The sequence below is a fragment of the Acinonyx jubatus genome, chromosome B1, assembly GCF_027475565.1.
Source record: "Acinonyx jubatus isolate Ajub_Pintada_27869175 chromosome B1, VMU_Ajub_asm_v1.0, whole genome shotgun sequence".
NCBI lineage: Eukaryota > Metazoa > Chordata > Mammalia > Carnivora > Felidae > Acinonyx > Acinonyx jubatus.
Window position 1 is genome coordinate 171320116 of NC_069382.1, and position 144179 is coordinate 171464294.

Here is a 144179-nt window from a genome sequence, read left to right on the forward strand (position 1 = left end):
TGGTGCTGCAACTGGCAATGAAGTCACAGTCACTGATAATCAGGCAGAATAGGGGTATGGGCAGTCATTTTTGTCATTTGGACAATGGTGTTTTTTGTGTTGCTTCATTAGAGTCACTGAATGGCCTTAAATGATGATGTCCTGTGAAGTGTTTACATTCAACACAAGAATATTGCGGCCTAGCTCTGAGTCCCAGATCATCTCCTAGCGACACCAAGGCCTATCTGGTAATGCCAGGTCAGCTCCCAGATGGTATGGTCTGCTGTCTTACTTTTTAGAACATATTAGATAACTTAAAAATCTTTCAAATTAAATCCACTAATTCAAACAAAACACTAATTCAAAGGGATATATGAACCTTATATTTATAGCAGCATTATTTACAATAACCAAAATAAGTAGCCCAAGTGTCCAGTGATAGATGACTGGATGAAGAAGAAGTGGTACACACACACACACACACACACACACACACACAATGGAAGAGTATTCAGCCATAAAAAGAATAAGACCTTTCCATTTGCAATGCCGTCGATGGAGCTAGAGAGTTATTATGCTAAGTGAAATAAGTCAGTCAGAGAAAGACAAATACCATATGATTTCACTCATATGTGGAATTTAAGAAGCAAAGCAAATGAGCAAAAGGAGAGAGAGCAAGAAAGATTCTTAACTACAGAGAACAAACTGATGATTACCAGAAGGGAGGTGGGTGGGGGCATGGGGAATATAGAGGATGGGGATTAAAGAGTCCACTTACCATGATGAAAAAATAAATAAGTAAAGAACAAAAGAATATTTCAAATAAATAGTAAAATAATGAAACTCCAAATCAATCCATTTACCAATAAACACCAGTGTATTACATTTTACCAAGCATGATGACATAGTTAGAATAGAAGAATAAGAAAAAGGAAGGTAGGAGGAAGAGAAGGAAGAGGAAGAGGAGGGGGAGAAGGAAGAATGAATTAGACAAAAAAGAACAAGGCATGGCTTTCAAAGGAGTGTAAGGGAGAGTTGGTGAGAAGCTTTCTGAGATGACTCCTAATGATCCCCAACTCCTGATAGTCACGTTCTTATGCAATCCCCTCCCCTTGAGTGTGTGCTGATTCCCATGACCTACTTCTAATGACTAGAACATGCCAAAAGTGGTAAGATATCCTTGTTAATATATTGGTCTCTCTCTCTCTCTCTCTCTCTCTCTCTCTGATGAAGAAAGCTATCATGTTGTAAGCTTCTGTGTGGAGAATCCCACATAACAAAGAACTAAAGGAGGTCTACTGCTGAAAGGCAGCAAGGAACTGAAGCCCTCACATCTGATCAGCCCATGAAGAACCAACTCCTTCCAGCAGCATGTGAATGAGACTGAGAGCACATGGTCTCCTTGTCAAGCCTTTTGAAAACTACAGCTCCTGGCTGACCCCCTGATCCCAGTCTGATAAAAGACCTTGAGATGGAGGGCCCAATTAAGCTGCATCTGGATTCCTGGTCCACAGAACCTGTGCAATAAGAAATGTTGGTTGTTTTAAACCATTAAGATTTAGGATAGTTTGAGGGGCACCTGGGTGGCTCAGTCGGTTGAGTGTCCGACTTCAGCTCAGGTCATAATCTTGCAGTTCGTGGGTTCGAGCCCCACGTCGGGCTCTGTGCTGATGGCTCGGAGCCTGGAGCCTGCTTCGGATTGTGTCTCCCTCTCTCTCTGCCCCTTCCCTGCTCATGCTCTGTCTCTCCCTGTCTCTCAAAAATGAATACACGTTAAAAAAAAATTAAACAAAAAAGATTTAGGATAATTTGTTACACAGCAACAGATAACTAACATAGGAGATCAGGGCAGAATAAGGGGTGAGGTAAGTGAGGAATCTAGGACACAGATTTTAAGAAGACACTTTCTATCCAGGCTATGCAAGTTCTCACTCATCCTGGTCCAGCTCTGCCAGAGATATAATGCTCAAAAATGAAGCATTTTTGCAAAGTGATATTGCAGAAGGGATAGGAACTTTGGTTATAAATTTACTAAACAATTATATGTATTTCTGGCAGTTAAATTCCACTGATATCCAATGCCAAAATTACAAGTGCTCTAGGAACTTCACTAAGAATGATCACTAGTTAGATAAAACAGGAAATATGAAGGTTTGCACAGCCCTATTCACACCTGTTTTTAAGGAAATTTATAAAGTTATGTTCTTAAGGTAGGAGGTGGAAGGCAGAAGAAAGATAACTCTGTTGTTTAAATGTTATGAAATATTTTCTGTAGGAGGGCTTCTTGGTAATATCTTATATATACTAATTTTATAAACTAATCTCCCTAAACACCCCAGCAGGAAGCAGACAGAGAAAGGATAAAAGCGCCAGCATAAAATATAAATGCACTGTAAGGCACAGCAGGAGCAACGTGAATGAATGAGTCATTTAAGCAAAACCTTGTGTGTGCCAAAAGCCAAGTTGTAAAAGAAACAGTTTTTAAGAACTTTAAGATAAAAGTAAATTATGCTCAAATATCAGATCAGGAAATGATGGTAGTGAAAAGGAAAAGGACTGACATATTTAATGGCATTTTAATAGAAGTTAATTTTGATTTTAAGTGCTTTAAAAAATAAAGCTAATTGTTGCTTTTGTAATATATTGATAAAATATATGCCATTATTGAGCGGGCCAAACAGCTCATTATCAAAATTTAAATCATGGAAATTTCAAGAAAACTTCAACCAATTCTTCTCAAATTTTAATGCACATATGAATTACTTGGGGATCTGGTTAAAAAGTCAATTCTAATTTAGTTGGTCTGGGGTAGGACTTATGATTCTGCATTTTAACAATCTCCTAAATAATATCTTTCTATCATGCTGCCTGGGGACCACACTTGGAGTTACAAGATCCAGAGCAATGCTCTTGGAAGAGTGGTACCATGAGAAGCAGTGCCAATATCACCTGGGAACTTATCAGGAGTGCAAATTCTTGGACCCGAGTCTAGACCACAGAATCAGAATCTTGAGATGGCCCGCAATTTCAACCTATTGAAGATTCCAGGTGATTCTGACGCATGTGAAGTTTTGAGTACCGCTGTCTTAGAATATAGTCTTTCTGAACCAGGAATAGAAATCAGACTCCCCTACCGAGCTCTGAGAAATATACCTGCCTAGTCCTTAGTTACAGAGGGTCTGATTAAGGTGGTGGGAGGTGGAGCCTGGAAACATTTCTAAAACGTCTCCTTCAGTGGGTGGGGGTGATAATTTAAAAATGAGAAACAGTTTTATAGCAGAAATAAGACTGCCCTTATTCCATCTTATTCTCATATCAGTTCTGTTCCTGGTGCTTCAAGGTGATACCAGAAGGAATTTAAATAATGCAAAATGGTCTCTCTCTCTCTCATGCAATTGGCAATGATCCCAGTGCTCTGTTGTCTTTTCCTCTTGGGATAAAGAAACAGTCGCTCATTCTGACTTGCTGTCTGTGACACAGCCAACTCAGAAGGCTGCATCAGTCACTTAATTACATTCTCTGTCAGGAGTTTCACACTGAAATTACAATTGAGGAATTGCTTGAAGCAGAGCTGTGATAGCCACCCAGGCAAAGCTTTGAGAGTGTGGAGAACATAATACACATGCTATCACGGGTGCATGGGTATGATACATAAGAGTTAAATGTTTCCTTACTTTCTAATAGGTGTTTTAAAAATAGGTTGTTTTAGAATTGGTGGTTTCTTTGCTTCTAATTTCTGTGTTTCAGAACTTTTCCAGCTTAAAAAATTCTTGTCTGACCTACCTGTTTTTATTACTAATTTAAACATCAAATATATTTAATAGTACCCAGAACTCTTATGGAATCCAGTTCCAGTGGGTATCTCTGTGCCCTTTGGGGTAATAATATGAAGTGGGTTTTAGGGAGTGTCTGAGCCCCTTAGATTCATGGAAAATGGCTTTGAATTTGAGTGATGTTGCCCCATTCAATGGCTTCAAAAATAGGGGGAGATATTTTTATTTTTACACTGACAAGTGGCATTTAGTGGATGAAGGCAGGGAAGCTATCCATGCTGCAGTGAGAGAGTCTAGCATAATAAAAAAGGATTCCACACCAAATGGCATTCCTTTCACAAACATTTAAGGAAAGAATCATGGATTCCACTTTGCAACCTCAAAGAATGGGGTGGAAGGAGAAAATGCCCTCAGGGCATGTGGATCTCCCTCTGAAGTGACACAGGTCCTTCTATCCAGGGAACAGCAGCAGAATGGAGGCAGTTAAAAGCCAGCCAACCCCAGGCCTTGAAAATATTCATTTAAAGATCTGTTTTGAAAAATGCATTCTTCTTAGAATGCTCAGTAGGAAGGACCCACTTGCATTTTGGAGATGATGCTGAAAGTATCTAACTGAAGAACACAAGAAAGAAGCCTGGAAGTTTAGTAAATAAGGGACACGGAAGAGTATACCCAAACAAAGCCAATGACACATACCTTGTGGTCAAGGAATATGGGGAGGAAAGACAGCCATAATAGATATAGTCCAATATGCTTCTCACTGAAGGTCTGCCTTTTTTTCAGGGGTGAATTTTATGCTTTATAGAAGACTAATTTCCCGCCAGAGGTAAGCATGGTGGTCTCAGTGGGTAGCCTTTTCCAAATTAATCATAGCTTTTCTTCAACCTCAGATTTATAAACCAAAGCCCAGATGTTACCCTTGGGCATATATGATTTGCACTTTAAAACAATTTCTCAGGGAAATCTGAAACTATCCTTGGCTAAGAAGCACCATCCTAGAAGAAGTGATAAATAGCATATTATTATTATTATTATTATTATTATTATTATTTTACTTAGTAAAAACATTTAACATGACATCTACCCTCAGCAGATTTTTAAGTGTATAATACAGTGTTGTTAACTTTAGGTATAATGTTGTATATCAGGTCTCCAGAACTTATTCAGGTTTGCAAAACAAAAAACAAAAAACACTAGTTTTCTCTGCCCATATTTTGGTGCTATGCGGTGATAGATTCTTGACTACATGTCTCAGAAAGAACCTGGAATATAGCTATGCTGTCACACAGGCAGGTGGTTTACAAAAATTTAGAATGAAATAATAAATGAATATAATCACTCTGCTATTTTGTTTACTGAGGAGCAAGAAAAACAAGGATTTCCCCCTTCAATCTTAAGAAAAAATGTGGAGAATCCAGAAAAAGTATTGAATGTTATAGATTCAACAAAGAAACTTTTTGACTAGGGGGAGACTAGGAAGCAGAGAGAGAGCAAATGAATTGCTACAGAGAGAGACTTTAGTATATTATAAGCAACAATAACAATAATATAAGTCTAATCATTTCTCTTTAAGCACTTTTGCCCTACACCTATACTTTGATGCCCAGTTTAAGGAAAATTGTGTGGTGTTGTTTATGAGTTTAGGAGACACTCGGCTTTGGTCTTTGAAATGAGGCTTCAAATGCTTATAGCCTCTTGTCTGTTCAACACATGGATGCATTGTTCAGTAGCTCCTAGTGGAGAGCATCTATCCTATCTAATTAGTGCTTCACATATTTTTAAATTTGTTAAGCGCTGTGCTTATTATTTAGTGTGATATTAAAAATATTCAGTTGAAAGGAGTCAGGGACCCTAGGAGGTCAATTTCATACTAATTACTTTGTCATGTGCTTCCTTCTTCCCAGAGTAGATGATTTTCACTTCTAAACAAAACTTGTAAATTACTAAATATTTGAAAGGCATAGTACCTGGAATAATTTACACCTGCTCTGAATGACTACAGCATAGATTTTTATATTCAGCAAATGGAGGCTTGAAGTCCCTGAAATCTAGGCCTAAAATGTTCACTTACTGTATTTCTGTCCATGCACATCTTTCTAGTTAGTATTTTTAATATTTGGTCATAATAGTTGCACAGCTGAAAAATGGGTTTAGTACATAAAATCATCCATGCATTATTTTCAGGACTAGAGAGATTTTTATGATGAATGGATAGACAAATAGAGATTTCTAGAGACATAGATTTCTAGATACACAGGTGTATCTGTAGCTACATGGATAGATGGATAGATGGCTGGCTGGGTAAATAGAAATTTACTGAATTATCTCAATGGGACATAAGTTAATAACTTCTCTTCACCTAGAACCAACCATTTATGGGATGATACGAAAAGTTGCAACCATCTTGCCCCCTCCTTAATGCATTGTCTGCTGGTAGAAGGACCTCTTGATAATTGTATCAGTGGAGAATAGGAAATGTCATTGTCAGCGGGTGGCACAAGGACTCTCTGTTTTTTTCTCATAAACCCCATGTATAGATTTTCTTTGCAGGTGTTTTGGAGGGGAGGTGGAAGGTTGGGGGCATGCTTATGTCCAGCAAAACTGCCTGGGACTGGATGAATAATTTCAAGTAAAGTGGTAGGAGTTAGAGAGGCCATTTTCCACCTCAGGTTGAATTTGGTATATGTGATTCAGTTTCACCAGCAATACGGCTGGGAGTTTGATCCTTATATTTTTCTAATGTCTATCTTTAATTGCTTTAATACTTGGATGGAGAAGAAAGTAATTAATTCCATCCCCTCCCCCCCCCCCATAGCTCTCATTAAAATGAGTTTCTTAACAGATTATGCCCCTATTTCAAATTAGGAATCAGCAAGATTTTGATACATCCATGTTCAGCAGTGATGGTCTCTCATGTCGGTATCTCAAATAGAAATACAATTTATGAGCAGTATGTGTTATATGGTCTCTTGAGCTTTCTCCACTCATCATTTGTTTCACTCCCTTTTCAGAATATCTTTCTTCTTTCACAATATCTTGATTCAGTTCTTACTTCTTTATTAACTAACTATAGAGTTATCAAATGGTCTTGAATCAAACTGATGTAGAGCTTGAAAATTTATAATTTTCTCTCTGAATAGTATTTTGAATTCTTTAGACAAATGAGAGAAGCTCTTAAAATTGTTACATACCTCCTGTGTATTATCATTATGAGCCACAAAGAAAGATTATTAAAATTTTCTTATAAATGTCCCATCTTTATACTCCTTTTCTATTCCTCGTGAGTCAGTTTTTAGCCAACCAAAAAGGAAGGTTATAGTGTAGTAGAGAAGCATGGACTTTGGAGCCAATAGATGTATGTAAAAGCCTGGCTTCATTATTTACTAGCTCTTTGGACTTGGATATGAATTAACATATCTGCTCTCAGTTTTCTCATCTTTAAAATGAGAGTAATAACATATAGCAGTTAAGGTTGTCACACAAATTAAACAGAATTTATTTTTCTCCTCTGTTTATTAATGTTTCTATATGTCTAAAGCTATGGACTACATCTATAATATTTCACACCTTATATATTCAATAATTCTTGGAGCTTATAATAATTAGCTTTTGTCTCACTGAGGCTTAATACCACGAAAGTTAATCTTGAAATGTCATGTCTATATTTCATGTCCCTAAACCAATGGCCATCATTTATTATTAATGCAAGACAGACATCTAAGCCAATTATTTCTTTTTCCTAAGAATTTGAAACTGGCAATCACTAGAGTGAGTCATCTTCATGTCAGGACCCTAGAAATAACATGAGATCCCTGGAGCTCCTTAAGTACATGCCCTTCCTGAAGCCTGGACATGTACTATTCATGAGCATCTGGGATGTAGTATGGCAGAGTGGATAAGACACAGGGCCAAGGGTCAGGCTGTCTAGGTTGGAATCCCAGATCTGTCACTTACTAACTTGTGACCTTGGGAAACTTATATAACAGCTTATTGATCTATAAAAGGCACATTATAGCTGTAAATACCTCACAGAGACTATTGCATGGGCAAATGCAATAAGGTAATTATGTAAAGAACTTAGAATGATGCTGGAACATAATGGACACCTTCAAGTGGCAGCTATTATTAGGATTCTGGGAGATATTCCAGTCTCTTTCCAATGAACAGCCTACACTCCTTTATCTTTATTCTTAAACCATCGTAGGTTTTCGTTATTGCTTATAACCAAATGAACCTCAACTAACACTTGGGGAAGGCTGTCTTTGGTATTTTGTTTGAACCAGTATTATTTATGCTCCTTAGATATGTTTACTGATAAAATAAAAACACCATACAGGTAAGAGAGCAAAATCAGCTCATAACAAAATTCAAGTGTCTAAAAGTTGATAGCTTTTTTTTTATTCTTCATTAATTTAAAATAATGAATTAAATTTTTAAGGCAAAAGACCTTTTTTAATGAATGAACAAGGATTTTGTGATTTGTAAAATATAAGCAAATATTTTACCAATAAATCCATTTGTCTTCAATAACAATTGATTATGAACGTTCATTGTGTTTTTATTGTGTGCCAGACTATTTGGTAGGGCTGAGCACATAGTAGTGAGGAAAAGTATCTCTGCCCTCATTTGGCTTGCATTTAAGAGAGAAAGAATAATAAAACAAATATTGCTTTTTTAGTGTAGAATCAGGTGATGGTTAAGTGTCAGGTTATGAAGAAAAAACTAAGGCAGGGTAGAGAGTAATGTTCAAGTGCTATATTCATCAAGGGAATCAGAAAGGATTCTTTGAAGAATTGTCATTTAAACAGCTAAGCCCTATTGAAGTAGGTATTAGGAAGCCTCATTTTGTAGATGAGGAATCTGACTTTTCCCCCCACAGGTCACACTGCTAGAAAGTAAAGGGATCAGGCACTGAACTCAGACAGTCTGGCTCCAGAGTTGACCATTGTTTCTATGAAAGGAGGGTCTATGCAAAAACTATCTCCAAAGGCCAAAGGAACTGTAGGACAGAAAAGTCTGGCAAGTCCAGCTTGACGTGAATCATTTATTAAGAGAACTCATGGACAAGAGAGTGTCTTGGGCAGTTTCCAGAGGAGTAAACGTCTGCAACCCCCACCTCTCTAATACCTGCTTTTATAGCCCTAGTGGCTAGAGGTGCCACCTGGGGGAAATGGTTGAGAATCTTAACAGAAGCTCCAGGGCAGATCAAGGACATTATGCCCTAAGAGGATTCTTAAGGGTGTGGTTAAACAAAGAAAGAATTGGCAGGGAGGGCTGTGCTCCAAAAGGCTTCAGGTCACAGGGTGGTCATCATGGCAGATTTGTCCAACGTAGTATTAGTCTGGTTCACACAACCCTATTAAAAATGACTCTATATTTTTCAGTGAGAAAAGAAAAAAAATCACATTAGATTTATTTTCTCGTTCTTTGCTCTGTAGTTTTTGTCACGCCTGACTTTTCCTATTCTTCTGCCTTCCTTTCCCATTCTCATACACTTTCTACATGCATACACGTCCTAGCACAAAACACAAGCATTCAACTGAGCTTCCTGGCTCCACTGACAATTAATATTACCAAGTAGTCTACTTTCTGTTCTTTTTTCTTTTAATACATTATACATCTGAACAGCATGTCTAAAGGGCAGCTAAACAAACCAACAAACAATTTTGCACGCTTGCTGAGTCCTGTGTATTGCATCCTTTGACTGGAGAAGTTTTTAATGTATAATATATTAAACAAGTCAAGGCTCAAAACAGTCACCAATTTTATAGTTCTCTGTTTAGCTCTGTAGCACTAGCCCTGGCTTTTCCAAATGCATATTTTAGAACAAAAAGGGAAATATATTAATTCATCAGTTAGTTGTTTATTTTTGATAAGTACCAAATCGCTATAAATATGGCTTATATTACTTTTTATGAAATACATCCTTCTGTAAAATATGGTACTGTGAGTCGTTATGATTGGGGGTTAAGGTGAGCAGGGGATTGAGCTGAAGGAATATGTTGTTTGCTGAAATGCTTTTGGGTTATAAAAAGCAGCTGAGTCTGCTTATTAGTGCATTGCTTTTCCTTTCCTATGTTACTGCAGGTAGAAATGAGCAATTACACACGGAGAGACCCCATCTGGCTGGATTTCTCATTCCTCATCACATTAGCCCTCTCAGAACTTTTCACTCCATGGCCTTTAACTTTGACTTGAACGTATCAGCCTTGAGGTACAGCTACTTGCTATTATATTATTAACAACAAGAAGAAAGAACAACAATAGTTTTTGCAAGTTTAGCATCTATTACAAGTTAGGTGATTAATCTTTACAAAAACTCTACAGGTCTATGTTATTAGCCTAATTGAAGAAATTGAGACAGGTTCAATAATTTGCCCACGCCCACTCTGCTGGTGCATAGGAGTTCGGATTGGAAAGGAGGTTTGTTGCATGTCAGAGTTCATGCTCTTTCTTCTGAACGCATGTCTATTTTCAAAGATGTCATGTTTTCCCAGCTAATATTCGCGTGTTGTTGTAGTTAAGAATTGAGTCTGAAATCAGTCAAAGTTGAGTTCAGCTAGTGGCTCTTAAATAAGTGAGCTTCTATCAATCTGTTTTTCTATCTATAAAATAAGGACACTAGTACCTACTTCATAATAAGACTAAAGTTATTGAAATAATTCCTGTAAAACACAATGAATTCCCAATACACTTCTGTGAACATTATGGTTACAATTATTATTTTTAAAAATCTTGCGATCTTGGGGCACCTGGGCGGCTCAGTCGATGAAGCATCTGACTTCGGCTCAGGTCGTGATCTCACGGTTCCTGCGTTCGAGCTCCTCATCTATATGGCTCTCCGCTGTCAGCATGCAGAGCTCGCTTCAGATCCTCTGCTCCCCTCTCTCTCTGCTCCTGCCCTGCTTGTGTGCTCTCTCTCTCTCTCAAAAATAAATAAACGCTAAAAAATTGCGATCTCATGTCATTCTGTTAAAAGAACATGTTAAATTTTGCAAATATCTTTGGACTGATAGCTGTTCTATAGTACATACATCAGTCATAAAATGTTACTACGTACCTATCACATATGATAGGGTCAATTGCAAAGCGGAGTTTGAAAGTTCATGATCCACATGTTGTGGTTGTGTTATTTTGCCCTTCACAGAGGTTTTAAAACTTTTTTAAATGTTTATTTATTTTTGAGAGAGAGAGAGAGAGAGAGAGAGAGAGTGAGCGAGGCAGGGGCAGAGAGAGAAGGAGACAGAATGTGAAGCAGTCTCCAGGCTCTGAGCTGTTATTACAAAGCCTGATGTAGGACTTGAATCCAGGAACCGTGCAATCATGACCTGGAACCGTGAGATAATGACCTGAGCCCAAGTCAGAAGCTTAACCAACTGAGACACCCAGGTACCTCTCTTCACAGAGTTTTTAAAAAATTGTGTTTGAATTTGTGTTGCCCCATTAATACTCCTCTATTAGTTTGATGACCTGGTCCCTATCTTAGACCTTGACATTCACTTTAAGCAGATTTAATCATTTATTGAAATTTAAATGATACTGGTCAACTCATTCCACAACATTCAAGAGTTGTTCTGAAGGGGCTTACTCTTTGCCAAACTCTGAAGTGAGTAAGTCAGTGTCCTATTCTCCTTAAGCAGTGCTTTTCATATTCTAATAGACATTGCAATTACCTGAGGAATTTTATTAACATTCAAATTTTAAGTCAGTTGGTATAGGGTAGAATGTGAGATCCTGCATTTCTAACAGGCTTATAGCAGCCACTGCTGGTGTGGAGGCCATACTGGGAGCTCACAGTTGTGTTTATAATCGGAGGTGAATTCTGATGCACAATGTTACACAAAGGAATGCATGATCAATGCTGAGTGGAATGGAGAAAATTAGGAATATACTGTTGAAACGTTTAATATCAGGTCATATTTTACCAATATAACCATGTAACTTCCAATTAACCATGTCCAATTTGTTTTTTGATGCATTTGTAACAGTGTGTCTATTACTTCTAAGTAATGCTTGGTTTGGGAGGAGTTAACACTATAAATCTTTGTTCTTATGGATGTTCCTGGCCTGCCTACCTGTGCCTGCCATCTTTCAACATAAATTCCTAAGTAGGAGTCTAACTTTTAGAAATTTTACATTAAATATCTCATCCCACTGATCACCCTTGGTAATTCTAAGTACAATAACTTTGAGTGCTTTCATGTAATTTTGGTATACTTTCAATATTCTATAACATTTTATCTGACTCTTGACTTTATAGTCCAAAGATAAATGTGAAACCAGAATTTTGAGAAATTTGGATGTGAGATGTGGCACGACAGGAGCAATAAATAATGATAAAATAAGCTGGAGGTATCAAGGGTATCATCACGTTTGTCTAATTTCTGAAGATATGCTGAGAGATAAAAATACCAGAAGGGCAGATGCAAAGAGACCCACAGCATTGGCATCACATGAGGGATTGTTGGATAGAAGAGCCTCAGGCCCCATCCCAAACCCTAGTGAATCAGAATCAGCTTTTGGGGAGACCCATAGGTGATACATGCGAACTTTAATCTAAGAAGCACAAATCTATATTACGACTACTACTGAGAGATTCTGTGATTTCGCTTCAAGTTTTGAAGACCCTCTGAATAGCTGTTCTCCAAAAGGATATGTAGGTTTATATCTACACTTGTCTATATGGTAAGGAGCCATAGGGATCAGGAATTGACTCTAGCTCTATACTGATTCCAAATCCTCACCAGCCCAAAGTATCTTAAGGATATTGGACTATTGAGTAAATCAAAGCTTCTTAGACTTCAGCATGCATCAGAATACGCTGGAAGATTTGTTAAAATGCAGAATGTAAGATGTCTACCTCCAAAGTTTCTGATACAGTAAGTCTGGTGTGGGGCCTGAGAATTTGTACATCTAACAATGTCCAGGTAATACTAATGCTCTTGATCCAGGATCCACACTTTGAGAACCATTGCCATAAATACAAAGTTGACTGTTCTGTTCATTTCAACACATGCCAGGCAAATCTGGTTCTAAATAAAAACAGTGCATTTTTTTGTAAGTAAGGGAAGGAGACCCTTTTGGAACTAAGCTGTGACACATTCAGATTTCTTCAGGGCACTGAAGAAGAGAGCAGCTACTTCAGATCTGCTGTAAAGTTTAGAATTGCAGACCAAGACCATTAGTATTATGTTAGCGTGGACCAGAGGAGTCAGTGGGTTTTATATAGGCTCATGAATTATCGACCCATAAAGCATTGGTTTTCTCCCTAGAGCTATACCAGAAAACAAAGAAAAATGTGTAAGTTAAAAGCAAAGCTTCCTAATAATGTTTTGATATGATACAATAAGGCTAAGTGCAACGGTACACAAGCACTATACCCTAGCTGGCACACTTGGTTCCCAGATGGATATGAGTTAACAAGTTTAAAACTATTTTATATGTTTAATAGGTTTGGTCAAATAAATAAATATATTTTAGAAAATGAGAGGAGTATTTTCTGTTAAAGAAAGATGTTACAAATGATAAAGAAAGGAAGACTAGAACGGTGTTGAATTAGAGTCGGAGATGACAGTATGAACTAATTATAAATCTAAAGATGTGTCTGTGTGCATGGGTATATATATATATATATATATATATATGGCATATATCTTATTTCTGTTTACTAAGAGAGCCTAGAAGTAGTGATACCTCAGTAGCAATTAGTGACCCTCATGCTCAGATATTGGTTTCTATAAATAATTATCTAATAAAAGGGAAAAGAGCTTCTTAGAGTAAAGGTGGATTCCAGGGCAAGGGCAGAAAAAATATGAGATGAACCTACAACATATTGTAGTGCCAAAAAATAAGGTTGGGTTAAAGAAAAAAAGAAAGAAAGAAAAAGAAAAAAAAATATCAAAGGGCATAGGGGCCAAGTTGACATAATTTGAGTGAATTATAATAATAATTATATATATATATATTAACCCAAATACAATAATTACCTTTGAATTTATGTGATAAAAATGAACGCATCTCATTTCCAATAAAAGCATACAACATACATTCATACATGGGGAAAAAGTGACAACTCTTCATTACAGAGAAATAATTCTAATTAGTAAATATAGAAAGACTCAGAGAAATAGAAAAGCATCATCAGAACATCACAGGAATAGTTGATACAAGCAAGATCCACCAAATGGAAGCTAAGATTAATGGGTAAAGTCGGGCTGCATACTCTCAAAGAAATTGCCCAAAAATAAATATTTATTAATTTCAAAGGAGAATATAGTAACTTTATAGTAGAGACTCTTGGCAGACTCCATTTGACCAAGAGATCAAAGTAAAAATTACCAGTAATGTTGACATCATGTGCCTTTTGATAACATGCGCTAAGAAGGAAACATTATCTGTGGCGTTCTTCCCAATTATACATAACTTGTGTCTAATCATGAGAAACGTATTAGACAAATCCAAACTGAGGGACAGTCTATAAAATAAGTGGCCTATACTTTTCAAGTGCAAGGTCCCTAAAGACAATAAAAAAAACTGAAGAACTATCAGTTTGGGGTGCTTAACAAGACATACCAACTAAATGCAGTGTGGGATCCTAGATTAGATCTTGGAACAGAATTAGTCAAAAGAAAAAAAAAGGTGAAATCTGAATAAAGTCTGGAGTTTATCTAATAGTATTGTACTAATGCTATCTTAGTTTTGATAATTGTGGTATCATCATGCAAGATGTTAACATGACAGGAAGCTGCAGAAACTCTTAGTACTGTACTATCTGCCTAAAATTAACTCAAAATTGAAAGTTAAGTGTAGTCAAAAATACAGAAAAAGTGGAAATGTCCCCCATTCCAGTTCCATTGCTAGAGGTAACCATAACTTTCATTCAAGGCAAGTCTTCATAGGCATTGTAATAACTCTTATAATAACAAATACAGATTAATGAGATAGTGAACAAAATGGTGTCTGATTTCAAGCATCTTACAATTAGTTTAAACAACACAAACTGGAAGATAATTACTAAGTAAAGTTGCAAAACTGGTGCAGTGACAGAAATGGATTTAGTATAAACCAAATGTTTCATAAACCCAGCCATTTGGTGTCTAACCCTTGTCTGGTGAATCATAACCACCAGAGGAACTTCCTCTAGACCCTCCCTGCACTTTTCTGCTTTGCTCTATCAGTTCAGTGTCTCAGGGCTTCCAATTCCCACTACCTCCTATCTGAAGCACAGCTGAATTATGTGAACTAATTTATTTGAAATCCTTCTGGGATAGATGATGAAATGCTTACTAGGAATATTTCATGTACAGAGATTTCATTATATAAATTACTTAAATTAATTAAAATAGAGAAACCTAATGACTAATGTTCAAAATCCATTAACCAATTGAGAGAGACAAATGAATTCCCATGTCTTTATACATGCTTTCCTTAATGCTGCTAGCATTTGGTAACTTTGTTTATAAGAGTTTAATTTATTTGAAAAAAAAAAATGACCTTTCTTTTTCAGTCTTAGAGCCCAATTTTGACTACCTTTTTCAGTGTCTCCAAGTTTATATGATTCAGGTTTTGAAAACCTACCATCTGTTAACAAATAATGTTCTCACCATGACGGGAGTGATTATGTTTGTTGCAATTTCACAAGACAAGGAACCAAGAGAAATATAAGATTAGAAACCAGAGAGGAGCAAATTCTAAAGGAAAGAAACTATATGAAATGAACAAGCATGAACAAACCATATTTCCTGCTAGGAGATTAAGGGTAAAAGAATGTGAAGCAAAAATATGGTTAGTTGAAGTTGTAAGAGAATAAGAGAGGGAGAATGTTACAAAAGTGATCTTTTATTTTCAATGGGAATTACTGGTGCATCTCAGTCAATACGACATTAAATATAAATCTTTTGAGGCCCTAGAAATAAGGTTCTGGGCAAGGTTTGACTGATCCTGTAATATTATAGACATAGAGATGATCCCTTAAGAACATAAGTAAAGAATAACAAAATATAGATGAAAGGAAATTCAATAGATTGTGTATATCCAACTGTATACAGTCTATTATGTAAAGCTTAGAAATAGTATTAATAATAATAATAATAATAATAATAATGCTTTTACTGGTATCAGTATTTGTGTTGTGTTTTAAATGCCTTGTTCTTTTTTGTTCCTGACACTATCTCTATTATACTGATGAGAAAACCAAAACTTTGGTGTTATCTTTATCACCATAAAAGCTTCTCAGTAGTATCTCCCACAAAATTAGGCCCACCTTAGTCTTTTTTAGCATCTGGCTTGTTTCTTTTGCTAAGTGTGTTCAAATTTAACTGGGCCCTTAAAAACTGGCAAAATTTTTAATTGCTACATTGTTCATTCAGCAACAATAAATGTTCCCGGGTGTGTACTCTGTGATGAGCCCTGTTCTGGCCCCAGGGAGAGAGTAGTAAGAAAAAAGAAAGAAAAGAGAAAAGAAAAGAGAAAAGAAAAGAAAAGAAAAGAAAAGAAAAGAAAAGAAAAGAAAAAAAGAACCCACAGTTACATTTTAGTGTGGGGAATATAAAACAAGTACATTTATAAGATAAAGTCCAAAAGTGATCATTACTATGAAGATTATAAAATAAGGTGATACGAAGCAAGTGTTTGGGGAAGGAGTCCCTTTAGAAAGTGTGTCCACAGGAGAGGTGCCTGGGTGGCTCAGGTGGTTAAGTGTCCAACTTCAGCTCAGGTCATGGCCTCATGGTTCGGGGGTTCAAACCCTCTGTCAGGCTCTGTGCTGACAGCTCAGAGCCTGGAACCTGCTTCAGATTCTGTCTCCCTCTCTCTGCCTCTCTCCTGCTCAAGCTCTGTCTCTCTCTCTCTCCCAAAAATAAATAAACATTAAAAAATAATAAAAAAAAAAGTGTGTCCATAGGAGACCTCTTTGAAGAGATGGGTTTGGAATTGGCTCATGAAGGTAGGAAGGAGTCGGTAAGACAAAGATCATAGGGAGAGTGCTACCATTAGATGGACAGGATGTGCAAAAATGTTTCAGTATAAAGGAGGCTGGGGTGTCTGAAAAACACCAGTGTGGCTGGCAGGTGGTAAAAGGTAGAGGGAATATTAAAATATTTAGTTGGAGGGCCTTGAGGCCATAATAGAAATTTGGGTTTTATTATAAGAATAATGGACATTTTTAGAGGATCTTAATGGAGGAATGATATGTTGTCATGTGCACTTCAAAAGATCACTTTGTCTAAGGATTAGGAATGGATTGGAGGACCAGAGGGTAAGTAGGGAAAACGGGACTATTGAGATGATCATTCCGAGAGATGACACAATTTGATGATAGTTTAAATTTTTATTCAATGTTTATTTTTGAGAGAGAGAGAGAGACAGAGCTTGAGCAGGAGAGAGACAGTGTGAGCAGGGAAGGGTCAGAGAGAGAGAGGGAGACACAGAATCTGAAATCAGGCTCCAGGCTCTGAGCTGTCAGCACAGAGCCCCACGTGGGTTCGAACTCACGAACCGGGAGATCATGACCTGAGCTGATGTTGGATGCTTAACCGACTAAGTCACCCAGGTGCCCCTATAAAAGATAGTTTTAGTAGAAATGGAAAAAAAAACCATGCATGGATTTGAGATATATTTTGGAAGCAGTGTCAATAGGACTCATTAACGGGTTGAGCATTGGAATGAAGGAAAGAGGGAAATATAAGTTGGTTCTCAGGTGTTTGTCTTGAGCATGAAGGTAGAAAGTGAACATTTGTGGAGGAAGGGTAAAGTGGGAAGAGGTTGCAAATCAAGGTCTGAGAAAGATGACCTTCTGCTATTCTACCTCCTCTCCCTTACCACCTGTCCCTCAATGCCAACTCCTTAGTCAATGCTGACTTACTTCCTCCACCATTTAGAACAAGACCAACTGGCACAGACCCCCTCACATCCATTTGCCTCCACAACACTGTCATCTTCTTCAGTCTCGCGATAAAGGGCATCCCTCTGCCCATAGAGCTAATTGCTCGTATTACTGTTGACCCTGGCATTACCAAACTTCTTGGAACAGTGTCTTTCCCCAAATATATCATTTCCCTGTCTAATATTTTTCATTTTGCTTCTTTAATGAATTGTTTCCTTTTGCATTCAAAAGTTTATAAGTACCTGCTAATTTGAAAAAAAAAAAAAATCTCTGGATGCTTGTCTTTGGTTATTATTCTCGTCATTAACATTCCAGAGCTTGCATGGAAGGCCCTTTGTCTTGCCTCCATTTGTGACTTTGTTGTTGCTCTTGTCCTGAGTTGCAAGGGTTTGTGTTAAACATAAGGCACATTCTCAGCACACAATCATCATTGGTCTGACTTATTGGTTTGTATTCTTGTTTTTCCCATTCCCAGTCCCATTCCTCTTTCTCCTGGGCAATTATTCTAATGTGTTTGACCAAAGTGTTTTTTAAGGTCTTTGGTAGGGTTCTTTTTATAAAATATGCAAGGATGTTTTCGTGTGTTTTGAATGTATTATAATTTTGCACAATTGTATTATGCCTTTAATTTTTTTAAATGTGCACTATGTTTTAATGTGTCCATGTTGCTCTATGCTAATAGCATCTTTTTTCTTTTTCTAATTGCACCGCATTAGGTGGACACAGAGATTGGTTTCTAATCTACATTACTCTGAACAATGCTACCATGTATGTCCTCACAATGTCGCCTTATGAGCCAATATGAGAATTGCTTTCAGCTATATAGCCAGGAATGGATATACTGGATCGCAGTATGTACACTTACTTAATTTTGAATGAGTGCTTCCCATACAGTGTTTCCTATACAGAATGGCCTCCAGTCCACACATCTGTAAGCAGTGCATGGAATTCTATGTAGTCATATTTCTACTAACACTTGTCATTATCCAGCTTTCTAATTGTCTGTCGTAATGGTGGATGATACCTCATTTTTGTTGAATTTTTACTTATCTGATTACTTATGTGCTTGATCATCTCTGTATACTTGCTAACTTTTTGGAGATTCCATTTCTTGAAATTGCTTGTTTATAGTTTTTGCCTAATTTTCTATTGGTTTCCTGTTTTATTGCTTATTAATGTGAAGAAACAATTCCAATATTATTTTCTTATATTTGAGGGATAAATTCTACTTGATCATGATGTATTTTCATATCATTGACTTTTATTAGTTAATATCATTTTTAGTGTTTAATATTTTACTTTTACTAATTTTAGTATTTGGATCTATGTTCACAAACAAAATAGAATCATAATCTTCCTGTCTTGTAATAACTGATGAAGTTTTAGCATCAACATTAATTGGTCTTAAAAATGCATGTGCCCTCTGGATTTAATGCAGTCCCTATCAAAATCCCAGTAGCATTCTTTGGGTGTGTGAAAATAGAAAAATGTATCCTAAAATTCATATAGAATCTCAAACAGCCAAACAGCCAAAATCATCACAATCTTGAAAAAGAAGAACAAAGTTACAGATCTAAAACTCCCTGATTTCAAAAATTATTACAAAGCTACAGGTAACTTTCCTTTGTAAGGGTAAATAATATTCCATTGTTTGTATATAACACATTCTGTTTATTCATCTGTTGATGGATTCGTGAGTTGCTTCCACTTTTTGGCTATTACAAATAATGCGGTCATAAACATAGGTGTAAAAATGTCTTTTCAAGATGCTGGTTTTAATTCCTTTGGGTATAAACCCAGAAGTGAGATTGCTGGATCAATTTGTAATTTTTAATTTTTAAGGAACCTCCATACTATTTTTCATAGTGGTGGCACTATTTTACTCCAATTAACTTTTTTCAACTATTATGTTTTCCAGATAAAATATTTCCTCTTGTTTCTTCTTTTATTGTGCCATATCCATTTCATATCATTAATTTTTCTTATGTTTTTACCTGTATTGGATAGGGCTTATTTTAAATTGTTGATTCGAAAATTCCACTGATTATGATCCATGTGGCATATATTGTTGTTCTTCTATAATAGTTGTACTCCTCAAGTGTATAGATATTTGCACTTGTAAACATGTGTTCTTTAGGAGTTTCAGTTTCTCTGTCTGATAATGTGTGTAGGACAAAGGCTGAAAACCAGGCAAATGCTGTATTCCTCCTGGTAATTCTAAGGAAGAGGAAGGGATAAGCCCTGAGAAAAAGCTCCAGGTCCCACAGTCTATGGCTCGGACTTCACCTTGAGATTCTTAGGGAAAAAGTTCTCTTTGGGTGGTCAGAGGTGGGGAACAGAGAAGAGTGTGTGCCCAAGCCTACTCCTCTATCCATTCACACTGGTCTCCATCACACCTCACCTCTGACGCCAGCGCCTGGGCCATTACAAGTCACAATGCCATGGAGGCAGGAGTGGAACTTGAAAATTTTCCTTCAGCCTCTGCTCTCAGTTCTGCCTCCAGCCTTCAACCTGTGAGTGCGCGGAAGCACCGCTATGATTGTTGAGACCTAGGTCTGTTACCAGAAGAAGAGGGTGGGTGAGAGAAATATACTCTGTGCTCTCGTGGTATTTTCTCTCACACCAGTGAATCTTATCCTGTACCAGGCTGTGTCATTGAAGCCTCTTACTTCCCTGAATGCATCTTTAATCTTCAATTATATGAAAACCAATAACAATTGATAGATTGAGTCCACCTGGAGGTTTCTAGCAACTTCTCTCCTTGATTAACTGAAGGGCTGTGGGTGGCTTAAGCAAACAAAAGAAATTCACACAGTTGTGCAGACATCAAGAAGTCCACTGTAGCATGGTGGCAGGGCTCTGAAGAGCTGTGATGAGATTGCCAGCTGGTACATTTTACACTGGAGGAAACATAATTAGTGGAATTTCTCCATCTGGTGAATATCTACATAGGTTGGGATAGAAGCAAATAATATACACAACTGCAGTCCAAAATCAAATGGGGCTTCTAACACTAGAACCAAATATTCTAAATGTTAATGACTTTCATCCCCGGGTGATGGAATTATGTGTATTTCTTTTCCTTATATTCTTCAAACATCATGAATTTCCTAAATGCCCACCATGAGCCTTTCTATCAAATGCATAAATAATAAAACACATTTTAAGTTGAAGAACTGTAGCTTTCCCATAGTTCTCTTTATTAAGTGAACCGGCAAAAAAATTTCTTCTCTTTCTGCCTAAGCAATTACAAGAAACGCTCGACTATGTAAAGAAAAGGATTAAATTAGCCTTTAGGAAAGTATGAGGAAGTGCGTGAGTTTTTGGCTAAAGAGGAATAATTAAAAATTAAAGAGAAGAAACTAGCCTTGAAGAAAGTAGACAGAAACCATTTCTGTCCTCGTCAGGCTGAAATGATACACACTGGATGTAACTGGAAGATTCACTGGATAAATTAACTCTGACTGCTTTTAACAGATATTTCTAGATATTTTAACAATATCTAGATAGGGAAAAAAGTTTGCATGATCTCTCTCTATATAAAATGCAAGTAATTTAGTGAATTTTCACTTTATTTGGTGCTTGATCAATTTGACCAAATATATAAGGCCTTCTTGGTATTTAACATAAAATACTTATTTCCAGTATTGATGAAGAACTTACCTGACTATAAAAAGAATTCATTAAGTATAAATTGTTTTGGTACAGTAAAAAGGAACTAAAAGAAAGACTCATAAGTTTAATGTAATGGTAGCTCTTCTACCTTTTCTAAATGGTAGAGATTGCCTTTTTATTTTTGTTTTTAATGTTTATTTATTTTTGAGAGAGAGAGAGAGAGAGAGAGACAGCATGAGAAGGGAAGGGCAGACACACACACACACACACACACACACACACACACACGCAGAATCCCAAGCAGTCTCCAGGCTCTGAGCTGTCAGCACAGACCCCAACCAGGGGCTCGAACTCACCAACCATGAGATCATGACCTGAGCTGAAGTCAGACACTCAACTGACTGAGCCACCCAGACACCCTAGAGATTGCCTATGTAAAAGAAAACATATTTAGAAATAGCTATTTTGAAAAGTAATTAAATAATTATTTTTAAATTTATTTAAAAAAATTTTTTATTGTTTATTTATTTTTGAGAGAGACAGAGACAGAACGTGAGTGGGTTGGGGCAGAGAGAGAGGGAGACACAGAATCCGAAGCAGGCTCCAGGCTCTGAGCTGTCAGCCCAGAGCCCGACGTGGGACTCGAACTCACTAGCTGTGAGATCCTGACCTGAGCCGAAGTCGGATGCTCAACTGCCTGAGCCACCCAGGCGCTCCAATTAAATAATCAATTTTATGGCATTTTAATTCTGCTTGATTTTGGTAGGTGTTAGTATTATTTAATTCTTTCTTATATCTGCAGTTCTGAGTATGTTATTCTATATGTGATAGATACAATGAGTATCTGCTGTTTTAGTTGTTGAAGAATACACCTGCCATATGACCCAGTGATCCTACTCCAAGATAGGCCCAAGGTAAATCAACACGTATGTCTGTGCAAAGACCTGCACACAAATGTTCATAGAGCTGTGCCTGGAGTAGCCTGAAATTGCAAACAACCTACATGTCTTTCAAAATAGGCAAGTGGGTCAACCAACTGCGGTGTGTGGTGGCATGCTACTCAGCAATACAAATACACTATTGAGACATACAAACCTAGAGGTAAATCTCAGAATGAGTGTGCTGGATAAAACAAGCCAGATGAAAAGCATGCATGCTGCATCATAACATAGATAGCAAACTGCAGCTCATCTATTGTGACAGAAAGCAGATTAGTGGCCATCTAGGGATGAGGGAGGCCAGGGAGAGGTGGGAGGAAGGATGGAGTAGAGTTAGCTTTGTCAAGTGCATCTCCTTTGTCTCTGTAGGCTCATCCTTCTTCTGTGTTGACTTTCTACCTTGCTGATACTGAGTTAGCTGTTGCAGTGTTAAATCTGACATCCTCACGAGAAACTATCTGGAGGCAAAGAAGCTGTCCGTTCCTATGTAACAATCTTAAAAAGAAAAAGAACAAAACAAAACTACTTCATTTCCAAATCCATATCAAACTTCCTGGGGTAGAATGTTTGGATAGAGAGCCACAATTTCTCTACTCCGAATCTAGGAACCTTGCAATGTGACTTGGCCATTGCTCCCATCAAGAGATGGATGCTAATTTCCTACCCATAAAATCTGGGTTTGCCTTTTGTCTTGCTTCAGCCAACAGAACGCAGTGGAAGTGACTGTGTGGCCTTCAGCGCTTAGGCTTCAAAAGGTTTTTTTATGCCTTTGCCTTCTGTCTTGTAAAACTGTCCAGCTTCGATGTGAGCAACTGGGCTTGTCTGCTGGATGAGGGACACGTGGAACAGAAATGCATCTTCGCAGCTGAGACCATTCTGGGCCAACCACTGATGCCCCGCAACTAGGCAGTTCACAGCGCATGATTGAACTCAGCTGAACCAGAAGACTCACCAGCCAAGACCAGCCCAGATCTCCAGCTCACTGAAGTATGAAGTGAGTCAACGGTAACTGTTTAAAGCTACCAGGTTGGGGATGGTTTATTAGACAACAAAAACTAACCAAGTCGCCTCCTTCTCATTTTGTTGGTCTGAGAGGGAGCGGCTTTGAAAACAGTTGGGCTAAGTGAGGAAGAGGGCAGGGGTGGAAAAAGAATGGCTCCCTTAGGAGAAAAAGGAGAAGGGTATTGGTCAGCAAACAGTTCTGTACATTTTAGCAACTCATGCCTTGTAATTTAAAATAGTAACTCTAGGTCAGAGGAGCGTTGCACGCTGTGATGGGTTTATGAACAGGGATGTTCTTTATGAACAGGGAGGAAATAATTAAATTTTGGTGGTGGTATTTGTTCAATTTAATTCTGACTCACTCATTAGCAGAAAAAAAAAATCTACTTTGGGCTATTTTGCAAAACCTAGTACTGGGGATTATAATTTCCTTTACTCTGTTTATGAAGATTTAACTTTACATATTACATGAAAAAATTACCCAGCAGATGTGTGTTTTCAACAGCATTCCACAGGGCTTCTTAATATAGGGCACTTTTCAAATTGATTTTAAATTAAAGTCATTTAAAAGAGGAGCGAAACTTGTATGCATGTTCCTCCTGCCAGAATTATCAGTAGAGTGTGGGGAGACATAGAGAATAAAAGGAAAGTAAAAGATTACTCTTCAGTCCATAGAAAACCTGTAATTTAAGGTATCAAGTCATTCATTTGCTTTCAGAAGATGTGATTATGATGGATTGTGCTTCAAAGCAATTAGAAAGCTTGCATCAGCTGCATTTGCATGGCTGATTATATGAATCTTGTCAACCTTCTGGCCTGCTACATTGTCGCTGAAAAAGTCTGGTGAGTACTCCTATACCGAGCATTTTTTTTTATAAAGGGTATGATTATGTAGCTAAGGAGTCTCCTATTTTCAGTTTATGCCTGTTAGGCTGTTTCAGCTGGGCAAGGGAAATGGATGCCTCTTTAGAGCACAGAACAATAGAAAGTCACAGGTCTATACACTTTGTTACAATTTAAATTCAAGCCTTGAGGGAGGAGCATACATTCTCTGTGCCCATTCCTCCCCTTGAGGGTTTGCTTTTCAGATAGGGAAAAGAAAATACATCAGAAGTTTTTTTTTCCTTTAAATTCTTACAGGAAAAAAAAAAAAACAATAAATAGTTTAGGTACAGTTTTCAAATGATAATCATCTATGTTTCTTGAAAATCCCACAGAGCATTTATCACTTTAAAACATCCAGGGGTTACAATAAGCTTAAATAACATATGAGATAAGGGTGAATGTGTGTCTGTCCAATGTCTGGGACAGAACACCATGGGATCATCGGGATACAGGCATTTGTGCCGAAAGGTCAAGCAAGGAACTGGGGCCGCTTCACCAGAAGCCTCGTGAGAGTCAGACAATAAGGTAGAGACAGGGGAGACCCATCACAATGAGCACACACCAATAAAGAGGGGCCAGGGCGTTACGCAGGGTGAACTTGAGACACAAAACTTAAGAATCAGGGTGTTACAAATACCTTGGGGACAAACTGTGTTTGTAGTTTGGTCTGTTTTGAGAAGTGTGTGTATGAGAGAGAGAGAGAGAGAGAGAGAGAGAGAGAGAGAGCAGAAGTTCAAACAAACAGGAATTACATGGTCTTTAAAAATTGCCATGGTTGGGGCGCCTGGGTGGCGCAGTCGGTTAAGCATCCGACTTCAGCCAGGTCACGATCTCGCGGTCCGTGAGTTCGAGCCCCGCGTCAGGCTCTGGGCTGATGGCTCAGAGCCTGGAGCCTGCTTCCGATTCTGTGTCTCCCTCTCTCTCTGCCCCTCCCCCGTTCATGCTCTGTCTCTCTCTGTCCCAAAAATAAAAATTGCCATGGCTGGTCAACTGAGAAGAAACACAGGGTATCAACAGCAAAATTGATCTCAGTAACAAACTCTTCCTCACTTCATCTTAGAGGGGTTCATACTCTTTCTGTGAAGACAAAGTCAACAGCAGACAAGGTGGGAGGGATACGGAGAGGTGAAATTCAATGAGAATGTGAACAGACAGGGTGCTGGGTAAGTAAAGACCAGGCAGTTTCCAGTTTAGGAGAATCAAAGGCCACACTTCTTTCAGCTTCTCTCATTTTTCTCTTCATCTTTTGAACTTCCCTAACCAGTGCTATCTTTCAACTTTTCCTTCATGGGTACCTAATTTAATAATGAACTTTCTACTTTTCCTGTACCCTCAGAGCCATCAGAAGTTGCTAGAGGTAGAAGTGAATGATTCTGTAGGGAAATGCATATTCAGTACCAGTGTAATATCGTAGACCGTTGGCCTCATTGCATAAAATCTCTGTGGCTTGTTATAGCTGTTCATTGACATTTTGTCATCCATGAATCAAAAGGAAAAACAAGCCTTGGATGCCAGAGACACATATGAGGTCTTCACATTACATTGCCTAGCCTATTCCTCTTACACGTAATGTTTAATTAAATTCAACAAATGCAATTTAGTTGAGTTGGGCAAATTGTTTTTTATCACGTAGATCAGGGCTTATAAATAAACTCAAATGCCTTTGGGGGTCAGGCAAGAAACACAAATGTGTGAGGTGACCAGGTATGATAATATACTCACTTCTTATAGATAGGTGAACTTAATATAGATATTATAGAGCGATATTATATATCTATATGACACATATATATACATATGGGTATGTATATACCTATAATATATGTTATATAATCACCTAATGTAGATGGAGTTAATAGTTTACCAGATATGGGAGTGAACCGGAGGATAAAGTTCCTTTGAAAGCCACTCAGATGTAATTTTCTTAAAAGTCTCTGTTGGTCAGATTTGATTGATGGGTCTCAGTCTGATGAATCAAAATTCTGACAGTTACTGGAATTTCTAGCATATTCTAGTGACACATGGATATAGACTGTTCCTTTTTTTTTTAATTTTTAAAAATATTTATTTACTTACTTTGAGAGAGCACAAGCAGGGAAGGGGCAGAGAGAGGGGGAGAGAGAATCCCAAGCAGACTCCATGCTGCCAGCACAGAGCCTGATGCAGGGCTCGAACTCATGAACCATAAGATCATGACCTGAGGCAAAACCAAGAGCCAGACCCTTAACCATCCAGGCTCTCCAAGACTGTTCCATTTTTTTTTTAAATGGAAAAACCAGGAGAAAATAAAATATAAAATACAGATCAGCAAACCATTCGCCAAACTGTATTCCATTGAATTCTGATCAGTAGGATGTTTATGGGGATTACAAATCAATAAGAGCTGACTTTCTAGAACGGTAGAGACAGGCAATACACATGTACAAACAAATACACCATACACTGTGTGACAGGGATGAATGCTATGAAGAACAATGAAACACAGAAAGGGAATGTTGTGTGCAAAGGGTGGTGCTGAGGTAATATTGATAGGATGCTCAAGGCTCTCATGAGGTGAGCTTTGAAGCAGGCACCTAAATGAACAAAGATTTAGGAGACTGTTCCAGAAAAATAGAAATGGCTAAGTGCCTGAGGCTAGAGTGAGTTTGTTTTATTGGAGGGATAAAGAGAGGATCATGTAACTATAGCTGAGTGAGCAGAGGGACAGTTATAGCACCAGATCAGAGAGCGGGCAGGCTCCATTATATAGGGCCTTGTAGGCCAGGGTGATGACTCTGTGAAGCCATGTTGATCAAGAGGTGGTTCTATACTCACGTAGGTTATAAACAACATCATCTAACTGCTTTGTGGATTTGAGACTCAAAACGGCCAAGTACGGAAGCACTGAAACCAGTCACTGTGGATGACAGGCCTCTGAAACCTCTAGTCTCAGAGTCTATTGTACTCATGCACCTTTAGCCTTATCTAGGCAAATATTAGGTGCTTTTACATCATACACAGTAAGCACATTAATGACAAATGAGATGCTATCCATTTCAAACCCAGGAAAGGATTAAATACAACCAAAGGAATGAACCTGTAATTGTAGAGATGAATGAAGGGAGAATTTTAGTATAGAAAATTCTCGTCAGTCTTCCTGAGAATCCTGTCATTCATACTGACAGTTTCCAAGACCAGTTTTGGAATTGCTACCGTCTACTTTAAGTTTCTGAACTCTGTAAAGTCGAAGGACGTGCAAAGATCTGTGTATTAGATCAGTTTCTCAACTTCGGTGCCGTTGACCTTGTGGCTGGACTATTTGACATTAGCTGCTATGGGGGATGCCCTGTGTATTTTTAGGATGTTTGGGAGCATTTCTGGCCTCTACTTATTCAGTGCCAGTAGAACTCTTTCTCCTTGTCTCTCCCCCACACCCCAGTCAAGACCATAAAAAGTATCTGCCGACATTGCCAAATATTCCCTGGGAGGAAAGTTGCCCCCTGGTGGAACCACTGTATTGGATCATAGGAAGCCTCTGTGCAGAGCCTCTTCTAACAACTTAAAAATATATCTATGAACATGACCAACAGCTTGTGCTAGCGTGTGCAAACCTGTACTAGAAAGCATCCAAAACTGAAGCACCGTGGGAACCCAAGGCAGATCGCTAAGCCTTCACATCAAGGACATACTCATCTCATTGAATCTTGATACAAACTGTTTGAACTATTTTTTACTGTAATTCAAGTGGTTACTATGGCTCAAAGATAACTCAAGCAGGGAGAGGTCAAACCTGATGTCATCACCCAACTAGTAAGTAGGTGGGTAGAGACCAGACTCAGATCTGCCAGCCTCTAAAGCCTATTTTTTTCAAAGCATTATGCTATATTCTGCCAAGAAAACCAAGGATGTTTTTATAGTCTGATTCAGTCCGTAGTTTGAAAAATTAGATAACCATTAGCCATCTCTTTTAAAATGAATTCTTTCTCCAAATGATTGTGATTTATTATTATTAACAATAATTGTTATAGTAATAAAATTTTAATCACAAGTAGCATCTGTCAGAGACTTAACCTGTTCAAGGCACTCTGAGAAATGTTTCATGGGCATGATTTGATTAAATCCTCATAATAACCCGATGAGCTAGATTCTATTATTATCATCCACATTTTACAGATAAAAATTACAGTTAGGAAGAAATATTTACTAAATAGAATATTTACTAGATAAAAGAAATATTTACTAAATGCCTGGCCTTTCTTAAATCCTTCACGTGCATTTACTCTTTATACTTTGATGAGGCACAAAAGATTTTTCTTTCCATTGTGCAGATGAGAAAACTGACACTTAGACAAAAGAAGTAATTACTCAAAATCTTGGAAGTTATGTAACTGGCATTCAAACCTATCTTTGACACCAGATCTAGTGTCTAACATCATAAACATTTATTAGCCTTTTCTGGTATTAGCGGTACATTAAAGGTTTAGTACATTTGTGAGTGGATATAAATGATAGCAAAAAGATAGCAGTAAATGCTTTCCAAGTGATTTTTTTTCTTTTTCGTATTGAATATGTTTATAGGGATAGAAGCATCTTTCTTAGAAATGAGTTCTATCTTTGTGTGATTTCTCCCCTTTCCCCAGAATCTCCTACTTCCTCCCACCAGGAGCTCAGAGTACCTAGTGCAGGAGCGAGAGGGCACAGAATAAAAGGAAATGTCAACCAGTCAAAGTTAGACCTCACTTCCTGTCCACAAGTACAAAAGGTGACGAATGACATTTGCTTTGGCAAGGCAGAAATGCTTATGTTTCTAGTCACATGTCTTCATCCGCTCTTCTGGGCTTCATCTGCAAGTGTCCCTGTTAGAAGCACAAAGGAGCAGCCGGCCAAAGAACACATTCTCCTTTTAAATAGGAGGTGCCGGAACAGACGTTAATTTATGAAACCAAGATCGCTTGATCCTTTCTGTCTCATTGAAATATGTTGACAATGATAAAGATACGTGCATTTGACTTGTCACTTATTATTCAGGGGCGCTTCTGTCATTCCTCACAGAGACAACAAACTTATAAGTACTACAACAGGAAGCATAAAACTGGTTTGTCTTTTCCATTCTAGAGACATTCTATTAAAATGGGCAGCCTAAAAAATTACATATATATAGCTTATGACATAAATTCTGATATAAGAAAGATGGGTAGCAGCCAACGATATACCATGACTGATAAGTGTTGAGAGTGCATTGATTAAATCATTGGTTGTAAAATGAAATGACCACAGAAGGCAACTGTGTAACCGAAATGGGTAAAGTGGGACACTGTAAGAGACAGTAGAGGGTGGTGGGGGGTGTGGTCTAGATCAGTATATGTACTTTCTATGAATCAGGTGCTCATGACTCAACTCTAGCAGGATTTTGCTGTGCAGGAATGTGGGCTCTGTGTTGCCAGATTTTATGATTTATAAGAATCAGAAATCCACTTTTTTTTTGGATTAAATCTTCCCACATTAAAATGTTGTCAAATTTCTTTCTCCTTGAAAACATACTATTCATGCTGCTCATATGTTACTTTACTTGTAATAGATGCATATTGATTTTATAATGTAGGAAGTTTTTGTGGTAATTTGCACCTCATTCTATTTAGGGAAGCCTTTATAGAGGTTTGATAAACCTCAGTATTTGAACTTACTTGACTGGGCATTATATGGAGAGTGGAGCTTGTTAAAAATTCATAACCAAAGAAATTCCAGTTTGGTGGGTCGGAGGTAAGGCCCAGGAATTCTGTGGGTGACAGAGTAGATCTATTTGAGCACTATCTTAAAAAGTGAGGGGAAGGAACCCATTAGATCAGGGAATGACAATCTGTGGTCCATGGGCTAAATCCAGTGGGCTTTCTGGTTTTGATAAATAATGTTTATTGGGACACAGCCACATTGAAGTCATTCACGTATTGTCTAGAGCTGTATCATGGTACAAAGGCAGAGATACAGTAGTGATAGAGACTTTACAGACCTCAAAGCCTAAAATATTTACTCTCCGGCCCTTTTATTTATTTATTTTCTTAAGTTTATTTATGTTTTTTTGAGAAAGGAAGAGAATGTGAGTGGAAAAGGGGGGAGAGAGAGTCAAAAAGAGAGAGTGAGAGAGATGGAGAATACCAAGCAGGTTTCATACTATCAGCACAGAGCCCGATGCAAGGCTTGAACCCATGAATCATGAGGTCATAACCTGAGCTGAAATCAAGAGTCAGTTGCTTAACTGACAGCCACCTAGACACCCCTATCTGGCCCTTTTATATAAAAGTTTGTTGACCCCTGCATTAGACAAACCGGGTCCTATGTCTCTAAACCTCAATAAAAGTATAACTCCTTAATATTACCTGGGTTCATAAAAATGATGTAAAAGCAGCCATAATCCTGATGATGTTGATTTATAATTCAGTTTTGTCCAAACCATTTCTCCTAAGCAAAGACTATCTTGTTGCTATGACAACAGTTACAGAAAGCTATATAGAGAAGAAGAAAAAAAGGCAGCAAAACCTATTAAATGTTAGACTAGAGAAAAGGACAGTAAAAGGCTTGTGATTTGGCTTTGACTTGCAGGGGTGTAAACACAAGCATGCTCACATTCTCCCCCATAGGTGAGATGGTCCCATATGACTCTGAGGATCCCTGCTCCTCCAACAGGCCATCCCCTATCACCATCTATGCAAACACCATCTGTATGTACTGAGGAAGTGATTTCACAAATAAATGAGTCATATGCCAGAACTTTTCACTTGTCAGTAGTGTGGATAATGGGTTTATGGAGGATTAAAAAATAGATCGATGTTGAATTTCAGTTATCTTTTCCTAAATATATACCAGTCTTATTATGACTGAATAGTCCCGCAGAATTTGAATAGCTGTTATATTTGTCACTTCATGTAAGCCAGCTACTCTATAGTTACCATCTCAGCAAATGGCAGAACCATATACCCTTTTTCTCGGGCTCGAAATCCCAGAGTCAAACTTAATTTGACCCTTTCCCTCACAAATCACATCCATTAGCCACTTCTCAGCCCTTCCATGCCACTATCATCTCATGTCTGGCCAGCTGTGGTCACCTTCTTAGAAATCTGCCTACATGCTCTCCTGCCCAGAATAGAGTCTCTACTCAGAAACCAAAGTTGTATTTTAAATAAATAGATCAGATGCCATGGCTCAAAACTCTTTCCTCAACGTCTTCCTGTCACAATTAAAGATACAAAATCCTCCCCATGGCCTACAAGACACCATGGATCTGATCTCTGAGGACATCTTTGTCCTTGTTTCCTATTGCTTAACCTGTGCTTACTCCTCTCCAGCTACACTGACCATCTTCTTGCTTTTCGAATGCCCAGACACACTGAGTTCCTTCCTGCCCCAGAGCCTTTGGACTTGGTGTTTTCCTCCACTAGAAATCTCTTCCTAAAGTTCTTTTCTTGGTGCTCTCTCTTATCCATGTCTCTTCCCTAGGGAGACCTTCCCTAATCCTTCATCAGACTCTGTCCACTTTTCCTGCATTATTTTTCTTGATGGTATTTATCATTCACGAAACCTTATTATACAGTCACTTGGTTACTAATATTTAGTGTATCACACTCAGCTGTACTTTTTTTTTAAAATTTTTTTTTTTAACGTTTATTTATTTTTGAGACAGAGAGAGACAGAGCATGAACAGGGGAGGGGCAGAGAGAGAGGGAGACACAGAATTGGAAGCAGGCTCCAGGCTCTGAGCCATCAGCCCAGAGCCTGACGCGGGGCTCGAACTCACGGACCGCGAGATCGTGACCTGGCTGAAGTCAGACGCTTAACCGACTGCGCCACCCAGGCGCCCCTCAGCTGTACTTTTTATGAAAGTAGAGAGGCTTTCTGTGTTGTTTCCTATTTTATCCATAGCACCTAGACAAGGCATGCTATTAGAGTAGGCATTCAATTTTTACTGAATGAATAAATGAAAAAATGAGTGAATACAAATTTCAAGATTGAATTTTGATGGACTTTACTCCTTTTTGCAAGATTTGAAGACATCTATATGCTGTACCCTGGGCCTGTCAGAAGCAGTAACTGCTTTTCATCCAGAAAAACATATTCTGAGTTAGACATCTAAGATGCAACAAGAGGATTAAATGGAATGGAAATACTTAACATACAAAAAAAAAAAAAAAAAAAAGGCCAGTCCAGATCATACAGGCTAATTCTAATAAGAAAAAAGTAAGGAAGTAAAATCTGAGTGGTCTGATCAGCATGAAAACCAGGTGGGACACCAGTTTTTGGGGTTACTCTAGGTCAGTGGACATGCTTGGCCATGTACTTCAGCCTCTCCTGCCTCAACAGTTGTCTGTTCTGTCCTTTGCTGACTCCTGACAGCTTTAGTTTCTGAGTTTATCCATACGTGGCCATCTCACAAACATGTGAGAGTCACAAGGCAGAATGAGGTGAAGGAAAGTGACTGGACTACTACTGCAAAATCTCTTGCTCATCACAACACACATGCACACAGACACGTACACACACACATACACACAAAGTGCAGGAGTCAGCTCATATTGTGACAGCACATATCAGTTAGACAAGGGGGGTTTGGTATAAACAGTCCAGAATGATCCACAGGGCTTAAGGATTTCATGCAATGTCTCAAACTCTACTTGTCCTTCACACTCTAAAAGGTACAGTAGATGCAGATGACTGTAAAAATTCCTTGAAATAATCAAATGATCATGATTATCCTTAGACACTGATCATTTGCATATTGATGATATTGGGGTATCCTGAAAATTGAGGTATACTGTAACAAACTCCACATTGCTTTTGAGCAAGGTTTTTTAGGGATCCTTCCCCCCCCCAAGTTTTTGCTTTGTAAAATTTATAGCTGATTTCCTTTAATAAAAATACATACATACACATATATTTGTTATATCTGTATCTATATTTTATATATAAATGTATATATAAGTACATCTCATAATAAAAACAAATAAGTTTTATTATTTTAAATAAACAATAAAAAGTTTATAAATAAACTTTTATCATATTATGTCTTCTCTGTATTATGTCTTATCAAATATGGGTTAAAAATTGTGAAATGATTGCAAAACAAATATAGTAGTCATAACTGCCTAATAGTAAATTAGAAATTATGAAGAAATTAAATAAGAATGTATCTTTAAAACTACAAATAGTTCTAATTTTTATTTATTTTTATATTTTAAAGTTATCTTTCTCATAATAAAATCATTACAGAAAAATCAGGAGAAAATTATATATATACATATATGTACATCCCATCTACTTAGTCAACAATTATTAATAGCTTGGGTGTATGCTTCTAGGTATTTTTTTATTTATATATAGCATTTGCCAGCTTTTCCAAGGATATGATACATGTAAATACATATAATAGTTTTTTAGAGAAGTCTAAAGAAGTTGTACATATTATAAGGTAACATGCTTTCTCATGCATTTCTCTTTTAAATGTCAAAAATATGTTATTTAATTTTAGGCACTTACAAACACTTTATAAGAATTGTCTTTACAACATTTTTAATGGTTGCCTAAGATCGTATGAAATATTTAGCATTTATATGAGTTATCTGTTCCTATTTTAATATTTAATATTTCCAATGTTTTTAAATAATGGAGCAAAATCAGTTGAAAACAAATTTGAAATTTAAAGATAGAAGTCCCTCAAGCCCAAATTCTAAAAAGCAAGTAGACATGCTTTAAAAAATGGTTTCCAAAATGCCTATGGTACCTCATTCTCAACATGTTAGGAAAAAAACAATGGAAATTCATAGACGTACATGTTTAGTTTGTGACCAGTATGTGATTCTTAACACAATATAATTTCAATACCAAGTATCAGCTGACTGGGTGGGACAGGGCCACACAGGGACCACAGTATAAGGAAGGAAAGAGCTGATCACACTATCACCTGAAGTCCTACTTCTCCAGGACTAGTGTTGACACTGTATTTCTGATTCTTTTTTTGGTCTTTGTGTCTGTCCTCCGTTAAACTAGTTGGGAAAGGAAAGGTGTGAAGGACATTTTCAAATTGTTTTTACCCAAACTATTCAAAGACTAAGAGACCCTGCCAGTCTCAGGCCCCAGAAAGCTCCCAGAGAATGAGTCTAGTTGGGTACATGGAGCTGTAAATACCTACTGGGTCTCTATGCATAATGGTCACATTCTCTAAATCAAAAGCTACAGCACACATTCTATCCATGACATGGGAAACTTAACATCTGTTCTTGCTTGGAGAATCTAGGAAATTCAGTCCAAATCCAGGCATTTAATATTTGGACTTCATCTTGAGTATTCAATTATATGATAAGATTTATATACATTTATAGTTTCTTTGTACTGTTGGAATTTTGTAGTTGGAGAATCTTCATGCAATTTATTTATTAACACAATTCTTCATCTTATTTATTATTCATTAATGTTTTCATTTAATCTTCTTGCATATGGAAAATGTAGTTTTGACATGATCTGGGACAGGAGTGGATTTGAATAATGCTCTGTTCTGATCTGTTCCTGAGTGTCTGGGGGCAAAATCTGTACTATCCACTAGCAGTCCTAGGAGAATACCCATAGAAGAGTGGTGGGCATTGACAGAGTGACTTCAAGAAGACAGGAGTCTCTCCAAGGAAGTAGGTACTCTCCTGCATGAGCATAATCTGAAAAGTTAATCCCAATAGACTATGAAAATAAAAAGGTAGGGAATATTAGTGGGGAATTTCCATGAGAAGTGATTTTTACTAGCTATTTCTACTTCTTGACTCCCTTATTCTTTTTATGAAAGTGGAATTACTTACGTGGTCGTTAGGCTATAGCCACTGATCCATGCACTTGAAAATATATAGCTTGTCTTTCAAAATTCCTGAATAGGTGATTTGATTTCTTATAACTTGTCTCTTTATGAATCAGTAGGATGAAGTGATTTTTGTAAGTAAAACTGTTCTACAGACTTAATTTCCTCTCCAATGCCTTATTCAAAGATCTAGCCTAAGTGGACAGGCAGGAATAATTTAATATATGCTCTCAGTCTTCATTGATTTTTTCCTACTGAGACTATGATATTTAGGTTCTCTGCTGACTCTTTTGTCTTATTTCTTAATTGGTTCAGAAATTAGGTGGAGAAGGGAAGTGCTATTTATGAGATTTTCCTTCTTAAAGACACTAAAAGTAGGTATTATTATTAATCTCAATTTTACAGGTGAGGGAACTAAGGCATAAAAAGACTATGCAATATGTCCAGATTTGTACACATGAATCTGGGTTCAAACTGATTTTGTCTTTCATGTTCTCTCTTTTTTTTTTTTTTTTTAGAGTGAGAGAGACAGAGGAGAGGTGGGGGGAGAGAGAGACAGAGAGACAGAGAGAGAGATGGGGGGGGAGAGAGAGAGACAATGAGAGAGAATCCTTAGCAACCTCCACCCTCAGCATGAGCCCAACGCAGGGCTTGATTCCATGACCCTGAGATCATGACCTGGCCAAAATCAAGAGTTGGATGTTCAGCTGACTGAGCCATCCAGACTGCCAGGTGCCCCTGTCTTTCATGTTCTTAACAAGTATAAGATACTATCTTTCAATTAAAAGATGCTACCTTTCAATTATTATCAAAGACCATAATTAGTTATCCATATAATGATTATTTAATTCCATTTTACAAAGCAATTAGCTAGATATATAAATTATTACTGCTTGGATTTTTACTATCTATTTCTATAAATCTTCATCTTGACACATTTAAGGATCTCTGTTAAATAAAACTCCAGGTAGTTATTCCTACCAAAAACTAAATGAAATTTCTAACATCAGTCTTATTAACTTTATTTAGAAAAAAAGTGTTAGAAAAGTAACACATACTTGTACAGATTCAGTCTTACTTACCCACAGGGAATTGACATGTCAGGAGATATTATTTGCTACCAATTCAAGTAGCAGCTGCCAAAAGCTTAATTGCCTAAACACGATTTTTCACTTCCTGGGACACATTTTTCACTCTTCTTCAATTTGCTATTTGGGGTTCTGATTTATATTTGTGTAAGTGACTGCAGTAGAAATTTATTTACATTAGGGCTCTGATGTTCTCAAGTACTTTCTCCTTCTGGCACAATTTCTTTTGTGACCCTGGATCCCAGAGAATGGTTTCCCTCTGAGGGACAAACCAGATAAACAGGGATTGTCCAGTCTATAAAAAGTCATAGGATGTTTTTGCAACCCACCTCCCCCAGCTTTCTAACATAACAACCACTTTCCCATCTCCCTTTCCCCACCAGTTGCCCACCATTACCTAGAGGAGATAACTTCCTTCTCCTTTTTAGTAGCAAACACAGATTCTATATAGACGTCTTTAATCCAAGATTGATAATTACAGAAAAGATCCTGATACAGTCTCGATCACCTTGGCAGTGTCCTTCTGAAGAGGAAGGTGATCCCTGATTATCAGCAGAATTGTTGACCAGAGAAATCAATCGTAAAAAAGTTTGTGAAGATCATTACCATAAAGACCAACGTGCATAATTTCTCTTCCAAATATGTGGTTTCTTTGCAAAACTATCCATTTCATTTCTTGGTAATTACATTGTATGTGTGCTTCTGCTGTCAAAAATCAGACTGATGAGCTATTAGAATGTTCTTGTTTCATGGACCCCTTTCTTTTCATCTGAAAACCTCTAAGTTGTCCTCCCTGTGTTGTTTTCATTATGAATCTATCAAAAACAAATATTCTGATTATGTTAGCTGAAAATTTTAATGAAAGCTTATTAGACTTGGCATAATTTCATGCTGACTCTGCAGTAAAGGGCTCTTGCAGAGAAAAGGCAGAGTGAGGGGGATGAGCCCTTTCACACAGCAGAGCATTCTGTTCCCCTCATACATTTTCAGACCAGCAAATGCCCTCATTACTGTCTGTGGTTATTGGGACTGAGCAGGGAGGCACATGCTTAGTAGGAGACCTGAGATGATTCATCTGGGTTCAAGGAGGTTCTTGTATTCTTCCTAAGATTGGATCAGCATTTCTAATATTCGCCTCACGAGCAAAAGGGTAAGAAAAGGGAGTAAGAAAAAGAAGAGAGCATGACAGAAAGGGATTAAATGGATGGGACAATTAGGAGGATACGAAATTACAATAAGAAATCCTCATGAAGTGAATGTCAAGCAATGTTACTAGAGGGATGGAGGTCAAAATTCCCAAAAGAGAATATTGCCATTAGGGCTCCTGATAAAACTCTATGTTCCTGTTTCTGTATTTCACTTCTTACTTTGTTTTTTCATTCTATCATCATGTAGCATATTTTTATTGAATTCTTATCCAGTACTGGGCACTGAACTTGGCTCTGAGAATAGAAGAAAAAATAAGACAAGAGAAGGTTCCTGCCCTTACCAGTCTTACATATAATTTAATAAATCATTCCATAATTGCTTCTATGAGAAAACTACTATCTCGAATAGAATCTTCAGCTATACTAAGGCCTCTACAAAGCTGAGAATTATATAATAGCGTTATGGAAATGAACAACCTGTACATACTCAGAATTGACCCCAAGAAAGCCATCTCTTGTTGGATACAACAGAGCTCTAAACTCCTGATCAATCTACAAATATCTAAAATGTTACTTTAGTTCATTAGCCTCACTAGAGAAAGATAAGAAGTTTATTAACATTTCCCAAAAATGGTTTCAACTATCACAATTCATCTGTGGGTACAACCTTTTAATTGTAGCACCTGGCACCAGGGCATTTTTATTGTTGTTGCTGGGGTTTTTTTGTTTGTCTTTTGTTGTTGCTGTTGTTTCAGAAAAAGCTGGGTGCTGTTTGATAAACATCAGGACACAATATGAAACCCTAAAGCCTTGTGTTTCCACCTGAACCAAAGCAATAAAAAGAAAATTTAAGCTTCTCTATATAATAAAAGGATGGGAATTTTCTATTTCTTTCTTGATATTGCTCGAGGCTCCTGAGAGAAAATACAGATAAAAGAGAAGGAGAAACAGCAGCAAGATGGTTAGACGCTTGAATATAGGAAATGAAAGTCAGTAAGAAACATCCAGGGCCGGTGGGGCTCATGTGACAAAGAACTGGCATGTCTTACATACGATTTAATCTGTGTGACTCAAAATCTTCTGTAAAAATTGATTGAAAATCTCTTTCTGTGTGTTCCTTTGTTCTTGTCAATTTGTTTGTGGAAAACAATGGAGAGGAATCCATTTCACATCAGAAGTACTCAGTGAGGAACAGGCAAAAGGGGGAGTAAGAAGGAGATAATCGGGACAATGGCAGCTCACCACCCATCCGCAAAAATCTTTGACAGGACTTTCGTTTCCCTTCAGGTCTGAATTAGAGTTAAGTCCATCACATGTAGATAGGCCCTCAATTTCTCCCACGATAGTTTCACAGCAAAATCAAGGTGAGATATACCCGTGGTTCAAGTGTGTTTCACATAGCGCCCAAAAATCAACGGCCAGAGCAACATGTTTTCACTACTTTGAAATTTAAAACTCATTTTCAGATGTATGCCACCTCCATTAATTCTCCTGAGAAGGATTTGTGTGGTAATAATAAAGCAGGTGCCACTTATGCTTATTTTACAGTTGAGAAATGGAAGTCCAGAAAGATTCAGAGATGTGTCGAAGGTCACACGCCTAGAGAATGAAATTGTTCATGAACCCAGACTGTCTCAGTCGCAATACTAAATGTTGTCCATTGCTGTGCTGTTGTTGGGTAAATCTTAATAACAATTATCGTGACTATAATTACAGGAAAAAATTCATTTACATCTTAACTATGAGAGATATAATTAACAGATTCTTAAATTCAAAAGCAGAATTTTCATAAAAGTTTCCGAGTGTGAAAACTAGGTCATTTGCATATTTTTCTTTGACTTACATACCTAATTGCCAGGGTATCTGCATTTTTCTATCTGATTTTGCCAGCGCATCCAATTCATCTACATATTCCTGTTAGTCTAGTTGCTGAAAATGGGTGATTTTTCCTACCCATAATTAGAATTAACTTCAGCTTGAACACACTTTAAGAAAGGGAATTTTACAGACCATAAAGAGGAAATATTTTCAGACTCGAAACTTGTCATTGCTTTTAAACAATGAATAGGTATTCTGATATTCTTCTCAGGCTGCCCAAGGCTATGTAAAGCAGGGTTAACATTGAAGGTATTTTAATAACACATTCATACATAAACTTAGCGGTAAATAAAGAGGATTTATATTTGAATGTACTAATATTTTAACCCAGGTATGTGGCACTAACAGATTGTATATTCTCTTTCATTTCTCATAATACATTTCTTCTTTGGCTGAGTTTGATATTAAATCTCTAAATTTAGAAATTACAAAAGGATAGAAATCTGATTTATTGAAGAGGCTTTCAACCTATGTAATTAACACTCCACAAAAGCTCACAACAAGACCTTTGGGATTCTGCAGCTTTTGTGCTTGAATCACACTATGCTTATCTAAAAGAAAGTGAAAGTGAAATACACATCATTTTACTGTTAATTCATTGTCTGCATGGTCCATGTACCTTTGCAGTTACTTTTACCTTTATCCTGAATATTGTGACCAAGACGGCCTTACTATTCCCCTCAGCTTGACTCAACTTGAGATGGACTTCTTCCTGATCTTAGGCCCCTAAACTCCCTTTTCTTAGAACATTAACTTTAGGGCATTTTTAGTTGTAAATTCTTTCTCTGCCCCTTTGAGATAAAAATCTTCTTTCAGCCTCTTACAGCTTTATAACCCAGAATGTCTTTCTCAAGTCCCTGGATGCCATGCCTTTCAAATGTCGGCACCAAAGGAGATGTCACCCCTATCTCCCAGCCAGGGAGCTCCCAGGGTAGGAGCTTAACATCCTTCAATTAGCAAACATCCACGGTCTAATCACATTGACCACCTCCTCCCCCAACAATGTCTAGTACTTCACTACTTGCTCACTCCAGTGCTCCAAAACCACTCCTGCTTTTTGTTTCAGTAGAGCTGAGTTTAATCTTCCTCCCTTATTGCAATAGTCTTGAATAAAGTCTTTCTTGCTTCTTTAACTCTCCCTGGTGCAAGTTTTCTTTGACAAGCTCCGTCATTGTTACTGCTATCTTTTTTGGATCACTTACCATGTGCTAAATACTTCCCTAAGTGCATCACTATAGGATGTCTTTTTTAATTTTCACAGTAACCTAGAGCTTATTCTTGGTCCCATTTTACAGGTGGAGGGAACAAAAGCACACAAGAGTTAAGTAACAATACCTTCTCTGTAAAGGGGAACCTAGCAGTTTTCAGAGAGAAGGCGTGTTGGGAGGTGGAGAGAAGGGAAGAAGGAGAGGAAGGGAAAAGAGTGAGGAGGATAAGGGAGAAAGAGAGATCTAAGAGAGAGAGAGAGAGAGAGAGAGAGAGAGAGGAATAGAGACAGAGAAAATATGTGAATAGGCAAATACTTGCCTTCCCTAGGAAATTCTGGGGCCTGGGCCAAATCACATTGCCTCTACCTACTGCTCAGTCATGTCCACATAACGTTTTTATGGAAATAGAACAATAATCATGAAGAGAAGGCATAAGCCTCAAAATTGAATTAAGATTTCAAATAAAGCTTTAGCAGAGTTCTATCATGAGAAGTAATATAGGAAACTCAGTTAATAATAAGGAGGTAGATTTGTTTCTCATTTTTTATGTATCTTAGTTGTATCGTTCCTCTGGGGACCTCATGATTTGGAGAGGAGATGGGCAGCGTAGGATTCAGTTCAACTCCTCTTTGTTCTCTAGATATGAGAAATACATACATAGACACATACATACCTACCTACATACAGCAGCAACAACCCTAATTTTAACCCCTAATGCACAGCATCTTGGCTGCCTCTTTTTCTCTATTCAAAACACCATATCCTATATAAATACAATTTTAGTAGTCTAGTGCACACATCTGGATCCAATATGCAAACATGAATGACCCAGATCTATTAGAGCCCAAATCCCTGATTTTACCACTTCCCCCAGTTATACCCATGGTTGGTGTGGACACCGTTATGACAATGCTACATGTAATATCATCCTATATTCTTTTTCTCCAGACACCCCTCTGTGTGTGTGTGTGTGTGTGTGTGTGTGTGTGTGTGTGTTTGAACGTGAACAAGATCTGCTTTTCCATGGACTTCCAAGCACCCAGATATCCACCTTCAGACACTTGTTTGTATCCTAAATTTAGATGGTTATAATCTATGCCTTTTATATTCATGCCTTCCTTTCTCTGGAACCATGTCTACATGTCCCCCGGGGCCATACCCTAAAGAAACTGCATTATTTGCATGACAGAAGACTACTTCGGCTATACCTCTTACCACAACATAACTGACCCACTTTTCTCTTCAGAGCAGAACTTGCCTATAATGATGAGTGCTCTTCTTCTAACTGAAATATATCCTTTAACTTTGGTTTCCATCTCCATTTTACACCTGATGGCCAATATCTGAAAGAACCATAGAGCATTTGAAAGAACTTCCAGAAGCAATGTTTCTTAAGGGGGAAATTCTGAGTGGGATGTGAAGTCTGGCTTTGCCCCAGGACATAGAGACAATATGTCTAAGCCAGAAGACAGAGAATCCTGAGGACATTTGAGTGGTGGAGTTGTCAGTACTGTGGCCTGCTAACTCTGGCTCCCATTTTGGAATGGATCTTGCAGATCCATTTCATGGTTCACAATTGCAAGCTATGCTTAATTCATTGAGACTGCCACGTTCTACCTTATGCCAGAGTGACATGCCTCAATCTTTAGGATAAGAACTCATGTATGACATACAGGGCTGCCTGGGTGGCTCCGTTGTTTAAGTGTCCAACTTTGGCCCATGTCATGATCTCACGGTTCATGACTTCGAGACCCACATCAGCCTGGAGCCTGCTTCAGATTCTGTCTCTCTCTCTCTCTCTCTCTCTCTCTCTCCCTGCCCCTCCTCTGCTTGTGCTCTGTCTCTCTCTCTCTCAAAAATAAGTAAACATTTTTTAAAAATTAAAAAAAAAAGAGAGTACTCTTGTATAACACAGAGAAAGTGCTAGAATATCATTAGGTTCCCAGCCAGTGGCAGTGTCTGGTTTATAGAAAGGGGATGGCTGGAAGGAGTGAGTCATGAGACATGCTTTTTTGGCCTCAGGTACTGACTTGCATGTGTTAGGGCCTTTCACTCCGATGCTTCAGGGAAATACTGGCCTCACTTTATTTGAGAAAAGGATTGTGAAGAGGGAGTAGTATTGACTCTGTAAAGATCCCTGTGTCAGGGAAGCACCATGTCCCATAATTTTATGTCAGCACAGACCACTGCATGTGTTAGTTCTCCCTTGGTCTGGAAACTTTTAGACCTCTTAGTATATTTCCATTTTCAATCATGGCTCTGTGTTAATATAGTGACCCACCTTCTTACTGCTTATTTTAAGTATTTTCTTGGCTTCTAGGTCCTATAATAGTGAAGAAAATGCAAATAATGTAGGTTGTATTAGTTCCCTATTATTGCTGTCCAATCACCACAAACTCTGTGGCTTGGGACAATACAAATTTGTTGTCTCACATTGCTGGAGATCAGAAGACCATTTTGGGTCTCACTGGGCTAAAATTAGGGTGCTGGTGAGTCTGCATTTATTTATGGAGGTTCTAGGGAAGAACTTCTTTTCTTACCTCTTCAAGCTTCTTAGAGGCCACTAGCCTTCCTTAGCTCTTAGGCCACTTCCCCCATCTTCAAAGACAAAAATGTTGCATTTCTCTCCGACTGTCCACTTGTAGTCATAGCTCTGTCTGCCTCTTCTGCTTCCCTCCTTCTCTCTAAGGACTCTTGGGATTATACTGGGCACACACAGATAATCCAGAATAATCTTTCTTTCTTTCTTTCTTTCTTTCTTTCTTTCTTTCTTTCTTTCTTTCTTTCTTTCTTTCTCTGTGTTATTATTATTATTTATTTTATTTTTAGAGAGAGAGAAAGAGAGGAGGGGAGGAGGGTCAGGGAGAGAGGGAGAGAAGAAATCTCAAGCAAGCTCAATGCTCAGTGTGGAGCCTGATGCAGAGTCTGATCTCACAACTGTGAGATCATGACCTGAACTGAAATCAAGAGCGTGACGCTTAACCGACTGAGCCACCCGGGCACCTCCAGGATAACCTTATTTTAAAATTGACTGATTAGTAACCTTAATTCCCCTTTTTCATGTCACCTAACATATTCACAGGCTCTGGGAATTAGCCATATTTGGCGGTTGGGCATGATTCTGCCTATCACATCAGTCAAGGCAGTCAATCCCGCAGTTTACCTCCATCTCTGCGTATTACAGGAACACATGTCAGCTGTCAATTTTCATTACTTGCTTCCTGCAATATCATTAGGATACAAGCATCTATGTCAGGCCTGTCATTTTTCTAGTTTCCATTTTCACTTCTTACTTGATCAACATCTCAATTTCCATCTGTTTTTCATATACTGTGTTTAGTCCTCCTAAAATTCTGTTGCCTGGGAGACACTCACAGGATTGGAAGCATGTCAACAAACCTGGAGAAATGTTGCACTTTACTTGGAAATGTGAAGCCCATGTTTGGTGTCAGATAACATAGTTTGGAGAAAAAGATACAAGTACATAAAGAGGCTGCCCTTCGGAGAAGTAGTTAAGGGAAGCGAGATGGTTTTTACAGGTGGTAGTTAAAAGATTTATCTCAGTGACTAAATAGGACAACCTAAAACAGGTACTTTATAAGCTGTCATTTTCATTCCTTTTAATGAAACAGAGTTATGATGGCTTTAAAGAAGGTGTAGAATTGTAGACTGAACTATTTAATTATTATATACAAAAGCAGCAGGTGTATGGCACAAATAAAACCATGGACTAACAAGAAATCACTGGTTGTCACTTCTGTAAAAACAAAGGGAGAGCACTAAGCAATTACATAGTCTGGCGCTGCCTATCCAAGCACAACGATTCATGTTGATTGTCTCTAGCAATTAGCATTTTCCATTTCACAAAGCAATTATTTATATTCTTTTTTGTCCTAATGGATTTTATTAATCACATCCATCAACCATACAAACAGCGTTTACTAACTCCAGCAGTAAAACATTTAAAAGGTTGCATTTATTTCTTAATCAGAGAGGCAAACACTAATTGAGGATATCTCTAGAAACCAGGTCTTACGGTGTGGATCAGGTGATATTGGCAGCCCGGAAAGGGAATAATGAACTAATCTCTGCAGAAATCAGTTCTGGTTCTCTGCTGAACTCCCCATCTGGATTTCTCTGTTAAGTACCCAGCCTCCTTCAAAATCATGCATTAAGGGTCTCTGTGTGATAGATGGCTGCAATTAAAAAAAAATACCATCTGCTGTTTGTAAGTCACTCTCCTAGATGTTAGAAGGATAAATGTAGATGGATAAGAAATTATAAATGTCCTTAAAAATATTGAGGATGAGAAAAATCCTTGCAGCTAAAACAGAATGAAGTTAAACTGTCTGAATATGACAGAGTGGTATAAAAATGTCCTAGGTGGTCATGCCTGGGTGGCTTAGTTGGCTGAGCCTCTGACGTTGGCTGGGGTCATGATCTCATGGTGTGTGAGTTCGAGTCCCACATCAGGCTGGCTGCTGTTGGCATGGAGCCCCCTTCAGATCTTCTGTCCCCTTCTCTCTGCCCTTCTTCTGCTTGTGCTCCCTCTCTCAAAAATAATAGATAAACGTTTAAAAAAATGTTGTAGGTATGAATGGATCAAGTGAAAGTAAGAGGAATTAATTCTTGGAGGCTAAGATGATCTCTCAGAACAATCTTGAGTTTAGTTGATGGTTAGATTTATGACTGAGCAGCATTGTGGCTGGGCAATAGACACATGGAATTTTGAAAAGTTGAGATAGGAAGAGAAGAGTGGTTGGCAGAGGCAACATATTTCAAATCGAAGAAAGAGTGAGCAGCAAGCAACGCAGGGTTGAGAAGTCTCGAAGTACATTCAGGAAATGCTGAGCGGGAACAATAGTCTCCACCTATGCTTTCTTCATCCACACTTGTCTCTGGATGCCATTCTTCACGTTGTAGCCATGCTGATCTTTCAAAAACTGCAAATATGATCCTGTCCTTCCGCATCTTAGAAACCTTCAATAGTTTCCAATTGCTGTCAATAAAAACTGATAGAGATCCAATAAAGCCTTGAACTGTCCCCATACTTACATGACCTGGCCCCTCCAGAAACTTCTAGCCTCATCTCTTATTTCCATTTATATTAGGAGTCCTAGTAACATGCTTTAAACCACTGCATATATTGACTTTGGTACGGAATCCACTTGGTCTAATTGCTAATTTCCATGTTTTTACCTACCTCTACACAGCTATTATGACTCAACTTTCTATAGTTCTCTTTAGTCCTGACTTGGCAATCCTTGAGGATTCTTTAGGGTTCTAACTTCAAGGCAGTAAGCACATTTTATACCCTCACGGGACTGTGCCTACGCCTTACTACCTTAAGATGTCCTTACTTGCTTTTCATACTACTTAGAATGACCTCATTCCCTCTAATACCTCCTCATCTTTAGAGCTGAACCTAACCCTCATTTCCTCAGGGCACTTCTTTGACATCAAATATTTGATTATATCCTTTGATTATATGACATTGAAGCAGTTGTATGTCTCCTTTACTCATTAAAATTCCAACTACAAACAAACTTTGAAAGTTGCCTGCAATATTTAACTTTCCTTCAAGATGGTAAATCTATGTTGCAGGAGACTGCATATATCTTATTAAAATTGTATCCTGTGTGGTGCCATAGCGCCTGGCAACTGGTAAGTCCCAAATAAATGTTATTAAATAAATGAATGTTTGAACAAATGAGGATATGATTAGGAGGACAGGCTAGATCCTGATTGGAAAGGACCTTAAGTTTGCTACTAAGGATTTTGTGTAGAAAATAGGACATCTATATTTGTAAAAATATTTTGTAAGCTGAAACAAATGCTTGGATGTGAAAAAGTAGGGCTATTCAATAAATTATAACTCCCTTTTCATTCAGGCTGGAGTCCTAAATCAATTCAAGATAGATACAGAAATCTGACACAAATTCTTTTCTGTTTTCTGTGTATATAGACATTCAAGTTCTTGTTTTCCACTTCATCTCTTGTCTGTTCTCTATGTCAACATTTTTTCTTATGGAGATCTCTCTTTCCAGCTCAGTCAGCCTGTCTTCCTTTATTGTACTTGCATTCTTCTATTGCTCTTATAGTAGCAGTGAAATCTATTTTTCCCCAAACTCCAGCCCCTCCTTGTTTTTCTGTGCAGGTATCTGATTCCTAGAGACATAAGTCTTTTAAGTTGTCTTTCTTAACTTTTTTATTTGAAACACTTTAACTTTTACTTGGCTTTTTAAGAAAAAAATTATTGTGGCAAGATCATTTAATGTGAGATCTACCCACTTACAGATTGAGTATACAACATTGTATTGACATCTATACACAATGCTGTACACCAGATCTCTATAACATATTCATCCTGCATAACTGAGAATTTATACCTGTTGATTCGCAACTCCCCATTACCCCTGTCCCCAGACCCTGGCAAACACAATTCTATTCTTTACTTCTATGAGTTGGACTATTTTACATACCTCAAAAGTGGAGTCATACAGTATTTGTTCTTCTGTGACTGGCATATTTCCCTTAGCATAATGTCCCTCAGGTTTATCTATATAGTGGCATATGGCAGGAATTCCTTCTTTTTTAAGGCTCGATAATATTCAATTGTGTGTACACACCACATTTTTTAACCCATTCATGTGTGAATGGACATTTAGGTTGTTTCCACATTTTAACTTTTGTGAATAGTGCTGCAATGAACACAGGAGTGCTAATATCTCTTTGAGATTCTGACTTATGTTCTTTTGCATAAAGAGACATAAGGGGGACTGCTGGATTATATGTAGTTCTGTTTTTAATTTTTTGAGGACCCTTCATACTGTTTTCAGTAGCAACGGAACTATTTTGCATTGTTACCAACTGTGTACTAGAGTTCTAATTTCTTCACATCGTCACGAACATTTGTTTTTTTGTTTTTATTGATGATAAAATAGATAACTAATAGGTACTAATAGATGTGAAGTGCTAGCTCATTGTGATTTTGATTTGCATTTCTCTGATGATTAATGACTCTGAGCATCTTTTCATATATCTGTTGGTTATTTGTATGTCTTCTTTGAAGAAATGTTTATTCAAGTCCTTAGCATGTTTTCTAGTTGTATTATTTGTATTTTACTATTGAGTTACAGCTGTTCTCTATAGATTTTGGAAATTAGCCTCTTATCAGACATATGGTTTGCAAATATATTCTCCTATCCTATAAGTTGCTTTTTACTCTATTGATTGTTTCCTATACAGTACAAAGCCTTTTCAATTTGATGTAGCCCTGTTTGTCTGTTTTTGTTTTTATTGCCTGTACTTTTAATATCATAACCATAAAACCATTGCTAAGACTAATGTCATGAAGGTTTCCCCTGTATTTCCTACTAGGAGTTTTAGAGTTCTTAGTCTTATATTTATATCTTTAATCCATTTTTATTTGATTTTTGTGTATGATGTAAGATAAATTTCCTACTTTTGCATGTGATTATCCAATTTTCCCAACACCATTGTTGAAGACATAATCCTTTTCCTACTGTGCATTCTTGGTGCCCTTGTCAAAGATGAGCTGACTATATACACATAGATTTATTTCTGAGCTCTTGATTCTGTTCCAGTGGTCTATATAATCTGACTTTATATATCTGACTTTACGCAAGATATATTTGAGATGTTTATGTTTGATAAGGATAGGCCTTAATTCTTCTTAAATGTTTGGTAGAATTCACCAGTAACACCATCTGATCCTGGACTTTTCCTTATCAGGAGGTTTTTTTCATTCCTGATACAGTCTCCATTCTAGTTACAGGTCTGTTGAGAATTTCTATTTCTTCATGATTCAACCTTTGTAGGTTGTATATTTCTAAGAATATATCCATTTCTTCTAGGTTATTCCATTTTCTGGTATGTAATTGTTCCTAGTATTCACTTATGATCTTTTTTATTTTTATGGCACTACTTGTAGATATCTCCAATTTATTTCTGATTTTGATTATACCCTCTTTTTTTCCTAGCTAAAGTTTTGTCCATTTTATTTATCCTTTTGAAAAACAACTCTTAGTTTTATTGAGTTTTTAAAAATTATTTTCCTATTCTATAATATGTATGCTTTAAACTTTATTATTTCCTTCTGCCAAGTTTTGGTTTAGTTTATTCTTGCTTATCGTTTTTTTCTTTTGTTTTGTTTTTGTTTTGTTTTTGTTCCTTGAGATAATGAAATTAGGTTGTTTATTTGAGATCTACCTTATTTTTTAATATAGGTATTTATTGCTATAAACTTCCCTCTAGGAACTGCTTTTCCAAAATCTGTTAATTTTAGTATGTTGTATTTTCATTTATATCAATATATTCTTTAATTTCTATTTTTATATCATTTGTGATCCACTGGGTGTTCAAAAGTGTACTGTTTTATTTCTATATATTTATGAATTTTCCGCTTTCACTTCTGCTCTTGATTTCTAGTTTTATTCCATTGTGGCCAAAGAAGATACTTGCTATAATTTCAATCTTTTAAAATTTGCTAAGACTTGTTTTGTGAACTAACAAAGAATGTCCTTTGTGTGCTTGTGAAGAATATATTTTCTGCTGCTATTTGGTTGAATGTTCTGTATGTCATGAGGTCAATTTTATCTATAGTATTAAAACCCATTGTTTGTTTATTTCCTGTCTGGTTGTCCTATCCATTATTGATACTGGGTATTGAAGTCTCCTTTCACTATCAAACTGCTGCCTGTTTTTTTGTTTGTTGAGTGCATTTTTTTATAATTAACATAACTTCCAGTGGATTGAGTCTTTTATTATTATCTAGTGTTCTTCTTTGTCTCCTATGACTTAAAGCCAATAGCCATGAGGCTTAAATGAAATATCTTATAATTATGGCAGTCTATTTTAAACAGGTAACAACATAACTTGTATTTCATATAAAATCTCTATCCCCTACTCCCACCAATAAGTTTGTTATTGATTTCACAATTTACATTTATTTATGTTGTGTATCCATTAACATATATTTTACTTATAGTTATTTTTAATACTTTTTCTTTTAACTTTTATGCCAGAACTAAAAGTGATTTACCCACCAGTAATGCAGTATTTTGTATTTATCAATATATTTACCTTTATCAATGAGTTTTATATTCTTTATACTTCATTTCAAATGTAAGAACCCCTTTTAGTGTTTTTTCTAAGTCGGGTTTGGTGCTGCTAAACTCCTTTGGCTTTTGTTTGTTTGGGGAAGTCTTTATCTTTCCTTCATTTTTGAAGGACTGTTTTGTCAGGTATAGTATTCTTGTTTGGAAGATTTTCCCCCCCTCTCGGTATGTTTAATATATCATCACACATTCTTCTGACCTGGAAAGTGTCTGCAGAAAAACCCCTGATAATCTTATGCAGTTTCCTTATATGTGATAAGTCACTTTTCTCTTGATACTTTTTTTTAATTTTTGAGAGACAGAGCATAAGAAGACGAGGGCAGAGAGACAAGGAAACAGAGGATCCGAAGCTGGCTATGCACTGACAATAGTGAGCCTGTTGCAGGGCTTGAATTCACAAATTGTAAGATCATGGCCTGAGCCGAAGTCAGATGCTCAACCAGCTGAGCCACCCAGGTACCCCTTCTCTTGCTGCTTTTAAAATGATCTATCACATATGATCCTGTCAATATGTGCAGAAAAAGCGTTTGACAAAATATAGCTTCCTTTCTGATAAAAGTTGGGATAGAAGGAGCATGCCTTAACATCATAAAAGCCATATATGAAAGGCCCCAGTTTTCCCTCAATGAGGAAAAACTGAGAGCTTTCCCTCTGAGATCAGTAACACGACAGAGATGTCCACTCTCACCACCATTGTTCAACATAGTGTTGGAAGTCCTCGCCTCAGCAATCAGACAACAAAATGATATAAAGGCATCCAAATTGGCAAAGAAGAAGCCAAACTCACACTTCACAGAACACATGAAACCCTACATAGAAGACCCAAAGGACTCCACTAGAAAACTGCTACAACTTATACATGAATTCAGCAAGGTCACAGGGTATAAAATCAATGTACAGAAATTAGTTACATTTCTATACACCAATAATGCAACAGAAAGAGATATCAAGGAATCAATCCCATTTACAATTGCACCAAAACCCATAAAATATCTAGGAATAAACCTAACCAAAGAGGTAGAAGATCTGTATGCTGAAACTATATAAAACTTATGAAAGAAATTGAAGAAGACACACACAAAAAAATGGAAAAACATTCCATGTTCATAGATTGGGAGAACAAATATTGTTAAAATGTCAATACTACCCAAAGCAATCTACACATTCAATGTAATCCCTATCAAAATAGCACCAGCATTCTTCACAGAGCTGGAGCTAATAATCCTAAAATTTGTATGGAACCAGAAAAGACCCTGAATAGCCAAAGTAATGTTGAAAAAGAAACCTAAGCTGGAGGCATCACAATCTTGGCCTTCAAAGTGTATTACAAAGCTATAATCTTCAAGACAGTATGGTATTGGCACATAAAACAGAAACATAGATCAATGAATAAAATAGAGAACCCAGAAATGAATGGATCTACAAATATAGGCCAACTAGTCTTCGACAAAGCAGGAAAGAGTATCCAATGGAAAAAGACAGTCTATTTAGTAAATGGTGCAGGGAGAACTGAACAGCAACATGCAGAAGAATGAAACTGGACCACTTTCTTACGGCATACACAAAAATAAATTCTAAGTAGATTAAAGACCTCAATGTGAGACAGAACACATCAAAATCCTACAGGAGGAAACAGGAAGCACCCTCTTTGACCTTGACAGCAGCAACTTCTTACTTGACATGTCTCTGGAGGCAAGGGAAATAAAAGCAAAAATGAACTATTGGGCCCTCATCAAGATAAAAAGCTTTTGGACAGCAAAGGAAACAATCAACAAAAGTAAAAGGCAACTGACTGAATGGGAGAAGATATTTGCAAATGACGTATCAGATAAAGGGTTAGTGTCCAAAATCTATAAAGAACTTACCAAACTCGATATCCACAAAACAAATAATCCAGTGAAGAAATGTTCAGAAGATATGTATAGACACTTTTCTGAAGAAGACATCCAGATGGCCAACAGACACATGATAAAATGATCAATATCACTCTTCATCAGGGCAATACAAATCAAAGCCAAAATGAGATACCACCTCACAGCAATAAGAATGGCTAAAATTAACAACTCAGGAAACAACAGATGTCGGTGAGGATGCAGAGAAAGAGGATCTCTTTTGCACTGCTGGTGGGAATGCAAACTGTTGCAACCACTCTGGAAAATAGTATGGAAAACAGTATGGAGGTTCCTCAAAAATTAAAAATAGAATTACCCTATAACCCAGCAATTGCCCTACTAGGAATTTATCCAAAGGATACAAAAATGCTGATTCAAAAGGGCATGTGCACCCCAATTTTATAGCACCCCAATTTTTATAACACCATTGTCAACAATAGCCAACTTATAGAAAGGGCCCAAATGTCCATTAACTAATAAATGCATTAAGAAGATGTGGTATATAGGGGTGCCTGGGTGTCTCAGTCGGTTAAGCATCTGACTTCGGCTCAGTTCATGATCTCACAGTTCATGATTTTGAGCCCTGTGTTGGGTTCCATGCTGACAGCTTGGAGCCTGGAGCTTCCTTTAGATTCTGTGTCTCCCTCTATCTCTCTGCCCCTCCCCTGCTTGTGCTCTGTCTCTCTCTCTCTCAAAAATAAATAAATGTTTTAAAAAAATTAAAAAATGTGATATATATACATATGTACATACACACATATATATACATATATATATGTGTGTATGTACATATGTATATATATATATATATATAGATAGATAGATATACATGCATGCAATGGAATACTTCTCAGCAATGAAAAAGAATGAAATATTGCCATTTGCAACAACATGGATGGAACTGGACAGTATTATGCTAAATGAAATAGAGAAAGACAGATAGATATATGATTTCACTCGTGGAATTTGAGAAACTCAACAGATGAACAAAGGGGAATGGAAAGAAAAATAAGATAAAAACAGAGAGGGAGGCAAACCATAAGGAACTCTTAAATACAGAGAACAAATTGAGGGCTGCTGGAGGGATGTAGGTTACATGGGTGACAGGCAATGATAAGGGCACTTTCCAGGATGAGGACTGGGTGTCATATGTAAGAGATGAATCCCTGGTTTCTACTCCTGAAGCCAAGACTACACTGTACGTTAACTAACTTGAAAATTAATAAAAAATAAAATAAAAAGTAAATAACATAAAATAAAATAATAAAATAAAATATCTTTTTCTGACTTTTCACTATTTTATTATAATGTTCCTCAGTGTCGATTTCTTTGATTCATCTTTTTTGGAATCTAAAGTTTTCTGGATTTTGATGTACATTTTCTCTTCAGATTTGGGAAGTTTTCAGCCATTAATTACTTGAATATGCTTTATAGTCCTTTCTCTGTCTCTTTTCCTTCTGAGACTCCCATAATGTTATTGATCTATTTGATGGAGTCTTAAAAATCCCATGAGCTACCTTCACTCTTTTTTATGTATTTGTTTCATTTTGTTTTTCTGACTGGGTTTTTTAAAGTGACCTACTTTCGAATTCACTGATTCTTTCTTCTGTTTGTTTTAGTCTGCTTTTAAACCCCTCTATTTAATTTTCTAGTTAATTTATTATATTCATCAGCTCTAGAATTTCTTTTTGGTTCTTTTCTAGATTTCCTTTTTGTTAAATTTCTGCCTTCGGCCTTTACTCATGTCAAAATGACTCTTTTGAAGTCATTGATAATTTTTATGTAATTTGAATTCTCTAACCAGTAAAATATATCCCCAAGTCATTACAGTTGGTTTCTTTGTTTTACTTTGTTCCTTTATTAGGGAAGCTGGTCTTCATTTTTCTTGACTCTTTGTTGGTATATACACATTCAAGAAACTGCCACTTCTCCCAATCTTCCCCAGATTGGCCTCATACTGGAGAAAATCTTCAGCAATTAATGTGGCCTGAGCTTCTGTGGGCCTCTTAAACCTTTGTGCTAGTCCAAATTTCCATCCTCGTTCTTTGCTGCCCCAAGGCATCTAAAGTATGTAGCTTTACTACTCAAGTAGCTCCCAGAGAAGTTGGAATCTGGATTTGTAGTCTAACTCTTTCCCTCCTCACAGAGAAGCTAGAAGATTGACTTTATTGCCTACTTGTGCTAAACCAAGGAGAGAAACTGAGGCATGTGCCTGCCTGCTAGTTCAAATTGCTACTTTGCTCTCTGTAGCCCCCTGGGAACTAGCAGAAGCTGAGATTGCCAACTCTCTGAAACAAGCAAGATAAAAGACAGTCCTCAGGTTGCACCTGGAAAAGTTGGGGCATTATATGTGTAGTTCACACATTATATGTGTAGCTCCTCACATTACACACATTAATGTTCACACATTATATGTGTAGCTCCTCACAGGGAAGCTGTGAGTGTATCACCACTCACTCTGTGCTAAACCAAAAAGAAGAGCCATGGTGAGCATTCTAGTTCTAACAGCCACCTTGTTCTCTGTAGACCCTGGGGAACTAGTGTATATCAGGCTCCATCAGCTCACCAAGAAGGCAAGGTACAAGTCAGTCCTGTGGGTAGCATCTAGACAAGTTGGGATGTTAGATATTTAGTCTAACTCATTCACTCCTGAGAGGGAATGTGGGACCTGGAGGCTCCCTCCCAGTCATGGGGCACTGTGATAGGGGTGGGGATTTTGGTAAAATTATGTCTCTGCTTTTAGTACTGGTTTCTATGATGCTACTTTCACCTTGTCTGGGGTGCAGGAGCCTCTTAGCTAATTTCTGGATTTTTCACAAATGGAATTGATCCATTTGTTGCTATTGAATTGGTGTGTCTCCGGGGAGAAGGGAGTTTAGGATTTCCTATTAACCATCTTGGTGATAACATTCCCCTGGAACATTTCTTTGAGTTATTTCTCTGCTTAACCTTCTGTTGGTAAAAGCCTTAATTTCTAGTCCCTTAAGTATAAAAGCATGACAAGTTCTGAGCTTAATGAACACATTTGAGGCTGTCTGGTTCAACGTTGCCCTTAAGAACCTGGAGAAACAGCAATTCTTTCTCTTGGCCTTGAAGTAATTAAAAACAACATTAAAGAGGAACAGAACTCAAAGCAGGTCATTTAGGATTACTTATCTCTGTTGGATAATAATAATTTAAGCCTCAACCTCTAATGTTCTATAGCACTTATAGATTTTAGACACCTTTGAAGTTTAAAGTCCTAGTCTCCTGATGCACATATGGCCAAAACCCCCAATAAAACTGTAGTTAAGAATTTACTTTCTGCATAGTGAGATTTCCCTGGGACTAAAAGTCTCTTTTCGAATAATCCTTGCAGCCACTGTGCTGATGGCACAGGTACCTGAAGAAGTCAAGGTTAAGCTGCAGAGACTTCACATCAAGACCCTCGAATCTAGGTCTATGGAGTCCTATGCCATGGCCTGAACTTGCTGGGGCCCATTCCAGATACAAACAACCAGCAGCCTGAGACCCACAGTGTCAAAGCTGTAGGAGTCTGCCAATTTCAAAATTTCGCACAAATCATATTTATCAAATTTCTACATTTCTGTCCAGTTGTGTAAGTAATGACTCATCTCCACACCTGTAAAAATCAGCCTCCTTGGACAATAGATACACCGCAAATTGCTAAGGTTAAAACCACTCAATACTGACCTCACTTAAGCTAATGCCTTGAGTGATAGTACCAGCTTGTACCAGTTATTTGGCTCTCAAAATCTACTTCTTAACTTTTCTCAAAGTTTCCAGCCAATTTTCCAATGTTTGTATTTTAGAGGGTCTATCAAGTAAAACTTGTGTTTGTTCTGTGTCTGAATTATGAACTGTTTACGAGGCACAAGAGTTTAGCAGATAAAGATAAAACTGTGAAATTATTGCTGATATTAGTCATATTGGGAAATGTGGTTTACATGTTTTATCCCCACGCATCCCAGGAAGAAAAAAATATCCAAGACTGTCCCATACAGCCAGAGTCTGTTCCAATAAGGCTAATCCTTTTTTAAGAAAGCAGACTAGACTGTGCCTTTACACAGGCAACTGTGGCAAATTCTCTCTCTCTCTCTCTCTCTCTCTCTCATACACTACACACACATACATACACACACACAGGCAGGAAGGAGAGAGTGGAGTCATAGAAGTAAAATATTTTCCTATTAGAAAATCACTCCTCCTCCTCTAGGGAACAATTAACAAAATATGGCTCAGAGTACAAGTAATGTTCCCATGTGGCAACATGAGGGATGGGAAAGTAGTTTTCTTTCCTAATGGGAACAGAGAATCACATTGTGGCCCTACAATAAAAGGCCTATTTCCTTAATGCCTCTATTCTAATAGCACTGTCTAGGTTGAAGTAAGGATACTGATTATTGACTGGATCATAGAGTGGAGACAAACATCAGGGGAATGAGGGAGGAAATGTTTTCATCTGAGATGAAAATTGTCAGGTTAATCTGCTACAGTTTACTGGGGGAAGCCAACCCCTAAAGAACAACTGACCCCAGAAAGGTAAAGTATACTAAGAATCCTTCTATAACTAGGGGGAAATGACACTGGCAACAGATCCTTTGACTCTGATGGACAAAGGAGGGTTTTATATTGAATTTGGAGTTGAAGATAGGTAACTCTTACTCTGAGGACTAAACTCTTAACCTCAAATCATTGCTGCCTTTCTGAATCTGTCCACTAATATAAAGATATTCTAATTCTTTGAAAAAGAAAAACTACAAATCTGTTACCTAAAATTGAGAACATACCCTCCGTTTTGATGTTCCCTTCCCTTAGGCAGCTTAGGTCTTTTTAAAAAGCACTGGACAGTGAATAATTATATATTTAGTGTAAATGTTTCAGATCTCAGGATAAAGTCTTTACATGCTGCCTTTTGTTAAAAAAAAATCTTTCTTTGTGTAGTTCTAATTGATTCTTCATATAATCGTTCTATTTATAAGTGGTATTCCCAGAGACATTCAAGTCGTTCTCTGTTGGAAATACTTACTGTTTTGCATACACATATCCCAACACAATTGTTGGCTTTGAGATCATATCTTATATGAAAAGAAGTAGTTCTTTTCATTCCAAAAACAGGTGTCAACGATGTTAATGCCTCATCACCTTAATAGGCCTGAATAGGTAAGATCTTACATAAAGTAAAGGAAGCATGAACAGTGTTTTGTCAAAAGACAAAAAACATTGCTAATGTGTGACAAACTCCTTTGTCCCTCCAGATAGACGGTATTCAAAATTTCACAGGATCGAATATGGGTTAGAACATTTCATTGAATTCAGGATGTGAGATGGTACCTATTAGGAGCAGTATTATCTTCGAAGATCAAGGATTCTTTTCTTCAGTACGAAAAACTTTTCCCACTTTGTTTAGAGAAATCAAATAGGGGTTTCAGAAATAAAAATGTTAGTGATAATTATAACCCATTTCAATCTCGCTTGTGGCAGGGGTAGGTTGAATGACCTACTAGGGATGTGACTTTTATTTAACAACCTATCTGGACGAATTGAAAAGTGAGGGTAGAGGGTTAGCATAAATAAAATTGTGCTTTAAGACTATTACTATTCTGACTCTATTACTCTAAATCAGGCTGATTTAGAAAGTCAGAATTTAGAGGCAATTGTGACTCTTGTTTTTGGTGAGCTGGGACTCTCCCAACCCAACCCATATTTTGATGACAGAACCCAATGTCCTTGTCCTTACTCCAGTCACATGGTATGTATGTAACCTGGGAAGGCCAAGCATTTGTTTCTACCAGGAACTGGCACAGAAGTCATCCTAAATCATGGGTCACATCACCAGGGGGATGTGCATTAGGAACTATCACTTCTAGTATCTAATCTTCCTGGTCACACTGACAGATCCAGAGGTGAGCACATGGCCCAAGATAACCTACATGACTATCTCTAGTTTTACTAATTAGAACTAGAGGAAAACAATCTCTTGCTTTTTGGATCTTGAGTGCCCATGATACATCAATCTAACATAGTGAGACCATGTTCCCATTCTCAGCATGGGCAAAAAGCTTGTTATGCAGTAGAGAATAAAGTGATTATTCTGAGGTGGGAAAGAAGGTGAGAGAGAGAAAGAAAGGAGAGAGAAAGATGGAGAAAGAGTGAGAGCACATGCATGCAAACATGAGGCTTAATGGTATTTAAATTTCTGCTTTTTATGTGGTTCAGTTTTGTGCTTTTGTAAATTTCTGCCATTTTTTTTTTAAAGAAAATTACATAGAGGGCTAACTAAAAAAGAATACGGCCTCAAGATCCTATAGCTCTTCTCCAGACCTAAAAGACAAATGCACATAATTCTGCTTGCTCAACAGGAATTAGGAGTTTGAAATGACTCCTGAATCCTCAAGATACGACTTTTCCAAAAGGGAGGGGAAGGGAGTGGTTACCTAGGCAATTAAGCACTGTGTGTGAATCCAGGGCTCTGTGAGGGCACATAATGCATGTGGAAAATAGCAACTGGTTTTTGTGGCGAGATGGGGGGCAGACAGAAGGAGAAGGTCATAAAATAAATCATTTGTTGTACTTTATTCTGAAAATAACGATGGAACACTGAAGACTTTCCCAAGTAGAAGAAGGTCATGTCCCTATCTGCATTTGAGATAAATGGTCTTGTTTTGTAATGTACAGGATAAGCGGAAGGACTATTGTGAGGGAAAGGAGCCCACTTGGGAGTGATTAAAATAGCTGGGGTAATAAATGATACAATATCCAGTACAATAATAGTACAGACATGTACAAAGATTGTCAGTGAGGCCAGAGAAGAAAATACAGATTCAAACAACCATGAAGACTCAAAGATTTTGCCACTGAGGAAATGGTCATATACAGGCAAGATGGAAATAGAGGGTAGTTTGGGGGACAAGTGGGAGCAGGGGAACAAGGTAATGCATTTGGTTTTAGTCTTTTTGTACCACTTGTTCTTATGTACTTCCAGATGAAGAGTTCTAGAAAGCTGGAGGAAATGTGGACCTTATATTTAGGGTAGAGGTTACACATTAGTAACACATCAGCCAAAAAAGGTTTTAGTTGTCTCTATGACATTAGATACAAATTTCAAAACAGAATATTTAGTAGAAAGAGAAGAAGTAAAGAAATGATAATCAACCCTTTACAATTACCTAGATGATATTAGTGATATAAAAAGAGTTACCGAGAGGAGATTTTTACAGGACCCTGAAAGGCTAGAGTACAGCCTGACTATTTTCTCTCCTCCCCACCCAAAGTGTGGACTTGAATTTGTTTCAAAGAAGAGCCCTACAGGGGCACCTGGTGGTCCAGTCAGTGTCTGACTTTGGCTCAGGTCATGATCTCACCGCTTGTGAGTTCGAGCCCCGCATCGGGCTCTGTGCCCACAGCTCAGGGCCTGGAGCCTGCTTCGGATTCTGTGTCTCCCTCTCTCTCTGCCCCTCCCCCGCTCACAGTCTGTCTCTCTCTGTCTCTCAAAAATAAATAAACATTAAAAAAAAATAAAAAAATTAAATAAATAAAATATTAAAAAAAGAAGAGCCATACAGTTATTAACATTTCCTTATATGACAGTGAATATAGATGAGTGGTCTAAGTTCTTCTGTTAAGGTGGTGTAAGCCTGAGAAACACACAGTTGGTGCCAGCAGGATCTGAATTTCTTCAACGTGGTGCAATCACCTGCAATTGTCTGATGCCCTGGGCTGGGCATTTCAGTCATCTGCTCTTGTTTTTTGTGTGGGCATGCGTAGGATGTGTATATGTGTTTATGTGTGCGTGCATGTGTGGCTTATGTGTTCATAGCACTTCTGTGCATATATGTACACATGTAGGTATGTGTATGGTCTTTTTCTTCCAAACTAAAATTACCTGAAATGAAATGCAAGAATCAGTTGATCTAGCTCAAGTTATTAGATAAACTAACTTGGCTAAGATCTACAATTCTTTTTTTTTTATAATGTTTATTTTATTTTTGAAAGTGAGAGAGACAAGGTGCAAGCGAGGGAGAGGCAGGAAGAGAGGGAGACACAGAATCCAAAGCAGGCTCCAGGCTCTGAGCTGTCGGCACAGAGCCCAATGTGGGGTTCCAACCCACAAACTGTGAGATCATGACCTGAGCCGAAGTCAGACGCTCAACTGACTGAGCCACCCAGGCACCCCTAAGATCTAAAATTCATAAATGTTGTTGCAAGGTAACCATAAAGACGTGATTCCAACATGAAATATTTTTGAAACTATGTTCAAGGCTCAGTATGCTGTTTTATAATGTAACTGAATAGAGCATGCCTAACTTAAATAATATTATGATGATGTGTTTCAAGTAGATATTTAATAAAACAAATATACCAGCTTTAGTACCCTAGAGTAGACTCATATAATTAGAATAGATGTTTTTTCTTACTTACTAATAATTTTCACTAAATTTTATTAAAGGTCTTATTTAATTTAATCACCTTTAGCTGATTAATCAAACCACACTCTAAATGTAAGTTTATACCTTCTTGTTTTAGCTGGTTGCTCAAAATGCTGAGGTTATAATTTTCAGAAATTGCTGCTTTCTCTTTGGCCATTACTACGTGGGAAATAAATTGCTCTTGTTCAGAGTTCTATCTAGTAGCTTACACAATTAATACTTAAATTTTTAAAAATACATTTTTCATATTTTCCATTATACACAAGTGTTTCCCTGTATTCTTTTGTACCAAGAGAGAAATTACGGTTCTTGAATACAAAACAATGTGTAAGAGTGTGGGTGTGTGTGGGTGCCATTACAATATATCCTATGACGTCTGTGTTCATTATTTAATAAATCAAGTGTCAAGGATAATTTCCAAAGATCTATGAACACATGACATGCATAAGTAAGTTCATTATGGTAATGCAAAAAGCTAGAGGATAAATATTTATAATTCTATAAAGACTGCTTTTTCCTCAAGCCAATCTAATCAGTATTTCAATCACATTATCTAAATCAGGTACATGATAGATTGAAGAGCTATGTCGATAAAGTGAATTTTCTTTCACTTGTTAGCTGAGGAAATATTTCTATTTTAGATATTTGGGAGTGTGAGAAAATCTGAATACTAAAAATTGATAAATCTGTATATTATAAAGATGCTATTTGTATAATTACAGTCATCACCAAGTGCTAATATATTCTTTAGTATTTTGTTATGGATAAGGGACTAAAGACCTAGAACCTATCAAAAATATATTATTTCCTTTATCCTCTGCTTTTATTTCTGGCAGTTTGCTTTGGCTGGTACCTGAGTGTGACCATGAAGTAGATATACCAGGCCAGAATTTCTTTACCCAAGGGAAAAAAAAATCAAGAGAATGATATGTCACATGCTTTACAAATAAGAAACTGAATTATGCACTTAGTGAATAATAGAAAATAGTACTGATCAATCATACAAATATTTTTAAACAAAGAAATAGAATTATAATTATAAAAAGTTATTCAATATTAAGGATTAATTTTTAGCCGATTTCTTTGTTTTGCCCAATTCTCTTTTTATATACCTTAGTATATATTATGTATTAGTTATCTACAAATTAAATTACTTCGTCACTGAAAATTTAATGAGTTAGAACAACAAACATGTATTATGTCCCAGTTTCTGTGGGTATGAAATCAGGTGTGGCTTAGCTGGCTGATTCTGACTCAAGACCTCTCACATGGTTGCAGTCAAGCTGTTGACCAGGGCTTCAGTCATTTCAAGATTTATTTCCATGATCATGGAGACACTGTTGACAGAAGCCAAAAGCTCCACTTCTCAACTCACCCATGTGGCTGCTGGCAGGCCTCAGATGATCCATTTCTAATCTCACTCATGTGGTCTTTCTACAGAGCCTCCTTGCAACTGGTTTCTCCCAAGGTGAAGAATCCAAAAGTGAGTGAGGAAAAGACTCAAACTGAAGGGCACCTGGATGGCTCAGTTGGTAATACATATGACTCTTGGTCTCAGGATCGTGAGTTTGAGCCCCATGTTGGGTATAAAGCCTACTTAAATAAACAAACAAACAAACAAAAAACAAAAAAAACCAACAACAACTCAAGTTGAAAGTTACAGTCTTTTTATAACCTAATATTGGAAGCGATATCCCATTAATTCTGCCATCTTATATTTATTAGAAGTGAATCCATAACTCCAGCTCACAAACCACGGGAGAAAATACAAGGGAATGTTTGACGGAAGGCTGAGGTCATTGGAAGTTATATCAGAGGCAGTCTACCATATCCGTTAGCTCTATTTAGGAAATTTCTCACCTACTTAGGTTATTGGAAGTATCGCGGTCACCAAATAGCCATAAATTTGCCATAATCTCACAAGTTCTTGGATTCCATTTCAGAAGAGTACTGAATTGTCACTTTGAACTCTTCTCCATGATTCTTACCTGCCTTGTGTCTCATTCTCCACAGACATGTCTAAATTTCACCATGCTCCTCAATCCCCTGATGGCTCCCTTGCTTCTTCCCTCAGTAGATGATTGCACATTCCTATATCTCAGAGAAAATAAAGTGCATCAAGCATTTAATCATTAACATTCTGCACTTCCTACCACACCCCCAACAGACAGATTGCTCATAGCATGTATTCTCTCTCGCTTCTCACACTCTGCATTTCAGAAGATTTTATTTCTCCTCTTGTAAATTTAACCAGCCCTTTTGGGGCAGCTGAGCTATTTTCCATAATGAATTAGAGTTCACCAAGCCTCTCTAAAGAGATGAATCATTTAGGATGCTCTCTTCCCTGGAAATTTGGATTCATTGGGTTGGGTTAGGTTGGGTTGGGTTGGGGACCTAGGAATTTTCATTTTAGCCAGGATAGCAGGTGATTCATATTTTCAGATAAGTTTAAAAGGCACCAAGTAACATCATTTAAGTAAGACTATTTATTAAATCTTCATCTTGGGGAATGCATTTACTAATTGCTATGAGGAATACAAAGTTATATATTAGTAGAACCTGACCCAAATTAGTTTCTAAGGTATGAAACAAAACATTTCATGAGTGAAAATAGCTAAGATGACAAACAGTACTATGAACACATTTTAGTTACAAACAAGGTGTTGGAGTCATTAAGTGAGTTAAGTCACTGCAATTTGCTAGACTCTCTTGGGGAACATTTTCACAGAAAGTTGCCTAATACTGAGCAATGCTTTTAGTAACTTGAACATTTTTGTTTTGTTTTGTTTTTCAGGGAGGAAATGGAAAAACATTGTGGTAGTAGGTTTTGTTAAATTTGAGAAATGCCAGAGGTCAAGGCATTACATGAGTCTATTTGAAGTGGACTGAGAACATAAGCGTTATGACGTCATATGGGAAAGATGCCGTTGGTGGAGGGCCTCTGGAAACTTGATCTGAGCTGTTACTGTAACACTTAGGTTATTGGTAGAAGACGGTGGATTTGTGACCCAGTTTTGCTTAAAGAAAACTAACATGTTATTGAGCATCTATGTATCTGCTTCCAGGCTAAGAATTTTATAACCGTTACAAATTAAACTCACAGGCACATGCCAGGGAAGTATTATTATACTCCTTAATAGATGAATAAATGAAGACTCAGATGTGATCAAATCACAGTGCAGGAAAGTGGTAGAGTTGTGAAGCCAATCCAGCTCTAAGCCAAATTCATTTCATTTCCTAGGACTGTAATATTACAATAGAACCACATTTTTGAAATGTGTATCCAGGTAATTTGGATCCAAGATAATTCTTAAAATCACACTGTGAGAGAGTAGGGAGGGAGGGAAACTAAATCTGCAAGCACTTCATATAATACACAGGAAAAAAAGTATCCCAATTGAGTTAACGATGGGCAATCAAAATGTTAGTGTTCTTCCTTTTGCAACTTAAAAAAAGCCTGACATTTTAAAATTATAGAATCAGTTCACAGATATCATTTAACCACTTATATTTAGGACCAAAGCTTTTTTTTTTTAATTAAAAAAAAATTTTTTTTAATGCTTATTTATTCTTTAAGGGAGAGACAGGGTGTGAGCACAGGTGGGTGGGGGGGAAGGGGTGCAGAGAGAGAGGGGGACACAGAATCCAAAGCAGGCTCCAAGCTCTGAGCTGTCAGCACAGAGCCTGACATGGGTTTCGAACCCCTGAGATCATGACCTGAGCTGAAGTTGGACGCCCAACCGACTGAGCCACCCAGGCGCCCTGCAAAGTTTTTTTCTTTTTTTAAGAAATAAACATTATATTTAATAAAAATGGGATCTTTTGAATGCTTTTAATCACTATTCAAAACTTTTTTTTTTTTTTGCTTAAAATTTCCAAAATTTAAATTGGTAAAACATCTCCAATTATGGAGATAATTCTCCGTATGTCAGGAGGGAAATTGCAGGAAACCAAATAGTGTTTGATATCAGTTACTTCGGTAGTAACATGATAAACTCTTGGTTTAGCATCTCTGAGTCTCCTTATAAGACAAAGCAATCACTTCCTATTACATCTATCAGAAGCAACTTCTAAGACTAGGTCAGGGACTTTTCTGCTTCTAAAAATCTAGGTGGGAAATATGAATCTGTGCTTCTTTCTTCATGACTCACACCTCCCTGGGTCCATCACTGGTTCTCCCTTTCCAGAAACCCTCTGTCTATGACAACTCTTATCGATAGCCCATCCCAACTTCTTCTAATGCAACTGCTGCTTTAGCAAAGCACAACTATCTCACAACCTATAACTGCAATGCCACTCCCAGGGCATAATTCCCTAGCAGGCACTGTTGATAAATCTTTGGCTCCGACTCTAACATCTGCCCTCAGACCCTCTCTGGCTGGCTCCTAAGACCCAGGAAAGTTATAAGGATCTGATCGACTGAGAAGACTTTTATTTTCATTTACTTTATTTAAAAACTACAATGGGAGCACCTGGGTGGCTCAGTCGGTTAAGCGTTCGACTTCAGCTTAGGTCATGATCTCACAGTTTGTGGGTTTGAGCCCCGCATCAGGCTCTGTGCTGACAGCTCAGAGCCTGGAGCCTACTTTGGATTCTATGTTTTCCTCTCTCTGTCCCTCCCCTGCTTGTGTTCTGTCTCTCTGCCTCTCTGTCAAAAATAAATAATAAACATTAAAAAAAATAAAACTACAAAGTATTCTAGACCTGTAAGAGATCTAGTAGTGCTTTTTCTTTTGAAAAGTTTTTATAGATTTCATTAGAATGGGTCATCATTTAAGTGATGGCAAGACATGGAAAGGAAAACCTCATTTTTCCCAATGCCAAAAAGCTATAAGAATATATTTAGGGATTATTAATGATCTTGGGAAATATTGCTATTTAAAGAGCAATAACATTCTTTTTCATTTCAATATGATCATTCAGATAAGAACAAAATGAAGACAAAAATCTACATTTGAGACAGGGATCATAGTGGGCCTAGAGCTTGATGAAATTAGGTAATAAAACATTAATTCCATTTCTAGTATGCATTTTCATTTTATCCTTTTATATGCATGTTCCATGTGAACACTGAAATCCAGATGCATACTAATTAGCAATTAATATTCATCAACTTGTATAACAGTCCTCAACATAATGGTGATTAGCTTTAGATATTTATAGCATCATGAATAACTAGTTAGAGAATTGCATCATTTTCATTAGAATTACATTATGTTCCATAGGAGAATTTGTCTTGATACTGGGAAAGTGCAATGCTGTTTTAAAACTCTACATTTCAAGAAAACTGAACATATTTGTCATAAACCTGGTAAGTAGTTACTTCAGTAAAATTGAATGGATAGTTATTTTCCACAGAGTTTTTTTTTTTAAGTTTATTTATTTATTTTGAGAGAGAGAGCATGCGTGTGTGAGTGGGGGAGGGGCAGAGAGTGAGAGGGAGAGAGAGAGAATCCCAAGCAGGCTCTGTACTTTCAGAGCGGAGCCTGACATGAGGCTCAAACTCACTAACCTGTGCCAAAACCAAGAATTCACAAACCATGAGATCAAGACCGGAGCCAAAGTCAAGAGTTGAATGCTTAACTGACTGAGCCAACAAGGCACCCCTAAAGAGTTCTTTTTTTTCAGTCTTATTGTTGGTTTGCAACCCTCTCTGGAGCTTCCAAGTGAAATCTAAAACCAGCTCCCATATGTGAAAAGCAGGGAGAGACCCAAGAAAGAGGCAGGCCACTCCAGGTTGTTTGGTGGCAGTTTTAGTAAGCAAAGGGAACTTACATAGGAGGCTTGTCTTAGGCGACAACTAGATCAGTAGATCCCTACATCTGCCACCAAATCTTAAAATAAGTTTATCAAGAGCCGTTAACTAGGTTCAGTCACATATACGGTGCAGGTGTTTTCAACATCATATCACTATCTCAAGTCTATGTCTCGGGAGCAGCCTCTATAAGCAGGAAAGACAAGCAGCACTCACATTACAAGGACAGGGGTGGGGATGAGGAACCTCTGATCTCCTAGGTCCAGCTCTATATCAACTGGCAGTCACATCTTCTTGACGTCCTTCCCCAGTGTTTCCTCTCTTGTGAACAGTGTTGCTGTCTCTTATGGCCCCTCTTCTGTAATGGGCTCTGGGCAGTCAGCAAAGGGTTTCATTAGAATTTAGGTGGCTCTTTTGGTGGCTTTCTGGCTGCATTGGAGGTAAACTCCACAGGAATACAGATAAGACGTAAGATAAAATACAGATTAAGAGAATAATTTCCAAAATTAGTGACAACTTTCTTATAAATGCCCATAATTTGAACCATTGCTTTATTAAATCTCCTAAGCTGGGAGCTGACTCACTCGGGCATTTACTTGTGTTCTTATGTGATTTATTTGTTTATTTATCTACTTTTAAATGCTTATTTATTTTGAGAGAGAGAGAGAGCATGAGTTTGAGTGCGGGGGGGGGGGGGGCGGGCAGAGAGAAAGGAGAGAAAGAATCACAAGCAGGTTCTATACTCAGTGCAGAGCCTGACATGGAGCTCAATCTCATGACCATGATATCATGACCTGAGCTGAAATCAAGATTCAGATGTTTAACTGACTGAGCCACCCACGCACCCCTTTTATGTGATTTAATAAAAAAATTATACATGAGCATACTTATCAGGTATGAACATGTAACATTTTGTTTGCATAATGGCATAGGTGGCTCCTTGCAAGGCAGTAATAATATCTAAGGCCATTTTATTTTAGAGGACAGCTTTTCTCATTAGAGTCATTTCAGTGTTCAGTAAGGACAAGCTTTGTTTAAGGCTTAAGGTTTTCTAGGTGAACTTAGAAGTGGCTTCTATGTGTCCTATAATGTCCTTCAGGCCAGTGGAGGAAACAAAGATGGTGGTAAAATGATTGTGGTCGTGGGAAAAAGTGCCTATCTGGCTTTGAGGAGAGGGAGGTTAACAGCTTTAGGAATTTGACCCACCATATATATTGGCTAGGGGAGGCAGCACCGTCAGGCATGAGGAGGTGAATTGGGGACAGGAGATGCTAGACCAGGATCCCATTTTTTGCCTCTTTTAATGGGATGTGTTCTATTCCAAGTATAATGTACTTTAAAAAGTCCAGCTGGTAGCAGGATAATGGGATTCCAAAGGAGAATGAGTAGTTTCCCCTCACCCAGGGTTGCAAAGTAACTCACCATTCTGGTGAGAAGTCCCATTCCAAATGCTAGTAGATAACTTCTTTCCCGGGTGTATCAGGGCTTGGTGTTCTCACCAGCCTAGAATATTGATCCATGGTGAGATTTAGGGTAATGGCTATCTCTCATTACTTCCATACCTGTATAGTTTTAGATGCCTTCCAGAGATCCCCAGTCTGGATTATGGGGCAAAGAAAAAGAAAGAAAAAAAATATTTCTTTTCTTTCACCTTGTTTATGGGTTATAGGGGAGATGAAACCTGCCATGTACTTTTGCCTTAACCTTAGAAATGTGACCACCAATCATGAGTAGTACTCAGTATTTTAATCCCTTAATGGTGGCAACCTATTTTGCATGGTGGCAAGGGAAAGCTTAGGTTAGACCAGATGCAGTGTTCATGTAAACCAAGACATCCTTAGAACCCTCATTAAGTGGGAGGGGACCAATATGGTCAATTTGCCAATACTTTATGGTGGATTGCTGCAGATTCTTTTGACAGGTGCCTTGGGCATTTTTTAGAAGACACAGGACATGCTGTTATAGCATTAGTCAAGTAATTGTACAATCTGGCATCCTTGACAATATATGGTGTCACTTGGGCATTGTGGTGGACATTCCTTATGTGCTGTGTAGTCTGCTGTATCTACTGAAGGGTCAGTAGCTAGAGCTCATACCTGAGCTAGGGTATCAGCTTGTTGATTGCCAGCAGGTGTCAGTGACTTATAAGCTGAGACATGGAAAACAGTGATAACTGCCTCAGGTTCTTGCAGAGAGACACAAATATATTTCATATATCTTGCCCCCATAAGAACTTATTTATGATTATCCATGTCTGCCCATTGTCCAAGCCACAGGGTTAATATCCATAGAACAGCTTGTCAGTGGAAAGGGTTAATAGCCAGGGCTCATGAGTGATTACCAGCCAGACCTCTTTCAGTTTAGTACAATGGCTGCTTATGGTGTGTTTTTGTTTTTATGTAGATTATGTCAGTGTTGGGCTGAATAGTGACTGTAGTCAACGTGGATAGATTTCCTCAACTAGACTTGTCTGTTATCAGTCAGACTTGTCTGACACCAGTCATTAGTGAGAATTTTTTTTGTGTGTATCACTTCTTTATAGGCTGCAGGCTCTGACACAGAAGCAGGAGTGGGGGCTTCTGGATGATCTATATTTTCTAGGGTCTAATAGCACTTATATTTCTAGAGACAGTGGATTGGTGGACAGGATGCTCCTCTTCTACAAATAGGCATGTCATTTAGTCAAAGTAGGAATTTGAGCTATAACAAACGTCAACCAATGGAACATAGTTTTAACCAACCCCTTGATAGATAGGGAAGTTCTTACCACAATGCACTATTCCTTAGTGAGAGACTCTACTTGGATGAGTGCTGTATACACTACTAGAAGCTGTTGCTGTATGAGGGTATATGGGACTTTTGCGCCTTCCAAAACTGAGAACAAAATCCTAGGAGTACTCTCCTTCCATTGTTTCTGCCTTAGTGCCCAACCCACACATTTTGGCATCACAGACACATCTAACTCAAGTGGTAGTGTTTTTTGGGAGATGCCCAGAAATTTAATCTGCGTTATTAGTATGTTTACCTTCTCGAAGGTGGTTTGCTGTTCTGATCACCAGTCTCATAGATGCCTTTTCTTTACCAGATGACATAAGAGACAAAGACACAGTGTCAGGTGGGGAATAAACATCTTCTAAAACCCCCAAATCCCTATAAAGTCTTATATCTCTTACATTCTTAGGGATTGGATAGGCTTACATTTTATGAATTACAACTTTTGGGATTGCATGCATTTTACCTGACTAAACAACTCCCAAAACTTTACAGTGGTGCCTGGGCTTTGAATTTTCCATGGATTCATTGGCCATCCTCTCCCTTACAGATGCTTTAGCAAAGCCTGTGGAAGGTCCTACAGAAGACGCAGATCTTCATAAGTTAACATTCCATCATTGTAATGGGTCCATTTTACTTATTTGGAGAACAGGGACAGGTCCCCAGCTACCATCCCATGACATATTATAGAGCTATGTAGATAGCCTTGGTGGAGCACTTCAAACGTTCACTATTGTCCCTCCCACATGAAGTCACGTTGATCTTAGTTATCAGAAACCTGTACTTGTCAAGTCTTTTCCATGAATTTCCTTGAAGACGAAGCACTTTTGCAGGAACACTTTTTTCCTGCCAGAACATCAGCAGAAAATAATAACTGTCCATAAATGACAAGAACCTCAAAAATGACCGCAAAGATCTGATGAAAAGTCATTATAATGCAATTATAACACATATAATACAATGTGTAATGCAATATAATACATTATAATACAATATGGTTATTTCTGTTTCATACATTTTAAAATTATGACTGATAACATTATACAAGGACATATCAGACTTTTAGCAATTTGATATAAATAATGCTAAATATAAGAAAATTTTAGCAATTTTATATAAGTAATGCTAATGTAAAGAAAGTTTAGCATTTCTTATTTGACAATGCTATCTATGAAGCTTAATATGTATAAAAAGTTAGATCGTTATAAAAAACTTAGCTCATTCCATAGAGAAGACTCAGTTTTTAAGTGATCAAAGACCTAGTAAAGACAAAATGCAGTCTTCATTTTCTAGGTAGATTACATTAAAGGTAAAGGAAAACCTTTGTTTATATATATTCTTTTATTAAGAGGAAACCAATAATCTAGGAAATGTTTCTCTTTTTAGCCAAGAGAAAACCATATTCTAATTTTGCACCAGTTTTTACATTAAAATTCTATTTTTATGTAAATCCATTTAATCTTAGCTTGATTATATAAAATTTTTTCCCTCAATATTCTTTTCTTTATAAACTTTCTACAACTTCCTATATCTATGTAGGTATTTTTCCAAAACTTAGCCATGAATCAGGTATTCATTCATGTGGTTAAAGCTTTTCAGTGATCACTGTGATCTTATGGAGGCCTTGGATTAGATTTTGGGGCAAGGGAGCTACTACAGTAGTGTGTAGTTTTAATAGCCTCCCCTAGTCCCTTTTTTAAAAATTGAGTCTCTGTGGGCAATGTTTAGGTTAACTCCTGGGTGTTTACATCTGAAAGATATGATAAGATTTGCAACTTCATGGTACACAGAGAGAATGTAAGATTTTTCCTAAAATCTTTGGGTTAATTGCTCTTTACAATTTCTCTTTGTATTAGAAATCAGAAGGCATGGGAGAGAGCCAAAGCATAAGAGACTCTTAAAAACTGAGAACAAACTGAGGGTTGATGGAGGATGGGAGGGTGGGGAGGGTAGGTGATGGGTATTGAAGAGGGCATCTTTTGGGATGAGCACTGGATGTTGTATGGAAACCAATCTGACAATAAATTTCATATGTTAAAAAATAAAAAATAAAAAAAAGAAAGAAATCAGAAGGCATGGGGCATTTCATCTGTTTCCTCATCCATTAGTATAACATCGCCCTCTCCGTTTTCATTATTTTTTTAACTTATTCCATCTCGTAGCATCTTATTTATTTACTTATTTATTTATTTAAAGTTTATTTATTGAGAGAGACAGAGACAGAGCAAATGGGAGGGAGCAGAGAGAGAGAGGGAGAGAGCCGGATGCGGGGCTTGAACCCACAAAACTGTGAGATCATGACCAGAGCTAAAACCAAGAGTCTGATGCTTACCTGACTGAGCCACCCAGGCGCTCCCCCTTTTTTATTTATTTTCCATCTCTTAGCATCTTAATCTTTGTCACAAGCACTCAGACCTTAATCAGTGGCAGCTTGCACCCTTCCAGCTTTGCAGAACAGCATGCTAGTCTCTAACTTATTATTCTGCTCTCCCATTTTGTCTGCCAGCCCTGTAGCTAGCAGAGTAGTGGATATTCCCATGTCCTTCTCTTATATCAGCTCTTCTAACTTTGTATCCTGACCTTTAGCCTCTGGTTGGTCATCAGTGGCCAACAGAATGGCCCACAGGGCAGGTCAGCCCACCGCAGCAGGCCATCCATTTTTCTTCTTTGTTGCATTGTGAAACTTTGAGCAGCCAGCATTTTCAGGGTGCCTCCATACTCATGTGGTGGTCCATAAGCATCTGACACACACACCACACTTCTTCACACGCAGGTTGATGTGATTTTCCACATCAGGTGCCCTGCACAGAGCCTGATGTGGGACTCGATCTCACAATTGTGAGGTCATGACCTGAGCTGAAATCATGAGTTGGATACTTAGCTGATTCAGGTAGGTGGCAGTTTTGATAAGCAAAGGGAATTTACATTAAGAGGCGTGTCTTGGGTGGCAGCAAGATGAGAGAATGTTTGTATCCACCTGCTGACTCTTAAAAGTTTATATATAGAGAGACCTTAACTGGGTTCAGTCAAGTTTACCATGCAGGGGTTCTCAACACCACATCACTATCTAAGTGCTATGTCCTTGGAGCAGCCCCTGGGAAAAGGAATGACAAAGGAAACCCACATTCCAAGGAAAGGGGAGGTGATGAGAAGCTCCTGATCACCTGGGTTCAGTTTATGGGTCAACTGGCATTCAGGTCTTCTCCATGATTATCTGGAACAATCATCTTCCTGATTTTTTTTAACACATAGGAGAAGTTAGTCTGTCAAGTATTTGAACTCCAGTTAGCCTCGTTCCAGGCCATGGAATGCAGGCAACAGGCAATAACTCTCAAGGCCTCATCCCCTCTTGACCACTCAAGGACATAGCTCTAGCAGTTATCCTTTGCTTCTCCTGCATCCTATTTGTTCTTTCTACTAAGTATTTTTCACTAATGTACAAGCATGTATTATATCAACATTTATTGTACAAGCATGATACCGCTTCAGAATGTCCTCTTCCTGCAAGCCCATGTGCTAAGCATTATTTTTCTCCATAACACCTTTCATCTCCCTTGATGCCACTGGCCCATTTCACTTTGGTCTATTCCCACCATTTGACCCAACTGATCATTGCCTGATTCTGGGCTTTCAGAACACCACGCTCTATTAGTGTTTCCTTTTACTCTACAGACATCTGCTTCGTAGTCTACCTTGTTGGTTATCTCTAATCTCTCTGACCTCTAAAATGAGGACTTTCCAGGGCTCTGACCCAAGACATTTTCTCTTTCCTACATCCCTTACGTATCTGGTGATCTCACCCAGTTTCATGGCCTAAATTCTGCTAACATGCCAACAACTCCCAAATTTATGTCTACAGCATATATCTCTTCTCTGAATTCTAGACTAATAAACTTGACTGATGATTTTACATCCCCACTCAGAGATAAGTATCTCAAACACAATATCTCTAAAATTAAATTCCTGATACTCTCTAGGAAAGCAGATCACCCCAGTCTTCTCTATTTCAATAATCGGCAACCTTGTATTTTCAGCTACTAAGGCCAGACACATTGAACTGATCCTTGACTCTTGCTTTCTCACAGGCTACATTCAATCGTTGATCAAATCCTGTCGTCTCTACTCTCACCATGCACTCAACACTGACCATTTCTCACCCCTTTTCCTGCCACTACCTTGATTTAAGCCACTCTCATTCATCTCTTGAACAGCCTTGTTGCATTCTCTCTACCCAGAATGCTTTCTTTCCTGATAGCCTCATGTTCTGCTCCCTTATTTTTTTCAGGAAATGCCAACATTTCAGTGAGGGCTTTCTTGACCAGTCTATTGCAAATTAAACCTCTTTAGAATGTTCTCTTCCTGTGTGCTGCTTTATTTTTCTCTATCCCTCTCACCTTTTAACATGTCTTGTAATTTATTCATTAATTTTGTTTCTTTACTATCTTACTACACTCTATTTTGTTTTTCTTCTTTGTTCCCTTCTTTTTAGATTCATTTTCTTTTTATTCTGTCTTTCCACACACATTTGTTTCTTCTTACACAGTCCATTATCATTCCTTTAGCGGTTCCCCTAGAGATTACAACTTACATATACTGTAGAACAGTCGAATATAAACTTTACTTTTGTCACTTCCCAGAAGATGCTCTGATCTTAGAACACTAAGTCTCTGTTTACCTCCATTTTAATTTTTTTGTGTTATTGATGTTAGTTATTTTAATTCACATGTGTTTTGGGGTGCCTGGGTGGCTCAGTCAGTTGAGCATCTGACTTCGGCTCAGGTCACGATCTTGCAGTCTGTGGGTTCGAGCCCTGCATTGGGCTCTGTGCTCAAGGCTCAGAGCCTGCAGTCTGTTTAGGATTCTGTGTCTCCCTCTCTCTCTGCTCCTTCCCTGCTTCTGCTCTGTCTCTGTCTCTCAAAAATAAATAAATGTTAATTCACATGCATTTTATACCTAACAAGACATTACTATCATTGCTAGGTTCAGTCAATACTCATTTGTAATTCACCACATGTTTAATCTTTGCTTTGCTTTTTATTTTTTCCTGCCTATCTGTGATTCTACCGGAGATCACTTTCCTTTGGCCTGAAGAACTCTTTGTAGTATTTCTTCTAGTGCAGACCTGCTGGCAACAAATTGTCTCAATTTTTGAAAAAAAATGTCTTTTTCAAATTTATTTTAAAAGATATTTTTGTGGAGATAGAATTCTGGGTTAACATTTCTTTTCTTTTAGCAGTTTAAAAATGGTATTCATTTAATTTCTATCATTGCTGTTGAAGAGTTATCAGTGCTCTCATTTCTCCTTTGAAAATAATGTGTCTCTGGGATGCCCAAGGGGCTAAGTCAGTTAAGTGTCTGGCTTTGGCTTCAGCTCAGGTCATGATCTCACAGTTTATGACTCGGAGCCCCACTTTGGGCTCTGTGCTGACAGTGCAGAGCCTGCTAGGGATCCTCTCTCTCGCTCTCACTCTGCCCCTCCCCTGTAGCATGTGTTCTCTCTCTCTCTCCCTTGAAAGTTAATTTATTTTGAGAAAATTATCTCTTTTTCATTTACTAAGTGATAAACTATAAATATAGGTACGGAATCTGCTTCGCAAACCAGTACCCGGCACATAATAAGCGTAAGCATTATGTAAATATTTATTGAATAAATGACCAAGTCTTCCCTGACCTCCACATTACCACTGCTTTTTCATCTTTAATTTTGTGGTGTATTTTTTTCATTCTATCTAGTGTTGTGTCGTAGTGGTCACAGGTATTTTCTGTATCCACAATAACCTCAAAGCTTCTTGAGAGTCAGGCTACATCTATGCCATGTTTGTCCTTTTTCATCTTTCCTTCCCTAGGAGTATGTCACTGCACAATACACAATCACTAAGTATTTAAATTGTCTAGTGTACTAGTTAACTCTTGTGGCCTTAACAAATAACTACAAAATTTCTGGGGCATGCAACAATAAACTCGTATTTTGGTCATGATTTTACAGTTGAGTAGGGACTTAGCTAATCCATTCGGAACTTGATTGAGAGGCTGTCACCTGCCGGTTTAGTTTGGGAAGGTTTCACATGAGTCTTGTCCACCTTGGATCAATGGGTTAGTTAAGTCATGTTCTCATGGCAATGGCAGAGGGCAAAAGAGCAAGTTGAAATATGCAGTTGGTCTAGGCTTAATTAGGACATTGCCATTTTTACCTGTTTTCCATTGGTCAATACCAGTCCTATGTCCAAGCCAGAAATCAAGGGATAAGGAGATATACTCTGTCAATGGTGAGTAGAACTGCAGAAGCTCATGACAAAGAGGGTGAGGAGACAGGGGAGGCTGAAGAATGTGGACCAATAATCCAAGTGACCACATTCAATGGTTTCAAATATGCTATGTTAATACTAGTTCATGAAGCTTTACAGGGTTTCACAGAGCTTTAATTCATTCCTCAAAAGTTTTGAGTGCCCACCATGTGCCAGGCACTGGGCTAGTCCCTGAAGATACAAAAATAAATGAGACATTTATAATGAGACAGCGTTGTGAAACAAGGAAGTAGTGACTCATTTTACAGAAGGGTTAACTGACAGCTTAGTTCACAAGCCTGGTGAATAGGAAAGCCTGGAATTAAATAGAGGTTGGCCTCTTTTGCAATAATTTCTATACCACTTCCTTATTTACCTATAAATTTTGGCAGGATTAGAATGACAGAATCCATGCGATGCCTGGGTGGCTCAGTTGGTTAAGCAGCCAACTCTTGATATTAGGTCAGGCCATGATCTCACAGTCATGAGATAGAACCCGGTGTGGAGACTTGTGCTGAGCCGAGCATGGAGCCCACTTAAGATTTCCTCTCCCTCTCTCTCTCTCTCCATTTGCCCCTCCCTCTCTCCCCTTCTGCCCATACCTCTCTCCCTCTCTCCGTTTCTCTCTCCCTCCCTCTGCCCTGGCTTTCACTCTCCATTCTATATTAATGTCATTGGATAGATGAGGGTAACTTGCTTAGTTTCCTGACAACTCCAGGCCTTGCATGTGCAATCATGCTGCTCTTAGCTAAAACAATCTCCTGAAATTCACCTTCTCCCTTTCAAAGAGCTCTTATACACATCATTTCAGGGCAATAAAACTTCAGACTGCAGAGGAAAAGACTTTGAAAAGAGACATTACAAGAAGATGAGAACCCACCTTGAAACTTTATTAGTAAAACAAAATCCTGCACTCTCCTCTCGTTGCCCTGTGCGTTTTCCCACTGCCTTCCCCCAACAAGCTGTTCTTCATAGGAACATACTGATTTCATTGAATCTTACAGCTGTGGCTGGGAAGCGCCCTGAATAACAATAAGGCTTTTATGTGGAATATGACTTAATTTAGAGAAGAACGGCTGATGCAAGATGGCTGATTCATTAAACTGCCTGACTGATCAATGTACTGCCATTTGGAAAAGCGAGACTAGGAACTAAATAGCTCTTCATATTGGTTGTCAGACATTCTTTTAAATATCTTGTTATATGTTATGACAGATGGATGAGAAACAGCTTTCTGTAATCAGAGGATCAAGCCCGCAATTTAAATCTACGGGGGGGGGGGGGGGGGGGAGGGGAATCACCTATGTACAACAGGTGCTGTTCCCGGCTTCGAATTTCTCAAGGAGAGCTCCGTATCACAGCAGAAACAAAATGTGGTCATACTCTCTGTGGTAACAATGACAGAGGTGTACGAATCCTTTATGATAAAGCAACTTCTTCCCCTGTTTTCCCAATCTATAGTGAATAGAGGGCTCCCTAAGTTCAAGTGGGAACACTGTTCTTCCAATAATCTGTGCCAGTGAGGGTATTATTTATAAGGAAGTCACTGAAGCAGAGTCTTTATCTAAGAATTTGCAGGCCTCTGCTCCTTATTCTGGAAATAGCCACGTCCCTGAGACATCCTGGCCGTAAGCACCAGACCTCCGTTGCACGGTGCGTCACGTGGTTCCAAATCCCCAGGGAGTTGTCTTAATCGGCAGCAGCCTGCCCTGTTCTAACTAGCCCAATTAGGATTAAGAAACAAGGGAAAATTTCTTGCCTCAGAGAACAGTCATGCAAACTTCAGTGGGTTGGCAAGGCATCTGAAGTGCAGCCCACCAATGGGGAGTCACAGTTATGGACCTGAGAATTTTTAATTTTAGCTCTTTTTCAGTGGGAGTTCTACAGCTGTGGCTGTGATTTTTTTAAATGCTCTAATTTGATATAAAAAAGTGATTATCCTGTAATCGCTTTCCTGCTTGATGAAGTCCTGTCCTCCTGTGGAAAGATGTGTGTATTGGAGTATTATTCAGGATTCTTTTAAGAAAGAAAGGTCACAACATGTCAAAAATAAAAGAATTTTTCTATAGTTTTTCCCTTCCTAAGTGCCATTTCCAATCAAGGAAATAAAAGCACTATTGAAATATGTTGGCAACGGCATTTGTTGTTGGGAGAAAAAAAACGGCCCCGTTTCCCTAAGTCAACCTATCTGTGGTGTCACTGTCCCATCTGTAGGATGCCAACACATTTTATCTCATCTTCCTGTTGAGCTGATTAGAACAAGAAGACTAGTGAGTGGTAACACCGAGTTGCTTCACTGAACCATGTCATACATGTGAGGCTTTACAATAGCCCAGATGCAGTGAGCATGACATTGAGTATAGACAGAACAAGGAAATAATTATGGGAGAGTTAACCATGAGGTTTGAGGAGGAGGGCCAGCATGAAGGCTTCTCAATTAACAGGTGCAAAACAGTAAGTGTGGAGCTGGTGAATGGAAAACTGCATCAGAGGAATCTAACTGGTTTGAGGTAAATAGCCTAGTTGACTAAGAGCTGCCAAACTTTATATTGAGGCCCGGGTAGTAAGTAATTTAGGCTTTATCATCCATGTAGTGTCTTTTGCATCTAACCACCTCTGTCCTTACAGCCTGTAAATGAATGGCATGGCTCTATGCCAGGAAAACTTTATTCACAAAAACAGGTGGTAAACCAGATTTGGCTGGGTGGCCTTAGTTTGCTAACCTTAGTCGCTGAAAGAGTCAAACAGTGTGGGTGGAAGCATAGATCTTGTCAAAGACAAAGCAGAGTGGCTAGCAAGGACTTAGGTTTGGAGTCACAGGAAATTGGGTTAGTTACTGCAATCACAATATAGTTTCAGAGTAGAATCAGTGGTAAGACAGATAAGCAGAGCTTATCTGGCAAATAAATAGCTTCTTAGAAACCCCCCTGCTTTGATCGAAAGAACTGTTACCCAAATCTAGGTGACACTGGATATGCAAACAGGGGCCAGCTCGTGTCGTCTGAAAGTGACTGTAATTATGGCAACCCTAGAATAATGTTAGAACTGGAACTCGATAAAAAGTGTTATACGTAATAGAATAAAAAATTTAGCTTGAGCAAAATAAAACACACTTCATATTCATATACTAGTTATATGTGCGCTGAGACTCATCCACAGTTGTATCTTTCACGTAAAGGGGTAAGAAGAGTACTTAAGTCATAAAGCACTGCAAAGGCAAAAATGGGATGCAAAATACTTTTAATCCAGTCTTTGGACTCATCAAGTCCCTCAATAAAAAGTAAAAGCCATTATTTATATTTGTGTGTGTGAAATCAACTTTTATTGCACTCAAAAAGACACTGTTGTGTTTTATTTAATATTTAAAAACTGCTGTGTTGTATGGAATGATCTTCTAAAAGAGTCTTTTAAGAAAAGGATAAATATAAAGGAAATCATTGGATATAGATTCGTGTAAACTCACTTAGATTTAGATTCAAAGCAAATACCAAATTCTTTTCTAATTAGAACTGACCATTGTGACATTTTATAACTGTTTTTTTCCTCTTCTTTTGGTTCCTTTTCTTTATTTCCCTTTTGCCTGATCATAAGGAAAGGAAAGAGTAGGGAACTTTGTGGGGCAAATGAAGTGCTTCATTTTAAATTATTTTTTTTTAACGTTTATTTATTTTTGGGACAGAGAGAGACAGAGCATGAACAGGGGAGGGGCAGAGAGAGAGGGAGACACAGAATCGGAAACAGGCTCCAGGCTCTGAGCCATCAGCCCAGAGCCCGACGCGGGGCTCGAACTCGCGGACCCCGAGATCGTGACCTGGCTGAAGTCAGAAGCTTAACTGACTGCGCCACCCAGGCGCCCCGCTTCATTTTAAATTAATGCAGAATAAACTCTAGTGGTATAGCGCAGATTAGGGAAAGTGAAACAAACCAGGAAAAAAAAAATAAACCTCTTCTGACGTGCAAAATTAATGGAAGAACTAAAATTTGGATACTAGTAAAGACTTGAAGCATTTTAGGACATATGTTCTACTCAAGGCTTGTTGGCAATCCGGTACTGAACTTTCCTTTAAATTGCATGTCAATGATTCAGCCATAGCAACTAGAAACTCAATAATAACAAAAACAGCAACAGCAGATAAAATTGAGTCCTTGCATTACATTCAGACTACATATATTAACTAATTTTGTGCTCAAGTTATATCTAAGAAATAGGCATCTTTATTACTACAATTTTACAGATGGAAAAAACTAACATACAAACATGTTAAGTAATTTGAGAAAAGTGACACATTAAATAGCAGAGGCAAAAATTTTCACCCAGAGCATCCGGTTCCAAAGCCCAAGTACCTACCTTACGTATAGAGTGGTGCCTCACATTTTTGTGAAACCACTTCTAGAACCAGTGTGACAAACTTGTCCCAGGTTGCCTGCGTTTTGTTTGTTGGTTTTGGTTTTAGTATTAAAAATTCTGCTTCCCAGATGCCCCCTTGGTCTCAAGCAAACTGGGACAATTGTTCACACTAACAACCTTCACATATGTGAATTTCGCCTTGTAAAAGAAAACAAAAAGACCTCAAGTTATCAAAATACCTGTCACAAAATCTACTCAGAAATGCTCAGGCATTCGGATCAAAAGAGAACTGTCCATACCATCACAAAGTGCATTTAAATCTCATTTAGATGCAATTAGAAACCTTAGTTTAGATGCAATTAGAAACCCTAGTTTAGATGCAATTTTGGCAGAATTGGCTAATTGGCTTCCCAACTAAACAGGAAGGAGCTGAAAAGAGCAGGAGGTGAAACTAACAGAGAGAAAAGAAACTAAAAAACACTATAAGGACAAAGTCTAAAGGCATTTAATGACATTAATGACAATTGTGCATTAGTTAGGTACATTTTATTTGTCAATGACAGAAAACCAACTTGAACCATCTGCAGTAATCAGAGAAATTTATCAGAAGTACTTGCAATAGGGGCATAGATGCCATTAGAACTTGCTTCCTCTCATCATTGTTTCTCTTGTAGTGGCTTTATCTTGCAGGCTGCCTCTTACTTTGTGATTGAAAACATGAAACCAATAGCTCCTAAATATTATGTCTTCAGGCATAAGAAAAAAAAATGATTATTTTAATCCAAAATTTAAAAACACCAGGAATTTTACTAGGAATTTTACCCATTTGCCTAGTTTGGATCATGCAAACATATGTCTGAACTGGTAATCTAAGGCCAGAGTTGGGGTCGTATAAGAACATGGCAGCCTGGTAGGAACCATGTTGATGGAATGAGAAAGGCACTTCTCAGAAGGAAAACTATCCACGACAGTCCTCTGTTTGGCTGGATAGCATACTCCCACGTCTACTTTCAACCAATTCTCAATACACATTCTTTCTTACAGATTATCAAAATGTCACCATTAATATATTTTAAATATCCTACATATAACTACAATTTTTTTTAATGTTTATTTATTTATTTTGAAAGAGAGAGAGTGAGAGAGCACAAGCGAGGGAGGGGCAGGGAGAAGGAGAGACAGAATCCCAAGCAAACTCTGCACCATCAGCGCAGAGCCCAATGTGGGGCTCGAACTCACAAACTGTGAGATCATGATCTGAGCCGAGATCAAAAGTCAGACACCTAACCGACTGAGCCACCCAGGCACCCCTAATTACAAAAACTTAAACACTACTCCAAACTATGATTTGTACAGAATTGTTATTTGTAGAAATATACTAAAGCCTGACAAACAGGAGGGTGGTCATCCAAGTTCAGCCTTTCTCTGTGATATCATAGCTTAAGTCAATATCTCTCAGGTTAGTCTGCATCATGTCCAGATCAGTTGTTCTATCAGTAGTAATAAATTTAACAAGCCAAAATGCCCAGTGTGCAATGTTAGAGAAAAACTTAGAACAAACTCCCACTTCAAAAGAGAGAAAGAAATTTAACAACATGCTCAATATGTCTTGATCCATTTGAATGTAAAGTCTGTAAGGACAGGGATTTTTGTTTGTTTAACTGACCTATTCCCAGAGCTCAACACATAATAGGCACTGGTATGTAACTGTTAAATAGATGGACATCCTTTTCTTGTTTCATTCTCTGTAAGCATTGTGTGTTCCTCAGTCAACTGATATGACTCCCTGAGATCCTGTACACTGTTTAGGTATTGCCTTGAGAGAGAAAAGAAATGTATTGAGTTCATTATGATTTTGAATGGTAGCATGCCCCTTGGGTTGGCTGTAAAATGGCAATCATTATTCAAAAACTGAATATCCACAGTCTTCCACTGTATGTGCTTTATTTCCTAATTGAAGTCTTCAGTTCCTGAAAGTATAGCTATGACCTAAAGAAATAGCAAACAACTAACTCAGTTACAAAGTTCATGCAAGGTTTCCTTCTATACTCCTCTTAGCTGTAGATAGATAGTAGATAGAAAATGTTGCCGCTGAAATTCAGGCATTTTCGCAGGATTCAGAGAATCTGGTAAGGAGTACAGATTTCCAACAATGTTGTAAATGTCATAATATGGTTCTTGTTAGGTGTGCCGATGGGTTTATTGAATGTCTTGGGGATATCACATTTTCTTTTTTAAATCTCCAAAAACAGAGAGAGAGGAAGCTATAAATGTTATATGTGGCTATGTAAGGCTGAGCTAATGAGTTTGTGTGCTCCCGTAGTACTTTGTTTTAAGAAATCACGACTTTACCCCCTTTCAGCTAGTGGGGTTTTGTTGAGGCCGATTACTCCTCTGGCTTCATTCAATGCAGGACATGTGGCCCAAGCCCAGTCCAGCAGAGTCGTTCACAACCTGGCCACAGTTATTGATTCAAGATGGGACCGGTGACCCCAGCTGAGCCAATGAGAGTCATCCCTGGTACTGTTTTTCTGGACTAGGAGAAAAGTAGGATTCTTTTCTCTGGAAATAATAGTAACCCTAGTGCTTACAGGGATCATATTTGACAAGAAAGGAAAAACATTCCTGAGAATGAAGATCATCCAGGATGAAGACAGAAACCTGATGACATACTTTGTACCATGAATGTGACATATCTTAAGTCAAATCTACCCTGGAGTTTTCAGTTGTGTAAGCCTCCAAATTTCCATTTGACATAAACTGGATATTGTTGGGTGGCACTTATGTCTTTCAGCAGAAACATTCCAAGAGAGTTTCTCATTATAGCGATTTGATATAAGAATATGTAGTGAAATATTTATAAAGCTCTTTGAATACTTCTTGAAAAAGGTAATATTAAAATAACGTTGGCATGAGAACTCTGAATTATAAACATCTGTAAGGTTCGGATATTATACAAGCAGACATGCTAAAGAACAAGTCATAAAGATAGAATGATGTACTCAAAGAATTATGGTTCTAAATTAAAACAGATTCCACTTAGAATAATAGCTTTAAACTTCTCTAGAATTCCAGCAATATTATCAGATCAATGTACAAAATTGTGAGTTCTCTCAAATCATATATAGCATACACAGTTATTTATATAATTGTTCTTAAAATTAATTTTCAGTTATAATTTTCAGAAATAATAGATACAATTTCTTTGTGACTTTCAAGTGATAATCATGTAAATTACAGTTTCCTTAATAGTAAGGTAAATTTCTTATTTCGGAAGTGTGAAAAAGGAATATTGAAACTGGCAATAATATAGGAATAGAGAAAGTAGCTCTTCATCAAAATATAGAGAAAGGTGATTGTCTCTCAAGCTTATGTTAAATGTGTAGATATTTAACTAATGAAGGACAGTTAAGTTTATGTATATTTTGTGAATATTAACAATTTTCTTGTGAAACTTTGCATGTAGAATAATACTAATTTACTAAAGCTAAGAAATCAGTTGAGTGGCTTAACCAGAAAGACTATTAGAACATAGCTTAAGCATATAGTTCACAGGATGATAGCTTTTATCGGGCACATCTAATGAATTCAAGAGCTTTTTACTTTATTAAATAGACATTTATAAACAAAAGAAATTTTGGGGGGATTCACTGGCTCTGTCAATTCCTTCTCTTCTCTTCTTTAATCTAGGCCTAATGGACATCTTTGGATGGTTACCAAAATTTATAGTAACGGAACTGGCAATATAATGGCAAGATAGAGGATACATTAATGAAAAGCAAGATAAATTTGTTCTGTGGCTTCTGTAGATCTGAAGGCCATAGGAAATATTTCAGTAAATCTTTCTTGTCAGTAATAAGCCAAACCACACTCATAGATAATAATGACAAAGACATATTTAGCATAGGAAAAATACATTTGCTAAATTTTCCTGTGAATAGCACCAATTTCAGTATTCCTTAGGCATGGTTTGTGAAATGAGATTTACACAAGATTTGGCAGTGCATAAATTAGTCTGAAGGCATAAGGTATGAATTCATGGAGCTATATTAACGGTTTCAGAACAACCACACATTTTTAATAAAGTGCTGGGGTGCTGTGCTGAATTCTGTTCTGTTCTGGCCAGAAGAAGTTTAGTCATTATTTTACAGGCATTTCCTACAAACATCCTCTGAATGTTAGCATGTTACTAGACACATGCAGATTTAAGAGTTAAAAAAAAGAGGAAGAAAAAAGGAAAAAGAAGAAGAGCCATTCTACAGACCATAGCCTGGCTTGGGGTTGAGGCAGGAGACATGGATTACAGCCTACCAACCAAATGTGTTTCCCCAAATTGGGTATATCCCAAATGAAAAGAGTTGTGTTTTTGTTTTTGTTTTTATCAGTTGTAATACTGGGCTAAAGCTCTTTTTAAGGTCATTCCTGTCTTTGAAATTCTACAATTTTATTATGTTTTATCTTCCCTGGGAAACAAAAAATGTAATTGATGGAAAATAGATTCCTGCATTTAAGAGCTACAAATATATAGAAAGGCAGCTGTTTAACTACAGATATTGAATCCACACATTCTTTAAATTTTTATTGTTTTGTTTTAGAGAAGACAGAACATGAGTAGGGGAAAGGGACAGAGGGAGAGAGAATCTTAAGCAGGCTCAATGCTCAGCCCAACATGGAACTCGACCCCACAATCCTGGGATCATGACCTGAGCTGAAATGAAGAGTCAGACATTCAACTGACCAAGCCACCCAGGTGCCCCCAGATCCAGACACAATTTTAGAAGAAATTGTGCAGAGTTCTAAAAATTCTTTGACTCCCAACCCTTTTCCATAATAAATTGTTCTTTTGTGCTCTTTTTGTTAATAGCATTCCAAGCCTTTATCATAGTAATCATCTCTTTCTATTAGGGACAGCTGTACAGTTCTCTGGCATATCTTTCCGGTACCCCCATCCGAAGTCCTTGTGGGTAAGACCTACCTTACTTTCTTATCCTTAGTGCCTGTTGACCTGGATTTGATGATCAGGAGATGTTTGAATAAATAAATGAATGAGTGAACAAACACTGTCAGAGAAGAATCATTAGAAAAAGAAGTTATTACTCCAGAAAATAAAAATCTTACTAAGTAATACAAATCACAACATATATGAATAAAATGTTATCAAGGTGACATTTTCCCCATTAAGACATTTTCCCCATTAATCTTGCCTATTAATCCTTAACAATCTACAATTCACCTCTGTTTTTTTTTTTTTCCTACGTAGATTTTGTTTTTTAATCTAACATGATTTTGGAATCGTGGCCTGATAATTGCTATCTATTTTCTTTATCATATGATGGCCAGGGTGAGTGCTCCGTTATATGAAATGCAATAAAGAATCTCAAAGGGTAAGTTTCCGAATACAGTCACAAACTTACCACATAACTTTCTAAGGGAGTGTCTCCCTTCAGTAATGCAGTCTAAGGCAAGGATGACAATGATGGCGGCTGTGCTGTGACCCTACCAAAGTTGATGTAAATGACAGCCAGTGCCGTTAATAGCTTGTTTGAATGCCTACTGCGTGTGAGGCATTTTGAATATAACAACCACTTAATCCTTGTAACATCTTATTGAATTAGTTATTATTCTTTTGCTCCCTTTTGAATAAAGAATTAGCTTTAAGGAAGTAAGCAAATTGACTATTATCCCACAATTCACAATTGGAAGGGCTTGTCTAGAACCCAGATCTTTTAGAGAGTACACTTAGCACTCTATTGCCAATCAAACCAACAGGGTAAGTACAAAATTGAATCATAAACAGAATCAAACTGTTAAATGTCATCAACATGCTTGTATTATATTTAATTCACTTTACAAATTTTATTTTACCCACACACACATTTTGAATGTGATCATATCTGCCACAAATGCATAAACAATTAAGAAGTAGATAGTGCTACTTTTTCAGTGAGGTGAATGACAATACCTTTTCTTACCAGTTGAATTTATTTCAGCCTCTGAAAACACAACCTTAAAATGTCTACGGTCCGAGAGTTATGTTGTGGGAAGCTATATTTATAAAGGATTTCTTGAAAGGTAAGCAAGTCATCCATCTCTTTAGCTAATCTTGTTTGTTTCTCCACCAGTCTGACAGCCAGAAAGTGGCACAACTTGATGACGTTTTCCAACATTTAAATTATTGCTTTTACATGGCATTCATGTAGGAATTTTTTTTTAAAGCTATCTTACTGTAATCTCTATTTATTATAAGGGTATTTGTGAGGTCACTTAACCAAATAAACATACATGGAAGATTTGTTTTCCTGACCATTTTCAAGAAGTGCATTTATCCTAAGTAACCAGTGTACTTTTCTTTTATGGACCATGCTAACCTTATAAAGGATGATATTTCTCTTTTTTTTTCTGACAACTAGTATACTTTGTGAAATTTATTTCCCACTTTGAGTCATTATGCATAAAACTTGTCTCTTAGGCTTATCTTTCGTGCACCACACACTTTGGCATCATTTCACTATTTTTCCATCATTCTCTCTTCAAAATGTTTTTTTCCCCATTGTGTTATTGTAATTTCATGTTTTGGGGGAAAGTCTTCGTTTCTTAAAGTAAGCAACTTTAGTATAGAAATGCTTCACAACACTTGGAGTCTTGTTTATGAAAAATCCTGTACATAGGCAAAGTTTAAAAGTCGAAGAATGACCATGAAGACCCAAGAGTGATAAGTTATGACGGTGGTCACGACAAGAGGACACATACAGAACATGAGAGCCTCCTTTGTCAGGATACTAATAAGTTGTTTTCCTTGGTGTTCTTTGGAAGGGAGGGGTAGGACACAAAGAGCAGTTAGATAGAACAAGGCTGAAAATAAGCTATACCCAACCAGTTTGCCTTTCTTCTTTCTTCTCAACTCAGTATTGCAGGACATCTGCCCCCCCACCCCCCCCACCAAAATTTTCCTATACCTCCATTTTAGGAAGAGTTTTGGTAAATATCTGGTTGCCTAAAACCATGCATGAAGTCAAAACGTGTTAAAAATTAATTGCACATATAGCTGCTCCCTTTAAACATCAGAACTTTGGAAAGATCTCATGATCATGACAAGGGCCCTTGATAGAATGCTTTTGAAATACAAGAAAGAAACATTTCACTGACTGAAAAATTTGAACATTTTCTTATGGATCTGATCTCTTGGTATCCTAAAGTCACTTTGAGGAAATTAAATGAAACTTAGATAACTTGTAGGCTCATGTATGATCACCAGTTCACCATCATATAATCCTCATTCATCGGTCATTTTCCTGATTACCTATTGGCACATTCATGCTACCTAGCAGACAACTCATTAAAGACATTAATTAGCTCAGGAGGTTGTATGATTTAGCTAATCTGGCCCAGGATCATGCATACATCCTCATCTAGGCAGCTCTGCTGTTACTATCTGGGCTTGTAGACGTATGTGGGAGTTGACTGTTGGCTGATCTAGGATGACCTTGACTGGGATGATGTCAGTGAGCCTTGTATCTTTTATCCATGTATCTTTTACCCTCTAGCAGTCTAGTCTTGACATGTTCTTATAACAATGACAGAGATGCAAAAGTAGGCAAGCCCACTTGAAAAAGTATCTTGCAAAACTCACCATGGTCACACTTACTGACTTCCCGCCAACCCACGCAAGCCACATGGCTGAGGCTAGAGTCAGTGTAGAAGGGCACAACAAAGTTATGTGGCAAAGAGTCTCAATACAGGGAAAGGTGAAAACTTAGGGCCATTTTGCAAGGGGTGTTGCAGAGTTGTATTTTAGCTACCTTATAGCCCTGCAGCTTGATATAGTCCACATTTCCATAGGATTCATGGATCTGGTAACACATAATTTGCTCATTATATTCCCCATGGGAGAAGAATTTCTTGACCTTATTAGTGCTTCCAAAAATGAATATTGTTTATACTCTCCTACCTATTATCTCTCTCTGCAGGAATTTGGAGGGAGGTGAGTTTCCTTTGGCTCTTTTCTTCATGACTTGAAGTATTAACTGACATTATTAATGACAAGTATAGTGTTCTCCTGCACCCAGGAATGTTATAAGGAGATAAAAGTGAAAATGAAATGACAAAGGAAATGAGCCAGAAAATAAGACCTCTGGACAATGAAAATTTAGCACCCATGCTAAACAAGTGAAAGTCTTTTAGGTAGATTATATAAATTCAGCTTATTATAGATTTTAAAAGAAAACAGTTTTAAGGTTCCTTATCACCGTGAACAGCTGCTAGACCTCCAAATGGAATTCCCTAATGAGTATAGAAACAAAATCTGTTTCTTTATTTCCCAGATACCCTGCATTTGCCTGGCTACTAACCAATGCCGATCAGCTGCTATTCTCTATTCTGCAGCCTCCTGGTCTTATTGCTGACATTTGAGTTTGGAAGGAGTATGTGCTTCTTTCTAAATATTCCAGATATTATCCCCTATTTATACTGTACATGGCTCCTGGATTAACTGTAATAAGAAATGTCAAAAGCTCCCTGGCCTTTCTATGAGATACAACAAAGTGCTTGGAGGGTCTGGAAAAGTCCATGACAGCCATCCTCCTTTCCTCTGTGTTTGTCAGTGATGTGGAGACTGAGAAGCTTGAACCTACATTTCCAAAACCCTTTGGCAGTGAGGGTTCTTAATTTCATATGGTTTATCTGATTAGGTTGGAACATGGGAGGAAGCCGAGCCATACTTTTGTGGCTGCTGCCATCACTGCTGGAAAGTTCGGTCAGGAAGGCTCTGGGAGTTTTTGCACCTGCTTTAGCTAGAGATCAATTCCAGGAGCCACTGTGAACTATCAGGTGTTGGAAGTTTCAGTGAACGCTCATCAGGTGTTGGAAATGTAGATTTAAGCTTCTTAGTCTCGGCACTACTGACAAACACAGAAGAAGGAAGGAGCGTGGCTGTCATGGTCTCCTCAGTGAGACGCTCCAAACGTTTCGCTGTGCCTCATTAGGTGTGAGAATGAAGAGGCAGGGTGCAGTAGTCAATGTTGACTTCCTGACTCCTGGAGGGAAGCTAAGGCTGTGAATTTGCAGAGCTAGTGGCTCCTGGAGGTGAGTTCCCACTCTCTCATTTCTTTGTTATAGACAACATGGCAGTGCTCTTGGTGGGCTAGTTTTGTTCTGTTGGTGTGTGCCTCATTGCTAGAGAACTAGCTACTGAGCCTTTCGGCGATTCCATAAGCTTTTAATTCTCTTTATTAAATGTCATTCTTCGTAAAATACGGTTGACCCTTGAACAACACAAGTTTGAATTGTGCACATCCACTTTTACATTTTTTATAAGACAGTACTGCAAATACATTTTTTCTTATGAATGTCTTAATTTCTTTTCTCTAGCCTGTTTTGTTGTCAGAATGCAGTATATAATACATATACAGAATCAATTATTCAACCATTTTTGTTATCAATAAGGCTTCTGGTCAACTGTAAGCTATTAGTAGTTAGGTTTTGGGGGAGTCAAAAGTTATATGGGGATTTTCAACTGCTTGGAGTGGAGGGGACTGGCACTCCTAACCCCTGCATTGTTCAAGGGTCAATTATTGCTAGCTTTCTTTCTATTATTTGCAACTGAATCCTGACATGATCAAATCTTGCTAAAACCAGAGACATTGAGTGAGTTGCTTCCTTGCCTGGCCACCAAAAGTAAAATGTATAATACAGACTTATGCTATTACTTCATTGATTTTTATTGCTTTTTAAAATTTTTGTTTATTCAAAATTATGAAATATTTCAGTCAAATTATGAAAAATAATGTAATAAATTTGGGATATCCACGGTAAGATTGATCAAATATTGACGTTTGGGTATATTTGCTTCAAATCTTGTTTTTTAATTAAAATATTGTAGATATGGGGCACCTGGGTGGGTCAGTCGGTTGAGTGTCTCTTGATTTTGGCATAGGTCATGATCTCGTGGTTTTGTGAATTTGAGCCCCATGTTGAACTCTGTGCTGGCAGTGTAGAGCCTGCTAGAGATTCTTTCTCTCTTCCTTGCTGTCTACCCCTGTCGCACTTGTGCTATCTCTTGCAAAATAAACTTTGATAACCAACAAAATAAAATACTGTAGATATATTTAAATTCCTCATGAATCCCACTTCCTTTTAGCTGTCATCAGAGATGACCAATGTCCTGTAAAATATATGCATATTCCATGTATATTTTATGCTTTACATATATGAACTCCAATTTGCAGTACTGTTTGGTACGTGTATACTTCGTATAAATTGTTTTATGTTGCATAAATCATGTTTCACAATTTGCTCTTTCAATTAGTATTATATTCCTGACTTCTTTTTTTTTTTTTTTTACTTATCCAGTTAATTTATTTTACCTTATATCTATTTTTCATTGGCTGATTATATTATTTCCTTCCTGAGATTGTTCGCAAGAAGTGACTTTTTTTTAATAACATCTCAACATCAATATACTAATAATTGAATTTGTAATATCCCCTGACCGTTTACAATGGTTCTTACAATTGATCTCTTTGATTTTGCCAAGGGCATTTATATCTCTAATCCTTTCAACTTTAAAACTTTGGGATCATTATTTTCATTATTGATCAATTCATCGAACACTAGATTTTTGTCAGCCTCTGTGACAAAATGTGCTAAAATGTTCTTTCCAGAGAGATTCCTAAAGGAGCTTCCCCCCACCCCCACTCAACTTTCTCTACTGACAGACTCTTCCTTTCAGAACATTTAACACAATGTATACCAATATTTATTTATATTCTTGTCTATTTGTTACCTGTCTTCTCCAATCAACTGCAAGATCTGCAAAATTTGGGACTGGGTCTTTATATCTAGTACTAGTTTAGAACATGATTAGAGCTCAGTAGATATTTGAATGACTGTATGCATGCACTTTATAGACCATTGCATTGTAAATTCAACCAGTCACAATTCTTAAGAATTTTTTTCTTCAAAACAACAATAATATAAATATAAGCATGGGACTTCTACAAAAAAAAGAAATATAACAATAAAGAAATGCTTGTATTTATTTATTTTTAAAATTTATTTAAATTCAAGTTAGTTAACCTACAGTGTAGTATTGGTTTCAGGAGTAGAATCCCGTGATTCATCACTTCCCTATAACACCCAATGCTCATTCCAACAAGTGCCCTCCTTAGTGCCCATCACCCATTTACCCCAACTCCCCGCCCCCCACCACCACTCCAGCAACCCTCAGTTTGTTCTCTGTCTTTAACAGACTCTTGGGGCACCTGGGTGGCTCAGTCAGTTAAGTGTCCGACTTTGGCTCAGGTCTTGATCTCATGGTTTGTGAGGTAGCACTCTGTGCTGACATCTCAGAGCCTGGAGCCTACTTCGGATTCTGTATCCCCCTCTCACCCTCTGTCTCCCTCTCTCTGTCTCTGTCTCAAAAATAAGTGAGTATTAAAGAGTCTCTTATGGTTTGCCTCCCTCTCTGTTTTTATCTTATTTTAGAGCTTAGCACATTGCCTGGTCATATGTTTAAAATTATAAATATTAAAGTAAATATTTTACGTATGTAAAGTGTTTTATTTTTACCTTAGGATAAATGGCACAAGGTAAAATCACCTTGTCAAATATGTGACCTATTATAGCAATAGCTTAAACTTTTCACATGAATAAATTGTTTCCTATTAATAGCATGAATTGAAATCATAATCAAGCCTAACTTCAAGCACATAAAAATGTGCAAAAATAATACACACCTATGTACCCACCTCCAAGATTAAACAGATGTTAACATTTTGCCATATGTGCATCGAGTCTGTCTTTGAAAATGAAAAATAATGCAGATTCAGTTAACTCCTCCCTCTGTTTCCTTTCCTCCCCACCAGTCACCACTACTTTAAAGTTGTTTATCTTTCCCCTGTATGTCATCATGTATATAAAAAAACAGGACTGTAGTACGTGATGCCGAGTGTCACATGATCACAACTGAGCCAATGGTTCTTGAAATTAGCTTTGATATACAAGTGCTTTGGATTACAAGCATGTTTCTGGAACGAATTATGCTTGCAAACCAAGGTTTCACTGTATAAATTTTTTATGTGTGCACTCTGGGGCCCTTATTTGATGGGGGAAAAAAACCATGATTACAAAGCATAGTTAGATGCAAAAGTGAATACCTCTGTAGAATGAGGAAAAAAATACAACATGTTTAAAAATGTGAAGAGCCGATAAATATCGCAAGCATTTCGCATTCCCCAAAAGTAACATAATATTTTAAGATAAGTTGTCTGACCTACCTCTATAATACATGTTTCTTTATTTGTGACCACATAGTCTTTGATTCCCTCTTCCCATGACACCACTTCTTAATAATTTTTATGGAGCAATTAGAAAATTGTTTGCCTTGTAGCATGGATGAACTCAATTTATTTTTATTATTGATAGCTGGAGTGTATTGAACTTACTACTTCATGCTTCTTATTATGCTGATACAGGCTTTTGCTCAATATATGTAGGGATTCAGAAGGAAGGAACGCTCATTGGTAGAGGTCACTAGCTTTGCTGGAGGGCAGCAGCTGTGGCTGAGGGAACGCCTGACCTGTCTCAAAGTAATGCATGCTTATTTCTTTACTATCTAACTTTCTACTTTATTAAAATAAATAAGTGTAAATATTTTACTAACCAAGTATGTGCATCATTGATAATTTCTTCCCGTATTGGCTACCCTTCAATACCCTAACACTGAAAGTTTTATGTTTAACTGTGAGTTAATATGCAGAAAAAAAAAAATCTTCCCTGGAAAGAGGCCTATGCAAGCGAAAGCTGCCAAAGCTTAAGGTTCATTTAACTCCATGTTAAATCTCCTTTCATCTCTGTGGGTTCATATTTTATATACATGGGTTCATTTTGTACTTTAAAAAATCTTTGTGGTTGACAACTTTAATTTTGAGGATTTTCATGTGGATACATGTAGATATACTCTGTTTTGCTTTAACTACTGCCGAGTATCCCATTGTACTAATCCACCCCATTTAATTTTTCTACTCTTTTTCCAAGCGGCATTTAGAGTTTATCTTATCTGTTTTTGGTATGATTAATGCTGCAGAAACATTCTTCTACCTGTCTCCTTGAACATGTGTGGCACTGTCTCCAGGGTAATCAATTATAGTAAAATTCAGGATCCTGGGATATGCCTACCTTAAACAAATTGCTAACCAAAATGGCTCTATGATTTTTATCTTTTACTAATAGAGTCCCTGTTACATTTTCATCAATATCTGGTGTTCCTATTCTCATTAATTTTGACAACCAGTTGAATGTGAGAGGGATTCTTACTGTTATTTTCATTTGCATTTAACTTTTTACCAGTGATCTTGGACTTCTAATTCTTCATGTTTATTTCCTCACCTGTGAATTGCCCATTTGTATCCTTGGATTATTTTTATTGGGTTTGCGTCCTTTTGATTTTTATTGATTTGAAGAAGTTCATTGTATTTTCCAATTGCTAATTCTTTATCTGTTATATGGGTTATGAATATCTTCTTTCGGTCTGTGACTTATTCTGTTTCTGATCTCTTGTCATACAGAGGTTTTCAATTTAATATGGCAAACTATATTCTATAAATTTTACCCTTTCCTTCACATGTATGAGAATATTCTCTATCCTACCACAAAGATATAGTATCATGTTTCTTTTCTAAAATTTTGAGTTTTCTTATGTGGAATGTGTTGGTGCTTTCAGTGAGATATCCCCTTATGACTGTCAGAATGGCTAACATTAACAACTCAGGCAACAAAAGATGTTGGCGAGGATGTGGAGAAAGAGGATCTCTTTTGCATTATTGGTGGCAATGCAAGCTGGTGCAGCCACTCTGGAAAACATTATGGAGGTTCCTCAAAAAACTAAAAATAGCACTACAGTATGACCCAGCAATTGCATTACTAGGCATTTATCCACGGGATACAGGTGTGCTAAATATGCACCCCCATGTTTATAGCCGCACTATCAACAATAGCCAAAGTATGGAAAGAGCCCAAATGTCCATCGATGGATGAATGGCTAAAGAAGATGGACACACACACACACACACACACACACACACACACACACAATGGAGTATTACTCAGCAATCAAAAAGAATGAAATCTTGCCATTTGCAATTACGTGGATGGAACTGGAGGGTATTGTGCTAAGTGAAATTAGTCAGAGAAAGACAAAAATCATATGACTTCACTCATGAGTACTTTAAGACACAGAACTGATGAACATAAGGGAAAGGAATCAAAAATAATATAAAAACAGTGAGGGGGACAAAACAGAAGAGACTCATAAATATGGAGAACAAACTGAGGGTTACTGGAGGGGTTGTGGGAGGGGGGATGGGCTAAATGGGTAAGGGGCATTAAGGAATCTACTCCTGAAATCATTGTTTCACTATATGCTAACTAATTTGGATGCAAATTTTAAAAAATAAAAAATAGAATTAAAAAAATTTAAAAAACGATAGGAAAAAAAAGTTGAGTGTATTATATGAAGAAATATTTTCCGCATAATTAAAGCTGCATTTGGTCAATATACCTTCCTTTTGCCATATATATGTAAAGCCAATTAATTCATTTCATCAGAATTGGAATCCTGACTCTACCCTTACTAGCTGTAGGATCTTAGACAAGTTACTCAACTTCTGACGTTCCTCAGTTTATACAGCTAAAAATAATGCACCACTTATTGACACTGTAAAATTATAAGTATGAACATTTTAAGTGAGTTCGTGACCTGTATTAAACGACACTAATAGCCCCTTAGTAATCGTGCCTTTCTTTGGATGACATTAGGTATAGTTTGATAACTAAAGGAGTAAAGATGGAGGTCAAAATATCTTTATTATTAAAGATAAAGAGCATAGTTTATAGGATCAGGCCAGTATGCTTATTTATAACTTCAGAATTAGGCAAAGTTTTCCATTTAGTGATGGGCAAGGCTGGAATACGGCAGAGTTGACATGTGGAAGGCCTGGGTAGGTAAAAATTACCATATTTTGCTGAGATGTTCTTTGAAATGTTGCATAGGTAAAATTTTGTTCATAAGTGATATTGAGCTACTCCTTTCTTGTACTGTCTTTATAATATTAAGATTATACTAAATTGTTTTGTGTTTGTTTTGGGGGAATAATTTGCTTAAAATTTGGATCATTTGTATATTAGAAGTTGGGTAAAATTTCTTTATAAAACCACCTGGATCTAATCTACCCACCCACACACTATAGGTTTATTTGTATGTATGTGTAGATTCTTTTCTATTCTTCATTCTCTTAAATCATTATAGGACTACTCAGTTCTACTTGTTCTTCAGTGAGTTTTGGTAAATTATATTGTTCTAACAAATTTTCATTTCATCGAAACTTTCAATTTTAATGCAATAAAATCATTTATAGTATTATATGATATTTTCAAGTCTTTAGTATATCAGTTAATTTCCTTTCTTTATTCCTGGTACCCTGGGGATGTATGTGTATGTGTGGGTAACAATTTTTGTGTTTATATGTGTGCTTGTGTGGGTGCCTTTTCTTTTCTTCCTCTGAACAGTAATACCAGAATCTTGTCTAATTTATTAATCTTTTAAATCATCAACTTGGATTTTGTCGAGGTTTCCTCTTTGCCCTTTTTTTTTCTATTTTTACTGATATTTACATCCTGCTTGTATTTTCCTATATTCCATTTATCTGAATTGTTGGATGCTTATTTCTTATTTCTCAATATTTCTTTACTGTAATAAGCATTCAAGGATAAAGATTTCCCTCCTATGTAGTTTTAGCTTCATCTCACCCAATTTAATATAGTTAAATTTCCATTACATTTTCTTTTTTTCCCATAATTTTGTTAAAAGGATCTTAAGCTATCCAAATAAGAGGGGATTTATAGTTATCTTTTTATAGTTTATTTTATATGATTATATAATATTTGATGCTTTTTTGTGTAATTTTCAAGAATTTTTGTACATCCTAATACGCTCTTATTTTGGAGAAAAATTCTATGACTAATTGAAATGAAAATAAATTTTCTGCCAGTTGCAGGGCTTTATATACCCAGAGATATTAGTTCAAACCTATCAATTGTGCTCTCGGAGGAAACTCCATACTATTTTCCAGTGTGGCTGTACCAGTTTGCATTCCTACCGACAGTGCAAGAGGGGTCCCTTTCTCCACATCCTCCCCAACACCTGTTTTTTTCTGGTATTGTTGATTTTTCTGACAGTGTGGGGTGATATCTCATTGTGGTTTTGATTCACATTTCCCTGATGATCAGTGATGTGGAGCATCTTTTGTTTTCTGCCCATCTTTTTTAATTGGATTATTCATTATTCAGGTGTTGGGTTTGATAATGTCTGTGTATATTTTAGATACTAACCCTTTATCAGATAGGTCATTTGCAAATGATCTTCTGTTTCATATGTTGCCTTTTAGTGTTGTTGATTGTTTCCTTTGCTGTACAGAAGCTTTTTATCTTGATGAAGTCTCAATAGTGCATTTTTGCTTTTGTTTCCCTTGCCTCAGGAGACCTATCTAGAAAGAAATTGCTACAGCTGATGTCAAAGAGGTTATTGCCTATGTTCTCCTCTAGGATTTTTACAGTTTAAGTTCTCACATTGAGCTTTTTAATCCATTTTGAGTTTATTTTTGTGTATGGTGGAATAAAGTGGTCTAGTTTCATTCTTCTGTATGTTGCTGCCCAGTTTTCCCAGCACCATTTGTTGAACAGACTGTCTTTTTTTCCATTGACTATTCTTTCCTGCTTTGTCAAAGATAAGTTGACCATACAGTTGTGGGTTCACTTCTGGGTTTTCTATCCTGCTCTGTTGATCTATGTGTCCATTTTTGTGCCAGGATCATACTATTTTGATCACTCTACCTTTGTAATGTAACTGCAGGTCTGAATTGCAATGCCTCCAGTTTTGCTTTTCTTTTTCAAGATTGCTTTGGCTATTCAGGGTCTTTTGTGGTTCCATATAAATTTTAGGTTGGTTTGTGCTAGTTATGTGAAAAATGCTGTTGGTATTTTGATAGGGATTGCATTAAATGAGTAGATTGCTTTGGGTAGTACATACATTTTAACAATAGTTGTTCTTCCAAGTAATCAGTATGGAACGTCTTCCCATCTCTTTGTGTCATCTTCAATTTCTTCCATTGGTGTTTTATAGTTTTCAGAGTACAGGTCTTTCATCTGTTTTGTTAGGCTTATTCCTTGGTATCTTATTATTTTTGGTGCAATTGTAAAGAGGGTTGTTTTCCTAATTTTTCTTTCTACTCTTCATTATTGGTGTAATGAGATGCAACAAGGTATAGTTTCTCCCATTACTAACATCTTAATTAATATGGTACTTAAAAATAAGGCAATATTGATTTATTATAATGACTGTGGTACTATTGAAGATACATAGTTTATTTAGGTTGCCTTATTTTTTTTATTTAAAAAAATTTTTTTTTAACGTTTATTTATTTTTGAGACAGAGAGAGACAGAGCATGAACGGGGGAGGGTCAGAGAGAGGGAGACACAGAATCTGAAACAGGCTCCAGGCTCTGAGCAGTCAGCACAGAGCCCGACGCGGGGCTCGAACTCACAGAGTGCGAGATCTTGACCTGAGCCGAAGTCGGCCGCCCAACCGACTGAGCCACCCAGGCGCCCCAAGGTTGCCTTATTATTTACCTAATGTCCTTTTTCTGTTCCAGGGTCCATCCAAGCTACCAAATTGCCTTTACTTGTCACATCTTCTTATGCTCCTCTTGGTTCTGACAGTTTTTCAGACTTTGCTTACTTTTTATGACCTTGATAGTTTTTCATAGTATTGGTCAGCTAGTTTTTAGAGTTCCACTCTAATTGTAATTTGTCTGATGTTTTCCTCCTCATTCAACTAAGGTTATGGTTTTTTGATAGGTAGACTATAAAGGAAAGGTGACATTTTCATCACATCATATTGATATATGTGCTATCCCCAGGATTTTTCATTGTTAATGTATTTGATCATAATCACCTATAGAAGTAGCATTTATCAAGTTTCTTCACTAGAAAGTTAATATTTTTTTCCTCTTTCCACAGTGACCTCTTTGGAAAGAAGTCATTCTGCACAACTCACACTTAAGATCTGGGGGTATATGCTATTCTTTATGAAGGCTGAATATCTATATAAATTATTTGGAATTCTTCAAGGGGGATTCATCTAATCTCCCTCATTTATTAATACAATCATTTATTTCTATTAGTGTGAATTTGTGAATATTTTATATACTTTGGGCTATAATCCAATACTACTTTATTTCTCAAATTGTTCCAGCTTTGGCTATTGAGTCAGCTTTCAGTTAATTCCTGTGTTCTTTTCATATACCTCCAGAAATTTATTTATATTTTTATTTATGTTTATTTAATTTTTTTTTTTGCAGTTTAATTTTTGGCACTGCTAGATGCTCCAGGCTCTCCTTGCTAACTTTTTGTTCCAGTCCTTAGTTAGCCAGTTCCCCAAGGAGCCATATTTCCTGCTGTTGGACACCGAGATGTGGGCATTAGTCATTCTGTATGCTTACTAGGGCCACTACTTACTTCTTAACAATTTGGATGAACTGATGACAGCTAGGGTTGAATTTATTTAAAGTTTTATATCCTTGTTTTCTTTTATTGCTTTTTGTATACAATTTAGAAAGTACAGAAATATGTACACATTTTTATATACATGTAAATAGGCTAAAAATCAATATACAATTTTTCAATATACAATTTTTCTTTTCCTTGTACTTTTAAATAATATGCACTTTCCTGTCATTTTTCAATTTTTAAGTGATTTTTACATTTTAATTCCAGTGAAGTTAAAATACATGGTTATATTATTTCAGGTGTACAATAGAGTGATTGAACAGTTCAATACCTTTCTCAATGGTCACCGTAATAAGTGTGCTCTTACATCATTTATGATAGCTGTATAAAATCAATGAATGCACAAATATATTTATATTTGTAAAGTTAAACATTTAGGTATCTTCAATTTTTAACATTTTAAGTGGAAAGACTTTTTTATTAATTTTCAGTTACTTAGAGTAAATCTCTAAAAGCATATTTTTATGGTCAAATAACTTACATATTCAAAGCACGATATGGTTTGTCTACTTATTTTCCCAAAGAATAACAATATTTATTTCCAATACTACATAAGTCTGTTAATCTTTCTATACTCTAAAGGTCAATCAACAATAATAGTTTTTAAATTTTACTTGATTAGAAAAATATTCTTATTCTGGTTTTGATTTTCATCTTTTATTTCCACAAAGTCTGGTAGCTATTTCATTTTTTATTTGCCTTAATAAATGAACAATGAAAATGTCATCTAGACCATCCACCTGTTAGCTCTTTCCTGGCTTCCACAAAAGACAACCTGGGCATTTCATTGGCTCATTTATTGTAGATTTGTAAAGATCATAGGAAAAGGATATATTGCATAGGTGGAACACAAAATTGTCGTCTCCACCCCAGCTTCTACCAGTGCTCCCTCTTGCCCTCCATTTCCTTCTCATTTCTCTCCTATGATTGATTGGAGACCATAGTTGTTTCTTTGAGCTCTCGCCTTTTTTTTTTTTTTTTTTCCCGTAAGTGCCTTTCAAGATATTCTCTAGAGGAATTCCATTGAATACATTTGGTTCCCTTTCATTATGTCCATAGTTTCTCTTTCCAAAATTTTGTGTTGGGTCCTTTAGTAGATGCTGCTTTGAAAATAAATAAATACTACTTATTCATTTTAACATTTTCATTTATTAGATGCTGGCAAGATGCCAGGCAGGCATGATACTCAGCACTGGGAATGGAAAGCAAATGCCACATGCTTTCACTTTAAGTTGTTTACAATAGTGTGGGAGACACTTAAGCCTCATGACTGTTTTGAAGCAAATGAAGATTAATTATTTTAATCACAAGGAGCCATGAGGCTCATGTTAGAAGCGCCTCTAGAAAGGAACTGTGGCTCTCACTTTAGTAATTCCCCATGGAAACCATCTGAGAACATACTCAAAATGTCAAAAAGATGAGGAATGAAAAAGACCTAGAAATAGAAAGGGACAGAGGGAAGGGAGAAGGAATGGGAAGAAGAAAATAAAACAGATACAAAGAGAGAAAAATGCACATGTGCTCTGGAGATGCAAATATACTGAAAAAAAATGGAAAGTTCAAGAAAGAATTAGAAAGATGGGGATACTTCTATATTACAACCTTTGCAATATTTTAGGCTTTACCTTTTTTTTCTCACCACTTTTTCTGTTTCAAATATAGAGCTAACTCCAAATTCTGCTTATTGCTTTCTCTGGAAAGTTTCTTAAATTCAGTATCTTTTCTCCTTTTTCATCCATAACCTCCAGCGGTTCATTGTAATGTGCTTTCCTCTTCCTCCCACAGGCCCCAGGGATTTGCCTACCTGCTGTCAACATCAACTCTTCCATCTGTATTATATTCTACTGGGGCTCTGGAAGAATGTGCCAGTCCCTAATTTCTCCCTTTGCTGCTGTTTTTGAAACATCCACACAGTTCCTTCCGGGTTTCTTAAATTTCTTTGTTTTCTCTGTGTGGTTTTGTTACTGATAGTAATTAAATTAAAGCACATAGCGATGAACCATTAATAAACCCTATCACCTACTGACAGTAATGATAATTGTTAAACTCTAGATGCAAGGCTTTGTGATAATACCCTTGTATTTTAAATCCAATTTAATCCTAACAACGATTTTATGGGATTGTCTTATCTATGAAGTATTTGTGATGTCTCAGACTACAGAGGAGGAACCCAAGTCATTGGGAGGTGGAAAGTGTAAAATAAAAGTTTCGGAAGAATAGGAAATCTTAAAAGAATGAAGAGATTGTTTTTGGGGTGCCTGGGTGGCTCAGTTGGTTGAGTGTGTGACTGGTTCAGGTCATGATCTCATAGATAGTTCGAGCCCTGAGTCAGGCTCTGCCCCTTAGCTGCTCATGCTCTGTCTCTGTCTCTCTCTCTCAAAAATAAACAAACATTAAAAAAATTAAAAATTGTTTTCACTTTGTTTTTATTTTTACACTGTGTAAATGTTAGGTGTATAACATGTTGGTTTGATATACTTATATATTGTAATCTGATTGCCATTGTAGTGGTAGCACCTCTATCATGACACCTAAGTGTCATTTGATATTTTTTGTGGTAGGAATAATCAAGACCTAGTCTCTTAGTAATGTTGACTATAATACAATATCGTCTAGATTCACTACACTATGCAGTAGACCTCCAGGACTTCTTTATCTACTAGCTGCAAGTTTGTATCTTCAAACAGTCTCTCTCCTATTCTTATTTGTATATTCACTGTTTTTTGTTTTGTTTTGTTTGCTTTTTTGTTTGTTTTTTTAGCTAAAATTTAGATCATACTTAATTGAGACTGCCGTTTCGGGACAGATTCCTTATTGATGTCACTCCTGACAAAATCATTCTTACCCCTCCTTTGATCATTCTTATTCCTGGAAATAGAATTTGTTGTGCATCCCCTCCCCCTTTCTTTCCTTGTCTTTTCCCCTGAGGTCTCACATTAAAATCTCTCCCCCTTTTCTCACTGTTGTCACTGACTTCATTCATTCATACATTTAGCAAACATACTGAGTTTTACTGAGTGCTGTAGACTGAAAATGCTCTAGATATGGCACTGAACGAGACAGATAGAGACAGTCCTGCCTTCCTGGAAATTCTAGTCAAAGGAAAAGCCAATAAGTAAATAACACATAAGTAATCCTAGATTTTATTAGTGTTATGAAGGAACTAAACAGTGACAATCAGTAATCGTAGGGGTAACTTTCTTTAAATAGGATAATCTTTTCTAAAGAGCTGACTTTTTTTTTTTTCCCAAGGCCTGAATGAATGATGAGAAGAAGCTAAATGTGAATTCCCTGGGGGATATAGCATTTCTTTTACAGAGAAGAATAACTTCAAAGTTGTGAGGCAGAGACAAAGGAGAGAGAAGTAAAAAATAAGGTCAGAATGATGAGAAGAGCGGAGTCTTGCACTCACTGATAAAAGAGTCAGGGATTTATTGGAATTGCTATGAGAAGCCATTGGTGAGTTTTCAGCAGGGGAGTGATATAATCTGAATATATTTTTTTTTAATACACTGCAGATGCTGTTAGGCCAAATGAAATTTTAGGTGCCAAAGAGTGGGTGATTCAAATTCTCCAAGGCTCTTATGAGTTCTATTTATATCCCCAAAGAAAACTCCATATTCTCAGAGTTCTTTGGTTTCCTGCAAGAAACTTAAAGACTCTTGGCTGTTCCCTTCTGAAATTAGACCACTTTTTTGGTATTGCTTTTCTTCCACAAAGAGAAAGCAATGAGATTTAACATACTCATGAAAGGAAAACCGTGATCATGCTGGTAGATACCTGGATTCTTGGAAGAACCTTGTCTTTCTGGCAGTTTGGATCCAATAGTTCAATTGTACGGCATAACCTATGATGCACAGGAGGTAGGTGGGGAAAATCGCACTTCTCCCAGCTGTGAGACTGTGGGCTGTGCATGTTCTTTCTCTGGGCATTGGATTCCCCTTTCATAAAATGAGAGGCTTGGTCTAGAACAAAACTTCTCAAATGCAACTATCGACATGGTGGGCTGCCTAAGTCTCGTTGTGAGGGACTGCCCTGCACATGTCCTCATGTTTATCAGCAGCCCTGTCTTCTACCCGCTACAAACCAGTAGCACCTCCTGGATAATTAAGAATGTTTTTAGACAGGGGCGCCTGGGTGGCTCAGTCGGTTGAGCAACTGACTTCGGCTCAGGTCATGATCTCACAGTCTGTGAGTTCAAGCCCCGCGTCAGGCTATGTGCCTTCAGCTCAGAGCCTGGAGCCCGCTTCAGATTCTGTGTCTCCCTCTCTCTCTGCCCCTCCCCCACTCATGCTCTGTCTCTCTGTGTCTCCAAAATAATAAACATCTTTAAAAAATTTTAAGAATGTGTTTAGACATAGTCAAGTGTTCCTGATGGGTAAAATCCTCCATAATTGAGAGCCACAGGTTTAGAAGGACTATTTTCTTTTCCTCTACGCACTTAAATTTTAAATGCGTAAAGAACTCCAGCAACAGTCAGAGATTCTGATGCACTTTTGATATTATATATTACTTAGGAAGATATTTGCTGCTGAGAAATGTTAGGATCCTTTCCCCCCCTTTCTCCCTCTCTATCACCATGGCACCAAATTAACTCTCTGAAGTGACTCTTAGTACAGAGAGTGCTAAAGTCAAGGTGAATATCCCTTTCTCAAAAGCTGGTATATAATGAATTGAAGGCTGCTTGTTCTTCAGGAATGTAAATTTCATTTGTCTTTCAAAAGCCCAATGATTCATTAAGGGAAGAAGAAATGGTTGTGCATTTTAGTTTGCAGAAATAGAAAGTAAATCTAAGTGGGGAAAGTTACACTTCTAGTGATAACAACCTTATTTAAATTGAACTTCTTTATTCTAAACAATATGGAAGGAAATATGCCAACTAGGATAATGTGCTTCAAAATATTATATCTCATATTTATTAAAATTTGTATTGACTTTGAGAAAGAGAGCAGGAGCAGGGGTACTCCAGCAGGGGAAGGGCGGAGAGAGAGAGAATCCCAAGCAGGCTTCATATTATCAGCACAGAATCGGACATGGGGCTTGATCTCCCAAACTGCAAGATCATGACCTGAGCTGAAATCAAAAGTCAGACCCTTTGCTGACTGAGTCACTCACGTGCCCTTGAATTTCATATGTAGACCAAATGTCTGCACTGCTTGTGATATTTCTCCAAGAATCCCAGGTGAGTCACCATCCTCTTAGACTTTGAAACGCCACCTGGTCACTGTCACCTTATTATGCCTTGTTACCTGTGAATCTTTCTTACCCTTTTTGTCTTTGGAATACTCTCCACCCATTTCCTGTATGACCAAAATGTGATCCTTCAAAGCACAAATCAACCATCAGCTTCTGGAAAGTTTCCTTGGTCCAACACTTCAACATCATTTGGATACTGCTGCTTTGTGTTCACAAATACCATGGGTCTAGCAAGAGAAACTGAAGAGTCCAGTTTGGAGGCTATAACTTATCCAAGTAAAAAACGATAAACAATTAGGGCCATGGCAGAAAAAGTGGCACTTATTGGAAATAAGCATATAGATTTAAGATACAGTTTATGTATTGAGCCAAGCCCTCATAAGTCTTCTAGGGATTGAATAGTGTGTGAGAGAAAGGAAGGATGTCCTTGCATTTTTATTGAGACTTACCTGATTTTTTTTAATGTTTCTTTGCACCAGAAAAAAAAAATGGAATATAAATATTTGCCTTCTACTCCTAAGAGGGAAATTAATAGTTCTTAGGAATCTAATGAACTGGGCTGAGTTGAATAAGCTTTTAAGATATACGGTGAAATACAGAAGAGAGTATGAGGTCTGACAGGAATAAAGAAGTAAGTCTTTCCATGAGAAATATGGAGGCTGGAGTAAGAGGGCAGTGGACTAAAGGAGGCTCCATGATTTTGCAATCTGATTACAAAATATTTGCCCTAAAATAGGGCACTTTGGCTTGAAAGTGACAGACCTTGCAGAGACCCACTATGAGGATCTTTGTTCAAGTGCCCAGGAGCCGTGTGAAATCCTTTTCATTTTTTTTCCTTTATTATTTTTAATAGCCTTTTTAAAGAGCAGTTTTAGGTTCATAGCAAAATCGAGGAGAAGATAGAAATTTCCTGTGTGCTTCCTTTCCCAACATATATGCATAGCCTCCCCCATTAATCAACATCCCCCACCAGAGGTCACATTTATGACAACTGATGGATCTACAATGACCTCATACTCCTGCCCAGTCCATAGATTGCATGAGGGTTCATTCTCGGTGTTGTATATTTGGTGGATCTGGACGGATGTAAATGGCATGTATCCAGCCTTATAGCATCATACCAAGTAGTTTTACTGCCCTAAAAATCCTCTGTGATGAGGACTTCTTCCAAATGTTTCAGTAGGATGTTGGGGTGAACAACTGTGATGCTCTGACTCTAGTTTGAGGACCTGCACAACTGCTGCGGAACCCCTGGATCTGAGCCCAGGGAGGCTGCCCCTAGGGTAGAGACCAGCTCTGGCACAACTTCCTGGAGAGGGCAGTTTGGCCTGGTTGCTCCCACCAGTCCCCCCACACCTTGCTGCACTGGGAGAATCACTCCTTTAACAGAATCACCTGTTACAGGAGCCTCGCAGGGCCAAATCCAGCACAGGGAACTGCATAGCTGCTGAAGGAACAGAGATGCTGATGTGGAGAGGCCGCCTTCCCTGTGGGCAGTCCCAAGGTGTAACTCTGTGCTCTGAGGCTGGAGGCATGGTGGGATACAGGTGCAGCTGGTAGATACCTGATAGGGACAAGGGCTTCAAGACAGGGGTGGTGCTGCAGCAGGGTGACCGTCAGAGGATGGGCAAGATGCTTTAGTTTTTACCTAACGTCCTTGGCCCCGCAATCCCATCTAGCCTGCTCCATTAAATTTAGAAATCATGTCTCCTTAGGCTTCTTCAGACTGTAACCTTTTCTCAGATTTTCCTTATTTTTGATGACCTTGACAGTTTTGAGGTATACTAGTCAGGTAATTGAAGACTTTCTCTCAGTTGGGATTTGTGTGATTTTTTTTTCCATGGTAAAACAGACGTTATAAATTTTAGGGAGGAAGATTGCAAAGATAAAGTTCCAAACTCCTCATCCTCTCAAGAATATATGCTATCAGTATGATTTATCACTGTTGTTGGTAGCCTCAATCACCTGGTCCAGGGAGTGTTTGTCAGGTTTCTCTACTTTCTTCCTCCTTTCTGTTCTGCATAACCTTCGAAAGGAACCCATTATGGCTAGCCCACACTTAAGGGGTGGGGAGTTATGTTCCTTCTATTTGATTGGAAAATACTTACATAAATTATTTGGAATTTTTCTACATGGGAGATTTGTCCATTCTTTTTGTATTCATTCAATCATTGATTTATTCAGTTATTGATATCAATATGGAATCATGGATATTTATTTTATACTTTAAGCTGTAATAGAGTAATACATTATTTTGTTGCTCAAATTGTTTCAGCTTTGGCTATTGTCCTTCTTTTAGTTGGCTCCTGTGTCCCTTTGACCTATCCCTATCATTGCATGTGTGCATGTGTTTACTTATTTTCTGGGAGTCCTTGTTTTGTAAAGCATAAAGAACTAAGAGAACACAGCAAATGTTCATAACTTGAGACTTACACCTACCAAATATTTAAAATATGCTAAGCTCCAGATTTCATCTCAGTAAAGAATTATATTCTGCTGAAAATGTTGCTAAGTAAAGAAAGGTGGGGAGAACAACTTTTTTTTTTCTTCCTGACAAAGACTCTCTTGACTAAAATTTAGTTAGGCTTCTTTGAACCCTCTTCTTGTATAGACCTTGTTCTTGGACTCTGTCTTCAGCCTGAATAGTCCAGTTGTAGAAAGAATCCTGCCAAGTAAGTTTAGACACAATCTTCTACCCTTGCTATGTGATCAGTTCCTTATCCCTTGCCCTAATAATCACCCTGGTCTGCCTTGAGCAAGAATCCTGTTAAGTCAGTTTAGCAAGAATCTCCCTGCCCTTGATGTCTCCTCTTAGCAATGGTCTATCCACTAACCCTTTCACTTTGCTCCTTCATTATAAATCCCCACTTACCCTTGTTGTGTTTAGATTTAAGCACTGTCTCTGTCTCTCTCTCAGTGAGATCATCTTCTCACCATTTGCAAAAGCCCTGAATAAAATAAGAGCCCTGACACTCTTAAAAAACTAACACTGGTTATTTTTTTTTCTTTAACAAGCTTACCTACTTTTAATAGTTAAGTTAGTTATCTGGAGTACATAAGCAGTAAATTCATCTTGGAGAAATCTCCCAATAAGAGGTCAATTATGCATTGTATTTTACCATATCTAGAAGGAAATCCACCTTTTCTTGCTGTCTTCTGTCTCTGAAGAATGGCAATTGAAACGTTCTGTCTTCTCAAAACTTCTGTAATGGGCAGTACAGGGGCCTCCAGGCATCAGGTCCTATTCAAGGTGCCATTCTTTTTCATGGCACATAGCCAAAGTCCCAAAATTGTCGTTACTCTTTTGAACTTGTGGTCTGGGGCCCTAGTGATGAACTGAGTGTTGGTTTCTTTGCCAACAGAACCTTTATTTTCTCATGTAAGCGTTTGGCCTCAGTGATGGTGGTAATGGGGCCACTTAGGCCTATGAAATCTGCCTTGTAGGGAGGAGTTTCCTAGTTTGCTTCTCTGTGACAGAGAATCTCACCAGCTGTTTCACCTACTGAGGCTTTTTTTTTGGAGTTTCAGGAGGCTGTGCCCTCAGGAGCTAGTGAAGACCAATATTCCTGATATTTGTTCCTCGAGACACAATTTTTCTCAAGGTTGAATAGTCTCAGTCTTAACTAGTGTGCATTTATTTCTACTCTTTTTTTATTTTTGTTTTATTATGATACGGATTACATGAGCCCTACTCTCTTAACAAATTATTAGTGTATTAACTGTAAGCATAATGTTGTAAGAGCATCTCTAGGACCTATTCATTTGTATAACTAAAACTTTATACTTGTTTAACATCAACTTTCCATTCCCCTCTCTCAGCCTCCGGTAACTACCATTCTGTTTCCTGCTTCTATGAGTTTGACTAGTCATATCATCTAAGTGGAGTCATGTAGTATTTGTCCTTCTGTTTCTGGCTTATTTCACTTAGCATAACCCCTTCCCGATTCATCCATTTTGCTGCATAGGGCAGGATGTCCTTTTTAAAGGCTGAAAAATATTCTATTGTACATATATACCACATTTCCTTTATCCATTCATCTATTGATATTTAGGTTATTTCCACATCTTGGCTATTGTGAATAATGCTGCAATAAAAACATGGAATATAAACACCTCTTCAAGATCTTTTGTATAAATACCCAGTGACCCTCCAGAGTCAGTCAAAAATGATCATCCCTCACTTACTAAAATAGAGTAGTCCTTGTGTACTACAACTATCTACTGGATATCAGAAACTGCTTTCTGCAGATTTCTTCTATCTTGGGGAAGGGAGTGTCTTGAAATTCTAACTTTCATCTGTTCTTCAAAGTTTATTGCAGTCAAACAAACTTCTTGAGTTTTGAGGAACTTAACAAATAATATCTCCTTTCCTGCCTGAGTTCAGAACCAATTAAAAGACTGAGGTGGGAGACAGAGAGCTGAATGCCAAAATACCAACTTATTGTGGATAAGAATGTTACTGGAGGATGAAGGTAGATTAGCATGTTAATACTTCACTCTTGAGTGAGACCAATTAAGCTATAGGTAGCACCAGACAACTGTTGGCCTGTCTGGCTCAGCTGCCAATATGATTGGAAGGACAGCCCCTCCAAGAATCCCCTCAACACGCTGGTGGATCCAAAAACCAGGGGGTGTGGGCTGAGTTGAGTTTCTTCAGTTTCTTCTCCCAGACTCATGTAGCGTACTTTCCTTCATCAAGGTAAGGAGAGAGACTGGACATGCTGAAACTGTTCCATGTGAAAACCCTTAAGTTAGAGCTGTCATTATCTTCCCCAACATTTTATTTTAATTTGTATATAAAATGCCTTGAACTCTTATTTATGATTTCTGGGAATTCTTGTGTTAGATTCTAATGCTTACTTTTGGTTCCAATTTCCTGTTCTTGCCATCAGGTATTTCTCCCTCACCATCCTTTTTCCCTCAGCCTCACACTTCCTCCACACCACTATGTCTTTTGCTCCTATTTCCTTTCTTATAAATAAGCTTGCACTTAATTTTAAATTATTATAGAGGAAAATTTAGGACTGTCTCTATTTCAGTCCTTCATTTCCCAAGATTTTTTTCTGTGGCTTAGCTTTCTACTGTCAAAATGGCCAATCAAGATATATAGCAACAGGGGTGCCTGGGTGGCTCAGTTGGTTGGGCATCTGACTTCAGCTCAGGTCATGATCTCACAGCTTGTGAGTTCAAGCCCTGCATCAGGCTCTGTGCTGACAGCCCAGAGCCTGGAGCCTGTTTCAGATTCTGTGTCCCCCTTTCTCTCTGTCCCTCCCCCACTCATGCTCTGTCTCTCTCTGTCTCAGAAATAAATAAACATTAAAAAAAAGATATATAGCAACAAAAATTAAATAATACATCCAAACTCTTCTCTTCTTCCCTAGGGAATAGAAAATCAAATCTACCTTGAAATTTAGAATTAATGTTACTGTTAGCTACAAGTGCATTATATATACAAATATCATAGTACCTTTGAAGTAGGAATTAATGGTATCATAAAAAATAATGTACTACATTGTGAAATGTATGGATAGTCATATGACAAATAATCATATTTAGTTCAGGCTCTCAAAAATAACCATCACAAGAACATAAATCTTTGGGCGTCTAAACACAGAGTGCCACGGTCTCCTATACAAAGAGGGAAAATCTGCATGGTTGACTAACAGCTTTACATTAAAAAGAAGGAAGATTATATTTTCATACTTAAAAGAACAAATCTTAAGCCACACAGACAAATTAGGAGTCAAGTAGATAAAGATCCCAACAAAGTCTGAAATGAATTAACATCACCTCCAGTTGCCTTTTTATAGGAGTGTCTTTTTCATATTAATAATGTGATACTTCTCATGTTAGTAATATTATGAGAAGAGCCATGCAGAAATGAAATCAGTGGTTATCAGAGGAGTAACAACATATAGTATAACTAGTCCCAACGTGGTGGAAGGCTTGCAAAGGAGGTTGGGAGGGATTCGCACAGAAGGCATAGGAGGAGATCACATGGAGATAGTCTTGACTCACGTATAAAGATGATCATGCTGAGCCTGCTGACTTGGGAACCTCTCAAGTGCCTATTGTACTTCTTGACAATGTGGTTTTAGTAGCTAAAAAGAAACAAAAGTGTATAGATCCAATTAGATATCTGTTTTACTGGGAGCAATCTGTTTTACTGCATAGGAGCAATTATTTGTCTTGAGAAGTACAATGGTGAGATTATTTTGTAAGTTGACTTTGGTTGATTGCTTGTTGCCTTGATAGGTCTTCTAAATCCTCATTGCTATCAACAGGACTTGAGCTTACTGAAAAGAATTAGAAGATGTACAGTAGAGTCCCCATAGTACATAAGATGTAAATGCACCAAACATTCATAGTTTCACTTAGATGGTGAAATAATAGATTTTTTTTCTTATTCACTTTATAATGTTCAAGCATTCATTATTTTGCTTAATTTTTATTTATTTTTAGAGAGTAAAGGAGGAAGATGGGCTTTTTTTAAGTTTATTTTGAGAGAGATTGTGCAAGTGGGTGGGGGCAGAGAGGGAGAGAGAGAGAGAGAGAGAGAATCTCAAGCAGGCTCCATGCACATGGTCAGTGCACAGAACTTGATGTGGGGCTTGAACGCATATGAACCAATGTACTCAGCACTGTAAGTGGAGATATAAATGAAACTTAGTCCCTTTCTTTAAAGGACTTACTGTTGGTGGTGGTTATGGGGGAATATACAGATATTTAGAAATGATACTATTATGTAGAATTTGAATGCATTTGTTCAGAAGAGGGATTTCTTGTCATAAGCTGATTATGAGTACTAATTATTATTAGTGTGGTATCTCTTTTTGATCACCATTATTGTGAGTAGAAAGTGTTATCTCATTCTGGCTTGATTTGCATTTTTCTAAATATTAATGATAAGCATATTTTTAAAAAATATTGAAGTACGGTTGATATCCAGTATTAGTTTCAGATGTACAACATAGAGATTCAACAATTCTATACATTACTCAATCCTGACCTCAATAAGTATAGTCCTCATCTGTGTGCAATGTTATTACAATATTATTGACTGTAAACCCTATACTGTATTATTCATCTCCATGACTTATTTATTTTATAACTAAAAGTTAGTAACAATTAATCCCCTTCACCTATTTCACCCATCCCTCACCCACATCCCTTCTGGAAACCACAAGTTCTCTGTATTTGAGAGTCTGGTTTTTTGTTTGTTTTTTACTTTGATTGTTCACTTGTTTTTTAGATTCCACACAGAAGTGAAATCCTATGGTAGTTTTCTTTCTCTGTCTCATGTATTTTACTTAGCATAATACCCTCTAGGTATATCTGTGTTGTCACAAATGGCAAGATTTTATTCTTTTTTATGGCTGACAATATTCCATTGTGTGTGTGTGTGTGTGTGTGTGTATATATATATATATATATTATGTGTGTGTATATTATATATATGTAATATGTATACACACTTTATCTTCAGTCATCTATTGATGAACGCTTGGGTTGCTTCCATATTCTGGTCATTGTTAAGTTGTGCTGCAATAAACATCGAGGTACATGTATCTTTTTGAATTCATGTTGTTCTCAAGTAAATAGCCAATAGTGGAGTTGCTGGATCACATGTTATTTCTATTTTTAATTTTTTGAGGAAACTCCATACTGTTTGCCACAGTGATTGCAGCAATATACATTCCCTGTTAAGCATGTTTTTATTGCTTATGATCTATTTATATATATTCTTTGAAATGTGTATTCAATTCTTTTGCTTTGTTAATCACTAAGTTTTGTTACGCAAAATATTTGGTAGGGAGGGGTTTGGGTAAGGGAAGCAACATTTTGAAAAAATTCCCCTTACACAAATACACTGTAATAATGCTAAAATGCATTAAAAATTGAGCAGAGTAATAAGGAAAACCTAAAAGATTCCACCAAAAAACTGCTAGATCTGATCAATGAATTCAGCAAAGTCGCAGGATATAAAATCAATGCACAGAAATTGGTTGCATCCTTATACACCAAAAATAAAACAACAGAAAGGGAAATCAAAGAATCGATCCCATTTACAGTTGCACCAAAAACCATAAAACACCTAGGAACAAACCTAACCAAAGAGATGAAAAATCTATACACTGAAAACTATGGAAAGCTTATGAAAGAAATTGAAGAAGACACAAAAAAATGGAAAAATATTCCATGTTCATGGCCTGAAAGAACAAATACTGTTAAAAGGTCAATCCTAACCAAAGAAATCTACACATTCAATGCAATCCCTATCAAAATAACACCAGCATTCTTCACAGAGCTAGAACAATCCTAAAATTTGTATGGAACCACAAAAGACCCTCAATAGCCAAAGCGATCCTGAAAAAGAAAACCGAAGCTGGAGGCATCACAATCCTGGACTTCAAGATGTATTACAACGCTGTACTCATCAAAACAGTATCACGCTGGCACAAAAACAGACACTCAGATCAATGGAACAGATAGAGAACCCAGAAATGGACCCACAAACGTATGGCTGACTAATCTTTGACAAAGCAGGAAAGAATATCCGAAGGAATAAAGACCGTCTCTTCAGCAAGTGGTGCTGGGAAAACTGGACAGTGACATGCAGAAAAATGAACCTGGACCACTTTCTTACACCATACACAAAAATAAACTCAAAATGGATCAAAGACCTAAACATAAGACAGGAAGAAGTGAAAGCAGGCAAAAAAAACAAACAAAAAAAAAAACAAAAAAAACAACCCAAAAAACAAAAAAAAACGCTTTGACTTCAGCCACATCAACTTCTTACTCAACACGTCTCTGGAGGCAAGGGAAACAAAAGTAAAAATGAATTATTCATCAAAATAAAAAGCTTCTGTACAGCAAAGGAAATGATCAGCAAAACTAAAAGGCAACCAATGGAATTGGAGAAGATATTTGCAAGTGAAATGTAAGATAAAGGGTTAGTATCCAAAGTCTATAAAGAACTTATCAAACTCAACACACAAAAAGCAAATAATCCAGTGAACAAATGGCAAAAGACATGAATAGACACTTCTCCAAAGAAGACATCTAGATGCTAACAGATATATGAAAAAATGCTCACCATCATTCATCATCATTTAATACAAATTAAAACCACAATAAGATACCACCTCACACCAGTAAGAATGGCTATAATTAGCAACTCAAGCAACAATAGATGTTGGCGAGGATGCAGAGACAGAGGACCTCTTTTGCACTGTGGTTGGGAATGCAAATTGGTGCAGCCACTCTGGAAAGCAGTATACAGGTTCCTCAAAAAATTAAAAATAGAACTTCCCTATGACCCAGCAATTGCACTATTAGGTATTTATCCAAGGGTTACAGGTGTGCTGTTTCAAAGGGGCACAGGCCCCTCAATGTTTATAGCAGTGCTATTGACAATAGCCAAAGTATGGAAAGAGACCAGATGTCCATCGAGAGATGAATGGATAAAGAAGATGTGATGTATATATACAATGGAGTATTACTTGGCAATGAAAAATGAAATCTTGCTATTTGCAACAGCATGGATGGAACTAGAGTGTATTATGCTGAGTGAAGTTGGTCAGAGAAAGACAAATATCATATGACTTCACTCATATGAGGAATTTAAGATACAAAACATGAACATAAGGGAAGGGAAGCAAAAAATAGTATAAAAACAAGAAGGGGGACAAAACATAAGAGACTCTTAAATATAGAGAGCAAACAGAGGGTTGCTGGAGGGGTTGTGGGTGGGAGGATGGTTTACATGGATAAGGGGCATTAAGAAAGACAGTTGTTGGGATGAGCACTGGGTATTCTACATGGGGGATGGATCACTGGAATCTACTCCTGAAATCATTATTGCACTATATGCTAACTAACTTGGATGTAAATTAAAAAATGAATTAAATATTGTAATAAAAATATATAAAATAAAAAAAGGCACAGTATTTTTTTAATTTTTTAATTTTATTTTTTTTAAATGTTTAATGTTTTTATTTATTTTTGAGAGAGAGAGAGATAGAAGATGAGCAGGGGAGGGGCAGAGAGAGAGGGAGACAGAATCTGAAGCGGGATCCAGGCTCCGAGATGTCAGCACAGATCCCGACGTGGGGCTGGAACCCACGAACCGCGAGATCATGACCTGAGCCGAAGTTGGACGCTCAACTGACTGAGCCACCCAGGTGCCCCACAGTATTTTTTTTTAAATTAGGATGTTAGGATAACACAAGTAGAAGTTTATTTGCACTATGCAGGTAGCCTAGGACACATTTGTCAAAAAGGCAAATGAGAAGATGGGATTTCCACCTGGATGGATGATTTGACGGCTGGGACTAAGCCCAAGCCTATTGCACTTAGTTTATGCAAGCCATCTCATTTCCCTTTGGTTATCCAAGGAGAATCCCCTTCACTGTAAGCACCTGTCAATGAGCCCAGAAAGCTATGTGGATTGGGCTGAAATCCATAGGTACTCTATCTTTCAGTGATGATAAATGAGGTAAAATGCCATAGAGAAATTCTTTACCATTATCTTTGGCATCAGAAATAGGAATGGAGGGTAAAATAAACAATATAAATGAATGTACCCTGTGGGGAAGGAAGGCAATTGTGCCTACATCGAAACCATATTCAATCAGAGGAGCTTGGCCATTATTTCTCCCCAGCCAGTTGATGCTTTGTAGAAATTTGTGCTCAATCTTTCTAGATTATCTTATTAAAAACAATTTAAATGTTTATCCATTTTTGAGAGAGAGAGAGCATGAGTGGGGGAGGAGAGGGGCAGAGAGAGAGGGGACAGAAGATCAGAAGCGGGCTCTGTGCTGACAGCGGTGAGCTGGATGTGGGGCTCAAACTCATGAACCATGAGATCACGACCTGAGCTGAAGTCCAACATTCAACTTAGCCACCCAGGTGCCCCTAGATTGACTAATTTTTAAAGAGAACCTGAAAATTCAGATTTTTATATAGAAACTTCTCAATATGTTAACCTTATATAGGCATCAGAGGCAACTAGTTTGCTATTTACCTCCTCACCTGTAGATTCCTATATTCTTTTTCCTTCCACTATTTATGGAGAAAGGGAGAAACTTTAGAATACAGTTTTTTTGGAAGTCCAAGGTCTCTATCTAGTGTTTTATATCTGTGACATCTGTGATGTCACAGTACAGCAAGGAAAGATAGTTTTTTTCTGAAAAAACAATGATCAATTGGGTATCCCTGTGGAAACAATTTATCTTGAAGCTTATCTCACCCCTTTGGTGTAAAAAAAAAAGTCAATTCTGTATGGATTGCAGATCTATATGCAAAAATAAAATAATAAAATTTAGAGAAAGAATACTCTCATGACTTTGGAATAGAGATTTCTTAAACAGCACATACAAAACACTAACAGTAAAAGTAAAAATATGATAAAAACTGTACCATATCAAAATAAAGGTTCTTAATCATCAAAAGATGATGTTAGTAGAGTCTAGGGACAGCACTATTTGCATGAGCCCCTAAATGAAAACTACCCAGATACTCACAAATAGTAGAATAAGTAAATACATAACTGTAGATCACACAGTGAATACTATACAACAATGAGAATGACCATTCTACAATGAATTACAATGATATGAAATCATAAACATAATTTTGACACCAGTACATAATCTTCTATTTATATAAAGTACATCTTGCAAAAATAATCAATACCATTGGAAGGCAAGAGAATGCTTACTGTTAAAAGCAGCAACTGCAACAGAGATGACAATGACCTCTGAGATGTCCGGAATACTGTTTCTTGGTGTGGATGCTTGTACAAATGTATCATGCTGCATATTCGTGATTATTTGACTTTTCTGTTGGTCGAATGCACTTAAATAAAAACATCTAAAACAATAAGGCAGGGGTCTTAGTCCTGTTCAAGCTCTCTCTCGAAAGACTTCGAGCAGACTGGCCTTTAGGAAATAAGGAACTTTAATTAGGATTTTGAAGTTTAAATTGCAAGAAGAAAAATCCTTACCAGCATGTTCATAAGCGTGTTGAGATTGTCTAGCACCCTTTCTCGATCATCATCTTGGCTTAGCTCCGTGCTGGTTTTTCATTTTCTGTTTGTTTTACTTACCTCTTGGTCTCTACTGTCATTTCTGTTACAAAGGAAAAGTTGGTGGAAGCAGAAATGAGGTTTGATTCATGTGTGTACACAAGCTTCTGAAAGATAGAACGTGTGGTGGAAATGTGATTCTGTGACGTCTACACAGAAAAGCATACAATTGGGTGCAAAATACTTAAGGAATGACCATGTTGTACAGAATTTTTCATCCTGTTTTAACGGAGATGTTCAGGGGCACTTCAGCATGATGGGTAGCTGGGTGCACTCTAGAACCCACTCCCTGAATACATTCTAGTTCAGTGAGTTAATGAATTTTCATTTCTTTATCTTCAGAGTGAAAGTAATTCTAGTATTTATGTCTAGTGTTGTAAGTATTAGGTGAAATAAAGCCTATAGAGTCCTGTGCTCATATAATTTCAGAGTAAGTGTTCAATAAATGCCATTATTATTTTTCAATACTGGTGGGACTTCATAAAAACAGCAATTTAGGGCTGGCTTTACTGGTCCATAATTTTCTGGCAATGTGAACTTGTATAGTCAGCTAAATGAAGCTTCACATTTTTTTTCCTGCAAAATGGGGGAAATAAACCAAAATGAGATAATGTGAAAGAATTTAGCTTAGACTTTGGTCACGTAATAAATGTGCATTTTATATAATAAATGCAAATTCAACTAGGTTAGTGGAGAGTATGATCAGTGCTAGTCCATGAACATACTTTTATCAATATAAATTTTAAAGCCCTATTCTGACATTAGCATTGAGTGTTGTTATTTATGTTTGAAAAGGGGCAGAAAACTTCTTCAACTAACATTACATACTTTTTTAAAAATTTTATTTTAGAGCATGAGCACGATCTGGGAGAGGAGCAGAGGGAGAGAGAGATTCTTAAGTAGGCTCCACATTCAATATAGGGCTCGATCCCACAACGCTGTGATCATGACCTGAGCTGAAATCAAGAGTCAATCACTCATCTGAATGAGCCATCCAGGTGCCTCTGGAATTATATACTTTTAAGATAGGCATACTACTTATACCAAAGAAGCGTGGTCTCTAAGTCATAGATGAAAATACTATATATGATATGCTATATAAATGCTATATATGATAGATGATACATAGATAGATGAAAATGCTATATAAATCCAAGGTATATGGCTAAGATTAACTTTCTTTGTCACATAGCAAGGTAAAAAAGATGGTTCTAAAAGTAAAGGAATATTGCCAGTGATGAGGACTTCTCCCACTTGTGTTTGAGTTCCTCAACCATGAGATGACCCCACATGCCTCCCTCTTGCCCCAGTTAAAAAAAATAAATAAAATTTTTTATGTAAAGGAAAAAATATGGTAGAGATTCCAAGAGCTTTAATATTTCTGTAATATAATTGCTCTTTGAAGATTGTAGTTAAAGTGAGATGAGCATTTTGTTTTATTCTGTCTAGACAATCTTCTCCTCCAACGATCTGGGCATATGTATCAGTGTTCAGAAGACAGCAAGGGCTATTCTTGCAGAAGGGCTTGCCTTTGGAGAGAGTGTCAGGAAGGATGAGTCATTCTTAGAATTGATTCCAGATAATCTGTTGCCAAGCTGTATTTGCTAATGCAGTCATCTAAATCCTGGTATCCATGGAACACAGTGGAAGGCAAATTTGTCCTTGTCATTTCATGGCCAGAGGCCTCCTTTAAAAGATAGGAGAAAATTAATTAGAGCGCAAATTCATCCATAAAATGAAAAGACAGGCTACCTGGGCAAAAGGATCTGGAAGAGGAAGACTCATTTTTATTAGGAAGCTCTTTGTGTCCAGCTCAAGTAGCGTATATTTGTGCAGAAGAGATAATTATTTGGCATTATTATTCCCAATCCTGCAGTCAGTCAAGGAAAAACTCAAATGAATATTTCATCACTAATTATACATTTAATGCTCACGCTATGGCAACATCACTGTACTCAGAGATCTTGAAGCACTCAAGATCTTGAACGTTATGATTGCATTTACTCCATATTAATAAGTATTAAATACAGTAAAATAAAATAAAAATTTATCTAAATTCTGGAAGATCTTAAAAATTAAATATAATAATTGCTGCATAAAGTGATTGAAAACTAAATCAGGAAAGGTCTTATTTCAACCATCATAATAGAGATATATGATTATACAGATAAAACTGATCTGTTGAGAGAACTTAAAATTCCTATATGCTTTTGCCATTTTACAGCAAAAAAGTTTTTTTGAAGACTACAGAATGTGAAGGCTTTTTTTTTTAGCTACAAAGTAGTCTATCCTTATTTCTGACTGTTGAGCAGTACGACTTTTTTGACAGATAAAAATAAATTTTATAATAGACTAGATGAACTGAAAGGTTCCCAACTACTTTGCCGAAGTGATAAATGGCCCTTCTGATTGTACACTGTTTGCAGACCTTGGACAGGTGAAGAAAAGATACAACTAACATGATTTCCCACTGGGGGTTGGGCATAATATACTGGAGAGAAAACTAGATTTAACTTCTGGCAAGTAGTTATGCCTTCTTCAAGTCATGATATCATATAGAAGAAAGAGCAATAGAGATTGGACGTTGTATGCTTTATAGGTATTATTCCATTAAATGGGTTGTAGAAAAGTTATGATTGTGTTTTCTCCATATTAACAAGTGTTAAATATAAACACCACAATTAGAAAAATAAGGAAAATTTAACATCTATCATATCAAATCAAAGTTTAACCAATTATGTCAAAAATGAGGAAGCGATGATTGAATCACACCATAAATTCTGTGTGTTGGGGGATGAGGATTAGGGGAACAGCTAGATCTTAAGAAAATCTCTACACACCCCAATCTACCACCAAGGCTCTCAATTCCACTTGATTAGAATAAAGACTACAAAACAGTAATCAGTAAAATGGATTCAGCCAATGGCTCCATGGACAATCAAAAAGGACATCTTAAAAACCTTGAGAAATGAATTAAATCTGTATAATTCTATGTTTATTTTTCTCTTACTGCACTAAACTTTTCCACTATCTTTTTTTTATAGCCATTGTTTCTAGTGTTTGCAAAGAAAGCATTTAGTTTTTATTTACTTAATAAAAACTCAATAGGCAAGATAAACATTAAGTTCATTCCTGAAGGAAATGAGTTTGGCAAGAAAAAAGAACAACGTTCTTAGAATGGAACCAATTATCAAAACAGAACAGGGAAAGTATGGGTAGAATAAAGCTAGATAAATAAAAGTGTTGAAAAAATTAGCGGTGATTTCTTAGACTCTGTTATGCACTAAGCACTAGTGGAGAATACAAATTCAATATAACGGGGGTTGCTGTCAATGAGTTTTAAAACTCCTTGTAAAAACAAACTTGTATATACCACTTTTCCATTGTGCGGAGATAGAGATTTAGTAGTGTCATGATTAATGGATTATACTTTTTACTTTAATACCCCTTTAGAAACTACTAGATCAGAAGGACCCTCTATTGCTCATACTACCACCACTGCTATGACCACACCATCACTTCCTTACTGGGTGCCTACAATTTGGCCGACAATGTTTTAATGCCTTTACATTCATTTGCCCGTTTGATTCGTTAAAAAACCCAACTGTGTTGTGGTATTCACAGTTACTACTACTGGTTCACAGATAAGGAACCCAGGTTACTGAGATATTAAAGTAACTCTCCCAAGGTTCTGAAAACAGTCTACTACCTGAAAGGCGAAGGCTGAAGGATGTCAAGTTTCTACAATAGAGAAACCAGATATTTTGAAGTGTCCCTGACAACATACAGATACTAGATAAAAGAATTAAAAAACAAAAAACTTTTTTTAAATGCAGTTATGGACTCCTAGGAATTTAGATAAACCTTAACCAGTGAAAAGAAACTTGACAGATTGGTAATGGAATATATGAGAATAAGGAGTAAATTACCATTCTTCTAGCAGGTGACTTCTTAATAGAAACAATGGGAAAAGTAGATAAAGAAATCGTTATTGTCAAAGTGCTAGGGAGGTGGGAGAAGAGGCTGTGATAGGGAGTGTTGATCCAGAATTGTGTGCCCACAACAATTACCTTTAAAGAATAAGAGTGAAGAAATGTTTCGGATAAACAAAAGCTAAATTTGCTACCAGCAGGCTGTCACTAAAATAATTTCTAAAGGATGTACTTTTACTTTTAAAAAGATGTACTTTTAAAAAAGGAAAATTATTCCAAAGTAGATGTTTAGATTGCAAGACTAAGAGTGAGCACAGAAGCTGGTAAGCAGAAAATATATTTACAGACTTCATCTATATGGAAAAAAATCTGTTTTTAAAAGTCAAAGAGGGGCGCCTGGGTGGCTCAGTCAATTAAGTGTCCAATTTCGGCTCAGGTCATGATCTTATGGTTCGTGAGTTCGAGCCCCATGTCAGGCTCTGTGCTGACAGCTCAGAACCTGCAGCCTGCTTCAGATTCTGTCTCCCTCTCTTTGTCTCTCCCTTGCTCACGCTTTGTCTCTCTCTGAAAAATAATATATTAAAAAAAATAAAAAGTTAAAGAAACTCTGTGGCTACATCCACATTGTTGCGAAGAGCAAGATTTCTTTTTTTTTTTTTTTTTTTTTTAATATTTTTAATGTTTATTTATCCTGGAGACAGAGACAGAGCATGAGCAGGGTAGGGACAGAGAGAGGGAGACACAGAATCCAAAGCAGGCTCCAGGCTCCGAGCTGTTAGCACAGGGCCCAACGTGGGGCTTGAACCCATGGACCATGAGATCATGACCTGAGCTGAAGTCAGATGCCCAACTGACTGAGCCACCCAGGTGCCCGCAATTTCATTCTTTTTTATGGCTTAGTAATATTCCATTATATGTATATTATATATTTTGTATATTATATATATGTGTATATATATATACACATACATATATATGCAATGTTTATTTTTGGGAGAGAGAGAATGGGGAGGGACAGAGAGAGAGGGAGAGAGAGGATCTGAAGCAGGCTCTGCACTGACAGCAGCAAGCCTGATGTGGGGTTGTAACTCATGAACTGTGAGATCATGACCTGAGCTGAAGTTGGGCACTTAACCAACTGAGCCACCTACTCAGCCACCCCTATATACCACCTTTTCTTTATCCATTCATCAGTAGATGGACATTTGGGCTCTTTCCATACTGTTGCTATAATGCTGCTATAAACATCAAGTACACATATCCCTTCAAATTAGTATTTTTGTATTCTTTGGGTAAATACCTAGTAGTGCAATTGCTAGATCATAGGGTAGTTCTATTTTTAAGTTTTTGAGGAAACTTCATACTGTTTTCCAGAGCGGCTGCACGAGTTTGCATTCTCACCAACAACGCACGAGGGTTCCCCTTTTCCATATCCTCCTCAACACCTGTTGTTTCTTGTGTTGTTGATTTTAGCCATTCTGACAGGTGTAAGATGATATTTCATTGTGGACAAATACCATATGATTTCACTCATATGTGGAATTTAAGAAAGCAAACGAGAAAAAGGGAAAAATAAAAAGAGAGAGGCAACCCAAGAAACAAACTCTTATAAAGAGCAAACTGGTGGTTACCAGAGGCGAGGTAGGTTGAGGGATGGGTGAAATAGGAGATGGGGATTAAGGAGGACACTTGTGATGAGCACCAGGTGTATGTAAGGGTTGACTCACTAAATTGTACACCTGAAACTAATATTACACTGTATGTTAACTGGAATTAAAAAAAAAAAAACTTTAAAAAGTGGAAAAAAAAAGAAGAAAAGCTAAAAACAGGCCAAATAGAAAGTATAAAGATTGTAGACATGAGTTAAATATACAACAGTAATAACAAAATAATTATAAGTATGCTATATTTAGCCACTAACAGGTCAGTATTATAATGTTAGATGGAAAATGGCCTAATTATACTCTATTTACAAGAAATAAACTGAAGCTATGAGGACATTAAAGTTTGAAAATATCAGAAGAAAATCTGTATTAGCAATTTTAGTATAAAAGCGTCTCTAAAGGACACATTATTTTAGAAACAAAGTCCTATTTAATAATAGATCAATTAACAAAAAATATGTAAATTTAAACTTGTATGTACATATTAAAATAGCCTTAAAATATAGAAAGTCAAAATTGTTAGATCTGATAAGAGAAATTGGCAAAACATTTATTATCCTGGGAAATTTTCTTTTTTTTTTTTTTTAATGTTTATTTAGTTTTGAGACAGAGAGAGAGCATGAATGGGGGAGGGGCAGAGAGAGAGAGGGAGACACAGAATTGGAAGCAGGCTCCAGGCTCTGAGCCGTCAGCCCAGAGCCCGATGCGGGGCTTGAACTCACAGACTGTGAGATTGTGACCTGAGCTGAAGTCGGATGCTTAACGGCTTAACCGACTGAGCCACCCAGGCGCCCCTCATGGGAAATTTTCAAACCTTTTCTTTCCATATTCATTAAGACAAATAGACAATAGATAAAAAGTTGGACAAAGTATGCAATATTTGAACAATACAATTATGAAACTCTATTTAATTGGCATATATTAAAGTCTGCACCCAAGAATTAAGAATGTACATTGTTTTCAAGTACACACTGAATATTTATAAAATCTACCTAAACATAGTAGGCCATAAAGAGAATCTAAAATTTTAAGATATTTTAAAGTATCTAAACATAATGTAATTTAGTTGTAAAATAATAACAAAATGATAAATCTAATAGCCTTATCTGGTAGAAAATATTAAGACCTATTTTCAAATATTTTTAAGATCAAAGAAGAAATCATAATGGGAAGTAAATATATGTAGAAATGAACATGACATAACTTTAGAGGATGAAGTGGTTATGACGCTTTTGAGGGAATTTAGTTTTGAATACTTTGAAAGAAAAGGAAGTTTATAAAATATCTAATAATAATAACCATCTAACTGAAGAAATTAGAATGGGAATAAAGAATCATCCCAAAGGAAGTAAAAACAAAAAGGTAATAAAAATAAGAATAGATAAAAGCATTCAAAAGATAAAAAGCATTCAAAAGCCAGAATTTGACTCTTTGAAAATATATGAAGGTCGATCGAGAAAATGGGAGAGAAGTCACAAGTAAGAAATGATAGAAGTTTAAAAGAGGTCATAAATACATATGTAACAGATACTAAATATGAAAGCTAAGAATAACTTCATATTAATACAAGTATTAAAGAAACTGGGCAAATTCTAGAGGCCAAGACTTACCAACTTTTCTCTTTATGCTAATCAGTAATCCTCAAGGAGTGGAATGCTCTATTCACTGGATAATTTAAATTCATGTTTAAATTCATGTTTGCAAAAACAGACATCTGAATGAGTTATATAAGCATGGAAGTATGGATTTAAATTAAGTTTTAAGCATTGTGCAATTCAGTGTTTTTGAGGTATGGTTTCCCCTGCATCATGGACCCTTATTAGAAGGTCCTAACTCTTCCATTTGATCTACCAGAGCTATGGGTATAAAGATCTCCCAAAGATATAAGGGGCTGAAAAGTTGAAAGCTCTCCTCTTGAAAGTTTCAAAAGCAGACACCTTGCCTTTCTCTCCAATTTTCTTTCCCCAAATCCTGTAAGGAAATAAGAGAAGTAGGGAAATTATTGGCATGAGCTTCTTCCAATTCACTGGGAAGGAATGAAGCAAAAACAGAGTTGTGACTCATCTTATAAAAATACTTTATTTTTAGAAAAATCATAGTCAAAATTAGAAAATAAGTTGTTGGAGTTAAGCCCCGTGGTATGTTCTTGGCAATATCTCCAACTTGACCAAAGAGGACCAAATAAAAGTAATATATACATTCTAAATTTGTCAGTTTAGGCTCTGGAATTAGACAAAATGATTTCTATAAACCTTGCTTTATCACTTACTGTTTAAATGTCTCCTTTATAAGGTATGGTTTGCAGCAGGATTCTCACACAGAGGGTCCTGACACTGAGGCTTTTCTTTCCAGGAAGCAACTTCATTCGTGTTGGCATGGCTCAGTTGGGTTCATACCCAAAGAACTGAGCCCTGAACACTACATGCTGTAGTTTTTTATACACTTTTTCTTTCTTTGTCTCCTGTATGGTAACACACAAACATACAGTCTAATTAAGTGGTCTTATGTTACAAGGTCATGAGGGATGCTGTCACATAAGGCATTCAGCCAGGTTGCCTTGAGGTTTGTTTTTTTTTTTTTTTTAATTCCTTAGGGAGGGGACCCTACCACAGGTTAATAATGGTACTCTCATAGGAGACTGATAAATAATATTCTAAAGTACTCATCATGGTGTTTGGTACATAACAAGTACTGAAACATATTAGTTATATATATATATATATATATATATATTAGAGAAAATATTTTGTATTTACCTACATTAAGCATGTTTTAATATAATTTCTATTTTTTCTAACATAGTGCAAAATTGCCAATTGTCCTTTACTTTGAGATCGTGATCTTTCTCTTTGCTGCTCGATGTTCCCTTTTGTGTTAAATGATCAGATAGCAGTACTTAGTGGAGATTATTTTTTATCCTAATATTCTTATCTGACTAATGTAAATATTGAGGTAAGAGGAGAAAGAAGAGAAAGGCAGGTTCATTATCAATAATATGACACCTTAGAAATTGTGTAAGGACTGAGTTTCAAAATGTAAACATGACTGAAAACAACAAGGGCTGCTAGGAAAGTTGGTGAATAAAACATTAGAAAAGAGTAATTGTACCTATAGATCTCCCTAAAATTACTCTCAGAATTTCAAACATACAAAGCATTAGTTAATTCTATCTTTTTCAATTGATAAATCTGATGGCATAAAAGTTGGAGAAAAACAAACAGCATTTTGCACCTAAATTTTTAGAGAAGGCTTTTGTGTGGCTCCATTAGAATTTAAGAAAAACACTGTGCATATCTTGCATTTCCTAATTAAGCAACACCTTCAATAAAGTCACTAGTGGCTTATTAGTTGGATTAATTAGAACAGCTGCTGCCCCTTCATTTTACCAGATGTTAAAGGTTCTCCATGGGCTTGATTGATCATGTGCATAATTAAGCAGTAAAAGATGTATTATTAAATAATTAAGACTTTTCTATATTATTTAGTGTAAACAGATACTCTGTAATTATATAGGGGTGCTTCTTTAGTTATTCACTGAAAAAAAACATCATTTTATATAGTCCTATAGGTATGTCTATGTTCCATGGAATTTAGTTAGCTGTCAAATTATATAACAATTAAATTTTATTTAAGATTTTCAAAAATCAATCTAACTTGCAGTTCACCTATGTGTGGTGCTTTAGATGACTTTTTCCCATACTCAACTCATTGCTAACACTTAAAAAATTTGTTTCAGGGCACCTGGGTGGCTCAGTTGGTTAAACACCTGACTTGATTTCAGCTCAGGTCATGATCTTATGGTTTGGTTTGTTGGGTTGAACCCTGAGTCTGGCTCTGCGCTGACAGCACAGAGCCTGCCTGGGATTCTCTCTCTCTCTCTCTCTCTGCCCCTTACCCGTGTGCATGTGTACACATGTACTCTCTCTAAAAATAAATATGTAAATTTTTTTAAAAAATAAAAAATCTGTTTTCAACAAACAACATACTGATACATGTAAAGTTCTAACATGTGATAATCTCTGTGGGGAAATAACCAAGATTAGTAAGACATGATCAGAAAGCTTACAAAGCATTTAACAGGGTACAGTCAAGACAAATTCTAGGACTCAAAGTAAGATTCCTGGAGCATTTTTTGATTCTCCAGAGTTTCAGTATGTATAAGTCAGGACCAAAAATGTGGACGTGAAAATGAGAGTAGGAGCAAAAGTTGATTACATTTTCTTTTATTGTGACCACAGTGCAGTCAAAGGCAGGACATACATATTTACATCCTTAGGGGCTTTCCTCCTGTGATCCCACAGTATGTCCAAGGCTGCAGGGCTTGCCTGTAATCCCTCTTGGTGCTTTGGACTAAATGTGTTCACTGCGATGGATTCCAACCTTATCACTAAACAGTGATTATCCTCCACATCACCAATATTCCTGTTTTTTTTTTAAAGAAATTTCACTCTTCTGCTTCTTATTAAAATTGAAATCTGATTTTTTTGTTTTCAATTTCCATTGTGTCTTTTGTCAGTCTCATTAGAGACGTTTTGTAGTTGTGCCAAACTGACTGATACTCTGGTATCGAATATTATGCCAATATTAAATAGTTTAGCCATTAATCATAAGATAAATTTAGATAGCTGTTTGGGTGTTTGAAAATAACTTCCTAAATTGATCTATTAAACATGAATTGGGGAATTTCATGTTCAATGTTCAAGTTATACCTACTAATAAAAAATATTTAGTATGTTCCTAAGAGGAAAAGAAAAAGCTTTTGATACCTTTATTCTTTCCTTCAAGTCATTTTTTTAACGTTTATTTATTTTTGACAGAGACAGACAGAGCATGCGTGGGGGAAGGGCAGAGAGAGAGGTAGACACAAAATCCAAAGCAGGCTCCAGGCTCCGAGCCATCAGCACAGAGCCCGGTATGGGGCTCGAACTCACAGACTCGTGAGATCATGACCTGAGCCGAAGCCGGACACTTAACTGAACCACCCAGGCGCCCCAAATATTCTTTCCTTCAGAAAGCCTATTTAGAAATAGTTGATAAAATGCAAATTAATCTCCAGACAAGAATATGGAAGAGTTGCTTAGTCTTCCCTGGGGAAGATGGTTATAAAGTTAAAATGAGTTTGAATCTCAGCAAAAAATATCTAAATCCATTGGGATTTGAAGAAGAAAGAAACTAACAAACCAAAGAAAGATATGCCCTACCATACTTTCTCTGAAAATTATAGTACTGGTTTTCTAAACATTTTAAAAAAGGTGGCATCAAAGGAATCAAACTTGGATTTAAAGAAAACAGGAGAGAAGCTTTAGTTGCCAGCAGTAAAAAAAAAAGTCACTCTTTTATGTCTTTCTACTCACACTTTGAAGTAGGTTCTTCGAACTAAGAATTCCAAGTTAGATTTCTGACTCTGAGAACACTTTTCAGTAATGTATATCCAAGGTACTTCCCTTTATATATTCTACATCTATAAAATGTATGGGATCTTATTAGGAAGTTCTTCTGCAAGAATTCTATAAGATTTCCCAAATTATAGTTTGTAATCAAATGTGGCTGTTTTAAAGCAGGTCCATAGTTTCTTTGACATTCCTCTCCTCGATAGGTGAAGCTTAATATCTCTCTTTGAATGTGGGCTCCACTTAGTAGCTTACGTCTAGGGAACAGAATACAGCAGAAGTTAGAGGATGTCACTGTTGACATTACATTTTAAAAAGATGGTGATCTCTGTCATAACTGTATTCTCTTGTTCTCTCTGTCTCAAGTCACATGCTCTAGGGAAACCAGCTGCCATATTCTGGGTAGTTTAAGGTTAGGGGTTGTGGGTGCTGGCTGCCATGTTGTGAGGACAGTCAAGCAGCCAAAGAAAAGGCCACATGGTGAACCTGCTAGAACCACATGAATGAAGTCAGGAGCAGACTTTTCTAGATTTGCTAACACTTATGTAAATCAGCTTGGAAGTATATCTTCAGTCCAACCATGAGATGATAGCATTCCTGTTTGAGAGCTTGACCACAACCTAACAAGAAACTCTAAACTAGAATCACCCAGCTAGACTACTCTTGGATTTCTAACCCACAGAAACTGAGATAAGAAATATTTGGTGTTTTAAGTCACTAAGTTTGCTAATTTTTTATACAATAGTAATTAATACATTGAAAAATTAAAATAATAAATGTGATATAACATTTTGTTTCACAGATTTATGAGGGTTTTTAAAAAATGTTCATTTATTTATTTTGAGAGAGAGTTCATGAGCAAATGGGGGAAGGGCAGAGAGAAAGGGAGAGTGAATCCCAAGCAGGCTCCTTACAGTCAGCACATAGCCCAACGCAGGGCTCGATCTCATAAACCATGAGATCATGACCCTGAGCCAAAATCAAGAGTCAGACGCTTAACCAACTGAGCCACCCAGGCACCCCACCAATATGTATGAGTTTCTTTGTAAGTATGGCTTCCAAGTAATATACTTTAATAATAGTTACGTCTTATTTTGTTATATTTTATTGAGTTGTAAATTTTTATGGTTAGCTGATATTAACTTGATAGGCAGTACTTAATTAGTATTGACTACAAATACCTTTTTCTTGATTAACACTTGTGGAAAATCACCCCTGACATATAGCAGTGACCCCTGAATTACAGGCAATGACTTCCAAATTACCTAAACTTAAAGGAGATATATATAATCCGTTGTCTTATTTTTTTTATCCAAATGTTACCATATTTGTTAAATGTTTGATAACCATCTAAGGAAACTGAATATTAAGAGAGTAGTATACTTAAGTTCAAATTTCCTGTCAAGTGTGATTTGATATAGATCTGTACTATGAGCCAGTAGGATATAATTTTAATCAAATTTAAGTATTTTCTCTAAATAAGAGTCACTAGAAAAAAAGTATCTTTAGGGAACTTTTATTGTAAAGCGAAAAAACCCTAAAACTTACAGAAATGAACAGTCCACAGTCCCCTGAATGAACAAACACACCAAATTAGTCAAAGATACCTCAATACAAATTTAAGAACATATATTTATGGACAATAAATTAAAGGAGTTATGTAGCTATTAAATATTTAAATAGGAAGAACATTAAGTGCCTTTTGAAACTCTTCTTTAATTATAAAAGACCAGAGGGAGATGTGGAGTCTGAATTAAATATGAAGTCGATAACCAAGTTAAAAAATAATGCGTTTAACCAAAAAGCATCAATTGCTTTCATTTGACAAGATTTTGATTCTAGTTAATACCGTCTCTCAAGCTATGCATCAGGATATACTACGAATGTCTTTTTACTTATTAGGTGACATTACTGAGGACACAAAGATAGTGCCTGGCACAGAGTAGGTAGTCATAATTTATGTAAACTAAATCCAATCTACATGATTGGCATGTATCTTTTAGGGAATTCTTCACACATTTAGTAATATAAAAGTTATACTATATTATGTTTTTGATAGTTACATTTCTATCTTTGTATTTTCCCAAAGCTGTGGCAATATTTAGGACAGGAGTTTTATCTTCTACTTCCTTTTTAACATCTCCTCACTGTTTGGTACCTTGCTGATATCATGGAAGGCATTGATTGAATGCCTGGTTGATAGTATGTTTGATTGGAATCAACTTGACTTTAAAGAATTGTTAGAAGAGGTTGTGCTCCTCTGATTGGACTTGTTGAGGTACCTTGGAGGAGAAAATCAAATTCTTATTATTGAAGTATCTATGGAACATTTTTCTTCATTTTATTCATGTTATTAGAGTAAATTAAAATTAGGAGTGGTGACCTGTCATATAAAATAATTTATTATCCCAAGGGACTTAAAATATTAAAGTCTCTGTTTTCATAAGAATGTAGCTCTTGTTAGTGTGTTAGTCAAAAGAATAAAAGATCATATCTCTAAAAATATTTTCAGTGACAGAGAGTGGCCAAGGTTAAGCATTATTCTCTGTAGACACATTCCAGTTTTAGAAACATTTCCAGGGGAAAGACATAAAATAACCTTACTCTAATCAACCATACTCATATAATTTTATTTAGCACTGTGTAGCAAAATATTAAAATATAGACTACTAGCAACTTGGAGGATACTGAGAGGAGAGTGATTAGGAAGAGAATGGGCTCATATCATGTATTTGGACATCATTAAATGAATTTCAGATGTCAGTCTGGAGAAAAGAAATTTTAAGTTAAAAAAGAAAAAGCACCTGTAAGTATTTCATGTACTATTATTAATAATGAAATTACACTTAGTATATGTCATACCAGAAGGCACAAAAAGAAGTTTCTAAGAAATAGAATTCATTTTAATATAAGGAATAACTTTTAGGTAATTAGCATTGCCCTATAACATGATTTTGGAAACCAGTTGTTAAGACTGAACTGTAGTGAGGTATTAGACTAGATAACATCTCTGGTTCCTTCAAACTCTTTGATTTCATAACGTCACAATTTACCCATCTACAAAAGCATCTCTCTTGTGTTCTATCTCTCTCTGTCTCTCTCTCTCTGTCATCTATACAACTATATAACTACATTCATTTTTTTTATTTTATTTTTTACTTTTTAAAATTTACATCCAAATTAGTTAGCATATAGTGAAACAATGATTTCAGGAGTAGATTCCTTAAGGCCCCTTACCCTTTTAGCCCATCCCCCCTCCCACAACCCCTCCAGAAACCCTCAGTTTATTCTTCATATTTATGAGTCTCTTCTGTTTTGTCCCCCTCCCTGTTTTTATATTATTTTTGTTTTCCCTTCCCTTAGGTTCATCTGTTTTGTCTCTTAAAGTCCTCATACATTCATTTTTTTTTCTTAAATTGTCATTGTAGGTTCTTGTAAGAATGATGACAAATATGTGGTCAACCTACCATACTTACAAGACATTTCCTACTAATCCCTTCCAAGAAAATCAATCCTAATTAGTTGTAATACATCTGACTTAATTATACAAGTATTTTGCTCCCAAAATGACAAATTCATTCTTCCTAATTTAAGCTCTGTATTACCTTTCTCAAAACCATCAACAAATAATTTTTTTTTATATGGAAACAGCTTATTTAAAACCATAGGTCCAAAATTATGAGTATCATTTCTGAATATAGTTCTCCAGGTACTCTATACTCTATACTCTAATACAATATATTGTATATCTTACTATACTATATAGCTTAGTAGATCTTACTATATAGTTTAGTATATCTTACTATATAACTTACTGTATCTCTAAATGGGTATCTGACTTTGCTTTCTCCGTGACTTTATATGTTTTTTCTTCTTTCCACTTAAAATCATGTTGTTTCTTTTCCCCTATTAAAAAGGGGGAAATGGTAAAAATACTTATTTTTATTTGACACTGAAATATTACATAATTCATTAAAACTTTCTGTTTCTCCAAACTTGGATTCTCTTTCAAAACTGTAAAGATTTATTTTGTTACTAGCTTGTGTAATTTTTCAAGACTCTGTGTCACTTTTTAAAAAACTCAAATATGACAGACATATAAAATTATATTACTTTCTGGTGTACAATGTAGTGATTCAGTATTTGCATATACTATGAAATGATCACCATAACAAGTCTAGTTAACATTTATTACTATACATAGTTACAGAAATTTTTACCTGGAAAACTTTTAAGATCTATTGTCTTAGCAACTTTCAAATATGCAATACTGTATTGTTAACTATAATCACCATGCTGTATATTACATCTCCAAAATTTATTCATCTCATATAACTGGAATTTTGTACCTTTTGACCCCCTTCACCCATTTCACCCACTACCCACCCACACAGCCTCCCTCTGGCAACCTTCAATATGCTCTGTAGCTCTGTATCTATGAACTTGTTTTGATTGATTTTTTGTTTAAAGATTCTACATATAAGTAAGATCATACAGTATCTGTCTATCTCTGACTTATTTCACCTACTACAATGCCCTGTAGGTCCATACATGTTGTCACAAATGGCAAGATTTCATTCTTTTATAATGGCTAGATAACATTAATATATATATATGTATATATACACACACATATTACATGTATGTATGTGTATATATGTATGTATGTGCACATTACATATATACACATACATACACACATATATGTATATATGTATATATGTATACACACATGTCATTCATATATATATACACACACACATACACACACACACACACCATATTCTCTTTACCCATTTATCCATTAATGGACACTTACGTTGTCCCATATATAGGCTACTGTAAATATGCTACAACAAACACGGAGGTATACTTATCATTTTGAGTTAGTGTTTCCTTTTTTCAGGTAAATTTCTAGGAGTGAAATTGATGGATCTTATGGTAATTCTATTTTTAACTTTCTGAAGAACTTCCATACTGTTTTCTATAGTGGCTGTACCAATTTACATTCCCACCAACAGTGCACAAAAGTTCCCTTTTCTTCACATTCTTACCAACTTTTGTTATTTCTTGTCTTTTTGATACTAGCCATTCTAACAGGTAGGAGGTGATCTCTCATTGCAATTTTGATTTGCATTTCCATGATGATTAGTGATTTTGAGCATCTTTTCATATGCCTGTTGGCCATCTGTATGTTGTCTTTGAAAAGATGTCCATTCAGATCCTCTGCCCATTTTGTAATTGGATTGTTTGTTTTGTTACTGAATTGTGTGAATTCTTTACATGTTTTGGATATTAACCCCTTATCAGATATATTATTTGAAAATATTTTCTCCCATTTAGTAGGTTGATTTTCCATTTTGTTGATGATTTCCTTTGCTGCACAGTTTTTTAGTTTGATATAGTCCCACTTGTTGACTTTTAGTTGTTGTTTTGGCTTTTGACACCAAATCTCCCCACTGCCCAAAAATAGTCATCAAAATGAATCTCAAGACCACCTTTGTTTTCTTCTATGAGTTTTATGGTTTTGGAACTTACATTCAAGTTTTTCTTATTAACTTAGAGTTAATGTTTGCATAAGGTATAAGATGATGGTCCATTTTCATTCATTTGCATGTGGCTTCCTGTGTTACTTTTTACAATCTACTCTGTTTCTCAAAATTATATGATAAGCATATACCCAAAGTATTCACTGTTGTAAAGTTTATATTTTAAGCATAACTCTGATCAGAGACAGAGTTCAGTGCTTATTTGTTGAGCTGGATTGAAATGGCAAAATTCCACATATAAAATATAATTTTTGGAAGTCATAGAATTTTTACTTTGTCAAATAGACTGTTAATCCATGTCCCTTATAATGAACTATTTGATTCAGAAGAGTTTTTAAACCTCATTAGCCAATAAAAATGATTACTCTTTTCATAAGATGTTTACATAGATTACTCTTCTCTCCCCACTAAGAACTCAATAGCTATTAAACTAAAAATAGTATCACTATGTACCTTCCAATCACTATGGTTTCAAATCAATTACAAAAATGGATGAAGATAAATCTCTTTCTAGGATGTATTAGGCTAAATCCAAATTAATTTGCATTATGTGTATAAGGATTATTGGAGATTGTTTGTATCAAAAAAGCCAAAAGGGAACTGGAGAGACAAGGCATGTTTTGAAAATGGGTAAAAGCAACAAAGAAAATGTTATGACCAGTGTTTTCCATAATTGATGTGAAAATATACTGATAAAATAGAGATTAGGTTAATATTGAAAAGAATAATGTTTACAGTGTTTTGTTTTTAATTGAAAAATAGTTGACATGTTAGTTTCGTGTGTACAACATAGTGACTTGATAATTATATACTTTACAAAATGCTTGCCATGATAATCATCTGTCACCATAAAAGATTATTACAATATTATTTACTATTATTTGCTATGCTATGCTTATCATCCCCTTGACTTATTTATTTTATAACTGGAAGTTTATATCTTTTAAGCCTTCACTTATTTTTCTTGTTCCCTTACCCTTTCTCCTCCAGCAACAACCAATTTGTTTTCTGTATTTATAAGTCTGTTTCATTTTTTTCCCACTTTCTTTCTTAGATTCTACATATAAGTGAAATCATAAGGTATTTGTCTTTCTCTGACTCATTTCACTTAGCATAATGCCCACTAGGTCCATCCATGTTGTTGTGAATAATAAGATTTCATTCCTTTTTATGGCTGAGTAACATTCCATTCTGACATATACATTTTCTGTATTCATCTATCAATGGACTTCTATGTTGCTTTCATATCTTGGCTATTGTAAATAAGGCTGCAGTAAGATGGGATACATTTATCTTTCCAAATTAGTGTTTTCATTTTCTTCAGGTAAATGCCCAAAAGTGTAATTACTGGGTCATATGGAATTTCGATTTTTAATTTTTTGAGGAGGCTCCACATTGTGTTCCATAATGGCTGTGCCAATTTACAATCCCACCAACAGTATATGAGGCTTCCCTTTCTTCTATATTCTCACCAATTCTTGTTATTCCTGTGTTTTTGGTACTAGCCATTCTGACTGGTAGGAAATGATATCTCATTTGGGATTTGATTTGCATTTCCCTGATGATTAGTGATGTTGAGCATCTTTTCATATGTCTGTTGGCTGTATGTTTACTTTGAAAAAATTCTATCCAGGTCCTCTGTGCATTTTTTAATCGGATTGTTTTTTGGGTGTTGAGTTTTGTAAGTTTTTAAAATATATTTTGGATATTAACTCATCATCAAATATATCATTTGCAAATATTTTCTCCCTTTTGTTGGTGATTTTATTCACTGTGCAAATATTTTTTTTTAGTTTGATGTAGTTCCAATTGTTTAATTCTCTTTTCTTTTTTTCTTTTTTTCCTAGGAGACATATCCAGAAAATATTGCTAAGGCTGATGTCCAAGAGATGCTATATGTTTTCTTTTAATAATTTTATGGTTTCAGGCCTTATTTTAGGTGTTTAATCCATTTTGAGTTTATATTTGTTTATAGTGTAAGAAGCTAGTTCACTTTTATTCTTTTGCAAGTAACTGTCCAGTTTTCCCAACACCATTTATTGAAGAGACTCTTTTCCACATAATATATTTTTGTTTCCTTTCTTGTATAGTAATAGACTATATAAATGTAAGTTTATTTCTGGGCTCTTTGTCCTGTTCCATTGACCTATGTGCAGATTTTCACCATTGAGTAGATGTTAGCTGTGGGGTTGTCATATGTGGCCTTTATTATGCGGTATGTTCCCACTATACCCACTTTGTTCAGAGTTTTTATCATGAATGGATGTTGAATTTTGTCAAATGCGTTTCTGCATCTATTGAGTTATGATTTTTATCCCTCATTTTGTTATGTGGTATATTATTATTATTTTTTATGAATTTTGAATCATCCTTGTATCTCTGGAATAAATCTTACTTGATTGTAATGAATGATCCTTCAGTGTATTCTGTAATTGGTTAATATGTAGTTGAGGATTTTTGCATCTATGTTCATCAGGGATATTGCTCTATAATTTTCTTTGTGGTATCTTTGTTTGGTTTTGGCATCAGGGTAACACTAGCCTCCTAAATGAAAGGGAGGAATTATTTCCTCTTCTATTTTTTAGACTAGTTTGAAAAGGATATGTATTAACTCTTCTTCAAGTATTTGGTCAAATTCACCCATGAAGGTATCTGGTCCCAGACTTTTAATAATTGTTTTTTTCAAATTACCAATTCAATTTTGTTACTAGTAATTTATTCAGATATTCTGTGTTTCATTGATTCAGGCTTGGAACACTGTATGTTTCCAGGAATTTATCCATTTCTTTTAGGTCGTCTATTTGTTGGCATATTATTTTTCATAGCAATTCCTTATAATCTATTGAATTTCTGTGGTATTGGTTGTAACCTCTAATTTTTTATCTATTTAAATCATCTCTTTTTTCTAATAAGTCTCGCTAAAGGCTTATCAATTTTATTTATTTATTTCAAAGAGTAAGCTCTCAGTTTCATTGATCTTTTCTATTTTTTTACTTTGTTTTGTCTGTATTTTATTTACTTCCATTCTGATCTTTATTATCTCCTTTCTTCTATTAGTTTTGGGCTTTGTTCTTCTTTTTCTAGTTCCTTTTGGTGTAAGGCTAAATTATTTACTTGAGATTTTTCTTGCTTCTTGAGGTCAGCCTGCATTGCTATAAACTTCCCTCTTAGAACTATTTTCACTGCATCCAAAAGGTTTTGGACTGTTATGTTTTCATTTGGCTCCATGTATTTTTTTTTTTTCTTTTCTGCTTTGGTTGTTTTGTTTTGTTTTGCTTTTGCTTTTGTTTTTGTTTTTTGTTGGTGAATTAACTTTTTAGTTTCCACATGCTTATTTTTTTATATTTTTTATCTTGTATTTATCTCATAATTCCTGGTTTCAGGATGTGGTAAGAAAAATTCATGGTATGATTTCAGTCATTTTATTGAGACTTGTTTTATGATCTAATATGTGATTATCCTTCCAGATTGCTAATTCACTCTTTCATATCCTTTAATTTGCTATTGATTCCTGTTAATGTATATTTCACTTTAGTTATTGTATTCTTCAGTTTTGGATGGTTCTTTTTATATTTTCTTTTTTTAAAAAAATTTTTTTAATGTTTTATTTATTTTTGAGACAGAGAGAGAGACAGAGCATGAACAGGGGAGGGTCAGAGAGAGAGAGGGAGACACAGAATCTGAAACAGGCTCCAGGCTCTGAGCTGTCAGCACAGAGCCCGACATGGGGCTTGAACTCATGAACCGCGAGATCATGACCTGAGCCGAAGTTGGCCGCTTAACCGACTGAGCCACCCAGGCGCCCCACTTTTTATATTTTCTAAGTTATCACTGGTTTTATCTACTTTTCTCTTAAGTTTAGTGAGTATCTTTATGACCACTTCTTTAAACTCTTTATCAGATAGATTGCTTATTTCCATTGTGCTTGTTCTTTTTCTGGGCTTTTGTCTTGTTCTTTCATTTGGATATTTCTCAGTCTCCTCATTTTGTTTGACTCTCTGTGCTTGTTACTATGTATTTGGTAGGTCAGCTACATCCCTGGTCTAGAAAGTAGTAGTCTTATGTATAAGATGTCCTTTGGTGCCCAGTAGTGTGATAACCCTGGTCATGAGAACCAGATATTCCAGAGGTGTCCCCTATGTGTACTATGTGTGCTCTACTGTGTGGCTGAGCTGGAAACTGCTACATGAACTCTGGTGGGCAGGGCCAGTGCTCAGTTTAGTTGCCTGCAATGATCAGCCTTGACTACTGTAGGCACAGTAGTGGACAGGGCTTGCCCCTGGCAAGGTGGACTAAAAGGCTCCACAGTAGCTCCTACAGTTGCACTGCTAGGTCTGTTTCTTGCTGCTGCTGAGTGAGAGGCCCACCTGTGGCTACTGCAGGTGGGCTGCTGCACAGGGCTAGCTTCCCAACCGTCCAAAGCAGAAGTTGATCTGGGTATGTGCCATGTCTGGCCAGGGCTGCATAGCAGATGTGTCAGGGCACTAGTCACTCTAGGGGGATGCTAGTCCCAACTGAGATTGCCTGCTGAGTGTGGCCAGATGGAGGGGAAATGCTGGGGGGAAGATGAGTTCAGTAGGGTAGGTCAATGGTGGGATACCTGGACTGGGCAATCTGTGCTAGCAAGGTAGATGGAGAGTGTCAGAACTGTTTCCTGCAAGTGTCTGGGTAGCTAGGTTGAAAGAAGGCTAGAAAAGTGGTGCCCACCAGCACCTCCATTCCCAGAGAAAACTTCTGCAGATCCCTGTCCCTCTGGAACATGTTCTAAAAATAGTCATTCTCCTTCACAGGTGCTTTTCAAACTGCTGCTTCCACACTGGAACTTGGTCCAAGGGATATAGCATACTTGCCCTTTAGAGCAGAGATTCAGTTTCCTTTAACCTTCTGGCTCTCCCACAGTTAAGTCTTACCAATTTTCAAAGGTGTCTGAGCTAAACCCAAGCAGTTTTCAAAGTGAGACTTTATGGGGGATTGTCTTCCTAGTACAGGCTCCCAGGGCCAGAGTGCCCTGGGATTTGAAGCTTGATGTCCTTCTCAGGGAGTACTCATGCCTGTGATATCCCTCCTACTTGTAGGCTGTTGCCACACTGGGGGTTTGGGTCCCTATCACATCTCTTCCCTTCCTGCCCTTCTTGGTGTAGGCTTTCTTTCTTTTTTTTTTTTTTTAATGCCTTTAGGTATGGGAGATTTGCTCTGCCAGTCTCAGGTCATTTTCAGAGTGAATTGCATTACACGTAGTTGTTGCTTCAGTATGTATCTGGAAGAAGATGAGCTAAGATCCTCCTACTCTAACACCTTCTTAAAGTGTCTATAATTTTTTTTAATATAATTTATTGTCAAGTTAGTTAACATGCAGTGTTTACAGTGTGCGCTTGGCTTCAGGAGTAGATTCCAGTGACTCATCGCTTACATACAACACCCAGTGCTCATCACAACAAATGCCCTCTTCAATGCCCATCACCCATTTTCCCTTCTCCCTCGCACCCCCTATCGACCTTCAGTTTGTTTTCGGTACTTAAGAGTCTCTTATGGTTTGCCTCCCTCTCTGAAACTATTTTTTCCCTTTCCCGTCCCCCATGGCCTTCTGTTAAGTTTTTCAAATTCTACATATGAGTGAAAACACATAATATCTATGTTTCTCTGACTGACTTATTTCACTTAGCATAATACCCTCCAGTTCCATCCATGTTGTTGCAAATGGCAAGATTTCATGCTTCCTCATTGCCAAGTAGTATTCCATTATATATATAAACCACATCTTTACCCATTAATCAGTTGATGGACATTTGGACTCTTTCCATAATTTGGCTATTGTTGAAAGCATTGCTGTAACCAGTGGGGAACATGTACCGCTATGAATCAGCACTCCTGCATCCTTTGGATAAATTCTTAGTAGTGCTATTGCTGGTCATAGGGTAATTCTATTTTCAATTTTTTGAGCAACCTCCACACTGTTTTCCAGAATGGTTGCACCAGTTTGCATTCCCACCAACAGTGCAAGAGGGTTCCCGTTTCTCCACATCCTTGCCAGCATCTATAGTCTCCTGATTTGTTCATTTTAGCCACTCTGACTGGCGTGAGGTGATATCTGAGTGTGTTTTTGATTTGTATTTCCCTGATAAGGAGTGACGTTGAGCATCTTTTCATGTGCCTGTTGGCCATCTGGATGTCTTATTTAGAGAAGTGTCTATTCATGTTTTCTGCCCATTTCTTCACTGGGTTATTTTTTTTTCAGGTGTGGAGTTTGGTGAGCCAGTTCAGAAGATTTTTATCTTTATGAGGTCCCAAAAGTTCATTTTTGCTTTTTTTCCCTTGCCTTTGGAGACATGTCAAGAAAGAAGTTTCTGTGACTGAGGTCAAAGAGTTTGTTGCCTGTTTTCTCCTCCAGGATTTTGGTAGTTTCCTGTCTCACATTGAGTCTTTCATACATTTTGAGTGTATTTTTTTGTATGGTGTAAGAAAGTGATCCAGAGCACCTGAGTGGCTCAGTCGGTTGGGTGTCCGACTTCAGCTCAGGTCATGATTTCACAGCTCATGAGTTTGAGCCCCGTGTTGGGCTCTGTGCTGACAGCTCAGAGCCTGGAGCCTGCTTCAGATTCTGTGTCTCCCTCTCTCTTTCTACCCTCCTCTGCTCATGCTCTGTCTCTCTCTGTCTCAAAAATAAATAAACATGAAAAAAATTTTAAAGAAAGTGATCCAGTTCATTATTCTGCTTGATGCTATCCAGTTCTTCCAGCACTGTTTGCCAAAGAGACTGTCTTTTTTCCATTGGATACTCTTTCCTGCTTTGTCAAAGATTAGTTGGCCATAAATTTGTGGATCCAATTGTGGATTCTCTATTCTATTCCATTGTCTGTTTCTGTGTCAATACCATACTGTCTTAATGATTACAGCTTTGTATTAAATGCTAAGTTTGGGATTGCGATGCCTCCCACTTTGGTTTTCCTTTTCAATATTACTTTGGCTATTTGGGGTCTTTTGTGGTTCCATATAAATTTTAGATTGTTTGTTTTACCTCTGAGATGCATGCTGGTGTAATTTTTGATTGGGATTGCACTGAATGTGTAGATTACTTCGGGTAGTATTGACATTTTGACAATATTTGTTCTTCTAATCCATGAACATGGGATATTTTTTTCTGTTTCTTTGTGTCTTCTTCAATTCCCTTCATAAGTTTTCTATAATTTTCAGTCTACAGATCTTTTACATCTTTGGTTAGGGTTATTCCTAGGTATTTTATGGCTTTCAGTGCAATTGTAAATGGGATTCATTTCTTGATTTCTCTTTCTGTTGCTTCATTATTGGTGTATAGAAATGCAACCAATTTCTGTACATTGAGTTTGTATCCTGTGACTTTGCTGAATTCATGTATCAGTTCTAGAAGCTTTTTCGTGGAGTCTTCTGGGTTTTTCATGTAGAGTATCATGTCATCTCTAAAAAGTGAAAATTTGACTTCTTCTTTGCTAATTTGGATGCCTTTATTTCATTTTGTTGTCTGATTGCTGAGGCTAGGACTTCCAACACTATGTTGAACAACAGTGGTGAGAGTGGACATCCCTGTCGTGTTTCTGATCTCAGGAGGAAAGCTTTCAGTTTTTTCCCATTGAGGATGATATAGCTGGGGTCTTTCCATATTTGGCTTTTATGATGTTTAAGTATGTTTCTTCTATCCCGACTTTTTTGAGGGTTTTTATTAAGAAAGAATGTTGTATTTTTTCAAATACTTTTTCTGCATCTACTGACAGGGTCATATGGTTATTATCCTTTCTTCTATTAATGTGATGTATCACATTGATTGATTAGCAAATATTGAACCAGCCCTGCAGGCCAGGAATGAATCCCACTTGATCATGGTGAATAATTCTTTTAATATACTATTGAATTAGATTTGCTAGTACCTTGTTGAAAATATTTGCATCCATGTTCATAAGGGATATTGGCCTGTAATTCTCCTTTTTAGTGGTGTCTCTAGGTTGGGAATCAAGGTAATGCTTTCATTGCATTTCTATTTTTTGGAACAGGTTGAGAAGGATAGGTATTAACTCTGCTTTAAATGTCTGGTAGAATTTCCCAGAGAAGCCATTTGGTCCAGGACTCTTATTTGTTGGGAGATTTTTGATAACTTACTTAATTTCTTCACTGGTTATGGGTCTGTTCAAATTTTCTGCTTCTTCCCATTTGAGTTTTGGTAGTGTGTGGGTGTCTATGAATTTTTCCATTTCTTCCACAGTGTCTGGTTTTTTGGCATATAATTTTTCATAGTAGTCTCTAATAGTTTGTATTTCTGTGGTGTTTGTTGTGGTCTGTCCTCTTTCATTTGTGATTTTATCTATTTGGGTACTCTTTTCTTTTTGAGAAGTCTTGCTAGGGGTTTATTTTGTTTATTTTTTTTAAAAAAACAGCTCTTAGATTCAGCTCTGTGATCTGTTCTACTGTGGGGATTTTTTTTTTGGATTATATACTGTTTATTTCTGTTCTAATCTTTATTATTTCTCTTCTGTTGGCTTTGGGGTTTCTTTGGTCTTCTGCTTCTAGTTCCTTTAGGTGTGCAGTTAGTTTCATATTTGGGATTTTTCTTGTTTCTTGAGATAGGCCTGGATTGAAACGTATTTTCCTTTTTTGACTGCCTTTGCTGCATCCCAGAGAGTTTGGACTGTTGTGTTTTCATTTTCGTTTTCTTCCATATATGTTATAATTTCTTCCCTAATTGCCTGGTTGACCCATTCACTCTTTAGTAGGATGTTCTTTAGCCTCCATGCATTTGGAGGCTTTCCAAAATTTTTCTTGTGGTTGATTTCAAGTTTCATAGTGTTGTGATCTGAAAATATGCATGGTATGATCTCAGTTCTTTTATATTTATTCAGGGCTGTTTTGTGAGCCAGTATGTTATCTATCTTGGATTATGTTCCATGTGCACTCGAGAAGAATGTGTACTCTGCTTTTGTATGAAAAGTTCTGAATATCTGTCAAGTCCATCTGGTCCAGTGTATTATTCAAGGCCATTGTTTCTTTATTGATTCTCTGCCTATATGATCTGTCCATTGTTGTAACTGGAGTATTTAAGTCCCCTACAATACTGTATTCTTATCAATAAGATTGTTTATGTTTGTGATTAATTGATTTGTATATTTTGGTGCTATGAATTGGGTGCATAAACATTTATAACTGTTAGATCTTCTTGATGCATAGATCCCATAATTATGATATAATGCCCTTCTTTATATCTTGTTACAGCCTTTAGTTTAAAATCCAGTTTGTATGTAAACATTAAAAAAAATAAAAGGGGGGGGCGCCTGGGTTGCTCAGTCAATTGAGCGTCTGACTTTGGCTCTGGTCATGATCTCATGGTTTGTGAGTTTGAGCCCCATGTCAGGCTCTGTGCTGACAGCTCAGAGCCTGGAGCCTGATTCAGATTCTGTGTCTTTCTCTCTCTCTGCCCCTCCCCCCCCCATTCTCTGTCTCTCTGTCAAAAATAAATAAACATTAAAAAAATTTTTTTAAATCTAGTTTGTATGATATAAGTGTGGCTACTCCAGCTTTCTTTTGACTTCCAGTGGCATGCATGACATATGGTTTTCTATCCCTTTGCTTTCAATCTGAAGGTGTTCTCAGGTCTAAAATGAGTCTCTTGTAGATAGCATATAGATGGATTTTTTTTAATCCATTCTGATATCCTATATCTTTTGATTGGGGCATTTAGTCCATTTATATTCAGAGTTATTATTGAAAGATATGGATTTAGTGTCATTGTGTTTTCTGTAGGTTTCATGCTTGTGGTGAGGTCTCTGGTCCTTTATAGTCTTTGCAGCATTTTACTCACAGAGTCCTCCTCAGGATCTCTCACAGAGCTGGTTTAGTGGTCATGAACTCCTTCAGTTTTTGTTTGTGTGGGAAAGCCTTTATCTCTCCTTCTATTCTGAATGACAACCTTGCTGGATAAAAAAAATTCTTGGCTGCATATTTTTCCTATTCAGCACATTGAATATTTCCTGACACTCCCTTCTGGTCTGCCACATTTCTGTGGACAGGTCTGCAACTACCCTCATGTGTCTACCCTTGTAGGTTAAGGCCCATTTGTCCCTAGCTGCTTTCAGAATTCTCTCTTTATCATTGTATTTTGCCAGTTTCACTATGATATGCCATGGAGAAGACCTATTCTTGTTGAGTCTGAAGGGAGTTTTCTTTTCCTCCTGTATTTGGATGTCCACTTCTTTCCCCAGATTAGGGAAGTTCTCAACTATTTGTTCAAATAAACCTTCTGCCCCTTTCTCTCTCTGTTCTTCTTCTGGAACTCCTATAATACAAATATTATTATGTTTCACTGAATCACTTAGTTCTCCAATTCTTCCCTTGTGGTCTAGGATTTTCTTATCTCTCTTTTTCTCAGCTTCTCCATTTTCCATAATTTTTTTTTATGTTTATTCATTTTTGAAAGACAGAGATAGACAGAGCACAAGCAGGGGTGGGGCAGAGAGAGAACGAGACACAGAATCTGAAGTAGCCTCCAGGCTCTGAGCTGTCAGCACAGAGCCCAACGCGGGGCTCAAACTCACGAACCGTGAGATCATGACCTGAGCTGAAGTCAGACACTCAACCAACTGAGCCACCCAGGTGCCCCTCCATTTTCCATAATTTTATCTTCTATTTCACTTAGTCTCCCCTCTGCTTCTTCAATCCTTGCTGTCACTACATCTATTTTGCACCTCATTTACAACATTTCTTAATTCGTTGTGACTATTTCTTAGTTCTTTGATCTCTGCAGCAATATATTCCCTGTGGTCTTCTATGCTTTTTTCAAGCCCAGCTATTAATCTTATGACTATTGTTCTAAATTCTTGATCATATCTATTGTTTATATCTGTTTTGAGCAATTTTCTAGGTATCATTTCTTCCTGTAATTTCCTTTGAGGAGAATTCTTCTATTTCATCATTTTGGCTAGTTTTCTGTCTTTTACGTGTTTTAATAGCTTGTTATGTGTCCTGCAGCTGTGAGCACTACTATATTAAAAAAGGGTCATACACTGTCCAGGGCCTGACCTTTCAAGAGGTGTTATTGGAGTGTGTTGCATGCTCTCTGTTTTTGTGATTCTGGTTGCTTTGTCTCCCTACTTGTCATTGTGGTTTGGACCTTCCACCAGATGTGCTTTGATTTGTTCATTGAAGTAAACCTGGAAAAAATTTAAAAAGGGGAGAGTGGTGGAAGAAGCCTTATCCCATATAAAGAGAGAAATGGGTGGTGAACAAGAGAAGAAAAATAAAAAAAAAAAAATAAAGAAATAAAGAAAATGACCAGGCAGAGATTCAGAGAAACTATATTGCTTAATCGAGAGAGAGAGAGAGAGAGAGAGAGAGAGAGAGAGAGAGAGGGGAAAATAGAGAAGGAGTTACAGAAGAGGTGTGAAAAGAATAGACTAAAAATATCTGCTTAAACAAATCAACAACCAGAATAGAGAAGGGAAGAAATAAGAGGAATAAAGTAAAGAAAAAAAATAAAGAAGAATTGACCAAGAATTAAATCAGAAAATGCAAAAATGTTGGACTGATATCTGACGGTGCCTTGGAACCAGTGGCTGTGCTGGTCTGGAGGAGGGACTGTCTGGTTGGTCAGTGTCAATCTTGCTCTGGTAGATAAGCAGTTACCAGGCACAAAGGGGCGGGATTTGGTGTAAGCAGATCCCGCCTGCACTGTGGGCCCAGTTGTCCCCTCCCTGAAGCCCCACTTTGTTGGTGATGGGGAGAAAAATGGCCACACCCCAGTCTATCCCCAACCCCCCCACCCCCCAAGATGGGTGTCTCAAACCACTCTGTTCAGGCTGTCCTCACAGTGCCACGCAGGCACCAGCAGGCAGATTTGTCTGGCTCCACAGTTTCCCGCACCTCCCAGGCACTTAGTTGGGATTCAAACTCAGATGTCTTAAAGGATCACGTGCACCCTGGTTTTGGGGTAGTGCCACTCCACCCAGCTGACAAAGGGCCTCTGGCTGGTGGGCACCTGCAGAGTCTTTTGTCCTTGGAGAGGTATGTATACACCTACTTCCCACAGCACTCGAGGGAGGGGACTGCTCTCCAACTGTGCCTATGAGCTGGCTACTGAGCCTGGGGATTGCCTCCCCTCCTCCCCAGGCATGTGCACAGGGCGGCTGGTCCCAGTTCGGAGGAAGACCCACAACCCTTGATCCTCACTCTTAATGCTATTTGCAAGTTAGAAATTACTTCTTTCTCCATTTTTTCCATTCCCCAGTCTGGTCTGTGGTCTGGAGAGGTTTTCCTCTTGTCCAAATACAATCCTACACTTCCACAGTCTCTCTCTTCCTTTTGTCTCTCCACAGAAGGGGATCCCTCCCCTCCATGCCTATGCTGCCCATTTTATCTCTCCCTTTGCAATCATGCATCTGTGGCCCACCAAGTTGTCCCTGGGGCCTCTGGAGATGTTTCTGTCACTCCATAGCTTGGATTCCTAGAATTCCAAGTCTTCTGGCCCCAATACTGCTGTGTTTGAGGGATGAGGGACCTTCGGGTCCTCCTACTTCTCTGCCATGTTGACTCCCTCCTAAAGTGTTTATAGTTTTCAGCAGTGACAAGCAAAATAATAAACATGATTATTCTCAGCTTGAAAAGTATATCACATTTCTCTATAAGGTGATATCTAGACCAGTTAGAAATGCCACCTCATTTTGATTTGCTAACGTGTTTTTAATAATGTGTCTTAAAAGGTGTGTTTGATGTTTTTTTAGTGTAGTAGGGCTTGACATTTGGTGGAAACTGGGTATTGACATATTTGCATTTGAGTCAGAATTTGGCAATTGTGTTCTGTCACATTTATTCTTAAATCTATAGTATTTGAATTTTCCTAAGGGTGGAAAAGACTCTTGTTGAAGCGGAACTAGAATTAAGATCCCACTTTTTTCTATTCAA